The following is a 144,179-nucleotide window of genomic DNA, read 5'->3' on the forward strand; positions in this document are numbered from 1 at the left end:
CATCATTGAAAAAAAAAATGAAAATTGAATGTAATAAAATTGAAATACACAATATATTTTATATAATAAACTGTCTGTCTACAAAATGATAAGTTCACAAAAAGATTCCTATCAGAAACATTTCTATTTCTAGCATCATTTTCTACAAAATACACCAAGAGTTATAAACAATGAAATACATATTTAATTTTATTGAGGTTATTGTTTTTAGATATGTTGTTAGTATATTATTTACAAAAGACTAAGCTATGAAATAAAAATTTAAAACTGTTAAAATATTGAAATGCATTCATGATAAATATATTGAAGAACAATTACAAGACTAATTTAAAGCATCAACTTGACAATGTTATATGATAAATGATTTAATAAAAACATGAGAACAAATCAAAGTATTTTTTAAATTTTAGAAAACAAAATTAAACCCAAAAAATAAAAAGTATTTAATTTTATGTTTATATACAATTATTTTTTTTAAAAATGTATAAAATGATGATTAAAATAAACAAGACAATGGACTATCACAAGATTATATGTTATTCATTATTCTTATTCCCTAAAATTGTCTTCATCCACTTTCGTGATTCTCGATGATGATAATAAAAAAATATAAAAGAGAGAAAATGAATAATAATAACAATAATAATTACCCTAAATACTTACTTAGATTTTGGATGAATTTTGAGATACTTATCATAGATTTTGAAAAACTTCTTTAAAATGAATGATAAGATAATGAGTGTATATAGATCTTTTCTAGTACATACCAAATATCAAAATGACATTATTTGCTTATAAAAAATATACTTATATTTCTATTTTTTTATAAAAAAAAATATTATTTATTATCATAAGAATCAAACTTATGTGTTAGGGATTTTATAACAAATAACAAACATTATTGAACTAACTAATTTAAATTCTTTGATGTTAAATTTACGTATAGTCAATAATATAAAATTTTAAATAACTTTTCTATTACTTATAGATGTTAAAACAATTGAATAATATTGAATTTAATATTAAACTTAATTTTTATATTTTTTTATTAAACCATCTTGTAATAATTATATATGATTTATTTTAAAAAGTTACTAAAATAATCTTATTTTTATCTACTTGTGTTATTTTATATAATAAATTTCATAGCCCTTTTTTACATACATCCATTTCATTTTTTAATCGCATATAATTACTCTGTTAAGTATGTCTAGATAACATGACCAATATTACATACTATTTGATTATAAAAATTGATTTAAGAAATAAAAATAAAATAGATTAATTTATTTGATAAAAAATATATTGAATAACATAATATAATTTTAATTAATTTAAATATAAATTTTATTTCAAATTATTGTTTACACATTATTTAATAAATTTTTAATATATCAAGTTATAGATATGTTAAAAAAAAATATTACATTTTAATTTAAATATCTTTATAAAATAAAATTTAAATTATGTTCTCCATGACTGCTATCAACTCTACTACGTAGATATTAAATAGTAGAATTTTTATTTACAAAATTATAATAAAAACACTTTTATAATAAAAGTTTTATATAATAATTCACCAAGATTTATGTTTAATTTGAATTGTTTACATAGAGATCACATAATGAGAAAAAGAGATGAGAAATTAAATCCAATGAGTGTAATTTAACATTAATTATAAGATCAAGTCACTGCAATTATGTTCAACAATTTTAATAGTAAACCAAAGTAATTTCATTACATATCATTCTTCTCATAGCATGCACACCGCATCTATGACACATCCTGGTGAAGAGATCAAAATAGCTTTTCATGAAGTGTTAAGTCATGCCAAATAGGACCTTGTCTGGTAGGAAACAATTTGAATGGATTTTTCATGAAGTGTTGTGTCATATCAACCTAATGTATCAAGTTTTTTGAAATTTTTTTTATTAAAAATAAATTTTGCAATTTGTGGTATTGAGAGATTCAGCCTAGTACTTCAAAATAGTCCAAAAAGTAAAATGAACAATATGATAATTAATATATATATATAGATCGTTTATGATTCAAACTAAATATTAAAATGATATTGCTTTCATATAAAAGATATATTTCTATTTCTATTTTTTTAAAATATTATTTATTACGAAAAGAATCAAACTTAGACGTTAAAGAGTTTATAACAAATAACAGACATTATTTAACTAACTGACTTAAATTCCTTGATATTGAATAAGTATAATCAATCATATAAAATTTTAAATAACTTTTCTATTACTAATAAATGTTAAAATAATTAATATTGAATTTAATATTATATTTATATTTTGTATTTTTTTTTATTAAACTATCTTGTAATAATTATATATTATTTCTTTTAAAAAGTTACTAAATTAATGTTATTTTTATCTACTTTCAAAAAATAACTAAGATTTAATTACTTCTCTTATCTCTTACTAGATATGCCCATTAAGATTCTTACCTCTTCTGCATGTTTTGTTTATTTTCTTTCCTAGTAAATGACAACGAACTATCCATGCAGTTAGCAATAATGGAGAATCGTCTTCTCTAACAATGGTCAATATTAGCATTGGTCAATGGGAGAATGGTAGAACCTATATATATACACACTCTTCCTTCTTTACTAATTTATTTTCTTCCATATATATATATATATATAATCACGTTTAGGAAGTTCGTAATTCTATTCTTGAATCTTTGTATACAATTTCATATACTTGCTCACTGGATTATATATTCAAATCCAATATATATGATCTAAACAAAAAATTGAAAATTGATGGAACCCGATTTCTTTTGAATTTTATTGGGCCATTTTTTCTTGTTAAACCGATCGATTCAATTTATTTCTGGATGTTGTCTCTCTAACCAATCCAAATCAAATTGAACTATTATTAATACTAATGGTGCATCAGCAAGCACTGACACCTAAACTCTTATTACACTGATGTCGCTCTTTAGTCTTTATCAAAGAGTTGAAACAGTGAGTGATGTTCGCACAACTCTAGTGTACCATTACTGTCTTCCTTAGAACTAACCAAACCTTATATTTAATATATTGTGCACACGACTTTTCATTGTGTCTGCACTGGTAAAGAGGAATAAAAGTTCAATAAAAATTAATTAAAGATTAATAAAAAGATAATGATTTTTATGCATTATGGGAACTTGTTTTTGTTATAAGTAAAGCCCATATATAGAACCGAAATAATTTTCCATTATGTATCAATCACAAATATTCACCACATAAACTTGTTTCTGATGTGTATTAAGTCAATAAAAACAAGTTTTCTTGAATCGAAAAGAACAAAAATAATGAAGACAAAGGGAGAGAACCCAGTGGTTCTAAGATGTGAATAGGAAGAGGAAGAACTAGAAGAAGGAAAAGTGCAACAAAAACGAGGAAAATGGGAGAGGAAAGGATTGTGAAAACGGTGGAAGGGAAAGGGGCGTAAGAGAAAGGGTTTAAAAGGGAAGGAGGGATGAATAGAGAAGGGTATTTTAGAGATAAAAAAATATTGGGGGTGGAGAAATGAAAAATAGGGTCTTAAAACCATAGGTCTTCTTTAATTCTTATGTGTGGCATTTTGGGCTAAACTGTGTGTTAGAGGAGTGTTGGGCCGGCAAAATTTTGCAGAGACTTGAATTATGCACCTCCCATTATTCAATGAAAAAACTATTATATCATTAATGAAATTTTCACCTCCCATCTTCCAACCTTAATTTTCCTTCTCCCTTCTCTCAATTCTACACCCCCCGGCCCGTGACGACATCTCCCTCGTTCTTGTTCCTCCTCTTGAGAAAGTAAGTAGTTTTTCTCATCAAATTTAATTGATTGTAAAACAACTTCCAGAATGACAATTTCATAAGCAAAAAAGCTTTCGGAATAATCTTTTCATAAGCAAAAAAGCTTCTAGAATGACTGTTTCGGAAATAATTTTGCTTACAAAAAGACGATTCCAAAAGACGTTTTTTAAAATTTGGAACAACCTTTTCTGGAAGTGTATTTTAGGGTATGTTTGGTTTGCATTTTCATTTTCTATTTTTATTTTTTGAAAACTGTTTTCATTTTCAAAAGATTAGAATTTTGAAAACATGTTTGGTTTGACTTCTTGTTTTCTGCTTTCAAGAAATAAAAATACTGAAAATGCGTTTTCAAAAAGAAATATATTTTTAGATTTGCTTAAAATTACATTCCTTGTCACTGCGTTTTCATTTTATCCAAAATGAAGTTCCTGATTTCAACTCAAAATACTGAAAATGAGATTTTATTGTTTCTAGTTTTTGGTTCGTTTGGGGAAATATTTTCATTGAAAATGAAAATAGAAATCCAACCAAGCACATTTTCATCATCATTTTCTGTTTCCAGTGAAAATAAAAACAGAAAACAACCAAACCAAACACCCCCTTATATATTCTGGAAATGGGGTTTCAAAAATTAATATTGGACTTGCAAAAAGCCCATTTCAAAAGCAAAAACTGCAATCTCAAGTAGTATTTCTGAAAGTGTATTTTGCAACTTCAGAAAAAGACCATTTCGAAAAGTACTATTATGACTTATGGAAGGACCATTTTGGAAGCAAAAATAGAAATCTAGAATAATCTTTCCAAAAGTTTAATTTGTACCTTCTAAAATGGTCGTTCTAGAAAACATTATTTTTGCCTATCCTTTGGGAAGAGTCATTCCGTAATAGTATTTATATCCTTACAAAATGTGTGTTACAAAAACACGTCCACAACAAGAATGTGAATTTGTTAAAACATAGCTGCGGAGTGGAGAGTTAGAGAAGTAGAGAGACTTTTGCAACGGTGAGTTGGACTTGCTTTGTATCTTTGATAGCTGTGAGAAAATAGTTGAGTTGGAGAAGAAAAAAGAACTGGAAAGAGTGTCTAGACTTGCATTGCGGGAAGAAGAGAAGAGAAGAATAGGAACAGGTTGTGGGTATGGGACAATAAAGAGAAAGAAGGAAAAGAGAGAAAGAAATTAAATAAAAGAAATAGGTTGAGATTTATCAAAAAAATGGAAGGTACAAGATTTTGCCGGACAGCGAGCTGTGTTGGTGGCTAGAGTTTAGACTTTTAGACATAAGGTATTCTCTTTCTATCTCCAGGTGCAAATGATGCCAAAGTTACACCAAAATGATGGGATCAATGATATTGTTCCATGTCTTACTACAATTTTGTTCTAGCAATTGAGAACTCTTATACATAGAGTTATGTAACGAAGAAATTATTTTATGCCCATCCCAAACTTGATACATCTACGGCTGAAGCATATTCAAAACGACGCTATATATTCATTGATAGGACGGGTCTCTCTAGGTCAAAATATGTGACTTTTAACATTAGATAACTTAGGTATTATTTGTTGGTATTATTTAATTTTATTTATTTTTTCTAAAAATATTAAATGATGCCACTTGTATAGTTGATATTTTCTGTAAATCTCTATTTAACAGAGTATGCAATGTGTAATGGATTATCAACGAAGAAAAATGAAACTTATCTTATTCTCTTTCGATTTTTTATATATAATTTTAATGATAGATTTTAGAAGTAACAATAAAATAGAACTTTGAGCCTATCATATTTCACAATATTGTGGATCAAATATATATGGGGAACTTCAAGTGGAGATCCATTCTTGAATCTTTTTTATGCTTAGATTATATATACATGCTTAATATGTATTTTAGATGGATGTACATAATATGTATAAGATGAGTTGAATAATTAAAGAAAAAGGAAAAAGAAAAAAGTTATGGATTCAAATTTTATAATGAAATTAATATTCTAACAAATTAATATTTATCGATAAAAAAAATATTCATGCTTCATATTTCATATAAACAATAATAATGAATGCATAAAGAAAAGCATTAAATAGGATAAAATATCTAAAATGCTCAAAAAGTCTATTTTAGTCCAAGAGATATTATAATAAAAAACACATAATTGTTATATATGATTTTGAAAAACTCCAATAAAAGCTAAGAGCAAGGGTACTTCAAGTTTCACACCTATATGCATAAGCATAAATACATCGAAGAAATTCTTTAATTTGATAACTTCAGTGATTTTGTCTTGATTAGAAAATCAGCATAGCCGATTAAGTCCCACTGCAAAAATACGTATACATCATTCTTAAGGCACAACTCATTCTTTTACGTAATGCATAGATTGTAACTAGAGGGGTATACATGCCTGTAGATCAATGCCACTATATATATCTACCAAAGTCTACATGTCCTGTTGTTATCAAATTTTAATTCTATTTAATTTGGATTAATTTAATTGGATCCTGTTGTTCCGGAAATAATGTTATTCTTGTGCTTTGGATAAAATGGAACTAATACTCGAGAGCAATAGTTTGGGGAATATGGACCAGCCTTCGGTGTTAAGTCTCTATCGCATTGTGCTACAAAAGTGTGCTTAATTTGTCTCAAATGCTTGAATGACCAATTTCGACAACTCTATCACGTTGATCTTCCAGAAAATAATATGCTGTGTCAAGTTCATGGATGGCCCTTTCATCAAGTCTGCATGTTCACGTGTTGTAAATGCAACCAATACCCACGAGGTCAAAACAGTTTCACAAAAAAAGTCATGGTTCTTTCCCAAAACATTAATGGGATACCTTGCTTTATTTTTTAGCCAAAAGTATATATATATATATATATATATATAAAAGATGTACAACAACAAAAAATGAATTTTTTAACCGAAAGACTTAAATATAAAATAAATTAATTCAAACATATATTGAACCTGTTTAGATTAATTTGTTTATTTGACATTTTTGCTATCATAACTTAACTGTATTGTATTTTTCTATCCAACGAGAAGGCAACGAATTAATGCGTCAATTCCTCCGGTAAATGTGTGGTTTGCAGATATTTTCTCAAACCATGGAAACGTGGGTTGTTGCATAAAGAAAAAAAGAGGCAACCATTTAGTGCTCATTAATTAGTTGGAAAAAATGGGATCTTAAACTGTTGCAGGAAATTGTTTCAAGAACCAGCTGATTGAACTCCTCCTAGCTTGTCTCCCTTCCTGTGTGTGACCTTTCTTAGAGCTTAAGAGCCAAGTTGTATTTTTTTCTCTTAATTATTTTTTGTTTTATTTTCCACCACCTACCAAAAAAATGCATTTTTTTTATTGCCATGTTAAGCTAAGTTTAACTGCACTGCTGTTATATAAAATACGTATATGATATAAAAATCAACTTAAAATTATCCATTAGTCCTCTAAAAGCGCCTTAAAATAATATTCACTCGTATTTCTAGTAAGAATATTATTAGTTTACATTACTTTTCTTCACACTTGGTATAAAATGTCAATTCATTGCACAGAGAAAGAGACACATGTATAAGTAGGCATAATAATAAAGAGTGACATAAGATAAACAGGTTCATTTAACGATAGCATTCCTTCCCTCTTTCACCCTTTTGTGCGTCAATGGCTAGTTCCTTAATCGCCAAGCTTCCTTATTCCTTTGTATATTTTTTCAGCTTCGGTCAATTTTAAATGATTTTCTTTTCAAATCATTCTAGAGACGCCAGAGAAAATCCTCACGTTCATTACAAACAATGAGCGACAACACAAGACCCTTGATATATCAAAGAAGCATGTGGTTGTGGTATCAGCTTGGGGAGGGAGGAACTAATACGAATGGGATTGTTTCATTAAGGACAACCCATCGTTATGTATTCAACAAAGATTATCATCGTGTCGACATTCTTTCTTCGTTTCTTTCCATAATTGGGCTAATGCGTTTTTTATTGGACCCAATTCTAATCTTATATAAAGGTTTAGGAATATAATTAATAAGGGCTCGCCAAGGATATTCTTCTCCCACTATATATGGTTTGAGAACTCACTTGGGAAGGGAATAAAAAAATATATAATACTAACACGTGAAAATTTGATAAAAGGGTTCACAAATTTATCCACCCATTAAGGGTGTGTTTGTTTTACCGTCTTACTCAACGCAACGGATGTTCATCCAAAAATAAGTTATCCCTTACTGCATGTCAACTCCCCTCAACGTGTAAACAAACACCCGTTTATATTAGGGTCTAATTTAATTGAATTTGCCTAAATTATTATAAATTTATAATATTTGAGTTTGATTCTCAGATAAAAACAAACAAATTTGTCCACCTGTCTTTGTGGGCTACTTAGGATTATGGTTGCCCATAACAGCAATAGCAAAACGATCACCACAGGATTAATGATAAATATTTTTTTCTAGTATTTTGATGCTTTTATTTGTTTATAAAACCCTTAACATTTACCTACTGAATTTGGTGGCAAAAGAGAGCGCCCTTGTTTGTTCCCTTATTTTCATGGATCAGAATGTTGATTGTCAATCCATCATCAATTGCTAAGTGAATTCGTTGACATCCTATATTATAATCTTATTTTTTAGGTAATCGATGCACTTAAAAAAATGTCAATGTCGAATGGCATATAACTTTACACCATCTGTTTCATATTTTTAATTAGAGTTGCAATACTATGACCTTGCGATAAATTGAGTGCTAATCCATTTGTTAGCATTTATAGTAAATGCATATAAATGGCATTGTGTGTATTCCATCGTTGTTATAATGGCATTATAATGATGAGTATAAGCATTCAGAGAGAATTCCTTCATTTTTTTTTTAAATCCTAGAGTATGAGTACAATGATAGGTGATCCATTCATATGTGTGTCAATGCAATTGTTACCACATTGACTATAACTATATATATATATATATATATATATATATATATATATATATATATATATATATATATATATATATATTGTACTTAATACATTGTTGTGCAAGTATAAAGCTTTACGATCTCCATCAAGGATTGATCCAACGATGAATAAAATTTTAAATTTTTTTTAAAAGAGAATTATATGCTAAGTGTTTTTACTAAAAAAAATGTGTATTTTTTTAAACATATATGATCTTTTTGTTTTATAAAATCTAATTGTAATTTTTGTTATGTTGGTGAGTCTAAAACTTAAACTATAGTTCTTTACCCATCTCAACCATTCCTTCATTTCTTTAATGCTTCAATAAGTGATTGAGTGTGGAATCCATTCACACGTGCTGATTCAATTGAAGGCATGAAGCCAATATTTGTTGAGGCGAATATTGTCGCATTTTAACTTGAAACGCGAGACACGGCACGCAGAGAATTAATATTTATCAGCATGCAGTTAAGGTTTTAAATAATGGTTGTAATTTCATGACTCGATGATTTTGTAAGTGTCTTAATTAGAATGTATCAAGACAACAACTGCGACTGTGCTCTCGAGTTGAGTCGTACGTGGATCCGTCTTTGAGGGCAAAACGTGGATGGACCAGGGGAGGTTAATTTACTCCATATGTACTATGTCCAATGTTTTTTGTTGCTTTGAATTTGAGTATCACTCATAGTCCTGCTGATTAATAAAAACAAATTATATTATTCAGGCTAAATTATAGTAGTAGTTTTGGTTCTTTGTATCATTTTTTAAATTCATTTTAGTCTTTCATATTTTGTAAAATTTATTGTGGTCTTTTTCTTTTAAATTTGGATCAAATTTATCCTTCTGAAGCAGTAATGGTTTTCAATTAATTTGGGTTAAGATTTTGATTAATTTTTTTTTTACTGATTTAAGACCTATATAAAAACTATAAAACTCTCAATTGATGTTCCAACAGATTAAAAAGGGCTGTAAACTATGAGACTATTTTAGAAGGACCTATTTGTATTTGATTCAAATTTATAAGATAAAGGATTAAAATAATTGTTTTTTAAAAATAAAGAAAAAAATATTTTAAAAATAAGATAAAGGACTCAAAGTATAATTTAGTCTATTATTTATAAAATATTTACCAATAAGCTCGTGGATCAATTAATGTTAAATTGTTCTATACACTTTAATTATAAGTCTTGACTTAAGTCTCAGATAATAAGTATTTAACTATGTTAAACTAAAAGAGAGAGTTGATAATAATTATAAGAATTATGAAAAAAAAAATCATGTACGTGCAAGTAATAGCTAGTTCTGCAACTAGAATCGACTCTGGCCAAATGAACAATAATTAGTATCAAATACATTCTTATATAATAAAATAATTTAATTATAGAAAATAAAGAACTAGCTAGAGAGAAAATGTTCAAGATCGAGTGTTGTATTAAAAATGAATTATATGTCTGCTTGTGATAAAAGGCTAAGATACACTTTTAGTTCTTTTTATATTTTTTTTATAATGTTCAGTTTAATTTTATCCTTTTAAAAACTCAAACTTAGTCATTTAAATTTATAAAGTGACTCTAAAATGATCCTTATGAAATAATAAGGTAATTCTATAAAAATTCCATCCTTAGCTTGAATGAAGTGAACATCATTCTTGTTATGATGTCGATATTTGTAATGTCTTTCTTTTCTTTTTAATGTATTTACTTAACAAAGAGTTTAACTAACATTATGTTTTACAAGATATTTTAAATAATTTTTAATTTTTTATTAGTGGTAAAATTTATTTAATTATTTGATAAATAAGTTTTCTTTGATATTTCTTTTAGTAGTTATTGACGTTTTCTAAATGTTACTTAACATTTCTTTAAACGTTAACTTCTAACTTTTTATATTTTTTTATTTTTAATATATTTATCAATTTTTTTTTAATTTTTTTAAATATTTTTTTTTATTTTTTTGTTATTTTATATTTTTCAATTATTTCAATAGTTAATTTAATTTTATTAAGTAATTATAATTTAATAAACTAACTTTGTCAAATATAACCTAAAATAAAACTTAAATATTATCTACAAGAAAAGATAAAATATAAATATTTGTAGTGTCTTTCTTTTCTTTTAATGTATTTATGAAAGAGTTTAATAAAGATAAATTTAGATTAAATTTTTTATCTTATCATTAAAGTCTTAAATCAAGATCAATTTAGTGATGCATGTACTTTTACTTAATTATGCGAATATTATTAAGGGAGACTTTTAATGGTGAGAAAAGAATCCACACAGCAAAGTTAATTAATTAAAATCTTGACGCTAAATATATAAAATTTAAACTTGGTTTAAGCTTTATCCTTCCTCAAAATCTACATAAAACTATTGTTGAGTTATATGACAATTTTTATTGCACCCATGCACCCACACACCGATTTAATTTTTAGGCTTATGTATATAGATGAACAACGGTCAGAAGTTATCAACTCATCACATAGATTTTAGTATTTTAATTCTTGTCACTAAGGATACCCTAGATTCATTAATAGGCATATTCATATACAACTAATAAAGATATTATTGACTTTTATCCATTAGTTAAGAATGAATCAAACAAAGAAATTGATATATGATATTCAATTAAAAAATATGAAACATTTTTTTTATTTCAAGAAAGGAGTTGAATTTTGATATTAGAAAATTTACAACAATTGGTACATACATAATCTCAATTAATTGATCTATATTTTCTTGATAAAACCTTCAAAACATTAATTATATGACACTTTACTATTTACATATTGTTGAATTTTTTTAATCTATCACGAGACTTTAATTCATTAATTTAATTTAGCTTCTTTTATATAAACAAGTAAAGATAAAATAAGTAATTTTAATTATTACGTACACATTATTAATTTTTATGAAATAATAAAGTTATTAAATATATAATTTTAATTATTAAGTTTTATTAAATATTAAAATGATTTATTTTACTCTTTAGAACAAATTGCTCACTTTATAAACATGATATCCTCCATTCATATTCTCTCCCTTTCATTATCTACAGCAAATGAATCACTAGACCAAAAGGATTCCCCCAAAAAAATCAATTTTCAAAATACTCCAACTCACATGTGCAGGCATGCAATATTGTGGGCCTTGTAACTTGTAAGTATTACGGCCAACTTCATTGCTTTGATAAAAGTTAAATGATTTAATGTAAAATTTAATTTGATCTGTTCAGTTGTTAGAAAAATATTTAGACCAGATTGAATAGTTGACAGTGACGGATTTAGAAACTTTCTGATTTTTTTTTCTTTCTTTAAAATTGTTTAAATGTTTAACTTTTAATAAATAATAATAATTTTTTAAATTACTATTTTTCACATAAAATTAAAATTAATTTTTATATTAAATGATGATAACTTTTATTGTTATTATAATATTAACAAATACACAATTAATAAAATAACAAACATAACTAATTTTACATAATTTTATACTAATTAACATATATATATATATATATATATATATATATATATATATATAATGAAAAGTTCTAAAGAAAGAGAATTCGAAGTCTCTTATAATTCATATAGCTTTTTTTTTATGCAGATAGTTCATATATTTAAAAGATAAAGTTAATTTATTTCTCCTATTTTAAAATCTAATAATTCATCTAATTAACATTCTATAAATCGAAATTGTAAAACATTTTGATAAATGAAAATGAATTAGCAACCGTGTGGCTTGCCCGTAACTACTTTCGTTTACTTTAATATATCTTGTACCCTCCATAAAGATTCAATACGGGCCAAAGTTGAAAATTATAACGCGTGGTTTTCTTTTGCTTCAGAATGATCAATCATGGAACTAAATAGTCCTCAAAATAAAATAGGTCTGTTAAACCTGCTTTTAAGCAGCAGAAAAATTTGACTTCAACAAAATGAAACAGTATTCAAAACAAGTTTGCTTATTGGATTTGTTAACAAATGGGCTTGGCCACAGTATATGTCTGGTGCTAAATATAAGAAAAAAATATTTAAGGTTTGAATTTATTAGATGTTCAGTTAAATTAGAATAATTTTACACCTGTTAATCTACATGCTCAATCGTTAAAAATAAAATTGTCCCTATAACTTATCATTTTACTCATGTAATATATTAAAAATAGAGTATCACTACCGAGTATTTTATGCACTGTATGAGTGTTTTTTAATTTAAGTAAAATACATAAAAATATATGAATTAAATACATTGATAATCATGAGAGAAATATCCATTAATAATTCAAATAAATAAGTGTCTTAAATTTAGGAAGAAAATAAAAGAATTTTAAAAATAAAAATTATTTTAAGAATATTAGTAACTGACATTTGAGATATATGGATATTTTTAAAAATATAATAATAAATGATACGTAATGGTAAAGCAAAGAGTCATACAAAGAAAATTACTAATACTATACTGGCTGTTTTTTCTTTGGAAATTCTATACAGGCTGTTTAATAACAAATATACATATTTACAATAAGAAATTTGATTAAAATTCTTTTAATTTTTTAAGTGATCATTTTATTATTTTTATAAAAAATATATAATATAAAATATATTTATTAAATTAAAATATAAATAATATTTAGTATATTATTAGTAATTAAAATTATGAAGATAATGCCTTGAAAAGATTATGAGTGTGATAAAGCGATTTCAGTCAAAATTAAAATCCTTTTCACTTTATTTTTTTTTTATCTTTCATCCTTTTAGAAGATTGTTTTTTGGACGCATCTGAGGCGCAAAATAATGGACTAGCCTCTAATTCTTAGAAGGTAACAATCCACTGTATTGTTTTGTTAATCATATTATTAATACAAATATTTATCAATTTTATTGATATTTATTAAAAAAATCTGATTGATTAATTTTAATAAAAAAATTTCTCTAAATTTAATCAAAATAATGGACTAACCTCTTAATTTTTTTTCTATCTTAAGATTTAAATTAAAAATCTTATTTATAGGAACCATATCCATACCACTTCAACCAGCAACTATTGTTAATGAGGGAGGATTTCAATAGTTTAATGACAGAGGATTCCAGGAAAAACGGAATTGACGAATACAGAAAAAATTCATTAAACGACAAAGGGTTGGGCCCTTGTTGTCACAAAGTGGGGGTGGGGACTGCCGAACTGGGTAGCTTGGAAAACGGAAACATACTTTTTCAAAAACTTTCTCAACAAACATTGGCAAAAGAATTTTTTAGCATGGAAGTCTTAATACATGAACGATACATTACTCCCATTGCACCAACAAGTTATTTATCTCCTTATCAAATTACAGCCAGCTTATCTGGCGGCCTCAGATTATTGATAGTAAGAGTTGTTATGTTAATGTAACAACTCCTACAATAACTCATGTATCACCTTCTATCTTTCCTTTTTATTTCATTCTCAATCCATTCATATATTTATTTGAGTGAGAATTTTTTTTTTATAGGTATCCCCATCATTCCTCTAGAGGATATCATTCTAACACAGGAGATCGTGACGACTAATCACCTTAATGTCATTCAATTCCAATTTTCATTAAATATAATATTAGTTACAAAAGCATTTGATATCAAGAAAATCTTACTTGAGTCAAATAAGATTATCATAAAGAATAAAATTTTATATTTTATTTTTGAGTATTTAATATAATTATGTATTATTATTGAAGGCATGGATCAATAATATGAGATTGTTTCGGCTTAACCAATAATCTTGAATTGAGTTCTAATTATGTTACTATATTACATATTTGAAAAGAGAATTTTAGAAGAGAATTAAATAAGTTGAAACAATTCTATATAATTGATTCACAATGTTAACATTTTTTATGTATGAATAAATAGTTATTTTGGTCCTAAAATATAATTCATAGAACCTGTTTGAATCTAAGGTTAGAAATATTTTTAAGAGTTTATTTACTAAAAAATGATTTATATTTCTAGTAGAAAAAATGTCAAAAATACTAATGACTTATCCAAACAGACTCATTATCATTCATGTCTTTTAAAAATATTAAAATTTAAAAAAACTCAAAGGACAATTATTACACTCTTTATCCAAAGTGACTATTCTTCCTTTTTTTTTACGTTTAAGCTAATATATATTGAACACATAATTAATAAAAAAAAAGTCACTAACAATACTATATACTCTTTCAATTTCTAATTATAAAATTATTTTCAAAAATTTGTTTATCCATTTTTATAATTTCTAGATATATTAACTTTTTTACATATTTTTATTTAATTATTCTATTTCCAAATATTAATTATAATAAATTAAATGAATAGAAATATAAAAAAAATAATTTTAAAATAATAGATCAAATAATTAATATATGTAATGCAATTAACTAAATCAGTATTTTTTCCGTGAATGAGTTGAAGTTGTTTTATAATTAGAAACCAGGAAGTACATATATAATCAATCATAAATATGTTATAATATCAATCCTTAATTTTTTTCATTAATTCCTAACATTACATACTTTATCCTTAATTACTTTACTTAAATAGTGTTTTGAATTTCCTAATCAAGTGAATCTCTGTCTATAAAAGTAGTTACTACTGGCAGTGGGGTTGGTCAGGGTCTGCTTTGTGTGTCTACTCACACAGCACGAGGGCCAATCAATGGAAAGCCGTGTCCACCTCCCTTGCTCTAACGACGTCGTCGTCCACGTCAACGGCGACTCTGCTCCCGACGCTCGCCGGTTTCACCCAACCAACGATGCATTTCCCCCTCAACAACAACAACAACAGCATCAGGTTGGTTATATATTGTAACTTCAGTTTCAGTTTCACTGACCAGTAAATAGTTTCATGAACAACAATAACTAACATAACATGTTCGATGATGTTGGTGAGGTGCAGGAGCATGGGAAGGAAAGAAGGGGCAGTTTGGTTCTTGCGTACAAGACTCTTGGAGTGGTGTTTGGAGGACTTGTGACATCACCCCTTTACGTGTACCCTTCAATGCCACTCAAGTCTCCTACTGAAGATGACTATCTGGGCATCTACAGCATCATGTTTTGGACTCTTACTCTCATTGGGGTTGTCAAGTACGCCAACGTTGCCATTAGAGCTGATGACCACGGTGAAGGTACTAACTACTGCTATTACTACTACTACTTTCTTTCTCTTTAGATTCATGTTGGATCATTCAAAATCACGTTGAAATACTAGTTAGCGTAAGTTGAAGTTACGTGTTTACTTGCTTGGTCTCGAAGAATTGATTCTGAGTCAGAACTGACACTGAATCGAAGTAACTTTAGTAGTATTTACTTTGAATTAAAAACTTTATGCTGAATTTTGTTACTAACTTGGTTTTAGAATGAAAACATTCCAACACAAATCACTTCACTTTAAAATCAATTTGAACTAAAATTAATATGTTTGGTGACACATTTGTTATTGTTGGACGTGGATCTGCGAAGCAACTAATAGTTGCTTTTGCGTTATATTTGGCATGAATTTCTCATAAATGTCTAGCATGTTTGGAAAGTCATTGAAAATGGAGGAATCAAGTTGGGAATGTGAAAGCTATAACTATTAGCTCCCAAAAATTACATCTGAAATGTGAAACCAAACACGCTAGTGGATCCGCAAAGCGTCCTAGTGTTTGATGTGAATTTCTCTTAAACGTCAGTCTCTGATGCTAAGGCAAACACTTGAATCAATTTCATTCAAAATCAATTTTGCAATTCTTCAACCCCAAACCTAAATACACACTTCTACAAATTCGTTACTTTCTATTTCGTGGAATCTGATTCAATCCCCAAATGGCTTATTCACAATGACACTGAATCTGATTCAATCGCAGGTGGGACTTTTGCCTTGTACTCATTGCTTTGTAGGCATGTCAATATTGGGATCCTGCCCTCCAAGCATGTTGGTTTGAACACAACTAAGGACGTCCAAAAGAGTACTTTGCTTGCCAGATTCTTCCAAACAAGCGTGGTTGCTCGTAGGCTCTTGCTCTTTGTTGCTATGTTGGGTACTTGCATGCTTATTGGTGATGGTATACTTACGCCTGCAATTTCAGGTTTGGTGACAGGCTTTTTTTTCTTCCTTTTTTGCCACCTTTCAGAAAAGTTCGATGCCTTTTTTGTCTCTCTGAAATGGTTTTATTCAACTTTGCTTGATTTGTTTGTTTTCAGTGTTGTCAGCAATGGATGGACTAAGAGCACCTTTTCCTTCAGTTAGCAAAAGTAAGTTTTGGAGTTCGTATTATGGTTTTACTGTGACCCTGAGATTTTTCCGCTTCCATTTATGGAAACTGTCAACCTTATTGAACATGGTTAATTTGATGCTTTTGTTATTTTAAACAACGAAAGGTGGCAGTTTTTTTTTTAGGGAGGAATGGAATTTACTAAAGTATGGTATTTATGATGTAATGAATGATTCGTTTCCTAATTAAAAACTTTCCACTTTTAGTTACTTAAGATAATGTTAACAAAAGCCTTAATTTAATCAGATGCAAGCAGCAGAATAAACTAATACTTACATAATTCAAAGACAAAACATATGAATATTGCAGTATAAGAAGAGATATGGAAATATTGTTTATACCTTGTTTGACTTTCATTATCCTATCGGATACTATGTCCTTCACAAAATAGGAGGTGGACTTTCTTGCTCAGTTGCTCTGATTATGTTGAGCTTAAACAAGATGAACTCCTAAGTGTTTAGGGTTACTGTAAACTGCGATTACGTGCTTCTTGAAGTCTATCATGAATAATTTAATGATTTGAGTAACAATTTATATGATGAAGCTGTTTGATAAGTAAAGAAGGTACGTTAAAACTAATAAAACCATCAAAGGAAGCTTTTTTTCCCCTTATCATAAGGCATATTTAGAGTTGGTCTGAGTATACAATTCACTCTTCTGGTTTATAACATTCTAATTTCTGTTTTTTGCATATGCTGCTGCAGCGCTAGTGGAAACACTCTCTGCAATTGTTTTGATCGTTCTGTTCTTGTTGCAAAAGTTTGGCACATCCCGTGTTAGTTTCCTCTTTTCTCCAATAATGGGTGCATGGACGCTGAGTACCCCACTTGTAGGAATTTACAGCATCATACACCATTATCCTAGCATATTTAAGGCTTTATCTCCCCACTATATATTCCGTTTCTTTTGGAGAAATGGAAAATCTGGCTGGCTTTTACTTGGTGGTACTGTCCTTTGCATTACAGGTATGTATCTTATCTCTTTGTACATGATATACTTTGATGGACATAAAAGTGATGAATTTATCTCAGAAGGAACCCTTAGTTTCCCTGTCAAATCATATTATAAGTCCTCGTGCTATATTCTAGTACTTGCAGTAGGTGAAGATTATGGGCTAGATAATGTTGCTACATGAGAATTGTGCAAAAGAGAATCTTGGCACAGTTGTTAGGATTGCACTATTTGGCAAGCCAACATTTTGTATCATGTAATGAATTGCAAATGGGTACATGTATGAAACAGTGCAATTCCATATTGATACTAATTACACAATTCTCTTCATTAATTTTCTTTTCATTTTGCTTTTCCTTCAGCAATTGTCATCAGAGAAATTGATAAGTCAAATAAGCTTAAACTGCTAAATGAAAAGGAATGCTACCGAATGCACTCTACTTGATCACTTCATTTATATGATATATTTCTAGGTATTTTCCATTATGTCATGAATCTTACAAATTAATATAATATACAATTCATAATAAGATTCAATAAATGTAAAACTCATGATTCAAAAATCAGCTTGGTGATTCAAAATTTGAATCACGATTTGATAACCTTAGGGAGCTACTAGAACATGTCCAAACACTTGATGGTGGGAAGATTCTTTAGAAGAACAAGCTAGTTTATTTGTTGTTCTGACTTCTAATATAAATACATTGATCTCTTAGTTTTAAAGTTTGATTACTTTCAAACGGCATGGGAAGATTCACCTTTCTTTAAATGGATATGCTTACATATCACAGTACATGTTTTTTCTGTATGTGCTTAATTTCTTCTCTTTGACAGGTTCTGAGGCAATGTTTGCTGATCTTGGTCATTTCAATCAGAAGTCCATTCAGGTTTAATTTTTTGGTCTGTCTTTCAAGGTCGTTTTTTTTTTCCAGCTGGTTATTATCTTATCTTCTTTTCTTCTTTTGTTATTTTGGTAACAGATAGCTTTTCTATTCACAATCTACCCATCTTTAGTTCTGACTTATGCGGGACAGACAGCATACCTGATCAAGCATCCCAATGATCATGATGACGGCTTCTACAAATTTATACCAACTTCAGTTTACTGGCCTATCTTTGTCATTGCCACTTCTGCTGCAGTTGTTGCTAGCCAGTCCTTAATATCAGCTACCTTTTCTGTAATCAAGCAATCTGTAGTGCTGGATTATTTTCCTCGTGTTAAGGTTGTCCACACATCTAATAACAAAGAAGGAGAGGTTTACTCCCCTGAAGTGAACTACATCCTGATGATCCTTTGTGTTGCTGTGATACTTATTTTTGGAGATGGAAAAGATATTGGAAATGCTTTTGGTATGTCTGTTTCTAATGCCATTTGTTTGCTTACATAGCCTTAAATAGTAACCACCTGATTAAGAAAAAAGATTCCCATTTTATTCACATCATGAACTACTCCAACAGTTTTTGGGTCACCCGTTTTGAATTTGAAATTAATCAATGATACATTATAGATGATTTTGTGAGTTACAAGTAGGTCTAAGTATAATAAATGGGGGGTAAACAAGCTATTCTGTAATCAATATTCGGGCAGTTTTCTCAATCATAAATTTTTTATCAACTGTAACAGTTTCATATCTCTACAAATAGATATATAGCTTTGGCCATATCATATGGTGGCCTTAGACTTGCTTCTATTTAGTAATTGGAACTATTTAGTATCTACCAGCAGTCTTTGCAATTTTCTGATAGTGGTATAACATTTATTGCAGGTGTTGTTGTGAGCATAGTTATGCTTATCACCACTATATTACTCACATTGGTGATGATCATGATATGGAGGACTCCTGCTATACTGGTTGCCCTATACTTTGTTGTATTTTTTGTGATGGAAGGGGTTTATGTCAGTGCCGTTTTCACTAAATTTGCTGAAGGTGGATGGATTCCTTTTGCCATATCACTTATCCTTGCTTTCATCATGTTTGGTTGGTTTTATGGTAGACAAAGAAAGATTGATTATGAGTTAACCCACAAGATAACCTTTGAGAGACTTGAAGAGCTTTTAGCTGACCGCAGTGTTCAAAGGGTTCCTGGGCTATGCTTCTTTTATACCAACATTCAAGAAGGCCTAACTCCTATTCTTGGACACTACATAAAGAACATGAAATCCCTTCACAAGGTCACAATATTCACTACTCTTAGATATTTGTTAGTCCCCAAGGTTGCTCCACATGAGAGGATTGTCATCAAGAAATCGAATCTCGAAGGTGTATATTGCTGTGTGATTCAGTATGGCTATGCAGATGCTTTAAATTTAGAAGGAGATCATTTTGTTAATCAAGTCATCACTAGTTTGACACAACATATACAGAACTCTCCTGACAAGCTTTCATCTAATTCTCGAGAGATTGAAGAGACTTCATACTTAGAAGAGGCAAGGTGTGCAGGGGTAGTTCATGTTCGTGGAAAGACAAAATTTTACATTGGCCTGAACTGTGGCTGGTTTGATAAATTTGTGCTTAGATTTTATGAAGTCATGCACAATAACTGTAGATCTGCCTTGCCTGCTCTAGGGGTTCCACCACAACAACGGATTGAAGTTGGAATGCTATACGAGGCTTGAAGATTCAGTAGTTTCACTTGCTCATACATACGAACATTAGAGAGGGTAAAAAATAAACAAGAGCAATAGGTTTCCTGTATCAACAAAGATCCTGCAAATAGGCTAAATCATATTCATGTAAACTGCTCAAGTTGTGATTGTTTTGACAGAAACAAAAATAGCAGAATTACTCTTTTCTTATATACACATTTCAGTTTAAGATAATTAACCAAAGTAAAGATTAATCAAGTGGATAAAAACAATTATGTTGTTAGTGACTATTTTAGTTAATTATTTTAAATTCAAAAACATTTATTTGATAAAAATGAATCTAATAACATGTTCTATGTGTAGAAACTAGTGCTGCAGTCCTATGAAGAGATTTATTTTCTTACAAAAGCCTTAGCATGTTCTTGTGTCAATTTCGTTTTTTGTAAAAATTAAGGAGACTAGTGTTGAAAAAGTTTACCACCCATTTATCCACGAGCAGGTCCAGAGCTTACTCCCTAGTTTAGTCTAGCTTAATTTAGTAATTTTGATACGTCAAAATAGAGTTCGGCTCTTTTCCCGTTAATAGTAACAAATTATTTTAATTTATGGCAGGAATTACGTATAGGATAGGTTATTCTATTTTCAAAATAACAATACTCTAACATGTGTTGATAGTGATTTATTTGCATCATCAATGTAGACGGAAATTAATTATTTGCATCCTCTTTAGTATAAGTGGGGATGAATTACTTTGGCCTAAGTGCAATTGCAAGGCCAAGATAGCTTATGCACAAAGTTGCTTTGCAAAAAAAGAGTGTTGTTGCTTTGCAAATAAAGTTTGATGAAACATGTAACATGTGGTGCATGAATGATAACATGCTTGAGTGGTATCATATATTTGAGAGATTATGATGCTTAAGACGGCCACAACACAAACAACCGACCGTCAAGAATAACAAAATTTTATGCTTGACTCAAGATAATATTAGATAATATTCACTTTCATGTAACATTATCTTGACATGAAAGTTAACACGAATCCTAATAAAATTTTATTATTATTATTTTGACTTTTAATATATTTTTTCCTTGACTTTTTATGAAATTTGAAAACTTGTTTTTATCCTTGACTTTGTAAAATGATATTTAGTTTAAGAATTTAATGATTATGCTGATGTTATAAAATAGTTTTATATTATTATAAATTATTTTTTATGTAACTTTTAAAATAATTATTATAAAAGTAAACAATCTTAAGTTGAGATTGAATAATGGTATAATTTTTTTTACACAGTATAATTCTTTTTCTCTTATTTTAATTCATATTAAGTAGTACTGTAAGGAGAACATTTAAAATTCCAATTACTAAAGTGGTATTATTAATTGATTATGGTCCCCAACCTAGGATTTGCAACTTATTGCAAGGAGGAAAATGAAAAAAAAAATAGTCTATATATATTAAAATAAGTATTATTTTATAAACATTATGATTTTTTTTACAAAATTAATAAGCTTAATATTGTATTAAAAAAAATTAAAAGAGCACTTATTAAGTATTAATGTAAAATAATAATTAATGTTATATTAAAAATCAAATATGATATTTATTATATGATAACTTTTTTCCAAATATTACACTTATTTTGATAAGAAGTTTTAAAAAAAATCTGTCTGATAGTACAAGTAGCCATCTGAGTTCTGAACGGTTCTAGTCAACGAACGCTCAATCACCGCTGCTTTGTTTTTTGTTTTGTCGCGTAGGACGTTACCACTGTTCATCCAGGAGCTAGATTCCAACACTCAAAAAACAACAAAATGTTGCCGCATCCTTCGCTTTCTCTATTGCACGTGTCTCAGTCTCTTGTTGATCCAAACACCTGAACCTGATAATACCAACTTCCCTGTTCCATCTCTGATTACTACTGCTGCAAATGGAGGAAGAACAACAACAACAACACCTTTCTCTTTCCATTTCACTTTCTGTTGTCTCTGCTGCTTCTTCTTCATCAGAGGAGAATTCCAATCCATCAGATGCAGTGATCTTCTTTGGTCTGAGTTTGGCTCTGGGGATTGCTTGTAGGCACCTCTTGCGTGGGACCAGAGTCCCTTATACTGTTGCCTTACTCATTCTTGGCATTGCACTTGGATCCATAGGTCCTATTCCTTCCCTACCCTTCTCTTTTTCATCATATTATTGCTATTACTGTTATTGTTAATATTGATGGTTTACTTTCTAGAATGAACCACTTAGCCTTGTGGATTTCTATAGCTGGGTTTGATGTGATTACGGTTTAAGAGCAAGGAAAAAGGCGGATTTTTTAGTGTCAAAAGGCATCTGGAAGTGTTGACTTTCTATATAAGAACAGAAACTGAAAGGAGAAATTTTGATACACACCCTCTGAACTCCTCAACTTTCTCGTTTTAGTCAAACAATAAGGATCAAATTTAAACGAACTGGGATGTTGAAAAAATGTTTTTTTGTCTTTTGTTTTTGTTTTTCGATCCCAATCATATTCCTATACCAACATCATGCCGTGGTGGCATTATTTCACCATGTTTGGAGAGGCAAAAAGGATATTTGAAAGCAAAGGGAAGTGAATAGGAAACGGATTTCTCTTTTCTCCTTTTTTATATATAATCTACTGTTTGATCAAAATCCAAAATAGGAAATGAATAGTTTATAGTGGATCTTTCATAATTTCTTGATTCTATATATACATCATTTGTTTTATTCTAATCTGATCGTTTTGAGCTTCTTTTTTGAAGTTCCAACCAAGGACGCATGCATACATCAAACATATTTCAGAAGATCAAGATATATTGGAAATCAAATTTCAAAATAAATAACCATGGGAATTCAATATAGATTAGACTTGATATTTTCATAGAATCCTTTTGGAATTTACTGTCTCTTATTGTTTAAACTGGTTATATTCATAACCATCTAAGCTAATGCTCACACCCTTAAAAGTATCATAGTTATATTCATAGATTAGACTTCAAAGACTTGGAAAATGTTGTCAGCATTTTTTCTTTAGGCATAAGTTTTCTCAACACCGCCCATGTTTTTCATAGCTGGTCCCAAGCCTGGGCAAAGGAGGAAGGTTGTGTTAGGCCCTCACATCCAACATAAAACTTGCTATTATACCAAACATGGATAGGTTTTGCAGAAAGTATTATACTTGTTCCATGTTGATTATCATTTCTATTTATAGTTTTGCCTCATTCTTTGTCACATTAGACATTACTTGTGTCTGTGAAAACTTCCCTACTATTGGAAAATGTTGCACTTCCCAGTTCAAATCCTGGGAATGGAAAATATTCCAAAGAAATTGGCATTTCCTAGTTTTCTCAGAGATGGAAAACTATTACCTGCCAATCTATGTGACAGCCCTTTTTTGCGTTTCCATACTATATAGGCTTTTGTTTATTTAACATTTATAGAACATATTCCATTTATTTAATTTTTAATTATTAATTATTTACTTGACTCGTTAATGGTGAATTTCTAAACAGAATATGGTACTCATCATCGGCTGGGAAAGATTGGGGATGGAATTCGTATTTGTAAGTTTGTTCAATTTTTATTCCAGTTATTTTGAAAATTATGTACTTGCCAATAAAAGAAAAGAAGGAAAAGGCTTTTTTCATTGTACAGCTTTGGATGTGTTTCAACCTAAGAAGCTTTGATCTTCACTGGTTCTTGTTTAAAAACAATTGAAGTGATTGATATTTTTAATATGCAGGGTCAGAGATTGATCCAGATCTTCTTTTAGCTGTTTTTCTTCCTGCTCTCCTTTTTGAGAGCTCATTCTTAATGGAAGTTCACCAAATTAAGGTTTCTTTTCTTGGATTCTTCTATGAGTACAATTTGAGTTATAAAGTGATGTTGCCTTTCTGTTATGATAGTTCTATCTAATATATGCATGCAAGCATTGGCATATTCTTGCATTATTGTGTGCAGGCCCATTCAATTTGGTATGCATATTCAGTATATAAATTCTTGCCTACTTATTAGTAATTTTTGTTTGCTTTGGTGACTTTTCTAGATGTATGCTGTTGTGTTTGTCTGCTTTCTAAATTCCACAAAGCCCCAGCTGCCAACATGTTCACAATTAAGCATCACCAATAGTGTGAAACTTGAACAAAATAATCCAAATGCCGTGCAAAATCTAACCAAGAAGCCATATAAACTAAAGGAGACCAACATGAAAACTGTGCTAGAAACTAACAATTCTAAGTCAAATATCAATTATTTTGAAATCTTTAATGCACAAAAGGAGACTAAATAACTCTATTTCATACAATTATCAGTATTCCCAAATGAAAGATGAAGAAATTAAATCAACAAGATCAGACATAGCTAGCATTTAACACTGCTAAACAGGGAGCAGACATGATGTTTTTTTTATAAAAATATAAGCCATTGACTATTATTTATAAGATGCCTGATGTTGCATCACAATATGTATTTTGGACTGAATGCAGAGGTGTCTTGCACAAATGATCTTACTAGCTGGCCCTGGTGTTGCGCTTTCTACTGTTTGTCTAGGAGTTGTTTTAAAGGTACGGGAATCGATGTGTTTAGATTTCATTGTTTGTTATACGATTATAGCTCATTTGTCACAATACAGCTTACTTTTCCGTACAACTGGAGTTGGAAAACATCACTGTTGCTTGGAGGACTTCTGAGTGCTACTGATCCTGTTGCTGTTGTGGCTTTGTTGAAAGATCTTGGTGCCAGCAAAAAGCTAAGCACGATAATTGAAGGGGAATCCTTGATGAATGATGGGTATTTTTAGTATCCTTTGCTCTTCTTTAACTAACATCTACTCTTCAAATGAATTTCTGTTTTGCCAAATGAATCTAGGTTCTAAGAAGTGGCTCAAAGCCTTGAATGTGTAGAATTACTGTTTCTGCATGTGATGGTTTTTTAAATGTATTTTATTTTTTGAAAAAAATTATTCTTCATTCTTGTCCAGGACTGCTATTGTGGTTTATACTCTTTTCTATCGGATGGTTCTTGGAGAGACCTTCAATTGGGTTGCTATAATCAAATTTCTAGCACAAGTCTCACTTGGAGCGTAGGTTTCACCTTCTTCTTTGTTGCACTAGTGGTGAAAATTATCTTTGCTCATGTGACTGTTTGCTTGGTCCAGTGTAGGAATGGGTCTTGCTTTTGGGATTGCATCTGTTTTGTGGCTTGGGTTTATTTTTAATGATACAGTGATTGAGATTGCTCTAACATTTGCTGTTAGCTACATTGCTTATTTCACTGTAAGTACCCTTCAAACTTGAAATCATCTTTTAGTAAATTTAGAGATTATATTTGTATTTTGAATACTTACACAAGTAGGATGTATTGGTTTTTGGTATTATAATCCTAATTTCTTGGATGTCTTGTGGTAAGATGAGAGATTATAACCTTAAGATGAGAGATTCTATTGAAATTGTATGACCATATTTGGTTTTTGTTCTTGGGTGTTATTTTGAATTACTTCAATCTTGAGCACAGATAAATGGATGGTCAAAATCTTTTGCAGGCTCAGGAGGGTTCAGGTGTTTCTGGTGTCTTGACGGTGATGTCTTTGGGAATGTAAGTTGACCTTTAGTAAAAAAAATGTCTATTACCCATTTTGGAAATCTAGTTATTCAAATCTTTCTACAGGTTCTATTCTGCATTTGCAAGAACAGCTTTTAAGGGTGAAAGTCAACAAAGCTTACATCACTTTTGGTATGCCTTTTTTACTTGTCCTTGTGTATATAAATTAAAATCATTGTATGAGTTTTCTTTTTTTTAATTTCCAGTGTTGCACTCAATATAATGGCAATAAAAGAAAGGGATTTTTAGTTCTATGTGGAACATTAAAGATATATTTTATTGGCTCCCCTCCCTCTCCCTGGATATTCTTACAGTTCAAGGGTTCTAGTCTCTTTGTGTGTTTTGTTTCATCTAATGCTTCATCTAAGGGTCCTATACACTGTATCATAATAACTGTAATTACAATTCATGTCTGTTTGTCCTGTCTGTCTCTTTTTGTTTTTTTTGTCTTATTACTATCTCTATAAAGACACAAGAAAACAAAAAATCTGACTCTAAGCCAAAAGCCTAAAACAGTTAATCATTGTATGCCTTGTTGCTGCAACAAGGTCACACCTTAGATTTTCCATATGAAATCTCCTCATTTTCTGTATTTATATTTTGTAGTCAAAATGTAATTGTGTTTTAATCCTTTATTTATTTTTCTCCAGGGAAATGATCGCTTATATTGCTAATACCTTAATTTTCATTTTGAGGTAAGAGCTTAGTTGGAATCTTCAATCATAATCTATTGACATAACTTGTGAAACAGGCTTTTAATGCATCTGTGTTAAAAAAAAATAGAAAATATGTTTTCTGGTTGAACAAATGTAGGACAATCTTACTAGTATATCACTTTCATTAATAGTTTCTTATATCTTTTTGCAGTGGAGTTGTTATAGCTGAAGGAATACTTGGTGACGAAAATGTTTTCTATCATGGTAGTTTTACTTGAAGAATCACTTTATATATTCTCTTATTTTTTGCACTATGCCATGGATTATATTCTTAGTTTTTGTTTAATTGGGAAAATCTGTACCATGAAGTATATTGAATGCAAGTACATGAAAATAATGGGAGTTCATTGCAATCTTGTATTACTTTGCTGATGAATTTTAATTATGCTGAAGAAAGCTGTATTTCATATTTTGTATCTACGAGTTATTGGGAGGGGGGAATTGGCAAGCCCATGCAGTTCAAAATAAAAATGGTAGAATTTCTTCAAATTTTTACCTTTTAATCATATATCCTTGGACTATGTCTTCCATAATGTTACTGTGCATGAGAGCTCTTGCACACATCTTCTCATGTTATAAGGATTTTAATCTCAGGATTGAAATTGATAAATAATTTGTGTTTTACTTCTTGGTTTCCCTCTAGTAACAAACCTTATTCAATGAGAGAGGCCTATGAAAGTTGGAAAGAAATAACTATGATGATTATGTTCTTCTCAAAGAAGCAGCAATAACTTAATTTCAATGCTTTGATATGCTTACATTTTCTAGAAGCTCTTGCCAATATCGCTTGCCTTTTTATGTTGTTTAAGCACTCATGTTTGTGAAGTTTAAAAGAGTGACTGCAAAGTATTGGGTCTGTTTTAGGAACATCATGGACCCACCTCTTGCTTCTCTATGCATATGTTCAAGTGTCCCGGTGCATTGTAGTCGGAGCATTATTTCCCTTTCTAAGATATTTTGGATATGGTTTGGATTGGAAAGAAGCTATTATTCTCATCTGGTCAGGACTGCGAGGCGCAGTTGCCTTGGCACTTTCCTTATCAGTTAAGGCAAGTATTCATTGACTAATGATGCATATTTATAGTGCTCCTTATTGATATAATTCTTCCCGGACATTGTACCTTATCATTGTTTACAAGTGAGATAGGTGCTGTTAAGATTTTTTTCTGATAAAAGGAAGAGCTTTTATTTTAAGGGAACTTAAAAAGAGAAAGGGCCATAAGTTAAACTCCTTTAACCAAGCAATGAAACTAACTAATCAAAGCTAAAAAGCAATGATAACAGTCATAAATTATAACTGATAATGGAATAGGAATAATGAGATATATTCATCTTCCCAATACATTAGGATTTGTAGAAGAAAAAGGAATACTTGCTACTGGAAAATGTGACAGAAATTAGCAGTTGTCCTTATGTGTTTGAAAGTTCCCTAAATTGTGGTCACCCTAGCCCACCTTAGTTGCGGCCTGTTTAGGGGCTGCAATCAAGGGTGGTGGTTTAGCCCCACATTGACTAGAGATATGGCTTAAAGAGAGCTTATAAAGCTTGGGCAGTCTTCACCTTACAAGCTAGTTTTGTGGGGTAGACTCAGGCTTTAAGCCCAAATTCTGAGATTATCCTTATCACGAGATCAAGTTTGTTTGGTCTGCAAATCAGAAATATCTCTTGTGATATTCATGTTCACATTTCCTAGTTTAATCTTTTAAATTTTTGGTTGGTTTAGCGTTCGGGTGGCAAATCATCTGAATTGACTCCAGAGACAGGAACACTGGTATGCTTTTCAATTTTTGATTAGTTTCAAATGCATGACTCTTCTAAAATTATGTAAGGTCATTGCAACCCAGAAATCCTTGATATCTTAATTGTCTTTATGAACTGACTCTATTGTTTTTACTTGTGCAGTTTGTTTTCTTCACTGGTGGAACTGTGTTTTTAACACTTATAATAAATGGTTCAACCACACAATTCATTTTACACTACCTTGGCATGGATAAATTGTCAGCTGCTAAGGTCAGGGTTCTTCTGATCTTCTATGTTCAACTTATGTTCTTGTTTTGAGAGACAAAATGTTTTGATATCTCATATTTGTAGTTCCCTAATGTTGTATAAATGCTTGTAAATTGATTCCAAATGAAAATATCTCTACATCACCTGTTTCTCTTCTTTCTGACTTATATTTGGTCTGGCCCTTGTGTTTTGTTTACGTAATAACAGAGACGGATCCTTAACTTCACAAAGTATGAAATGTTGAACAAGGCATTGGAGGCTTTTGGTGAACTTGGAGATGATGAGGAGCTTGGGCCTGCTGACTGGCCCACAGTGAAGAGATATATCTCCTGTTTAAATGACATTGAAGGTGAATGTGTTCACCCTCATGGAGCACCTGAAAATGATAGTAACCTAGATCCTATGAATTTGAAAGACATACGAGTACGCCTTCTGAATGGTATGGGAACTTTTACATTTGTTTCAGTCCTTAGAGTTGTGTAACTTAATAGTATTTCATTATTTGTGTCAAACTGTCAATTCTTAGTTTTTACAGCAGGAGGAACCTCATCAGGTCTGTACCTTGTGTTTCTGTTTGATTAACTGCTTCAAACATTCTAAATTTTTACAGTTCATTAATTTAGGTTAAAGTAAAGGAAAGACACATCATCATAAGACACTATGGAATCTGTAAAAATATTTTTTCACCTTCAGTTTTGTAGCATGCACAGTTGCAATGAAGGGTAGGGTTCGATTATATCAATATCATGCCTAATTTGAGAACTTATTGCTCATATTAGGTGTACAAGCTGCTTACTGGGAGATGCTTGATGAAGGAAGAATTTCTCAAACAACAGCTAATATCCTAATGCTATCTGTCGAGGAAGCAGTAGATTTGGCTTCATCTCAGCCTCTATGTGACTGGAAAGGTTTAAAATCTAACGTCCATTTCCCGAATTACTATAAATTTCTACAGTCCAGTATGTTCCCACCGAAGTTAGTTACGTATTTCACCGTGGAAAGGTTGGAATCTGCATGTTATATTTGTGCTGCATTTCTTCGAGCTCACAGAATTGCCCGACAACAATTACATGACTTCATAGGTATGAGTCTATCTCATTAGTTTGCCTATTTCTCTTTATCTTAATAATAATAATCCCAGTTTTCAACTTTTATTTCTTTTTACTTCATATCTTTTCCATTTTGTTTTCTGTCCTTACTAGCTGTGTTAACTTTTTTTTTTTTTAATATCATTGTCAGTCATAGCACCATTCTTTCTTCTCAATTCTCTCTACTCTATATCCATGCTTCTCTATCTTTCTCTGGACCCTAACACCAACTCTGCCAAAATATTAAGTTGTTATGTGAAGGCTCATGATTTTCTTATATTTAACACACCCCTTTTTTAAAGGCCACTTGTGCTTGAAGCATGGACGTTATACATGCCTACCCTATCTTGTGTTAAAATTCAACTTTATTTAGAAGAATGGGGTACAGGGTTGAACATTTCACCATATTCATAGAATCTGTGATACTATGTCAATGACAATTCTCCTATGCTCTAAAGCTATTAGATAAAGGTTTATTATTGGTTTTAGTGATAAAACAAATTAATAGAGAAGAAAGGAATTCAAACAAATACAAAGGAAAAGATAACCTTCTCAACAAATAAAAAACAATGTAAAAGCTCTTATGAGCTATGCCCATATGGTAAGGATAGATGCAAACACGTGGTTCAGATAACCTTCTCAAAGAACAGTGTAAAAGCTCTATAGGAACTAGGCCCATATGGTAAGGATAGATGCAAACACTTGGTTCAGATAACCTCAACAAATTCAAAACAATGTAAAAGATCTTATGAACTAGACCTATATGGTAAGGATAGATGCAAACACATGGTTCCCACCATTGTGTAGTTTGGACAGAGTTAGATGTATGCAACCTTGCCCTCATGAGTGAAGAGGCTGTTCCCACAGTTAGAACCTTTTGACACCAGTTGCAAGGCAGCAACCTAACCTTTGGAATTTGATTTGAATTATATAAATATATAAAATGATGACAATTTTAAACTTGAAGTTTAATAAATAATTACTAGTAACCTTCTTTTGTTTCATACTTTTACATATTTACAATTTTTTTTTGTGGTTTTAATCTATTGGTTTTAGGGGTGTGCATTCGGTAGAATTGTTTTCTCCTTTCCCAATCCCCTTTGTTAGTTCTGTTAAATCCTTGCAGAGCTGTAAGATGTTTCACTTTCTCACTGTTTTACACTGGTTGCCATTCTCTAGAGTTGAAATAAACCATCGGGTTTGAGTTCCTCTTAGGTGTTCCATCAGCCTATGCTGTATAGCATGGCGACTGGATTATCCAAGCCATATCATGCCAATTTAAGCCATATTAGAGGTGTATCAGAAGCTGTGAAAATTAAAATATAAATTACATAATTTGATACTTCTTGGATAATGAATATGCATTTAAATGTACTGGATTTGATGCAATATGTACATGGATACTTTATATTTTCCACATATCAGTGATTCAGAGCTTCCCAGCTCATGGTGCATTTTTTTATGTCAGGTTTTTAAAATTTATGCTATATTTTCCACATATCAGTGGTTCAGAGCTTCCTCACATGGCACTATTTTCTAATTATTGTAGTACCTCTGGTACTATGTATCTTTTATTATCTAATTAATATATTTTTGGCCGTTCAAAAAAAACTATTTTCTAATTATTGTCTTCCTTTTAAATCTTTGTGTTTGTCAGATAACATTTTTTATATTATATTTAGGATCATTTGTATTAATTTTCTCTACATTTAATTCTGTAGGAGACAGTGATATTGCTTCTGCTGTCATCAATGAAAGTGTTGTGGAAGGAGAAGAAGCACGGAAGTTCCTAGAAGATGTTAATGTTACATACCCTCAGGTTTGCTAGTTAAATGTGACCTCTGATGTTTTCTATTTTTGTTTTAATGGATTCTACTTTAATTAAGCCTGTCAGTGTCAAATTGATTGGTCTTTTATCTCAATCAGTTTGTTGTGCGACAATTTTCTGTGGTGTTAAAATGAACTTTTTTTCTCAAATTTTCTTTATTTAATACCATGAATGTCAAATTCTCAGGTTTTGCGTGTTGTAAAAACAAGGCAAGCAACATATGCAGTGCTAAATCATTTAATTGAATATGTTGAAAACCTTGAGAAGGCTGGGATATTGGAAGAGAAAGAGATGCTACAACTCCATGATGCTGTTCAGGTATCTTGTGATATTCATTCTTTCTGTTTATCTGTTTATCTGTTATCTGATGGTTTGATATTATATGAATTATAATTGGGTGTTCATCTATTAATTGATTTATTTATTTTTCAGACTGATTTAAAGAAACTACTAAGAAATCCTCCTTTGGTTAAGCTTCCTAAAATAAGTAGTATCCATCCAATGTTGGGTGCTCTCCCATCTTCAGTTCGTGAATCACTTGCAAGTTGTACCAAGGAAATGATGAAATTGCGTGGTTTGACACTGTACAAGGAAGGTGCCAAATCAAATGGTATTTGGTTAATTTCTAATGGAGTGGTGAAGGTATTAAATTCTCAGTATAAGCTTAACATATTTCTCATTGCACACACAAAAGATGCATCTTTTGAAAATTTCTGTTTATCCAGTGGGAAAGCAAGATGATAAGAACCAAGCACTCTTTTAATCCTACATTTACGCATGGGAGCACATTGGGTCTTTATGAAGTGTTGACTGGAAGATCATATATCTGTGATGTCGTCACTGATTCCGTGGTATTCTGCATTTTTCTTGAAGCTGATAAGATAAGATCATGTCTCAAAGCAGATCCTTTGACGGAAAAATTCCTGTGGGAGGTATGGTTACATTAATAGTTCATTAGTGCAATCACTGCTTTGACATTAACGGCTTCTGACTGCTTATGTCACTGCATTCTGAAATTCCAGCATGCATTGTCTATGAATTTCATCAAGTCCCTTCAGCTCAACAGGGATTCAGTTTTTTAGTTTCAAAGATGCGTCTTTAAGATATGCTGTTTATTGAGGATAATATAGTTCATAAAGATATGTCTTGGTGTTTATTTTTGGTGCTGTTGAAGACATAGAAATGGTAGATGATCTAATTACTCTCAATTATCATTGGCCATGGTCTTACTCTTAAGTTTATCTTGATTTGCAGGAAAGTGCTATTTTCCTTTCCAAATTATTGCTTCCTCAGATATTTGAGAAACTGGGTATGCAAGATTTAAGAACTCTTATTGCGGATTCCGAGAGATCTCGAATGACCATATTCATAAGAGGGGAAACAATAGAAATTCCTCATCATTCAGTTGCCCTCTTACTAGAAGGATATGTCAAAACTCAAGGTCGTCAAGAACTGGTAACAGCACCAGCAGCCCTGCTTCCTTCACATGGGAATCTAAGCTTCCAAAATTTGGCAAGTTCAGGTATCTGATCGTATATGCTGTCTGTAATATTTTTTTCCCTGTCTAATACTGTTTACTTGAGTTTCCATTGGATGGTTTGGGAAATGCTAAGGCACAAGGAGGCAGAATTCAAGTGCAAATACCATAACTGGGCTTTGAAGCCTGATCATTTTGAATTTTGATCAAACTTGTACTTTCAATTGAACCAGGTTCTAAGGAAGCTAGTTTTATTCATCAACAAGGATCTAGTTATCTAGTTGAAACTACAGCAAGAGTAATTCTGTTTGACATTCCAGCACCTGAGGCTGATGCTGCTCTTGTTAGAAGGTCAAGTTCACTGTTATCACATGCCGGGGATCATCCTCATAGATCTTTCCGTCGAAAACATAGTGGTCTTATGAGTTGGCCTGAACATTTCTACAAACAAGACCATAAGCAGAGATCTGAAGGAGCTGGGCGACAAACCAATAGTTTATCTGCAAGGGCAATGCAGCTGAGCATTTATGGGAGCATGGTATGTCAATATAGAATAACATTAACTTCATTGAACAAAAATCTTTTACTTTTTCCAATTCTACATTCCAAATTTGATCGATTACTTAGTTCTACAAAGAATCTAGCTTTCTTGCAGGGTTTTGAAAGGAGAATCCACCTTATATTTGATTTTTCTTGCTTAAATCCATCCTAAATGCTTTAGTTGCCAATATATGCCCCAACAGTATTTGGTTGATTAGGCACTGAAACTTGTGGTTGGGGCATAATCAACCATACTAAATTTCACCTTCTCTTTGCCGGGTTGTGTATCTGGTGTAGCACAGATTACATATGTGCACAATTGAAGTTACTTGAAATAAGTTTATTGTTATCGCAATTTGAGTTGCCTAGTCTGTCAAACGGATTTTCCCAAGGTGAAATTACCTATAATGTGATTTTCTAATCAAGTGAGAGCTCTATCACCATAGTGTGTGGATTTACCTCTTTTTTTTGTGAACTCATGGTGTCTCTCAACCGAGAGTCTATGACTAATTTCTCGAGGTACTGAGGTTCATTTAAAAGGATAATCTCTTCCAACAGATGTTTTTCATAAACGTAGAAAATCAAATCCCTGACCATACACTTAAGAGACAATGTTATTTGTCAAGCATGCCACACCATATTGGTGTGTGTGGATTTACCTAGGCTCCCATAAGATAACTGACTATAAGCAAACCTCAGTACCTCACTGACAATCTTAATTTTCTATTATGTTATTTGGCTTGCAGCAGAAATGTTAATCTTTATTTTATTTTTCCATTAATTAATTCTCATTTTCAAGGTGGACATCCCTCCCCGGAGTAGAAGTTTGTTAACCAATGATGGTAGACCACCTCATAGCTTGTCCTATCCAACCATTGTGTCACATCAAGGTCGTCCTCTTGTTTCAGTCAAATCAGAAGGAGCTGCAACTGCCAAGAAGGTCCATGAGGTCACAAGACATGTTACAAATCCACCTTCACAAAGCACAGAACGAAGACAGCATCACCATGGAGATAATTCAAGTGATGATTCTGGTGCTGAAGAAGAAGATATTATTGTGAGGATTGACTCACCAAGCACGCTATCTTTTCGCTAGTCTTCAGGGTGAAGAATCTTTTGTGATTATTTGTTTGTTGTGCAATAAATGGTGCCTCTGTATCACCAACATTGTACATTAGAACAAATAGGTGTATAGAATAGACCACGAGGCTGTATTTTATTTACAATAAACGTATTTGGAAATGGGTGTTATTACTTGAAGTTTTTTAAGTTGTACCAACATTGTTATAGAAATACAATACGTTTGAGTTTGGTAGACACTCTTCAATCACAAATCCCTTGGGAAGCTTTTCTCCATTTAAGTCATCCCACTTGTATCATATGTATAACATCCTAATTTCACCGTCAGCTTGTATGACTGATCCCATATATTTAAACTTACATGTGGTATGACGTTCTTTCCCAAACTTACTTTTGAGGCAAAATCCTCTTGTCTCTTGCTAAATTTGTAATGCACATACTCTGTCTTACTCCTATTTAAGCAAAAATCCTTTGTTATAGAAGGTAAAATGAAAATGAAACCATAAGTCCTTATATAAAGTATACTACTAAAACATATTTTTGTTGTGTTTTTTTCTTTTTCACCCCATCTTCCACATCGAAAATACATTTTCATTGTAAATTTCCGTTAAAAGGGTATTTTGGGAATAATTCTTTTAAAGCATATGGGGTGTGAATAGCAATTATCTTCACATAATATTGAATTGGGGTAAAAATATACTACATAAAGAAGTCTTAAAAGAATGATAGAAGGATGGGGTATCATGCAGTTTTACCAACAAAATCAACACCTCCGATGTGGGAGAAACTCAATATAAAAAGAGTAAGACATGGGAGCAAATTTTTGTCTCTCTAATTTTCCCACCCTTCAACTACTATCGCATATAGTGACTTGAGTGTTCTAAAAAAAATAAAAATACTGACTTGAGTTAGAATCATGGTGAGACCAAAGCTATATAAACTATATGAAGATTCACATTTCTTTAGTGTTTAATTATGGATTATGAATGAATTATGCAAATATATAAATAATTTTGTATGCACAAATTATTTATAGATACAACTATTTAAAAACTTAATATCTTGTTTAAATTTTAATTAATTATATTAAGAAGTATTTTTTATAATTATATTAATTAATAAGTAATTTGTTCTCTTGAAAATCCCCTTAAATAAATAGCATCATTTTTTTAATGAATGATGGTGGCTAATGCCTAATTAATAGTAGACTATAGTACCATGTAATGGGTCACCATGCAATGCATATACTCAAATATAAAAAAAATAGAGAAAAATAATTTATAAAGTGGGAAAAGAAAAAGAAAAAGAAAAAAGACAAAACTTTGTTTTTTATTTACTTTAAAATAAACTTGGTCATTTCCTTAAAAAATTGTAGTGAATAAATTGCTTGCTTGTTGTCCTTGTCTGTTTCTTTTTCTTTATCTATCTGATCTGAATGCGAAGAACGAACGAGAGTGCAGCGCCAGCGGCAATGGGAAGGAGCACTTTGGCTTTGGTTCTCGCGATTCTGATCTCTTTGCAGGGAACCCCCCACGTTAGATCCGATGCCTCCGATCATCGTTACAAGGACGGAGACTCCGTTCCTCTTTACGCCAACAAAGTCGGTCCCTTTCACAACCCCAGGTTCGTCTCCTCGAGATCCCATTTCCCAACCACACCCCATCAGCCCCATGATTCTCTAACACTTAGTTTCACCCGTTTTAGATTCTGGGTCCTCATCAAAATCTGATCTTGTTTTCAATTTCGTGTTTTTATTTTATCCGATTGCTACGTCAGTGTTGTATGAGTTTGTTGTCTTTCTAATTTTCTCATTTGTTTGTTTGATTGGTTGGTTTCAGTGAAACGTATCGGTACTTTGACCTGCCATTCTGTGTAACAGGTGACTAACTAACTATCTGAATTTATTTTATGTTTCAGCTTTTTTGTTATTTATTACTTCCATAAATTGAAGCTTTGTTATTTGATTTAGTCAAACTTATTTATCTCTCTATCTAATTATTAATACAAGAGTGTGATGACTCGTGATCAGTTTTAGCTTGTGAGATATTTTAGTTTAATTTTGGTGTTTCAGTTTTAGGAAGGGACAGAATACTGGATTGCTTTGTGTTTTTGTTTTAATGAAATCTCTAGTTGGGGAATTGAACCATCTGGACGAAGAAAATGTCAATTTGTAGCTCTGTTTAGTTGGGTTCTTGATATGTGTAATTGTAAAATGAGTACATCTAAATTTCAGGTCATGAGAAAGATAAGACTGAAGCCCTCGGTGAGGTGTTGAATGGCGATCGCCTTGTTAGTGCTCCTTATGAACTTAGTTTCAAGAAGGAGAAAGACTCTAAGGTTGTATGCAAGAGGAAGCTCACAAAGGAGCAAGTTGCTCAGTTCCGAGAAGCAGTTAAGAAGGACTATTATTTCCAGATGTACTATGATGACTTGCCGATCTGGGGATTTATTGGGACGGTTGACAAGGAAGGGAAAACTGACCCTAGTGAGTACAAGTATTTTCTTTACAAGCACATTCAGTTCGATATTCATTACAACAAAGATCGAGTCATTGAAATCAGTGCCCGGATGGACCCTCATTCTGTGGTGGACCTGACTGAGGATAAAGATGTAGATGTTGAGTTCGTGTACACTGCAAAATGGAAGGAAACAGAGACTCCTTTTGAGAAGAGAATGGATAAATACTCCCAGTCTTCTTCTTTGCCACATCACTTGGAGATTCACTGGTTCTCAATCATAAATTCCTGTGTAACAGTTCTTCTTTTGACTGGTTTTCTGGCAACCATTCTCATGCGTGTATTGAAGAATGACTTTATGAAGTATGACTTTCTTGCTCATCTATCATCAGTTAGTCATCTTGTTGCCAATAACATTGTTTTATTAATCTTATTTTCACCACTTGTTTCTTGTTTTTATCTGTAATTTTCTCCAGGTATGCTCAAGATGAGGAAGCTGCTGATGATCAAGAGGAGACAGGATGGAAGTACATTCATGGGGATGTTTTCCGGTTTCCAAAGTACAAGTCTTTCTTTTCAGCAGCCCTTGGTTCTGGTACTCAATTATTCACACTGTAAGAATCTTCTAATTGCTCTTTCTCCCTGTGTTGATTTTTTTTTCATTTTCTATATTATAATGAATTTCTTTATGCTTGTGCAGTACAATCTTCATTTTTATGCTTGCACTGGTTGGTGTGTTTTATCCATATAACCGAGGCGCTTTATTTACTGCACTGGTGGTCATATATGCTCTCACATCTGGCATCGCTGGCTACACTGCTACTTCCTTCTATATTCAACTTGAAGGGACTAATTGGGTACATATGGACTCCTTCCATTGATTGGTGTTCATGGTTTGACTGTATTAATTTATATAATTCTTATGAAATGAAATTAGATGATTTATACATTTATTTTCTTCTTGGCAGGTTAGGAACTTATTGCTGACAGGATGCCTCTTTTGTGGCCCCCTATTCCTTATGTTCTGTTTCCTTAACACAGTTGCGATTGCTTATAGTGCAACTGCTGCCCTGCCATTTGGCACAATTGTGGTGATTGTCCTAATATGGACATTGGTAACTTCACCATTGCTTGTGTTGGGTGGTATTGCTGGTAAAAATAGCAAAACTGAGTTCCAAGCACCTGTCCGCACTACAAAATATCCCCGAGAGATTCCACCTCTGCCTTGGTACAGGAGTACCATTCCCCAGATGGCAATGGCAGGATTTCTTCCTTTTAGTGCCATCTACATAGAGCTGTACTACATTTTTGCCAGTGTATGGGGCCACAGAATTTATACGATCTACAGCATACTCTTCATTGTCTTCATTATTCTGTTGATTGTCACTGCTTTCATCACTGTGGCTTTGACATACTTCCAACTTGCTGCTGAGGATCATGAATGGTGGTGGAGGTATGCAACTTATCTTATTGCCACCTTCTATAGTTGTTTGAGAGTTGAGTTTGTGTAATGTGATTTTCACTAGAAATAATATTATCTACTCTTATATTAGTAATTCAGTTAGTTTTCATATTGTCCTTGGTTTAAAGGATATGGTCAATGGCTAGGAAAAGAGGGGGAAATTTAAAGAAGTAGTTGTAGGCATATTTATATTTTTACTACTAATTAGAAAACAAGAAATAACTTCTCTATCTTCACTACTTTTTCCACAAAATATAAAAAAATTCTTTATTATATTCACACTTATATTTTTTGAATAAAATATTTAAATTATAGTATAAATATTAAATTGTAATTACTATTATCTAAAAGTTGTACATTTTTCTTTCCACTATTCTCCAATTGAAATAGTTTATAATATTATATTTATTCTTCTTATAAGTATTAATTGAGATCAGGGCTAAAGTAATTCCAAGTTTCCAACTTTCTTTCCCTCAATGCTATAGTGGCATTGAGAAAAAAGTCATTCAGTAGCTAAAACAATGGCAAAGCTAAACAGCTACCTGTAAGTGGTGAACAGAGACAGAGGACCGGAACTGACAGGATAGTGGTGGTTAGGAAATGGGCTGCGTGTGCTCAAGAAAGTCTGGCTAGATTAGATTTTGGTGGTTGGTTGGATGAGATGAGGCCATATCTGGGTAAAAAGTGGCCGGGTGACTAATGTGACAGACAGTGGCACAATCAGAGACCCCATACACTTGGATGTGCTGTTGGACATGTATGCAGGAGAGAAGCACAACAAATGATATTGGCACATCTATTCTCATGCATTGCACTTTCTGGATTTGAGACTTTTGGTGCTTGTAGCTCAACTGATGACAAGTCTGGTTGTGGTTATAAAAAAGTTCACTGGCAGTGGCAGACAGCGGCAGCAGATGAGTGATTGTCAAAAAGATCATGGGAGTGGTAGGCAGTTTACTAAGAGAGAACCTGACTGAGTAAGGGTGATTGGAATTTATGCATGATTGATGAGAAGAAAAGAGAGACAACTGTGACTGGATACTCTGAAATTGATATAGACTTGATATGATATGTTACAAAATATAAAACTAACATAGATCACAATCCCTAATAAGATAAGGAAACTAATCATTAAATATAAGGAAATAAGGATACTGATCCAACGAGATAATAAGGAGTTGTGGAAACTAGTCCTAAATGATAATCCAAGATACACTAAATTACTCTAATATGCAATCAATGTATTATTGGAGTTTTTTTCATATATTTAATATTTAGATTTAAGTTACATAGTTTCAGTGGCCTTTGTCCCACTCAGCAGAGTGTATGTTCATGACAATGTTGGTTCCAGAAAAAAGGAATATTTAAGATGCCACAATACTTTCTCATGTTACAATTCTAATGCATGTAATTTTAGTAATGTATATCTAATTATCTATCAGAATTTTGCTGAGATTAGAAGGCCTCGAGGGTGAATTAGGAAGTTTATGTGATTGGTTCTCTCTCCATTACCTTCAATTTGGGATCCCTTCTCCCTCATTGGCCCTCTTCAAAATTAATATCGAGTTAATCAGCAATAGGTGATATGGTTATCCCAAGTTCCCAATAAGGAGTGGAAGACATGTGATGACATAAATCAGCATATGAACATATCTTTAGATTTTACTTTTAAGTTTTAAACTTTGGATTTATTTTTATTTTGTTTAATGTTAGTTATTCTGCATGTAATTTTGTAACATGGTTACTCTGCATGTTAGTTATGTCTTTGAGTTAAGTTGCCGGTTTCTTTTCTCTCTGTTTTTTTCCCTCTCCTTGTCCTTGTTCTCTTTTTTCTCCCTTTCCATTACCCATTCTGGAACACTAGTTTAATTCATCAACTGACTACAATTTAGTTTGGGATTTTAAGATTTTTACCATAGATACTTGATTTGTCAACTTTCTGTAAAATGACTATGAATCATGTATATTATCTCAGTTGACTTGAACCAGAGTTTTTGTAGAATACAACAGTGTTTCTTGTTTGATTGAATAGATAAACAGTACTTATGTATTAGACTTTATTTTGTCCAAATAGACTTCCTATTAGTCATATTATATCTTCTCAAACAAGCAGATAAGTGTCCAGGCAATCATAGTAACATTAGTTTTCTCACCTATTTAAGTACTAGTCGGTGGCATTGGTGAGACTTTTGTTGATGGTATAATGGAAGGGATGTACCTTAGAATATTTAGCTTTTATAGGACTAGTGTATCATTTAGAGAATAGTTTTTCTATAATTGCCTTGATATTAATCTCATCATATGCAGATGCAACTACAAAATATTGTTTGTTACTATTTTTCTTTTGGAATATCTGTTGCATTCCTGGTGTGGCTAGGTTTTGAACCAAAGCCTAGTGGGCTCCAAATGTTTGGGCCTAGGCTCAAACCTAAACTAATTTGGGCCTATTATAAAAGGTTTGGGACACAGCCCACCTGAGCACATGGGCAATGCCAGGCGTGGCACATGCCTAAACCTATATAAAAACATTTTTGTTTGAATTTGGCGAAGAAACAAACTTAAGTGAATGAATTTGGCACAACTTTGTAAACAAAGTGCTTTCTTGGTCCAAAAATTCTGAAAATATTAATGGTTTAGTACATTATCATGCCTTTTATTACGATAACATTTTCCCTTTTTTCTGCTGGAATGTGTTTTTTACCCAATACTATTATTATTTTCTTAACAATGATGTCCTGAATCTTTTGAAGGTTGAGTCAATTTAAGCTTTTTATATACTCATGGCACTTTGGTTTCAACTTGATGACATTGATGTTTTTGTTTTCCATAGGTCTTTCCTTTGTGGTGGATCAACTGGCTTGTTCATCTACGGCTATTGCTTGTATTACTACTATGCACGATCAGATATGTCTGGTTTTATGCAAACTTCGTTCTTCTTTGGTTACATGGCCTGTATCTGCTATGGCTTCTTCCTCATGCTCGGTAGCGTAGGATTCCGTGCCTCCCTGCTCTTTGTTCGTCACATATACCGGTCCATCAAGTGTGAGTAGCTGGGGTTTGAAGGTGTTGGTAAAGTTCATATTATTTCTGTTAGGAGAAGAGAAAAGGGTCTGTTATTATTTTTTTCTTTTGCTGTCATAAGGTAGGTTATATAGTGTGTACCTGGAAACTAGAGAAGCTTAGACTCTATTCATGAATTGGTGTCATGCTATCTCTATAACTGCACAGGCTTGCACTTGAGGAAGTTTTTGGAACCATGGGATTTAACTTTGATTACTGTAGTCACTGAAATTTATTTGAAGTAGCTTGTACTAATTAATTGTCTTCTCTGCAAATGACCATTTAATATGATTAGCTAGTTACATATATTCTTAAATGGTTTATAATGTAGAAATATATTATAGTCAGCAAATACATTTCTGGCTATACCAGCTAAAAGATGGTTTGAATAAGAAAATGCTTTTTTATTTAAGTAACCTTACTTTTTCAACACTACTAACTCATTTCAGAGTAGAAATTTTCGTTTTATCCATCAAAACGAATTTTGGTGTGTAATGCTAATGTCTTTACCAAGTTACAATTCCTAGTTCAAACTCTTGTTGATGAACGCGTTAAGTGTTAAAATTGTTTTCTATAAAGGACACATTTGAAAAATTTTAAAAAGTTATATCATTGTATTAAGGGTTTCGTTGTTTCGGTTATGCAAGTATTAGTTTTGACATTTGATAATTCATATGAAATAATGATATAAAAAATAAAATGATTTTTTTTAATTTGAATTTAATTTTTTTATTAAGTTGTAAGATCGCAAACATGAGTGTCACAAGATTCCCTAAAATTAAATATAAACTGAGTAATAACTGGAAATATAAACAAAACAACTGATGTCAGAAGATTTTTGTGTTTAGATGAAAAATGTGACTATTTCCGTAAATAAAAGTAAAAGTCTAAAATTGCACTCTTTTTTTTTTATATAAATTCTACTCATTCTTCCTTGTCTCTAGTTTCTGAAATAAAAGAAAAAGGGTAACAGTTTACGGACCGCAGCATGTACAGTTTTTTTATTCGTCGTAATGTTTTTAATTATTCGTTCAGCATGTACATTCTAACACCACACCAAAATTATTGACGAAAAAAAAAATCTTTTTAGTGTGAATGCTGCATGACCAAAATAATATTTGTTTAAAGCATGGTGAAGGAGAAAACGATTTGACAAAAAGTATGAGCTTTAAGTTAAGTAAAGCAAATTAATGATACTTCTTCGTCACTTAGTAACGAAGTGGGGTATCAAATATATGAAAAGGCCATCATATTGCCTTCCCAATGAACCAACTTTTATATTGTAGTAGTAATTTGTTCACAAAGTCAAATCTTACTTTCACTGTACTTGGAATCTTGGATTCCCCTGTGAACCAATTTACAATATTTTTTTTTCTTACGGATATAATATGTTCTTAAACTATTGTAAATTACATTTCATTTATTACTCCCTTTTGTCTTTTGGAAACTATTATAACGAAATAGTATATGCATTGAAGTATAAAGAAATTTTATATTATCAGTTAACCATAAATTATTATATAGTATAAAGAAATTTTATATTATCAGTTAACCATAAATTATTATATAGTTTATATATGATAAATTTACTGATTTTTATAATAATTATCTTAAAATTAATATCTATTATAATTTTTATACTTGTAATACCTAAAAATTAAACTCAATTACCTCACTTACAATAGTTACAGCACAAGAAAACATAAGGATAGAACTCACAAAATTCTTAAAAGTTTGAGTAAAATACATTAAATTAAAAAATTGGAAGTAAAATTTGCAAAATATTAAAAAGTTGAAATAAAAATTATAATTAAGTCAAAAGAAATAATCTATACACATAAAGTTAGATAGTTTTAATGTGATCACCAATTTTTATTTTTTTTAAGGTGTGGTGTGACCAATTTTTATTCAATAATATATACCTTTTGACTGCTATCTATGAATCCAATTTAATTAACATTTATGAAATCTACAGTTATTATACAAGATGATTTAAAATTAGAGTGTGATTAAATATTGAGAAATGATCAATCTTGTTTATATAAATAGAGTTCTTTTATCCACTTCTTACGAGTTACTTTTATTTTATTTTATTTTGGGGAGAAAGTTAGAATTACATTTGTGAGACCCTAACTAATAATTGGTGGGTTATTCACTATCTCTTCACATGTTTTAGAATCGATTTCTAGCAAAAGGATGTTTATTTCACAGTAATACGGAAAGGAAAAAAAATATTACCCTTTTTTTCTTCTTTTTTTTGTAACAAGAGAAGGTTGCCAATTCAAAAACACGAGGCGTATAGGTCTGTTATATTCCTAACAATGATGACATACAGACATTGATACCATACCGTGGTAGTTAATATATGCTGATAAGTTATAATCACACTTACACAATGCATATAAATTAAAGAATATAAATACAAAATTCATACTTATGGTCAATGTTCGTAGGATTTCCAATGCAATAAAAAATTTAAACCAATTGTCAATTCTGTAATTGTCATTTGTCAATTATACAATATTTTTCAGTCCAGTTCGGAATGAGTTTATTTTACTTTTACCTTTATTTTCAATTTTTAGCCTTTTAGCTTGATCAGTTATTATTTTGTTTATTTTAATTAAATTCATTCAGTTTCCAATGATTCTAATTACACAAGTGTGTTTGTGTACCCGTTACTCTGACGGGTAAATTATAAATGTTCTGGACCACACCATATTTTCTCTATACAAAGGCATATTTGCCAAATTAATTTTTAACTTTGTTCATATCAATCTATTTTCTGTGAGAAAAGTTTCAAACAGATGAAAACGGAAGTCAACTTGAGAATATAATCAATAATTGAAGTAGATAAAACAAAATAAAAGCAAGTATACATGAGAGGATCGATATTAATAATGTCCAAGATCAAAGATATATATATTATACCATGATTGAGTATGACAAACTTATAATGTGATATGTATGGAAGAAAGGCCATAAAGAGGGCAAACACTATCTATCCAACAAGGGACTCAAGTCTTACACGCCAAGGGAATTATCTTTTTATCATTTGAAAAGGCCATTCATGGCCACATTTTCTTTGCAAAGATGCACAAAATGACATTAGAGAGAAAATATTGGGATTTGAGAGACAAAAAAAGAAGAGAGGATACGGCTTTTGGGTCACAATCAATGATGAGGAAAAAAAAAATCCCATTAGTGGGAAGTGATATGTCAGTCGGTCCCCGGCGTGCCATGGACGACAACTTGGTCTTACTCTTACTCCTTAACATATTTTGCATCAAAAGCCCCACCCCCTTTGGGATCCTTCTCAATGAGAAAATATACTAAGTACTTTGAATACATTTGAAATTAGTAAGGTAAATATATAGTTGCATTGATTGGATTTCATTGCAATACTTGTGAACGTATATAAATGTACACTTCATAAAAGTTACGTAATCTTGTTAGTTAGCCTTGGTGGCACACTGGCACCACAACTCAATCAATCAATCTTCTCCAACTTCCATGCCAAATTTTATATGCAATCACATAAAAGAGAAAGTAAAAGTGAATTATTATGAAATTAAAGAATTGACTTTGTTTCCCATTTTTTTCTTCTCTTTCTCGTAAAGTTCTCTTACTTCTTTATTCATGAACTGTTAAAGCTTAGAAGGAAAATTTGTTCCAATTTACACAATAACATATAGGTAAAGATGTAGAAATTAGTTTCCTAAAAAAAAGTGAATAAGCTCCCAATTAAGTTTAATCTGGTAAAGAGTAGAATGCAACATTTTGTTCCAATGAAGTAACCACTGCGTCTGCATGAATACGTGACAGTCGCGACTCTTCCGTTTTATGCAATGACGCTTCCCTTATATTGACACAATTGCCTAAATTTGAAGCATACTCATTAGGCAACTTAAATTTTTTAACCCATTGATGAATGACTAGTCTTTGGGACTTGCTCAATACATATTTGACATTTGATTTTATAAGATTGTCACCTCCAATGTCTTTTTAACTCAGCACTAGTACAAAATTAAAAGGTTTTCTAACATGATTTTTCTTTTCATTCTAAATTAATTCTGTGAGTAGATATAGAATCAATCGATACAGAAAGTTGATATTTTCTATATCAATTTCAAAATCAATATATATAAAAAGTGATTTTTTACATTAATTTTAAAGATAATCAATATAGAAACATCCTACATTAATTCTAATCACAATCAATTTAGTAAATTACTTTTTATATTAGTTCTTGTCATAACTAATATAAAAATTAACTTTTTATATTGATTATACTCAATCAATATAAAAAAAAATATTTTTCTAAGACATTCCATCCCTAATATACTATATTAATTCCAATTTGAAAAATACGTATGCAGAACCAAAATCAGATACAAAAGCAACACCAAAAAACAAATCATTTTGTTATTATATATATGTTACATCTCCATATCCCGTATCAAAATACAAGTGCAATTTTCTTATTACAAACTTGTCTAGAATTTCCTTTTTATGAAGTGACCATAAACCTTCTACTTTTTTTGTTAGATGGACAAAATGTGACAAAATTCTGTTACTTTTTTTATATAAAATAGGAACAGCAAATACTTCCTTCAATTTAATTCGATTTTCTTCTCTCTTTTGCTTTATATTTATTATACTATAAATATCTCCCTTGAGAAATACTCATTCGTCCTTGTTAAAATTTTCATAACTGCTTTGAATAGAAGCTTTAACATAGATGAGTGGATATAATTTATGTGGAAAATTTATAATAAAAGAAATATGAAACAAAAGATAGAAGAAAAGTTCAGTTAGAGGAAATAGTTTGTTTTTGTATTAGATCAAATGAAAACAAAAAAAGAAGCAGCAAATAAATTTTCTTCAAGTGACTCCATGTAACTAGAAAAAAGGTTGTATAGTTCCTTTGTTTTTGTCTACGAAAACATCGATATATTAACAGAAATGATGATAGTGTTTGAAGCCTTTAAACAGATTGGTTAGAGCCTTCGAACAAAGAAAAAACCCCATCCCACATTTTCATAACTTATCAGTATCAGTATCAGATTGGTTAGAGCCTTTAAAGATGTTGTTAATAATAATTAATAAGTAGTGTTTATTTTTCTTAATTGCAATCTTCAATCTTAAAAGAATTATTAAACTCATGAACTCAATATAAGTTTATTTATTTAATGTTATACAAATAAAAAGTAAAACATATTGAATGTCCATATCATTATTACCAGTCTGTGTCTCCGTGAGCAATGAGAAATTTCGTACGTGGAACTGATGAAGGTATTTCAGGCTTTTACATTTCAAATTTATGGAAGTGCCCCGAAAATAATTCACTTCTACATACCAAAGTCATCCCTTAGTATGGTCCTTCGAAATGATTACGAAGGGGTCACCATATTGAAAACTAATAATAGTAAGTATAATTATCATGCAGTTTTCCCGTAACATCAACTTCTCTTGGTCAAAATGCAATCCTTCAATATCGATATACTATCACACAACAAGAAAGTGAGCTTCTCTCTCTCTTCCCTAGTCGTAATGACCAGATATTTATTATTATGTGAATATTTCATTGTTACTTTACAATATTCATTTTTGTTGTAGAAAACTGTTTAAAGTAAAAAAAAAATGTAAAGGAAGAGAAATACAGCTATTATTGAAGGTATACTTGTGATGTGATTATCTAGCAACATTGTTTTCTCCTTCCCGCGTGGCGGTGCTAACCTCGTTTCGTAAAGCCAGCCAAAGTGATATCATCAATTCCATTATATAATATTGATCATTTCAAACAATGTATAAACTTTTAACTAATATTATATACATATATATGTGTATATATATGCAAGTCAATATATATAGCATGCATGAATCCATTCCTAAAAAAATACTTCAATTTAATTGGATGTATTTAGGAGGGTAGAGATCTCGAGTTAGGGTTTGCGTATTAAGAAGAGTGAAAAACACACACACAGAGAACAATGCCCTCATACATGTAGATGCTGAAATTAATCATATTAATGTGCGATATTAAATCTTAATTAATTACATATACAAAGTAAACAATTACAGTATTTACAATCTTTTGCTCAATTATGATAGTAACCCACAGTTTAGTTTATTTACAAGACTTATATAAATGACTCAAAGACTAATTAAAAAATCAACGTGAATTTGATGTCTATTGGTCATAGCCGGGGCACATTAGCACATATTTAATGGACTATGCAAGACTTACTAGGAGAAGCATGGCACCCCACACAACTCACACAACCTGAACAAACCCAACAACCTTAGCCGAAAAGTATGAAGCTTTTAAAGTGCAATTAGTCTAAATTTATGTAATATATGGAGGTTCAAACTAACAAATTAGAGGATGAACATGAACTGTAGACAGCATGAGCATATATATATATATATATATTGAAAAAAATCTATATTACACGAGTGACTAGAGATAATGTCAAGATAAAATATATATATATAAAAACATTTTTCATCTTTAAACATTTCGTAGAATTAAATTAGATTTTCATATTAAGATAATATTAAAGCTTATCTTAAATTAATTAAGTGGGTTACCCATCATAAAACACGATGAGATATATTGAAAAAAATTATCATACTGATTTTGTAGGATTAAATTACTTCTAACACATTCTAAAATATCCTCCTTGCTTAGAAGGACATATCCTTGGACACTTGTAACTTCCCACCAGACCAAAACCATGAGAATTCGAAACACGCTACCTGAACAGGAGCAGGAACACCTAGGCTTTAATTTATATCCATGTCAGTTTCAAATATTCAAATCTAGGAATTATATTTTAGAGCTTTTTTGAGTATATGAATGATGAATCGCCTCGGTTCAATAAAAAGTAGAGAAGTTGGATGGAAGTATGGAACTCATGGAAGGTTGCATATTTTAGGTTATTATTATTATTATCAATTTTAGTCTTGGTAATCCTAGCTACCTCCAATTTAAAGTCTCGGTGAATTACACAAAGAGATCCTATTAGCCCTCTTTCTACTCTTAATTAATAGCTACAAAATTAGTGGTCTTATTGAAAGAGCATCACTCTTACATCAGTTTTCAAGAGATATTAGATTAAATTGGAAACATAGAAGTACCTCATTAATTTGCAATCTGTGAATGACATGCTTTTTTTTTTTTTTGCACAGCAAAAAGACTAACATTGATAAAGGGTATAAGAGGTACCCAAGAGATAACAAGAGAAAGCAGTTACAGACAGAAGCCATTAAGCATGTTCCCAAAAATAATGGTTAGATAATATTTGCTAATTTTCTTAATTGCTAGTTAAGTGTTTGGGTCTTCCCATTTGACCTAATTTGAGGAAAGCGGAAACTTAGCCCCCCCCCCCCCCCCCTTTTTTACTATCATAATTAAAAAAGCAAAAATCAAACAAGTGATTGTTGATTCTTGTAGAATTAGACTTGATTCTTTTGAATAAAGTCTCATATTCGAACTAATAAATCTCATTAAAGGTGATGTTAGATTTCTTGACGAAAATTAGTCATTAATAAATTCAGTAGATACTTCACACTACTAAAATGATTATCAAAAGAAATACATCAAACACTTTTTCTTAAAGAAAATCAAGGATAAATATATAAAATAGCGATTGGTTTACGGGGTTAGTAAATAAATCATTACACACACTTAATGGACCAAAATGTATAAGCTTATATCTAAATAATCTGTATATTCTTTTAGCTTAAAACTAAACCAATCATACTTATTACTAAGCATAAATATTAACTTACACGGAGTTATTTCAATTTAACTTAAGTTTTCATCTTATGTAATTATGTTAAATATTTAGAAATAACTTTATTGTTTATAATAGTTTTATTCAGTAAGATTGTTTTCAATGGATAATACCTATTATCTATGAAAAAAATTAATTATACATAAATGCATCATAAAACTATTTAAGACTACAAGTTCTTTTTAGAAAGTATTTGTCATGAAATTAAAAGCACATTATGAAGAGTAAATTTAGACCATAAAATTACTCACAGATGATTAAAATTTTAATGTAATGTATTAGATCTCAATTCAAGCTGCCTAAATTTATAATGAACATAGTTAATATTTGATATAGTTAATAATTATTACACAAAATAAATAATACCTAATTAAGAGATCTTTATTTTCAAACTAGTGAGATTCAGGTAAAATTCAACAAGCGGAAACATATTGAAACTAAAATGTTAGATGCTAAGTTCGTAAATACTCCTTTCTCCTCTTAGGATCCTCAATTGTCGGTTACCATAATTTGTACTGATCCAAACGATGAGGGCACAGTACTTCATAATTTGTCTTTGTTTTCGATGCTTTTGACTGTGAATTTACTTCATACGACAATGATATTTAGTTGATACGGCTACAAGATTTGCGGAAATGCGCGTGCATGATATTTTTTTTCTTTTCATTATTCGATCTTCCAATTGACTCATTTTTTCGACAGCTACCTAAGTTATATATTTTGTCATAAACTCAATTCAGGACTTAGTTAAGTAGTTAACCATTATTCTACAACAAACTATAGATTATATATGAATTGAAGGAAGAATTTTAACAAAATTTAACTCAATTGATCGAATATAATCTATAAATTATTATAGATGTTATATTATCTTTAATTTGGAAGGATTAAAAAAAAGATATGAAACTCTTTCCTTCTTGTACATTGCAAATGTATTATTCTTGAAGAATCCATTTCATCTGTGCAATAAATATCAACTTGGTTCAAATCTTTTAAAAAGATGTGGTAAAAGTACTTCATAATTAAATCTCTTTTCTCACACTCTATGAGCTCCTCTCCAAGAGACACATAAATAAAACATTAAATAAATTGAGGATTCAATATTTCCTCTTATATATGAAAAAAAAATCACCACTTGCGGACACAATCTTGATTTGGTGTGAAGAACAACTCAACAGGGATTCACTAAGCAGAATGTGCTAATTAGAGTGTGTGTAGCAAAGTAAGAGATGGTCCCAAACCCAGCTAAAAAGTTAAAACTTTTAAAAAAATTAATTAGGGTGAATTGAATCGAGTCACTGTTCAATTTGCGAATAGTGTAGTGATATATTTATAATGCAACTGCTTGCAAAGCAAGAATGAATGAGAAAGGCACAAAAAGGGGCATCATCACCTCCCATGCCATTAACACTGAGCTAATTGATGTTGCTTCATTTGGTGGGGGCCCCTCCATTTGTTTAATTTACTCTACCTACAATTTTTTTTCCCAGGAAACATTCAACCATAACACACTATCATCATTTTTTCCTTTCACATTTCAACACGTGGGGCCCTCACTAAAACATTTTTAATTCTTTTGAAGGCTATATTCTAAATTAAAGAATCACGCTGATGAAAAGCTCATCAGTAGAGTTCCATTACAAATACAGTCCAGAGAGTATAGTTTGAGTGCAACTGGAAACCAGTAAAGATTATCACACTATCAATATCAATAACAATAAAAATTACAATAGTGGGAGCCTGTTTATGTTTATTTTTTGTTTGCTTATTTATCAATCTTGTTATGTCTATCAAAGATTAGAGATAGTTTAACTGTATTTTTTGACCATTTAATTTAAATATGTATAGTTTTGGTCTCTCGAGTTTTTCTTTTAACCAATTAATTCTCTTTATTTATAAAATCAAACAAATTTAATTAGTCCTTCCATTATTATTTTTATTCAAAACTCTCAAAATCTTACTTTCCATCCAAATATGCGGGGGTTAATTTATAATGAACTTGGAATATAAAATAATTTGAAAACTAGAAATTTAAAAATTTGAAGATTTGGTAGGATGTAAGTAAGATTAGAGTTCAAAGAACGTAATTGAGGGGGGTTTTTTTCTTGTATTTTTGGTTAAATTTGATGTTTTGGTTGATGGGATTTAAATGAAAAACGGTTTAAAATAATTTAATTTGTTATAATTTTGAGTAAAAATGACAATTTAATATGTTTTTAAAAAAAAACTACACAAATAAATAAGTTTATTTTATTTTAAAATAAAATAATTTAATTTGTTAGAGAAAAAAACTTGACAACAAAATTGCACATTTTATAATTAAAAGAGCTAAAACTAGAAGTCTAATTAAACTTTAAAATATAATGCTTTATTTACCAAATCAGTAAGCAATAGGCAGAGAGCTATACGTGATTCTGTAAAATAGAAAAGCAGATATAGGTGATTTGAATGTCTGGAAGACAAACAATGCTTCAAATCAGAAAACAAGCAGATATATTGCACATGACATATGACATGGTGCAATATTATGTTTCAGTTGTACTATGTATATGTGGAAACATTCTCACGCTCTCTGACAGATAGTGACTCTTGGATCAAGCACAGCGCCTTTTCTTTTTTCTTTTTTTTTTTTATAGCGCCGATCTTTAGATACAGACCTTTGTCTCTGGCTCCCAATTCCTTTACCAAAACTCAAACCATTCCGTTAATTAGGAGTTTGTTTCGTTTAGAGAAGATAAATGAATTAAATAATTTTTAAAATAAAAATAAAAATAATATGTTGTATTATTTAATTTAAGATAAATAAGTGACAAATAATATTTTGTGCCAAAGAAAATCGATTTTTTTACCTAAAAACCAAAGGAAATTGATTTTCTTGGTCCAAACAATCGATTCCCCCCCCCCAAAAGAATCGATTTTTTTACCTTAAAAATCACAGGAAACAGAAAAATTTTAAGCTTTGAGCCCACCAACTGTAACTTTATTCTCTTATACCTAACTTCATCGCTTCATTTCCATCTTCGATCTTTTATTCTATTAGCGCTACCGAATACAGCCTAAATTCTCTCACTTATCTATTATGCTTTATTATACCAAAATACTGTCATATGTTTCTCCCAATGACACTGACTTTGTATCTTTTAAATAATTTTTTAAATTTAAATTTCATGGATAAAAAATGTAATTAAAAGATGAGACTTTACTAAAATGATCAATTAGATTTTTCAATAATAATTAATCATCAATAAAATTAAAAACTTTACACTACAACATAATAAACAAAAATGAAACTTTGTTTTTATCTTTTAAATTAAAGTTTTATGAATAAAAAAATATAATTAAGAGATGTAATTTTATTAAGATGGTCAAATAATTTTTTTAAAAAAATAATCACCAATATAACTAAAAAATATGCGGTAATATAACAGTTGTACAACATACTTACCGGTACGTACCCACCGCACACAACACAACCTTATTCCCTCTCACATTCCCTCCTTTAAATTTTATAAAACACAAAAAACAGCACCTTTTCTCAAAGGTCTAGCCACAACAAATTCTCATCATACTCACCACACTCTCACTGTGTCTTTCCTCTCTCCTCTCAACACACATTAATCTATATCCCTCTGCAACATCTTTGCTGGTCTCTCTCTTCCCAGACCTGTGTTCTTCTGTTCTGGCTTTGTTTTCTCAATGGAGAACAACCATGTTCAGCTTTTGGTTCATCTCACCGTGACACTTCTTCTTGTGATCACTGTTTTGTTTCCTTTGACTGAAGGTGCAGCAGCAGTTTCCTCCATCAAGACTGATGCACAGGCTCTTCTCATGTTCAAAAGGATGATTCAGAAGGATCCAAGTGGAGTTTTGTCAGGGTGGAAGCTGAATAAGAATCCATGCAGCTGGTATGGAGTCACTTGCACCCTTGGAAGAGTTACTCAGCTTGATATTAGTGGAAGTAATGACCTTGCTGGGACTATATCTCTTGACCCTTTGTCTTCTTTAGATATGTTGTCTGTTCTGAAATTGTCTTTGAATTCATTTTCTGTAAATTCTACCTCTTTGGTTAATCTCCCATATAGTTTGACACAGCTTGATCTATCCTTTGGTGGAGTTACAGGTCCTGTGCCTGAGAACCTGTTCTCCAAGTGTCCAAATCTTGTTGTTGTGAATCTTTCTTACAACAACTTGACAGGCCCTATTCCTGAAAATTTCTTTCAAAATTCTGATAAACTGCAGGTCCTTGACCTCTCTTCCAACAATCTGTCAGGGCCTATTTTTGGCCTGAAAATGGAGTGCATTTCCTTGTTGCAACTTGATCTATCAGGAAACCGTTTGTCAGACTCAATTCCACTATCCTTGTCAAACTGCACCAGCCTTAAAAATTTGAATTTAGCCAACAATATGATTTCTGGGGATATCCCCAAAGCTTTTGGTCAGCTAAACAAACTACAGACTTTGGATCTTTCCCACAATCAACTTATTGGTTGGATCCCTTCTGAATTCGGAAATGCATGTGCTTCCCTTTTGGAACTCAAACTTTCTTTCAACAACATCTCAGGCTCAATCCCATCTGGTTTCTCCTCTTGCACTTGGCTGCAGCTTCTTGATATATCTAACAACAATATGTCAGGGCAGTTACCAGATTCAATCTTTCAGAACCTTGGATCATTACAGGAACTGAGGCTGGGAAATAATGCTATCACTGGTCAATTTCCATCTTCACTATCTTCCTGCAAAAATTTGAAGATTGTGGATTTCAGCTCAAATAAATTTTATGGATCTCTCCCCAGAGATTTATGTCCAGGAGCAGCCTCACTTGAGGAGCTGAGAATGCCAGATAATCTCATTACAGGAAAAATCCCAGCTGAACTGTCAAAGTGCTCACAGCTGAAGACACTTGATTTTAGTCTGAACTATCTCAATGGTACAATCCCTGATGAGCTTGGAGAACTTGAAAATCTTGAGCAGCTAATAGCATGGTTCAATGGCTTGGAAGGAAGAATTCCACCAAAGTTGGGCCAGTGCAAGAATCTCAAGGATCTCATACTGAATAATAATCACCTCACAGGCGGAATTCCCATTGAGTTGTTCAATTGCAGCAATCTTGAATGGATATCACTGACAAGCAATGAACTCAGTGGCGAAATACCGCGCGAGTTTGGCCTCTTGACAAGGTTAGCAGTTTTGCAGCTTGGAAACAACAGCCTGTCTGGGGAGATACCATCAGAGCTAGCAAATTGCAGCAGTTTGGTGTGGTTGGACTTGAACAGCAACAAGCTCACTGGAGAGATCCCTCCAAGACTTGGAAGGCAGCAAGGAGCAAAATCCTTGTTTGGTATCCTTTCAGGGAACACTTTGGTGTTTGTAAGAAATGTTGGAAACTCATGTAAAGGGGTTGGAGGTTTGCTAGAATTCTCCGGTATTCGACCTGAAAGACTCTTGCAGGTTCCAACATTGAGGACTTGTGATTTCACAAGACTCTATTCTGGTCCTGTCCTCAGCCTGTTCACCAAGTACCAGACTCTGGAGTATCTTGATCTTTCCTATAACGAGCTCCGTGGAAAAATCCCAGATGAATTTGGAGATATGGTGGCTTTACAGGTTCTTGAATTATCTCACAATCAGTTGTCTGGAGAAATCCCTTCGTCACTTGGCCAGCTAAAAAATTTGGGTGTGTTTGATGCATCACACAATAGACTGCAGGGTCATATCCCAGACTCATTCTCAAACCTCTCATTCTTAGTCCAAATTGATCTATCTAACAATGAGTTAACAGGGCAGATTCCATCTAGGGGACAACTAAGTACACTTCCAGCTTCTCAGTATGCAAATAACCCAGGCCTTTGTGGGGTACCATTGCCTGATTGCAAGAATGATAACAGCCAACCCACAACAAATCCAAGTGATGATATTAGCAAAGGAGGCCATAAATCAGCAACTGCAACATGGGCAAACAGCATTGTCATGGGAATTCTCATCTCTGTTGCTTCTGTATGTATCTTAATTGTGTGGGCAATTGCAATGCGCGCAAGGAGGAAGGAGGCTGAGGAAGTCAAGATTCTCAATAGCTTACAAGCATGCCATGCTGCTACAACATGGAAAATTGACAAAGAGAAAGAGCCATTAAGCATTAATGTGGCTACATTTCAGAGGCAGCTGAGGAAGCTCAAGTTCTCACAACTGATTGAAGCAACAAATGGCTTCTCAGCAGCAAGTCTCATTGGGTGTGGTGGTTTTGGTGAAGTGTTCAGGGCCACACTCAAAGATGGCTCGAGTGTCGCCATAAAGAAGCTCATTCGACTGAGCTGCCAGGGCGATCGAGAATTCATGGCAGAGATGGAAACCTTAGGGAAGATCAAGCACAGAAATCTTGTCCCTTTGTTGGGGTACTGCAAAGTAGGGGAGGAGAGGCTCCTTGTTTATGAGTACATGGAGTATGGAAGCCTAGAAGAGATGCTTCATGGGAGGATCAAGACACGTGATCGACGCATTTTGACATGGGAAGAAAGGAAGAAGATTGCAAGAGGTGCTGCTAAAGGACTTTGTTTCCTGCACCACAATTGCATCCCTCATATAATACACAGAGACATGAAATCAAGCAATGTGCTACTTGACCATGAAATGGAGTCCAGGGTCTCAGATTTTGGCATGGCAAGACTAATAAGTGCCCTTGACACACATCTTAGTGTGAGCACACTAGCAGGAACACCTGGATATGTTCCCCCAGAGTACTACCAAAGTTTCAGGTGCACTGCCAAGGGAGATGTCTACTCATTTGGAGTTGTGATGTTGGAACTGCTTAGTGGTAAACGCCCTACTGACAAGGAGGACTTTGGTGACACCAACTTGGTGGGGTGGGCGAAGATTAAGATCTGCGAAGGGAAGCAAATGGAAGTGATTGACAATGATTTGCTTTTGGCCACTCAAGGAACTGATGAAGCAGAAGCAGAAGCCAAAGAAGTGAAGGAGATGATAAGATATTTAGAGATCACTATGCAGTGTGTTGATGACTTGCCTTCAAGAAGGCCAAACATGTTGCAGGTAGTCGCAATGCTGAGAGAGCTTATGCCTGGATCAACTGATGGAAGCAGCAACAGTGCTTGAACCATGTTATTGTCCATAGTTATGACACAAGAATGAATGAAGATATGAAATGAGGCTTGTAAGATTTTCTCTAGTCTCTACAGCTGTTATTACTGAGTTTATTGTGCCTTGTTTCTCAATTTCTTTCTTCATTTGTTGTGTTTATTTAGTACTATTTATTGTCAGTGATACTATGTAACTCCAACCAATATTAACATTGCAGTAATTGCATATGAAATCAGAACCAAGAGACGAGTTAAATTAATTAAGCTGTGATCTAATCCAATCGATTGAGGCAATTCATCAAACACAAAGGTGATATGCAAAAGAATTATGACCTGTTGATTCACCATGCTATGGTGAAATTGTTTTTAACAAATCATTGACTGGGTGAGGTGAACAATAAATCTTTATATCCAAAATTTCCTCGTTAGAACCAACCCAGTCATAGTAGTGGAGGTTAAATGCAACTACAATGAGGACCGATTGTGTAAAAAAGTTGTACTGTGAAGACTGAAGAGTGACCATCTCATTAAAGAAAAATGGTTAACAAAGCCCTCTTAGTTTTTTCTTTTTTATGGAAACCCAAGTTAATCTTCTTGATTATTGATATTTTTATCAAATGCTTGAAGAATATTTTTTTTTTAAATGTAACAAAATTAATAAAACAATCATATTTGTTTTTTTAATTATTTTTAAGGAGATTAATAATTAGTATGAGGATTTTCACATTTACCAATAATTTTCTCAAGTGATTTTATTATTTTATTTTAAAAATCAAATTACTCCAAAAATAAATTTAAATGGTCAAAGATTGATTATACATTAAAAATATTATATTCATTAAATGAAAGAAGAGGAATCAAACTTATATTTTTTTTTTAATAATTTGATCTCTCCTCTTTCTTTTTTACCAAATAATGTCCATCACGAAACAAGACATAAAAAATGAAAAAGATAAAAGAGTTTTTTTTAAAAAAAAATAAAATAAAAGAGTTGGTCAGGTAAAGTAAGACAAAGTTTCATACTTTAAATAATTAAAAAAATATATTTAACATGTTAGAAGTTAAAATCATCAATAATCTTTTGGAGATTGTGTAAATATAAAACTTTCTTTAAGCGTTCTTTGTTAAACTATAAGACTTCCAATAAGTTGGCACACCATTTTTCAATAGACTTATTTCTCTTGTAAAAAAATAATAAAAGAAAAAAGTCTATCACTTTGGTAGCTCATAAAAAATACAAAAAGAAACCCAAATAGGATTTTGAATCCGCGCATTTTCTTTATATATTTCATACATTCACAACTAAACTGTTTTTGTGAGACCATTGGTCCTACTTTATTACAATTTGAATCTTTGAATATCTTATTTAAGTTTTTTTTAACAATTTTCTTTTTATCACAAACGATAAACTTAGATTTTACAAGATTTTTTTTGGGATGTTTGTTCATGTTTATTCAAGAATGATGTGAAGATAACAAATAAAATTGAACACATTTAGTTTCCGGGGAGTTCCTGGATACCTTATACCTATGCTAAAAACGGAAAGTGCTGCTAGGTGCACCAACATTATTGTTGGTACATCCAGTACTAACCACGAAAAGATAAAAATATTTCTTACGGATCAAATTGATCTGTAAGTTAATTTTTAAGACTTACGAATCAACTTGATCTGCAAGTCTTTTATAGATCAAGTTGATCCGTAAGTTGATTTTTAAGACTTACGGATCAAGTTGATCCGTAAGTCTTTTACGGATCAAGTTGATCCATAAGTTGATTTTTAAGACTTACGGATCAACTTGATCCGTAAGGGGAGAAATTAGCAGGGACAATTTTGTCATTTTCAAAGAATGCTGGTTGCACCAACAACAAAGCTGGTGCATCTAGCAACACTCAAAACGGAAAAAGGCCAAATGGGCCGAAGACATATGATCCAGTTCTCACAGTCCAGTCGACAAACAAACAAATGCACACGTTGATGCTACACAGACGCACCATCCTAAAACCCCCTTTACAGGGTTGAATTAACTTATTTTGTTCTCAAAATAACTTACTATTATTATCTCTACCGTGTAAATCAATTAGCACAAAATTATTCTAACTTAATCAATGTTATTGAATTCAAATCCAAAATATGCAATGACATTAAATGATTAAGAAGTGCAAATACAACCAGCTCACCAAAAAAAAAGTACAAATACAACCGTGCATGTATTCCGGTAAGAAGAAGGCCATTATCAATCTATTAAAATTTTCATAAGAAATTAATTTTTCTAATAGACAACAGGAAGATGTAACAAAAAAAAAAAAAAGGAAGTGTAATGTCAAAGATTTCATAAAGCCATAAACTAATATCTGTCATGCATTTCTACCAGGCACACAATATACAACGTGTTTTAAACAGGTTTTGTGATATATGGTTAAAATACTTTTATTATTTTTTCTTCGTATAGTTTTTGGTAATTTTTTTCTCCATACTTTTATTAGAGTTAGTTTTAAGGTTCTTTTTTTTTAGGCAAGAATTAGTTTTAAGTTAACAATAAAAAAATGTAACATTAGTAGAAAATGACAAAGAAACAGAAACCAAGATAAGACAAGTTGGAAAAGAAAGGAAGAAAGAGAAAATATGTTAAGAAAATTCTTGGTGCACTCCATTCCTCATCATCAATACTCAAACAAATGCACTATAAATTTGTAAGAATATCTTAGTATATAACTATAGAGTCTAAAACTAAAGAAAATCAAACAAATGCTCAAAAGAACTCAATTATGCCACTTCAACAAGCTAAAAATATATTTGCAAAATATCACAGCAACAATGTGTCAAATAGAATTTCCTCTAAGAAAACAAAATCTGTCAATGGCTAAATTGAAAGGATCATACGCCTTTTTTCTTCTACTTTTAACATCTTAGGCCCGTATCATTACCCCATTTACAAAAGAATCTTGTCCTCAACGTAGGAGTCAGAAAAATCTTTACCGAATGGCATCCGAGGAAATTGAGAGTGCTAATGCATCAAAATTTAAGGACAAAACCCATGAGTATAGGGACTAAAAGGACTAGCTGGGAATCATAGACAATGGAAATATATGGCCACTAACGTGAAAAAATCACTTCTGCACTTCTTTAACAGAGAAACATGAAAAATACTAATAATTCAAGCAAATTCAGGAAATTTCAGAGCTAAGTATACGGATGAATCAGGTTCACTTATGCACTTCTTTTTGTATTTTACTTGTTAATAATTGATCGACTAACTTTAATAATATAACAAATATACTAATAATGTGCAAAACAAATAACAAACAAAAATCCCAAGGAAATACCAAATACATGCTTGGTACAAAAAGTCTTGTGAACTAGATATCTTAACTCTTAAGAACAAATTTCAAATATACACATAATAGTTAGCAAAAAAACATAACAAATACAAATGTGATTCATATTAAAAAAAGAAAAAAGAACTCCACAGATCAATGTTAACATGCTAAATTCATAGGTTATACATATTGAGTTGAAAAAACCTCACAATTAACCGGCCACATATTTTCGAGAGAATCAAAAGTTAAAAATATCCTCCATAAATCACCACTCGTATGCCCAACTCTATATGAAATTGTACCAATGTGAGTTACAATCTTTTTAAAGGACTAAAATACTACTTGGACAACTAGTTCAATTGTCACGGTGAGACAAAGAATTGCTAGCATGGTTACAACATAAAAAATACTCAATTCATAACACTAAATAGAACATCCTTTTTTAATGAACATTAGCCTAGTTTTTTTTCATAATTTTTTTTTATATTGAACCCTTTGAAAAATTGATTGAAGCTAAGCATTAATCTTTAATCTCTGTTAGAAACTTAATTGGACACTTTTAGTAGAATATTTTCGTCTAATCATATTTTTTCATCCTCATCACAATACTCGAATCTAATATCTTAAGAAAATTAAACTCAATTGCACTCTAACAAATGATTTATTCATGGTTATGGAGTACTCCCTCCTTTCTTTCTTATATGAAAAAAAAATAATACACACATATTAAGAAAATTATTTTACTTCATTAAATTATGTTATTTTTAATTAAAAAATAAATCTTTTTTTAAACTATTGTTTGTTGGAACTTAAAATTAAGCACAAAATTTTTATTAAATGAAGAGTACTTTGAATATAATTTCATTAAATAAGGTAAAAATAATTAAATATTACTTATATTTGAGGAAAAAAATTGAGTTTTTTTTTTTGTTTTTAAAAGAGAACGGAAGGAGTAATTTAAAATGGAAAGAATGATTTAGTGTGTTTTTTTATTTTTATTTTACTGTTATAACTTGGAGGGTTTAATTTATAAGTCTCCCCGCTCTTACTCACTCTCTGGATCGACTGTTTATTATGCATAGTTGGGCCTCTACCATAAGTAATAAATTGTTATGATCCAAGGGATAAACTTGAATTAAAAGCAATTGAAAGCTGAATTAATACATATTAATTCTTAACTATAATAGCATGTGTATACAATCATTGAGTAGCTAGAGAAAAAGTTATGAAGTATTGAAGACACATTTATAGTTTTCTTTATATAGAGAGAGGTTGGGACATGGAGAACAAACACTACAATTGTTGCTAGTGTTTTCATGGCAATCGCGTGTTTGTGAATCAGAATTTATCTTTATTAAAATAGTGATAACAAAAAGTTTCTCTATAATTATAAAATAAATTACAAAATGAAAGTTTAATTAATTAGGAGAAATTGAAAGTACGTAATTATAAATAAAAAGTCATAATTGTTTATAATTATTTTTATATTTTTAATTATTGACGTTGTTAATATTTCCATAAGAAAAAGTTTAATAAGACACCATATGATTTTTTATGATATATAGTACATGAATGTATATTGATGACCGACAACATCCGAATAATATTGGCAAAATTCCTATATGTACTAATGCAGTAATGCTATAAAATTATGTTTACTAGATTAATATTATCTTACTGAAGATAGATCATAAGTTTAAGCTCTCATTCGTTTTTTTAAAGATGAGGTAAATATAAATTTTATAAATATTTTTTGGAGTTCAAATATTTTTTTTCTACTTAAAAATGCCATCTCTTTCCCCACCTTTACCTATATATATATATATTATCAAGTATATGTCTAATTGAAAAAAATAGAAATTACAATATGATGACTGCAAGAGTCAGATTTGTATTGAGATTGACCCCACTTATATTGCAACAACTCATGCTATAATGCATCCAAATGGACATAAATCATATTCTTCGCTGAAAGTGCTCGTACATCTACTGATCTACCATTCAATTCATCAAAATGGATAGATATGCGAAAAATGCTCATTCTGAACACAGATAAAAAATAAAAGTATAATTCTCATTCATAAACCGTCCGGATATTACAGCTACATACCGTTGGTGCGATACAAATAGGTTGAGGCATATTTGACCTTTATTTTTTCGATTTAACTCTTTTAAAATAATGATATTACACTTTACGATGTAAAATTTAAAAAAAATAGTTATTAATTATAAATCAATTATTAATATTATAATTAACTTTAATTTTTATTCCTTTATATATATATATATATATATATTTGATTTTATACCAATTTTTAATTATTGATTTTTTATTAAAGATTATAAGTATTTTAGAAGAGTCAAATCTTTTTTTTTGTCAGTTACACACTGACCTCTTGATGAGATTTTACTTGGGTTCCAGGCCAAGCATTCATTTATGCACATATATCGAGTCAAGTGTTTGCCTTTATGTCTCAGACCATGGTTTCTCTTCTTGTTTATGGATAAATTTTGCAAACAATAAAAAATATATTTTATGAATAATTTGGGAATTAGAATCAAATTCTTCTTAAAGGCTCAAGTCTAATAAGTGCATGTTTACCTTCTGCATAATGTTTTACTGTACTATTATTGTTGACTGATCAAAGTGTTGGAGTATTAATTACACCTCTTCTTGATGCAAATACTTGATTAAATCTTAATCACCTCAAGTCCATGATTAAATCTTGCAGCCTCAAGTTAAAGATGGATTTATGATAGCTTATTGCTTATTTAGTTTTCCAAGAATTGACTCAGATACTGGAAAGTTTTTCGCAGCTCCAAAAGCAGAAACAACATATCTTGGATTCTTGATATGTATGTAATACTAAGGTATAAGATTGATATAATAATATATATGTTTAGGTATAGAAGAACTTACTTGGATTCATAATAAACTGATATGTTTTAGAACCTTGGTTTCCATTTTAAACCATAATTGATTACTGGTCTTCTTTTGTTTTTTTAGTTTGTTTGGTTGAATTGTTAAGTTGCTTTCTTACATAAACATATGTTCCTGATATCAGAAACCAACATATAGCTATCCGACATATTACTAGTGTATGGATTCGTGGTCGTTGCAGCTAGCTAGTAGATGACTAGACATTGCTGTAATCACTCTTTCACGCGGGCCATTTATGTTTGTATGATGATAGCACGAAGCACCTAGACATTTTTTTCCTTTCATTTATTCATGCAATGTTGTAATCATCCAGTAATCCACACAAGTGTAATTAAAAGCTAACTACTAATCCATCGAGATCCATTTAAGGGATTCACTTCTTTCATTAAATGTTTTTTCATATGCATGGATTAAGGATCGAATTCATAATCATATATTTAAGGAATAAGATTATTTACTAATCATGTTTCATCTTGTTGATTGATGTGTAATTTAATTATATATGAACACATAAATTTAAATTTTAGGTTAAGTTTGATAAGTCATTTTAGTAATTTATAAATTAGTTGAATTGTTTATGATGAGTTGATTTGGTTAAAACAAGTATGCTTGGCTTTAAAAGTTTATTTAGTATCTTTTAAATTATTTTATGTGTAAAATACTAATAATTACCAGAAACACATTGTGTTAGATTATCAAAAAGAATTGTAGGAATACTTGTGGATCTATAATGTTTGATCAAATAAACACAACAGAATCTGAATTCGTAGATAATTTCTAATTTATGCACTCTTTTTATGATTTGTTACTAAATGTTATAGAAACAATGAATAACTAGCTAGTAACATAATAGGTGATTTCATGGTTCTTCTTCAATTGGAACCTTTTTATACATTAATAGGACTTTTGTAACTCTTCAAATGGGAGAGAAAAGATAAATTATGTGTGACAACTCGGTATATTGGGAGACCATAGTCTTTTTATAGTGTCATAATTTAATAGGGTTTCCATTATTTCCTAATGGATCTACACTAACATCTACTCATTTAATTCATATCATCTGATTTAGTTGTCTAACGAGTTCACTTAATTTGATCACATAAAATAAAATCCATTAATAATAAATAGTTCACTTATTGTTTTAGTTTTGTTCTTCAAGATACTGATATATTCAATTAGTATGACAACACTATTACTCAGACATTTACATATACGTATACATATTGTTATACTAATTAATCAACATAAACGTTATACTAATTAATCAACATAAATAAAAAGTATGATGTCTAATTAAACATATATATGTTGTTTTTTAATTTTAAACTTACTTGAAAATATTTTACATATAGTAGAATATGCAATATAAAAACATAATAAATAAAAAAAATCTAATTAAAATAATTGATATTTAAATAAATAAATAAATAAAATATAAGAGTTTAAAATTAATCAAAAGGCTGAATTATACTTTCCAAAAAGATATTTCATCCATAAATTGAAATAAAAATTTATACAGATATATTATTACACAAGCATGTCTATTTTTAATATTTTACATTTATTAACTATTTCAACAAATAATTTTATTTAATACGTATAATTTAATAAGATAATTTAATCACTCTCAACTTTCACCTAATAATTTTCAACTAGTTAATTAATCACTAACTTTTCAATTCATTAAACTTTCATCTATTTCTCTTTTCGAATACGGTCTAATGATGTCCGCATATGCACCACGTGGTATGTTATGTTATTCCATTTTCTCTCTCGTTCTCTCACTCTCTCTTCACATAAACTTGTATTTCTCTTTTCATATTTTATATTTTATTGAAATTTTTTTCTTTTATAAATATTTTCCTAAATTAAATTCCAAATGAATTTTGAGTTTTAGTACATGTCCAGGTTATAGTTATTATTTCTTTATAAAGATTTTTTTAAATAATATTTATTGCTAAAATATAATAGGCTTAATAGCAGGTCAAATTCACAAATCTGGAGAATAATTCATAAATATCTCCGTCACAAAATAGAAGAGGGTGAGAAACAAAAGGAAAAAAAATGACAAGCTTGAGAAGATTTATAAGCAAAGAAAATGCTCTTTGCAATTTTCTTAGGCTCGATGCTGGTCTTGTTGCAGCCATGGTGTTACTGTTGTCGGTAGGCATGGCATGTTTGTTATTAAAGGTGGTCTCACACGAAGAAGAAAAAAAGACAACAAGTAGGGGTTAAAACGGATCAGACTAGATATGTCTGAATTGAATTTATTTATAGAGTGTTTAGACTACAGGTTAAAGCTTGTCAAACGGAGAAATACACTTTTTAATGCACAAAATTTAGAAGCAAGCATTTTGTCTCATTGTTTGAGAGAAACTAAACACGAGTTACATACCTAACTTTTATCCAAACACACCAGATAGTTAAAACTTTTAAAACAGATAAACAAGCTGGTTACTTATATCCGGTAATTTACGTAGAGACACACACTTAGGGTGTGTTTGAATTGCAATTATCACACATTAACCCATCCAAATGGAAAAGCTTCTATCTTGATGAGATGAACGGACGGTTTTTAGACGTTAGAATGAAAATCCAAACACACTTACTACATGTTTGATTTTTAGTTAAAATTGTTTTGACATGTGTTATAATATAAATGTAATGGATAAAAATAAAAACAACAATCATGACTTTTTGGCATCGAGTTTTTAAACATTGCACTTAATTTGGTACTTGATCACCTTAGGTAGAGCCAAAAAATAAAGTATAAATCAGCAGGGTACGAAAAACTTGTGTTGCTATCACAGTTTCCTGAGTTATTGAAGGTGCCATGGATTAGAATGATAGCCCCTGAAATACGCATTGCTGTTAAAAACTAGTTGAAAGATAAAGGATTCTTGTACCGTAGCTATCTAGAGAATATATACAGAGCCAAAGTCTTGGAGCGTAGCAATCTACCATTGAGAGCCAAAAAGGGAAGGGTTGCATTAAAAGGTGGGGTAAGAGGTGCACGTGGTCCAAGCAGACACTAGATATCATTATCAGGGTAACCCTGTTGGATTGGAGCACCCTCTTCGCTTTTGCTTTGGTTTGAATTGTCAAAGAACAATCACCAAACCACACACCCACTTTTCCTTCCTCCTTTTCTGATACACTATAAAGCTTTAATTAATCTAAGATATACATACATGAATGTACCAAAGATAAACTCAAATTGTAGTTTCTTAAAGTTTTATATAAAAACTTGTAAACTAATTGTGGTTCTTAAATAAGTTGATTTTATTTTAATATCTTTTTATGCACTCATTTTTAAATTCTTCTGACTGTTTATTATTATACCTAGACTTGTATACCTATACTCTACAATGCATTAGTAAATGTATTTTTCTATTCATATATGATGTTAATTACGTAGAGTTTATTAAATATATTATTACTTAATATTTTGGTAAAGAAATAGTTAAAGGATTATACTTTACACTAACAGTTAATATAATAACGGATAGCTTATATTATTTTATAATTATATATACTCTTATTTTATTATTATTTCAGAATGTAGTAATATAATAATTTATATAATAAAAATATGAATAAAGATAATTCTATTTTGATACACTGTTAGACTATAACTTTTTGCACTGATTACAAATCATCTTAAATAAGACCGGCTAGAGTAATTATTACAAAACTTTTATGTGTAAAAATTAATTAAAATTTAAAAATATAAAGCATTTATAATTTAATTTAATTGATACACTTTATAGTATCATATTTTTAACAAATGATACTATAACAATATTATAATAAATAAATTAACAGCAGAAAAAACTAAAACGAAGGCAAAGTATGTATGAAATATAATGTCAAAAAACTTATTTGATGTTTTCCGGTTACAAATTAGGTAAATTTTACTTTATACTGAAACTGCCATACTGGTTCATTTCTGATTTAAATGCATGTTCATTTATAGTTATTTTTTCCCTCTATTATCTAAAAAACATTTATAGATATTTTTTACAACTATAATACAATACCATTTTATAGTTAAATATGCATTGGTCATAAAGTTAAGCAACCTTCGTGTCTATCATGGTACAAAAAGTAGTATGAGTTTGAAATTAAAAATTTAAAACTTAATAATAAAGTCAAAAAATAAAGGTCAATATTATAATTGACTCTAAGGGAAAGCTTAACCTAATTTTTCTTTCTTTAAAGTTCGACCGCACCAAAGTTTCTCCCGAATCTCCAAAGAGAAACGTCCAATTTTGAAATGAGTTATAATTTTATAATTTATACTTTTTAATTTCTAATAGTTGGAGAGGGATTATTTTAGTTCCTATAATTTATTTTAATTTTTTTAATCTCTATAGTTTAAAAGTGATCTTTTTAATTTTTATAATTTGTATTTTTAATTTTTTTGTAGTTTTTATAATTTGAAAGTGATCTTTTTAATTCATATAATTTATATTTTAATTACCTTTTAGTCTTTATTACAAAAAAAATATAAAAATAATTAGCTACAAATTTATTATAAATTATCAACTATTTTTTTTACTACAAATTACTTGTTAATATTCTTGTAATCAATTGTACTTGATAATATTACTCATAATTTGATGATAAAGATTAAAAAGAAATTAAAATATAAAGTATATGGACTAAAAAGATCACTTTCAAATTATATAAACTAAAAAAAAATTAAAAGAAAAATGACAAGGACTAAAAAGATCATTTTAAAAATAAGAACTAAAAGAGAATTAAAATATAAATTATAAAAATTAAAAAAATCATTTTCAAACTATAAAAACTAAAAATTAAAAATGATAAAACTATAAAAATCAAATAAATAATTATTAAAAAATTTAAATTTAATTTTTGAATATAAAAAATATAAAAAATTAATTTTATTATTAAATTTGTGAGATTATTTTATTATTAAGTTATAATAATTAAAGAATAACCTAAAATTATGAAAAATGATCCACAAACTTTTAACTTATAAGCACATTTTGTGGAATTTTTTTACGGAGTTTCAAGTGTCCTTGTTTAAGGAAAAATTATCCACAAACGCCCAATTGTTACACTTTGAAGACAATCCTTAAAAAAAATAGAAATGTTTAAAATTTGAAAGAGTGGCATGGATTCCATGCTATTTTGCACCTTAATTAATGAAAAAGCTACTGTACCAGCCCTATGCGCTGACACTGCAACCCTCCCTCGTCTCCTGTTAAAAGCATGTGCATCTTTAGAGCCTTGTGTGCGTTTGTTTATGTTGAGAGTGACGAATGCCTGTCCACTACCATTTCAACTGTGGCACTGAAAAACATGCCGTGTTTTTTTTCCTTATTTTTATATATATGCATTTAAAAGGATCGCTTATGCAATGAAAACGACCCCTCCCTCTTCCACCCTTTTCTCCCTCTATTCCTTTTTGTTTAGCCCCCCCCTTTGGTTTTGGTTCCTTTGCAGAAAAATAAAATGGTCCCAACCCATTGCTATCATTCACCCGGATGAATGTCACATATCATTCATTTAATATTTACCAAAAGGATCCATCTGTACAAGGCAACCATTTTTTTTATCTTCATAAATAAATAAATAATTTATATATCTTATTTAACCAATTAAGTTAAATCCTGTTAACTTGTATAAGGCAACCTGACATGTATCCATAACATAGTACTACTTCACTCCTATAACATTAATAACATTTAATGTCTTCATTTTTTTCTGAAAAAATAATACTAATAAACAACTCTTTTTTTTTTCCTCACCACATGCATGCATTGCCTCTAATGTGTAATCCGAAAAATCCATATATACCGGGTATTTCCAATTATAATCATTAACCAACCCTGGAAGAGATATATCCTTTCTCTCGTTTCAATTTTTTCTTACTCTAATCCGGAATTAGAATCTACATTAATTGCTGTTTAAATGACTTGTTTTCTCGTTACAATTTAAGCCACCAAATAATTAAGTGGAATCCAGCCAGTATTTTGAATTAATATGTAGTTATTATTATTGAAGAGAAATAATATACAGTACCCCTCTAATTACAATAATTGTAAAAGTTGCCTTTCATTTATTAGGTTAGACACAAGGGTAAAGCTAACTTTGCATGGTCTTGAGTTTTAATTTTCATATAACTAACAAATGAAAGGATGAATGTGTCAAATGATCATGAAAAACAAGTTACAACTCACCTTTAAACAAAGCTTCAACATTCAGACTCTCAAACTCATAAACACTGCATCTCGATAAAAATATTATAATAAAGAATATGAACTTTCTTTAAAATAAAACAAATTTCACCTAGTCTAAGAGAGAAGAAAACATTAAAGAAAAAAATGAATAAGAAAAAAGAACAATATAACTTCATGTAAACTCCTGCAATATCATCATCACATCATATCATATCTTTCCCTTAGGCAGAATAAAGCTTGTCTTTTCTTTCTTTTCCTAGCACAATATTGTGTTCTGATCACAGTATATGTCATTCATTCTGCTTCTCCTTCTGTGGTGGCTGAGGACATGTAACTCATCACAATGGAGGTTTCTTCTGATGATGGCACCCCAACAGTTGAAGACTGAAACTGTTGCTTGCAAGTATGACATGTTATTTCCATAACAGTGGAACCTATCTTCTTGATGGCTTGCTTTCTCAGCTCTTCAGCCCTTGAAAGTTCAGCTTGTGCTTGTTTCCTTATCCTTTTGGCATTCTCAAACTCAAGTTCAGCTATCTCAATTTGACGTTTGGCCTCTCTTCTAGCCTCTTCTGCATAAGCCTTTTCTGCAATGGCCAACTTGAGTTCCTCTCCTGCAAACTCCTGCAACCTTGCCACTTCCAACGTGGAATAGTCACTCACATTGTTATTATTATTATTATTATTCCTTTCAGGTGGGCTCCTATGTGCTTCTGAACATGCTCTCTCTGGTGGTTCACTACTATTCCCTTTGTCGTTACTACATGAGCCTATTGAAAGTTTCAAGCCATAGTTTTCCTTTGTATTTCGTTTTGCTTGAGAGTTTGTTGAGGAGGGTAAGAGCTGAAGTTCTAAGTTATGCGAGGTAGTGGACTTGTTACCGTGTATCTCTGAAGTTAATAAGACTGTTGTTGTTGCTGGTTGTTGTTGTTGTTCAGCTGGTTTTGGCAGTACTGGAAGTCCTTGCAATGGTGGGGCTATGCTAAAATTTGCCTCACTAGAGGGACTTGCGCTTGAAGCTGTTCTTGAAGAGCATGCTGGTTGAAGTGCTTGTAACTCTGGCCGGTGCTGCCGGACAGTGCATGCATCTTGGTGTTCTATGAAACTCTCCACCCTGAAAAGGACAAACGTTTAGGTAATTAAAATAGATTACATTATGATATATGTGCTGTGGCTTCATCTTGTTGTCTCTGAATATATAATTGGCTAGGGAAAAAAACTTGGTCAAACAAGGATATATATGTATGAAAACCTTGTTAATATGTAAGTGTTTTAAAAACAAGCATGAAACTACATAAAAAATAATTAATCAAAGATCTGGTTCTGGTCCATAAGGATTCTGTGGTCATGTTTAAATTGAATAGTGCAATAAAATAAAATAACTCAGAGTGATCTAATTAATGGAGTCTTCATAAGTTCAAAAAAAAAAAAGAATGAAAAAAATTAAACTTTTCCCTCCTAGATATGGGTTTATTTGGGTCTTTGGTTTATCAATAGAAGTGTGGATATAGAACTCAAAAGCTGTCATAGAACTCTTAGTGCAAAGCCAGAATGAGATGGATTGAGTGTATGTATGCAATATATTCATAACATGATGCTTAATTAAGACTTTGAAAATTTTCAACTTACATGTTTTTGAAGTTGCAAACTAGAATATTAATATATTAATAACCTCTAGAAGATGGGAAATCTTTCACATGAAAGGTATCTGAGATTCGAAAATTTTGTTTCTCTGCACCATCATCCTTGTACCTAGAATTTTAGGGTTTGACCATAATCATGTAGTATAATTATATATATAATTTAAGTAGTAAAATAATAATAATAATCATTGTTATAGTAGTAAATTGGTTTCTGTTATTGAGAGCAAAAACAATTGCTGAGCAGGGGGCTGAATCTGAGGAGCAAAAAAAAAAACACAAAAACCAAGAAAGAGAGAGAAAGGTGTGAACTTGGAATAATGGACAAGAAACACCACACGCAGGTGTATGTGTGAGAACTGAGAAGCGGGGATTATTAAGAGGGAAAAGAAAACAAAATACAAAGAAAGTAATTAACCTGGAAAAGACACGGCCACAGTCACAGGAATGGCCCCTGGTGCCACAGGTTTTGATGTGAGCCTTGTAATCAGATTGAACAGCATACCCTTTGGAACACTTGTCACAGACCCACTGCTTGTGATTGCTGTGCTTCCTTCTGAAGTGCTTCTTGATTCCCACAAGGTCCCCAAGGGCATGGCAAGGGTCATGGTGCAAACAAGTTGGCTCAGGGCACACAAACACCCTCTTCTTCTGATGCCCCCCTTGTGCTGTTTCCCTCTTTAGCAGCTTCCATGGCACCTTGTGCCTCCTCCTGTGCATTTGAAGATTCTGGTCCCTCTGGAACCCTTGGTTGCAGATCTCACACACGTATCTGTCAGATTCCAGCAAGGTGGTTGGTGAGAGAGACACAACCTCAGCATCTGGATCTGCTAAGAAGAAAAAAGAAATTAACTTTGGAGAGAAACCCAAAAAAAAAAAAATAGCTTGAAAGTTGAAAAACTTGTAACACAACATCCTCTATGTAAAAGGAAAAAACTTTACCGGGTGTGCCTGCGGGTCTTCTTTTCCTTTTGTTGTTAGCCACCCCATTTTCAGATAATGCAAAGGCGGCATCAGAAGAAGATGGTGCACCAGAATTAGAAGCACTGCAATTGTTGTTGTCTAACATGGGTGGAAAAATATTTGTGCTTTAATTTGAGGACTATATGTTAGCACACGATCAAATTCTCAAAACTAGTACAAGTGGTGAGAGGTTGGAATAGCGGGGTTTTCAGCTTTACTCGTATGGAAAGATGATGATGAGGAGGAATGATAGTGGCACAACTGAAGGAAGAAAGAAAGAAAGAAAGATAGAAAAAGAGAGAGAGAGAAAAGGTATTGCTTTATGTAATCAGCTTTCTTTAAGGCTTTTTTTTGGGGCTAGCTTTTTCTTTGCCACGAGCTTTCTTGCTTTGTTGTTTCATTGACCCCTCACCTCGAGCAGGTAAGGTTGAAGGCAAGTCTTGTTTATAAAGCTCCCTCTATAGTGAGAGAGAGAGATTAAGGGGTGCATGTGTCATGTGTGTGTGTCTTTTGCTTGGGGCTGACCCAATCTAATCAACGTTTGGTTGAAAGTTAGAGCCCCCACACGCGGAATTTTGGACAGGAACAAAAAAAACATCCTCATCTCGGATCCATCCAACCACATAATAAGAAGAAAACAACAGCATAGTCATTATTTGGTTCATGGCACTGTAATTTGCTTGCATGAATATATATCATGTCGGCCAAGGACCCCGTTAACGTTATGCGTGTTGCGTCACCTCATAGATCATATCATACACTCTCACGTGACATGTGCGTGCCGTGACCAACTCTATATAGTGTGGTATAATGAAAATTCAGTTACCAGCTGCATTGGCCAACCAATCGGGCGCCAGACTCAACACTTCCACCGATTTTGGAGTGAAAATATATTATAGAGATGTTGTGCTGCATCCTAGTGTAAGGAGAATGCCAAATCAGCCACACCACTTCCAACTAGTAAAAATGCAAGTTAATTAATCAAATCATTACATCAATATATATATATATATATATATATATATATATATATTCTTCTTTTTTTATCGTTGATGTTTTTATTTTATTTTCTTATTGTTTGAGTTTGTTATAAATACTAAATTAGTATATATGTTATTGAATTTTTCGTATTTGAGCTTTCCTATATTTTTTGCTATCTTTTGTATTTATTTTTTTTCTATTTTTCTTTTATGTTTTTACTTTTCTAAAATTACGTGAGTCAACTCACATAACCTATCAACCTATGGTGGCTTGAGCAGTTGAGCTAAATTATATACTTTTTTGTCACAGAAAAGTGAGCCAAATTAAATTAACTCACTTTTTAAACAATTCATAATAAACCAACTCAAATCGCCCGAATCAACTTCTTATGGCACCCCTAATTTTGAAACTATTTCTAATTTTCTATACTCAGTTCTTTTCGACAAGCTGTATGTTATTCTATCGTGGCGTCATTTGGGCCGGAATATTGCAAGACACAAATTATGCCACGCGTTCAAATCGAAATAGAAGCACTTCAACTTGAGAAAAAATTTCTTATATAAAAAAAAAACTTGAGGAACTTTACCCAACATGTGCATGGTAATATTTTCCTGCCCTAGTCAGCTAAAATGTCTTCTTTATTTGTAATCCAAGCCACTACTCTTCATTTTGTATAACTCGGGAAATAAAAAAGAAAAAGATAGATGTGATTAAAATTTACTAAAAATCAATGGTAGTTTTGATAGATAAGTCAAAATGAAGGGAGGACACTCATTTACTCGAGTTAAAAAGTAATGTCTATCATTCGGACAAATTTTGTTTTTTGTTTTAACTAAAATGGTGTAATGTACTTTCTAAATTACGTAAGTTTTATATTTCTCTAAAATTTTAGATTTTACTCTTTTTAAAAAAAAATCATTTTAAGCTTTTTGTTTATAGCCATTAATATTAGTTTTTGTGGGTTAAATTTGTTTTCCTTTTGATACCAATTTTAATCTCTCACTCAGCAAAAAAAAAAAAAACATTTTTAATCTCCAAGAAACTAATATTGACGACTAAAAATAAATAACAGACTAAAGATGAGCAAATATTGGAAGAGACTAAATTAGGAAACTGAAATTTTATAGAGATGAAAGTTTTATTTAACATTTCGAACTGGATCAAATTGGTCCATATATTTGTCTAAATTTATTTAATTTAGAGGAAAAAAAATACTGGACCAAATAGGTTGAATAGTTTTTGGGTCAATTTTTAATAAGTTTATTCCACCTGATGTGGCGGCGCCAAATTGATTTGGCTCTATTCTGACCTCTAACTTTAGATCCCGGTTCGGACCAACTTGTTGGGTGACCAGACCAATTTTATCAGCTCTATTAGCGGCAAACCGAATGTTTAGTAACAACAATTTCTTGTTTCTTGCTTCTCACACAACATGATACTTGAATATTTAAAGCTCTCTCTACTTGTCAGGGTATTTTACATTTAGATCAATTATCTACATCTACGTTAGTCACAATTTTTTCCATACAATGACATTACAGAATATTTTGCAAAACATGGTTATTTTTAAATTGAAGAATATATTTTTTCTTGCATATTTTCGTGGATTATCGCCAGTTGGGACGTTTCAGTTGAGTCTTTTATGTAGTTATAATTATAATAAATGATAAAGTACTGTATCACGAAAACCAAATCAATCATTTCTATCATTTTTATCCTTATCCAAATCTCTCTTCAACACCACTCTGGTTTCGTCTCTTTCAAGTTTCAAGCTTCTCAGATCAGGGCCTATGCCTAAACAAGCACGAAAATAAAAATCACCAGTGCATCCAAATTTTGAATTACTTTGGGGTCAGAGAATAATACCCTTTTGTCAGATTCAACTACTGTGGTGCCTATTTGCATCAGGCACCCTATTAAAAGGACCGATTTAATGATGTGAAGCTAACTTAATTTTACCTTCTTGTCGTTAACACCATGTGAAAAGAAGGATGAATGTGACGTTCAACCTTGCATGCGCTATTTTTTGTGTCTTTAACACTATCCTGAGAAATGATTGGCCATATATACATTTCAACTTATTTATGGGATTGTGTAAGGATGCTAGCTTCCTTCCTAAAATGTTCAAGAATATAAATATATAACCTCTTTTGATTCTCATGCATGTAATGAATTATTGAATTCAATTCATTTGTCCTGCAACTATATATATATACTCCTCTATATTTGAGTCAATCGTGTATTTTAGACTAAGGGATTTAGGCATCCTATTTTTTCTTTGAAGTCCTTTCAACATCACTTTTAAGCTCTCCAATACTACAAATCCTTCAATTTTTCTTGTGTTTTCTGTTGACACATTCTGCTACTGTGTAAAGTGTAAACTAGTTTGGCTGCTCTTCCACTTAGCTTTGGTTTTTGTCTCGTTCATGGAATTATTCTTGATTTCTTGCCTTGACGCCCTTGAAGCTTGACATGTTTTACGTGGGACTTCACATCACGCTTGTATTCCAATAATTTCCCCATGTTTTCCTTTCTATGTATGCCTCTTGTAGCTCTTGCGTCTTGTTGCTGTTATAACTCCTTGCATTTGTCCCTCCCTCGTTCCGTATGTATGTGAAAACAAAGAAGCCAAAGCCACACATATTGGCCTTCCTCATTGTCATTGAACTATATGATGAAGCTTCAAGAATCTTGTATCACATTTCCTAATTGGTATAATATTTCGATACAACACTTATTGGATACTTCTCATCTCACTCTATTTTTCTTTTCTTATCACGGATCATATTTACATTTTTCTTCCTTTCTCTTTCTTGGTGTCTATTATTAGAATGTAGGTGTCTTCCAAACATTATTCATTTCAATAACACAGTCACACACGTGCGTTCCAATAATTCCTTGAGCCATCATTGCTACTATCCCAGTGTGTTGTTTACCCATCCATATAGGTCAACTTAGGCTTATGCACAGCACAATGTTCCCGCTCGGACGCACTTTAACAGTTAAATATTCTGTTTTACTCTGCAAATGGATAGCAAATCTTAGAAGATAACGTATATAGAATATAGAATATAGAATAATTAAATTTGAATAGATCAATGCTCGGATTAGTTTAGTTACTCGTGCAATGGAATGATTATAGACTGCAAAAAAATTGTACAAAATAGAAAAGGAAGGAAAACCAAGACCTGGGACCCAACCTTTGAGCAAAGGAATCTCACCAAGGCTATTTCTTTTTGCCTTGTAAAACTAGAGAATCTCAATAAGATTACCCTTTTACTCGGCATTAGGATAGTAGGACCCAACTACAACGCATTGTCACGATGGCACACTGCAGTACCTTCAAAATCAATATTTCCATCGGTTTTAAAATTGCCCATTTGCAATCATCCTCTTATGATCTCTCCATTTTCCCCTTTTTTCAATGCATTTAATCTCCTTATTTCTTCTTTGTTATAGCTTTGAATCCTACCGAAATAAAACGATTTAAGGGTGTCACAATTAAAACACCTAAATTGTAACTAAAAAGATTAGCAAGTGTGGTTTGTTTGGTGTTTTATTGCACCTTATCCTCTGTTTTTTTGATAGACAAATGGTGGCATCTTCATTCTTCAACATAGGATCCATCTCAGGCTCTGAACTTTCCGTCATTCATATTGGCAACTAGCCTTTCGGAAACACTTTTTTGTGTTAATTGTTTGAAATTGGTTCCTCCGTATTATCATGAATCAAAATAAGTAACTCATTGGCCAACTTTGGGATATTCAGGTGGAATGGTAAGCTAGATTATGAAAAAGATATTCTATAAAATAGAAAGCCTTGCTCCCCGATCAATTTGACCTTATTTTGACCTTAACATGTACGAGTACATCGGGTCGCATACCAATTAAATAAATACATGCATGAAAAAATGAATGATAATACAAGATAGGCAAGGAAGAGGGGAGAACACGTACTTGTTAATTGGTAGATAAAAAGAACAAAAAGAGAGCATTCATTTAACAAGAAAACTGCACTTCTTTTTTTGAAAGAAAGAAAACTACACTAAGCAATCCCTCATACACATACCCAATCAAAAACCTTGGTGGAAGTAATAAAATCGACTAAAAAGTTCTGATCTTAGCATTGCCGCAATATGATAGTGATGTTGCTACATTGTAACTTGGTGGTCCTAACTTTTAATTGTGGAAAAGCTTTTACGGTCATGTGATAAGCTTGCGCTCACGATGGTAAGAGCCTCTTGAATATGTGAAGTTTGAGTTGAAAACCATTTTGCACTTCATTTCACTCATAAGTCCACTTAGACTTTTGTTAGACTTAGAAGACCACCTCGATAAAGTTCCAAGCATATTAAAACTTCCAAGTTGAAAATAAGTTTTGATTCAAAAGAAACCACATATTACCAGAAACTCGGATAATAATAAGAAGAAGAAATGGTTTTGATTGGGGGATGGACCTCTTCAACCTCAAGAGTCAAGTCACGTCAGTGGCCCATGAATTGGGACTGTTCGGCCTCAGTGCTGAGATTCAATGGCCCAACACCTCCTTGTGCCGAATTTCTAATTTTAGGAAAATATTTTTTTCCATAAATTTGGGCCAAATTTATTTTAGTCTCTCAATTTTAAAATTACTTAAATATTATCTTTTCCCTGCAATTTAATATTTTTTTCTTTTTTATCCTTGTAAAAAAATTTCGCTTTATTCCTTTCAAAATAAATATATTTTTTTATTTTTTATTCTTAAAGTGTTTTATATAGCGTTTGTTTTACTGTTTTAATTTTTTTTTTACTTTTCAGAGTATTATCTAAAAAGCTTTATGAAAAACAAAATAAATACATTTTACAAAAACTTAAACAAAAAAAAATAACAAGAACAAAAATGAAAAAAACACTAAATTACATAGACAAATAAAGTATTTAAACCTTTTAAAATAACTTCCTCCTATGTGACCCCTCCCTCTCCATGGGAGGCTTCCTTTCCACTCTAGGTAGTAAACTAAGATTCAATTTTTTTTTGCTATATGAGGTATTTATATTTAGTATCTAACAATTTCTCGAACATAATTTTCTAAAAAAAATTCTTGTGAAGAACCTTGTATTAAGTTTATAAAACTTAAACTTAATTATTTATAAAATTTTGTAAAAAATAAACAAGTTTATAAAGTTAAGCTTAATCTTATTTACATGATAAAGAGTTTGATTAAATATGAGTTTAGTTAGATAATATAATTTTACTCTATGTCTAATAAGATTTATATAAAAATTATTCAATAATAAAAAATATTTAAAAATATATATTAAAGATTATCTTATCAACGTTCTCTTGCAATTAAATGTTCAGAAAAATCTACTAGGATTGACCCAGTTGTAGGATTTGCCTGGTCTAATGCGACTTCTTCATTCGCAACTAACATGTGAATTATACAGTTACTGTGCTTCTTACCAATTTGAATGAAAAATTGGGGATATAATATGGATACTTATTATAGGAAAAGTACATGTGACTTCTTGAAAGATTGATTGCACGCTTTAGAGTTAGTTTGTCTAAGAGTTGTGAAATATTATTGAACAGAATCCAAGAAAGGGTTGTTTCCCACTTCTAGCTTGGTAGTATAGGGTGAGATTGGAGGAATTAGTGCTGCCATCTGCATGAGCTTCATCAATTACCATTGAGCTTAGTGAAGTTATCTTCCTATGGACCTAGGACACAATAATTATTCATGATTCACAAGGACTGCTGTTTTAGGAATTAGGACAACGGATAAGATTATGATTGAAGGGAGCGATTTAGACGTAGCGGGTTTATATGGCAATTGGCAAGAAGGGATGGAACTAAATTTGTACATCTTTGATTGAATAACTATAATGGGTATGCTTGACTTGTCATTTTTAATTTGGGAGATGACGTTCCATATTGCTAGTTGAGTTGAAACATTGATAGATATACATATAACTTCCTTGCTTCATTTTAGTTGGTGTGTTGAAAGGCAAGGTTTTAGGAATAATGGATGATTGAACAAGATACGAACTAATGAGGCTGGTAAATACAGTTCTATTTGTCTTAATGCATAAATACCTGCTACAAGCTGTGAAAATTCTGATCTGACTTTGACTATGGGGGATTTTTTTACCCATCTCCTTAAAAATGGTAGTTGTTTATTACATCTTTCCTTATAGGTATCATAGTAGAGGGAAATTTATTATAATTTGTGGCAATAAGTCCAAGCATTGGAAAAAAGAAATTAACACAGTTACTGAAATGATGCTCTTCTTTGGTCTTCCGCTAAAATGTCTCCCTCATCGGACTTGTTTTCTGTTACAGGTGTACTAGCCAAAACACTACAAATATAGGAGGAAGGGTGACCCTGAGTTTGTGCTAGATTTTGAAGAGATTTATGTTATCGATTCCAAAACCAAGTCAATTACCAGAGCCAAAGTTTTGGTAAAAAATTGTTTGTTAATTCTCAGTCTAGTTGCTTTTGGAATATTTTCTGCTGTCTGTTGCAACTATTTGTCTTCCAAAGTCATTTTTCTCAGCCTTGAATTTAGATTACCTTTATTGTTTAACTGTTTAACAATTTCTTTGTTAATGCTAGACATGGATTGTATTCATGGAAGTGCACCTTTGCTCAAACTTAATGTTCTTGCATATAGCTCTAGAATCTTAGTTAAAATCCTGTAAAATGCCATCACATGATGTTTACAAAAAATTAAAACTCTGGTTTAATTTATTGGATTCATGCCAAGTCCTTCAACTTCATTCCTTTTACTAGTTTCTTCTTCTATTAAGTTGGAGTTAAATTATTACCAGAAAAATCTCTATCACTGACTTAACTTTAATTGTTGATTTTTTTATAGGCTTAAATATAATTTTTTGGTTCCTATAATTTACTGTTTTTCTCACTTTGATATTTGTAATTTTTTTTTTAGTTTTAGTCTTGAAAAATGTGTTTATGTTTTTTTCCCCTTAAATTGCTTTAAATAATTTTTTGCACAGTGCAAAACATTTTTTTACTGTTCTAAATGTTATTTAAAATATTTTAAGGACACAAAATAAAACAAACATATTTTATAAAGATTAAAAAAATTACAATAATAAAAATAAAAAAATAAATTACAAGGACGAAAGATATATTTAAGTCTTTTTTTATAATTCATTTTTTCAAATATTAAAACAAAATAAAAATTATAAATTAAATAAAAACTTTTCTCTTGTTTTGGTGTTTGGAAAAGTAATTTATAAAAATATAAAAATCAATAAACAGTTGAGTTTTTTTTTTACTAAGAATTGATACCTTACACCTTCTATTAAGTAATTTTATTTTAGTTAACGCACTGTTTATTTACCTAAAATCTTAGTAATTTATTGATTTTTTATATTTTTATAAATTCATGTTTCGTAGCTTAAAGTGGATTAAATGAAGTATCCTTTGTAAGAAATAATTTTATTTCAGTAATCGAGTCAAATGTTTCTCTTCATTTTTTAAGTGTGATTCATAATAACACAAGAAAACAATATTGCACACCAATTCCACCATATTTTTATTCTAATACCTTGTTATCTCATATGATCTCACTAATTAGTCCTTAATATTACACCCACTAATTAATTTAATTCTTAAAATTATAAAAAAATTATTGTATAACCTAAAGCTACGAAGTTTGTATTATTTTATCCTTGAAACTACAACAATAAAGATAAAAATGATTTACATTTAGTAATTTCAAAGAATAAAATAACATTTTTGTAATTTCATAAACTAAATTAATTGATATTCGAATTTTTAGAGACTAATTTAGTGAACATATTACTAAAGGAGTGTTTTTTTATTAAGAAAAGAGGAATTCATTACATAAAAAACCTCTACATTTTTTTAAATTTTAATCTATTTAAAGTGGCTCAACTACTTCTATTTAAAGTGGCTCAATTATATAAAGTAACTTATGTTTTAATATTTTTAAAAATTATTTGAACGTATAACATTATTTATAAATAATTGCAATAAAAAAGAAAAATATTACGTTTGAGGAAGACATAACTAAACAAAATTTTACGAATATTATCCTTAAAATGATATTTAGTTAATATAAGTTGAAAGCCAAATACTAGAGTAGTATTTTCTGATCCACCTCTTGCGACTGGTATGATTGAAATATAGACATAGATTAGATTATAGATTTATCTCCAAATAAAATGATAAACCTTAAAAAGGCATTGAGATTGACATGAGGGAGTTACACATTCAATGGATTGAGACAATCTGGCATCAACAAGGCAAGTTCTATACAAAGCCCAACATATTTTTTTCTCCCAATTTTATGTTGTCCACATCGTCCTCTCTCCTAATTTTTTTAAATCCCTCTTTCTATATTCGTGCTGAGCAAAACTCAAAAGCTATATATATATATATATATATATGAATCTGTATTTTTGGACTTTTTCTAATTTCTGTAGTTATTATTAAAACGAGCGTGGCAAAGTATATTATATATGCCCATACATACCCTATTTTTTAGCACCGTTTCTCTCTCCCATTTCCTCTTCTCTCTCCTCTCTCTTCGTCTTTCTCTTTCTCTCTCTTTCAGATTTCTGTCTCTCTCATCTTTCTCTCTCCGGAAGGGCAAACCCTAAAGACCGTTTGCACCCACCAAGTAAGTTTTCTCTCTCCTATCTCTTATCTCTCTCTCTCTTTGCGCTTTCTCTTTCTCTCTCCCCTTCTCTCCCTCTCTTTCCTTAAAAATTTGAAATTGATGGGGTCCTTCTTCTACCGCTGAGCCTCAATATAAATCATTTGTGCTGTGAATTTGTTTTTCTTCGCCATTGCGAGCGAGATCTAGTCCCAAATTTCGGAACCCTAAAATGGGAATTGGGGATATGCACGTCTTTTGTGTGTGCTGTAATTGGTTTGTGTGGAAATGTAGGGATCGTAGTGGCGTTCAGATCGTGGGGTTTTCGTTTTGCGGCGATTAGATCGAGTAAGTTCCGATCTTTTTTACTCGGGAACGGTGAATCTGGACTTGTTTGAGCCTGATTTGAGAATTTGGGTTTGGTAATCTCAGACATTTTCAATTTTTTTGTTGAATTTGTGATTTTGGGTTGTTGTTATTTTCTCAATTTACAATTAAGCTGCATGCTGTATTGTCAATCTGGAATCTAATTTCCTTTTTGAAGTGATTGTTTGTGTTTTATTAGTTCATTGTATATGCTGCCTTGTTTGTTTAAGATTATTTTAATGATGGACATTGAGAGAAGAGGAAGAAGATGCAAAGGGCATGTTTTGAAACTTTATGATCCTTTGTTTTTGTGTTGTGTGTAGTTGTCATGGATGATGATGTGTTGAACATGCCCAATTGGGGTTATTACGAACCCTTCAGAGGGGGACATCTTGGCCTTCAGCTCATGCCTGGTATGACTGAACGGGACACAAAGCCATTTTTGCCTGGTCGGGATCCTGCTATGTTAATGGGTGCTAATGGAACTTTTCACCCTCGAGATTGCGTTGTTTCCGAGGCACCAATGCCATTGAACTATGTCAGAGATAGTTGGATAAACCAGAGAGATAGGTTTTTTCATATGCAGCAGCCCACAAATCCTAATTATGCTGTTCTTCCGGAGACATCAGGAGCTCCTAACTTGAAAATTATACAGCCACCCGATACGTCAAGAGATGAGAAAGTGGATAGAGTTGAAGAGGTCGTTGTCAAAAAGGAACTGGGCAAGTCGAAGAAAAGGCACACTAAGGGTGCTCTGTCGACTCCAAAAGCTAAGAAACCTAGGAAGCCGAAGGATAATAGCAATGTTCCAGTTCAACGTGCGAAGCCACCGAAGAAGACTATGGAGCTTGTAATTAACGGAATTGATATGGACATTTCTGACCTACCAATTCCAGTTTGTTCGTGTACTGGGGCTCCTCAGCAGTGTTATCGATGGGGTTGCGGAGGTTGGCAATCGGCTTGTTGCACCACAAATGTGTCAATATATCCTTTGCCAATGAGCATGAAAAGGCGTGGTGCAAGGATAGCTGGGCGGAAAATGAGCCAAGGTGCTTTTAAAAAGGTTTTAGAGAAACTTGCAGCTGAAGGTTATAACTTTGCTAACCCTATTGATCTGAAGACTCATTGGGCCAGACATGGCACCAACAAGTTTGTCACTATCAGGTAGATAGGTGCTCTGCTGAGACACATGACATTTGGTCTGTTTCACCTGTATATACACCTGTGTGATCTTTCACACAGATGTTGAGTTATTTGTTATCCAAGATTTTTCTGTCGTGGTACTTCTACCTAAAATTTGGATATTCCGGTTCTTTTGTTCTTTTTCCCTCTTCGGCTTTTATGTGATAAGGGACAACCATGTTATATGGCATCAACATTTTATGTAGATGAGTTATAACTAGACAGACTAGCTTTGGATAATTCTCCTTCACATTTTAATTTAAACTTGTCAAGATTTTTCGATGCTATGATTTTTTATGGATCAATTTTTCATCATTCCTTTGGCTTATTGGTTTTTTAATTACACATTTGTTTCTTTGACTTTGCCCATCAGTTTTTTTAGTTGTGTATGGTTCATTAACAATCCTATAAGTGGATGCGACTTGAAGTGTGCTTCATTAGGCGTGCATAATCTTTCAGTTGCAGTTCTTGTAGACCTTGGTTTTACCTAAGCCTGACAAGTCCTTCCCATGTTTTAGAGGTTGCATGATGGTGGTAAGAGCCTATTCCTCTATTATAGTCACAACCTCTATGATATCAATGAGATTAAAACCTGGGACTTGTAGGATAGGGATTATTGCCAAACCATTGTATACATGTGGGTTAATTCAGTGGTGTTCTCCATTGAATTAGTCATGTATTCTGTTTCTTCATGATTCTATACCATTTTACGGCCTTCATATTTATCTATTTCTCAGTCCTGTTTTGATCAGTCTAGAGGCATAATGGGAAATAATTGAATTAAGAGCTTGTTCCCTAAAATCTGCTTGAGCTATATCATTTGTACCGGAAGCTGAAATTTTTTTCAAATTTATTTTCTCCCCATAACACAATTGGAAGGCAAGAATCATGTCTGAGATGCCTTGTGATTCTGCAGTCCAGCAAATTTTCTATACCTTAAATTTTAAAGTATAACAATGAGTTGAATAAATGGAGACAAGTGGCATGATTAGATACCCGCGATCTTTTTACTCTGTATAGAATGCCAATTGCCCCTTATTTTAGTTAGCTCATGTGAGGCAGTAGTGGCATTAAGTCAGCTAATACCAATTCAAAATTCGGAAGTTGGTCTTCTTAGGTTGCCATTTTAAATAGCTATCTTTCATAGAGAAATACTAATAACGTGTTGGTAAATAGTTGGCAATGTTGGCCAAAAGTATAGACTCATTCTGTAAATAGGAAAGCTTTCGGCTACATTTATGCCCTGTTTGTAGGGAGGAGAGGAATAGGGTAGATGGAAATAAAGGATTAGTGAAAATGGATGAGAAATAATGTAGAAATTAAAGGTATTTGGTTAAAAAAGAATAGAGAATAAATGAGTGAAAATAGGTGACAAATAGTAATTTTATCGATTTGTGCCAAACAAGTTAATAGAAATGATGGAAAAGGTTTTTGACCCGAAAAATTAAAAATGTAATTGAAATAGAGGAGTTGAAAGAAGATTATGATGCCTAACAAAACAAATGGTAGGATAAGCCCAGTTTTTTTTAGAGGGAGAGGCTTTTTTAGTAGTTTAAATTAAGAGTCAGTTATCTAGTGGCTAATAAAGAGCAGTAATTTTTTTGAGTGGGAAATAAAAAAAGAGAGCAGTAATTTAAGAGTTAATAATCTTATATTTCTTTCGCTCTTCCCATCATAATTGAATGTCTTAAAACATTTTTAAACGATTTATCATTTCAAGCAACTGTATTCAGATTTTGTTCTTTGACATTTCATTGTTAGACTCACCTTTTATCCTTTTAAGAGCGTTTACACGTGATTGTTCGTTCGGTGTTAGCTCGAGATTGCCCGTTTTCACGAAAAGAAATTTGTGATTCGACCCACGAATTGAATATCAGCAATCTTATGTGGTTGTGTTTTATTGATCAATTTTCTATGATTTTGTATGTGGTGCCTTTAACCATTTTATTGTCTTCTATATATGTGCCACATCAATCATAAAAAGGTTTCATAAAAAAAATGTAATATAGGGTTTACTTTTTTATTTTTTGGCTGATTATAGGGTTACTTTTATTCAACGTCCGTTTGCACGAAAAGTCACATGAAAAATAGGAAAAATAACAAGTGGAAATTATAATGCTAGAGAGGGGCTTTCTTCAGAAATTAAAGTTGCATTGGCATTTATCTCATGAGAAAAAGGCGATTCTTCCTATCAAAACTGTATAATCATGATTATAAAACGTTTTATGGGAAAACTACATCACGAGCTTTAAAAATTTCGCATTTTTAAGCATTGTTATTATTTCATTTAGTTCTTCCACCCAAACAGTTTATATGCTTTGAATTAATTTTGGGTTCCATTTCAAAATATATATATATATATATATATATAAAGTACTATAAGGAAATGTTCTTATTTAAAGGGTACTTTTCAGAGTTCGATTTTGAAGAAAATGAGAGGAGAATAAATTTTTTTATTTCTAATAAATATTTTCTAATTTAATAATTTTTATGGTTATTAGTATCTTTGTGAATTAGTAATTGGTCCACCATTCTTGAGAAAAATACTTAGTTATTCACAATTTTTTTTGTTGTAAATAAGATAATAAAATAATGACACTATTAACAAAAAAACTATAATAAATACTATTTTTTATTTTAAATATTTTTTTTGTTGATTCTAATGTGTATATATATATATATATATATATATATATATATTCAATGCTATTATTAATCAATAAATTTTATTTTTGCACGCATTATTGATGTTGATGTGTTATACTAAAAAAAAACATCATTTTGTTACCAATATGGTGATAATATACACAAAAAAAACATGAATGATAAAATTTTAAAAAAATTAGATGATAAAATTTACAAAATAATAATAGTTAAATGATAAAAATATACAATTAAATAAAAAATATAATATAAATGAAATATAAGACATATTTTTAGAGTTAAATTGTCATGTTTATTAGTGAAAATAAAGGTTTCTCATTGGTAGTTATTTCCTATTTTGGTGATGACATGATAACTTTACTCTTAGCTAAGATATTCATTTGCATTTATTACGTGTGCAAGTTAATTTTTGTAACACTAGCGTTGACCTTGGTCAACAGTTGTGAAGTCAAGATGCCTTAGTGTTTAGGCCCGGGAGAGTTATTATACGGATTAGGCTTAAGCCCAATCCTTAATAGCAGCCCCTAGCTTGGTATGATTGCAAGGCAAGCATGTCAAGTCATCAGCTTGAAATTGTTCAAAATTAGACTTCACCTTTTGTGTGTGTAATTTTTCCTATCATTTTTTGTGTGTATTTATTACCATCGTTTAACTATTTCGGTTAATCGATGGTTTAATGCGTCTACATTTATTGTTCCTTATTCTCTGTGTAACATTCTTTACTTGGTGGAGGCTATAAAATAAAGGGGCTCATTTGCTCAATCCCCATCCTTGAGCTAATCTCCACATATAGTTAATCATTTTGATTAGTGTAGTGCTTAAACTGTATCCAAAGTAATCCAATGGTTAACTTTGATGTCTTATTGATTTTACTTTGGCTCAATTTTCCATTTCCCCTTAGAATAAAATTGTTTTTTTTCCTAGTGATGATTTTCTATACCAACCGAACAAATTAGCTAGAATGTTGGTTCAAGAGGATCACTCAAATTGGTGTTGTCATAATACCTTGGCTGAGAAACCTTGCCTTGATCAGGTATTCCTTTTTTCTAGAATAATTGAAATGTGTAAAATACTTTATCTCTCTAGGTTTTCCTTTCTCAGGTAATACTTAATCTAGGTTTTTTTTTAATTACCAAATATTAATCTATTAGTTTTGTTAGAAATATCAGTGAGGAGAAATTTGAACCAACAGATCTCTCTTCCTTAATCTAGGTTGGTTTCATTTATTGAGGGATCTTTGATTAGATCTAGGTGCACCGCAGTCTTCAACTTTGGCTAGTCAAGTTTGTGGTTTTATTGATAGAGCAAGAGAGGAAAGTGCGAAAGTATCCTAATTCTAGACATTAGGTAGTGCTTTCAGAGGGCATATTGTCAAACTTGCATTGGAAAAATAAATTTTAAATCTGCAACTGGGAAGGCATGTTAACCTGCTTGCTACACTATGGAGGAAGGCAAATAATAGATGTCAACAAGTAGAAATCGAGAAAGGATGTCGTTGCACTCTGTACCATGCTATTTTCTACTTTCCTAAATGTAATCAAACTATCCAAAGTGTGTTTATTACTTATTAACTAAAAATAGTCTTTGGTGTAGATCAACCGAGATGGTAGTATTTACAAGTACTGCGAAAGGGTTGTAATTTTGTAATAAATAAATATTATCTATGTGATTCTTCATAGTAGTATACGAGTTCAAAACTTTGATTTAATTTATTCTTCGTGAGGATCAAACTCATCTTTGTCTTTCCTAATTGTAACATTATCTTAACCTTTATCTATGCATATTCTTGCATGTCTTTAATAATACAAACCGGAAATTTTAATTAGGCTCCTAATTTTTTTATCTTTCGTGGGAGTTATTTGTAACTACCTTAAGGTTTTGTGCGACAATTATAATAATTCAAATGTGGGTATTTTTTTTTATACATGAGAAAGCAACAAACTATCTAAACTCAACTATATTCAAATGTGAGTATGAAATTCCTTTAATACACTTATGTTTGAAGTTTATAATGACGATTTTTCCTCATATACTTTACTATAATATTGTTGACCCCATTTTTATTGTTATTACTTTTTCACAAAGCAACTTCTTTCTCATTTCAATTTTTTCTTTTAATGTTCTTCGTTTTTCTAATGTTTGCATATTTGTAGGATTTACCTTCCCTTTCTCCTTTTTTTTTTCTTCCTATGGTTTTTTGAAAACAGCCAAAAATATTATTGCTGAGTACAAGAAGTACCAAAAGGGATAACAATGGTAGTTCTGTGGAGATTATTGTAGAACCACCACCACTGTGGCCTGAATTTGGTCACGATGCATCTTATCTTATTATAAGAAAAACTTAAGATCGAATAATAGGGCTAGTTAAATACTAGGGTTCCACCAAATGAAAAATTTCAGAACTAACAAGTTTGATGTAAAATGCTAACAACACTTTTTTTTAGCACACTCTTTAATGAACTGGGTCCACTTATGATTTAGTGATTGGATTGAATTTTACAAATTATTTTTACAAACCCAACTCAACCCCTACATGATCACTACTATAAAATTTGAATAACTTTGGACATCAACTCTAGCTATAGCATTGTGATTTAATTGATGAATAATCACCCAAAACTGAAAATAGACTGGTTAGAAGACTCAACTGCTTCTAATAAAATATATTGCAGAATCTGTAAGGATACCATCTCTCTTCATTGTAACATTCCAAACAGTGATGAGTGGTACATTGTTGCACATTAATTGAGATGCTCACGAGAATCGCGCTTCATGTTTCTTATTCTTCAGAGTTAGAAGGTTATATATAACCATTGGTTGCTTAAACGCTCATGTGTCTTAACTTAAAGGCATTACTAAGCTTTAATATTGTTCAGTTATGTTCTTTTGTTTCTAAAGACTATCGTCACTATCCCATCATGATCGAAAAATCTCCATTGAATCTTATATAATAGTGACCCCTATCCCCATATTATACTGCTACGCCAAGAGCATGATCTATCACATTTTTCAGAAAAAAGCCAAAAAATTAAATTGGTGTTATCTAGGTCCATGATCTAGAGTATCCAAACTTTAAAATGCTAAATTTCATAACAAGCTAATTAATTAATTAACATCCAAGGGAAGAAAAATAAAAATAGATTATAACGCAAGTTCTGCAATTTCAATATCTAATTATCATATATATCTCAACAACAATAAGAACATAAAATTTATGTCATAAAACTTCCTAATGCTGGAGAAAGGGGGATTCACAAGTTCTTCTGCTAATGTGGAACAGAGAAATTAATGCATCAAAAGAACTTTTACCCCTTTGGTTTCCACTTTCCCATATTTCCTTTCCCTCAGTAGTATATTAATATAGCACAATGAATATCTAGTGAAAGGAAATGGAAACAAACGACACATAAACCTCGGTTCTATGATTCTACCAACTAATTAGATCAGGAAGAGCTAGATGGTGATGAACAGGAACATAAGGTACGATGCTATATGATTCCTCAAAAGGGTTGGTTGTGGTGCCAATTATATCCTTTGCACCATTATTAGATACATTATCCATTCCTTTAGCACCAACGATTACATGATCATCATCAAACACCTCCCATTGTTGCGTGATCACGGTCATTAAACCATTCTCTGACTCCTCCTGTTGCGAAACCATTGCAGTGGAAGAACAATCTCTCACCACAATGGCCTTATTATTATCCTCATCATTTCCCACAAAACCACAACCCTTCTTGGAAGAAGCACCATTGATTATCCTCTCAAGATCTTGAATATCTTCCGGTGAAATTCTATCAATCTTAGGGCACTGAGATGCATTGAGGACCCCAATATCCTTGCACAAGTCAAAGAACAAAGATATCTCCTCCACTTGAATCGATGCTTTCTGAAGAACCTGGAGGCCAATATTCGCTTCCATCTTCCCACCAACCTCATATATCCTCACCAAAACTTTTGCAATCTTGTTGCAAAACTTACTATACACACCAAAAACCTCGACTATGATACAATCCATAGCCTCAAGAATCAAACCAATGTTCAAATTCTCATCCTTTGGCCTGATCTGGAGAAGCATGTCAATCATCCCTTGCAACTTTTGCAGCTTCTCAAGCTCTTCCATCAACGTCTCCTCCACCTCCTCCGTCTTCTTGTTATTACTAACATTCTTCTTCTGCTTAACCTCGGAGGACACAAACGATGACCTCTGATCCAAATAGGCGAAATAAGCGCGAACGAAACCGTTGAAGCTCCAAGCCTTTGCAGGGCTCAAGTGTCCATCGGAGAAGTTTGAGAGGTCAAAGGGTAACCTCCCCATGCGGTTCACAACGGGAATGTCACAGCAGTAAATGCCATGGATGAGCATCAAGCCTTTGAGCGCCACGACCCAGCTTCGAGTCTTTTGCATGCGCATGGAGAGGGCCCACACGAGAGGCTTCAGGTACAAGGGTGAAGTTCGTAACCACTGGAACACTCTTTGCACGTTCTTTGAATCTATGTGGTGATCGTCGTGGCTCGTTGCCTTGATTACCACGGTTTCTAAATCAGGGTTGTGGAGTGGACCCTTTCGTGAGAATTTTGCTGCCCAAATGCTGTTCTTGTCCTTGATGGCTCCACTCGCTCTTTCAAATACCCTCATTTTTTCCCCTCTCTTAATTTGTCGATCAAGGTTTTAAATATCAATCACGATCACGTTTGTTGATATCAAGGACAAATGCAACTGATGTGATTCCAATTGTGATCGCAGACCTTTAAAAATCTTGATGTTGCAATCTAAATCACGGTCCTAGATCGTTTTTTAAAATCCTGTTGATTATTTTGATATCTGCAAAATAATACTGATGGTGATGGTGAGGTTGGTCGAAAATTAACAAAGGTTAAGGTGATGGTGGTGTTTTCTTCACCACCTTCAACCTTTGCTTCTTTCTCTAGTTGAAAACTTTTTGTCTTTATTTTTATTGTCTTCAGATTTGTATATGTTTGTTTGAATTTGTGAATTGTCTGTGTGATTGGGACGTGTGGATGATAGGGGGGCAACAACGCAAACACAAAGGTTTCATGTGTTGGTTTTGTACGTACAACACATCCACGTGGCATCATGGCATATTTTTGGTAAGGCTGTTACCTTAGTTATGTGTGTCGAAAACAAGCTTTGTTATGGGATGAGTTGTCTATTATATATGTTTGGAAAATGCTATTTGGAAGAAACTAATTAATTGGCCAAAATTAAACGAATAAAGAGTCTATTTGTGGTTCACAACTAAAGCTTCTAGGTTATTCTCAAATGTTAACTGTGCCAGAAGGAATTTGTTTGTCATTAATTCTTATGCTTGTCCCATGATGCTGAGACTCTACGTACATGTCTTAATTAGGTTGCTTTCGTGAATGTGTCTGATGTTATGGCTATGTATATAAACATTGTTAATGTCGCTGCATGGCTTTTCTTTAGCTAGTTGTAAGATTTGACTCTTTACTATAAATGTATAAAAAGGAAAGAAACATATATAAAAGATAATTAACTTTTTATGTTTAAATCAAGAGAGTTATATGATGTTTATAAAAATAAATAAAAGATTAAGATATTGAGTTCGTGTCAATCTATAACTTTATTTTTATTTTAAAAACTATAAAATTAAAAATATTTATTAAAATAAAATGTTCAGAAAATTGAATGGTTGTCCTTACATGTTACATCAGTCTATGGTCGCTACAACGGGTTTATAAAGAACCTAGTCCTGTGATTCTTGGAGACATGGCATCTATAAAGTATGATATGGAGAAGTTCACTGTATTTTGTCATCTTAAAAGTTAATATTTAGAGGATTTTTATTTCTCTCATGGTAAGGATATTCAGTCCCCCTCTCACAATAATAGGCTTCAGATGAGACAACAAAAAATAAAAAAGAGAGAACAACTAATCGTACGTGCAAGCTAAATGTCTTTGATTTTTTTTAGAAAGGAAAAATGTACTACAGGATTGAAAAAAATCTCCTATTCTCTCTCACTGTTAAAATAGGTGATATAAATTTATAGTTCATTTGAATTTGGGCCAGGAATCATGTGAAGGGTAGTGTGGTCCTAGGACTACTCTCAAACCCCAAACTCCCCAAAATAGACTTTTCATTTCTTGGGTGACTCCTTTTGGGGCGAATTTCAATAGAATTGGTCTTTCAAAAGGCAGTGCAGGTATTTTTTGGGTTACGAAGGGTTATTATTTCTAGTACCGTACCATAGATATGTTTTAAACAATATATATAGGTTTATTTAAGTTGGATGAGATTATTATAAAAGAATAGAAAATAAAAATCTATTGAATTTTAACATAATTAAATATTATTAATTAAAGTAGAATAATATATTATTTTTTAATGAAAAAAAGGGCATAGTGGCATGAAGTATGAACATAATTAATGTGGGTATATGTACATGGTCCTCCTTTGGTGTTTCTAGGTCTAGCTTTAAAGGATCGTAGTGGCGGAGTATATGGGCTTTGGAAGAGTCGTTGTAGAATCTGACTGTTTGATATATATTGGTCCCTCTTTTGATGACTGTGGCGACTCTCTTGTTTCCCCCTTGTTCTTTGCTCCTTTTATGGTGCCTTTTGGGTCTAATGTCCAATTCAAATAAAATATTATATTAGGTCTTTTTTCTCTAAATATAAGTTACAGTATAATATATAATATATAATGTTACTTATTTCTTATAAAAAAAAACCAAAATCATATTAAGGAGATTATAATTACTCATGCATCTTGTTCAATCTTCTAAATTAAACTTCTTTCATAACAAAATATTATATAATATTGAATAGTGTATCGGAATAATTCCAACATTTACATGATCATGTGATTTCTGTCTCATAGAATGTCCATTATTCTTGTATTTTGTAATTTTACTCTTGAAGCTTCCATCAAAACACCTTCAAGAGTTTATTATGTTATAGGGTTCTGAGTGTGTTTTTTTTGGTTTAAATTGTATATATCCTCTGTACAAGCCAACTTGCTTTAATGGGAAACACTTATCATCATGAAATTAATTCTTGTAACCTAAGGTTATTTTTCTTTTCTATATACACAACTCAAAAAGTTCGGACTTAAGAGAATCAATCATTGACTAACCACATATTTTTAAGTTAATAAATACTTACATTATTAGTATTTATTAAATAACTAATTAGTTTTAATATATTGTTACTATAAAAAACTTATTACACCCTCAATCAATAAAAAATTATCGTGGGTATAATAACTTTTAAAGTATTTAAAGTATATACATGAAATTTTCTAATTGAACATAGAGTAAAAAAAAACTTTATACTATTTACTTTATTAAATAAATATTATTTTTCTTATGTACTAATTTATGAATTCAATAGTGACTTGATACACTTACATGTATTATACAAGTAGAAGTTTTGCTTCAACGAGTTACGGATCATTTGGCCTGAAGTTAAAAGAATTTCGATATGATTTTTGCTTGGTAAGGATGATGTTATCATCTTGCTTTTGCTCAAAAGCCCCAACCCGCGGCTTAACAAAGCTACGACAGACAACTTTTCTCGGTTTTGATGTTTCTCATTCCTAAATTGCTTATTTAACGTCAATCCAAAACTTAACATCAAGTTTTGAAAAACGTCAATTTCAAGAATCTTTAATCAAGAACACCCTCCTTAATCATTGAATAATATAAGAGATGAGAAATATGTGACGCCCTCTCACAAGTATGTTGGCCAAATTAAGTTAACAATATATATATACACGGCTGAAAATTATTTCAGCAATAGTAATCAACATTTTGTTAAACCACATATAATTAAAATAATAAAAAAAAGGAGGCCAAACTTGTGCCATGCAATTCGTATTAACTAAGATTAGAGCAAAGTTAATTATACTGCTCAATATGAAGTAACCAAATTTTAAATACTAGCGTGGAAAAAATATGCGAACAATCCTAAAATACATAAATCATTAAAGAAATATTTGCAAAAACACATTCTTTTAAACACTCTTCTTATTATTAACTAAAATTTATTTGAAATTTCAAAAATTTGTAAAACTTCTTATTTAACGAGTCTCGCTCATAATATTTTAGTTTCTAATGAATTTTAATTATTAATAACATATCAGAAAAATATATATTAGAGGTATGTTACTAGCTAATACTCTTCAAATTATGTGTTGATAAACATATACTTCAAATAGAGAAATATTTTATGGTTTGGGACCATCATGATCCTAGTTAATTTTTATGTTATATGTAGCTAAATTTTATTAACTCTTTCTTATTATAAATTAAAAATTGGCTTAACCATGGACATATTATATATGGTTTTCAAAATGGAGTGAATAGATGATAAAAAGAGGATAGAAATACAAAAGAGAGAAAATAAATGATGTACGTAAAAAGAAAAGAAAAAAAAGAAGAAAATGAAGTGGAAGGAAATGATAGAGAAAATGAAATATATGGAAAATAAAGTTAGTACGTTAGAAGCTGCTGCAGATCTTCCCTACCAGATGCACCTTTGTCCTTGTAATTTATGCAGTGGCATCATACAACTTGAAATACATGACAAAATCCTAAAGTTATACCATCTTCATATGCGTACATATACTATGGAAAAGTATTATTAGTGCATGCATACATGTAAAATGTAGCTTTGATGTTGAAACTGTTACATGCTACGTACTACTTTACGAATGTTACATCGAAATAAACGAACGGCTACTTCAAAAGTGTGAAGACTAATTAAAGTCACAGCAATGACGCGATATTTTTGCTTTCGGCTCTCGCTTTCTCTTTCTCCACACCTCATTTTCGAAGCTTAATTTGATTTTGCTCTTTACGATGGATATATGGGGTGTGTGTAACTTAGCAGCAGCAGCAAGCACAAAATCTGTTGGTTATTTCCTTCCTGCAAAATCCAAGTAAAGAAGAAAGTGTGTGGAGAGAGAAAGAGAAAGAGACATCAACATTTTTTTTCTAGATCACATATTTTGTATTGAGCAATGTTAAACAGTACGAATACATTAAGTACGAAAGGATTTGTTTACATTTCATTGGATAAGTTTAAATTAAAAAAAAATATTGAAACAAAAATGGATTTGATAGAAGAAGTCCCGCGATATGTTATCAAAAACTGTTTTCGTCAAATTCGTGCAGTATTTGTTTGTACCATTAAGTGTTTCTCTTCTTTATTATAAATCATGTTCCGAGTCAGATTATATATGCATGATCGATAAAACTCATTCTTTAAATATTTAACACAGTTAAAGATTTAAATCTAAGACTACTGACGAAGATCAAATAAGCCTACATCAGTTGATTTATATAAGTGTAGTGGTACCAACATTTTCAACCAAACTACACTGCTACCCTTCTTAAAAAGCAGCAAAGCAGAAAGAAAAGCCATGCCTCTGATTCGTCAAGAGACAAGGACCCATATAAAAATTAAAAACGAAAATAAAACAAAGAAAGCGAAAGGTTAAGATTTTAAAAGCAGTAGCAAAATCCCAATGGGAATCTTTCTTCGTATTCAACTGTTTAAGGTGATCCCACATTGCCACCTCTCTCTCTCTCTCTCTCTCTCTCTATTCCTCCTTTTTATGCTGTCTTTCTCTTTTGCCATCTTTTCCTTTTTCTCTCGCTCTCACAGACACAAACACACACAACAGACAGACAAATTAACCAACATTTTCTCAGCTTCTGGCATGAGCTCATATGTTCATGGGATTTTCATGCGGGGAGGATCATTTTGTAAGTGCCCTCAAACCCCTTGTTTCTCTCTCCAACTCCTTCATTAATAAAATGGTTGATTGGAGAATGTGTTAATAGACAAGAATCTTTGCTGTTTTTTCTTTTCTCTTCTTCTATATAGCACTGGTGCTTATGCAAAAACAATTCTTGTAAATTTTTTAGGACGAAAAAGAGAGCGAGTTTCCCTTGATAGATGAGACCAGTGCAACACAAGAACAAAACAGTATCATCATGGAAGTGCATCATCATCTTCAAGGGGTTGCTGATAAAAGCACTGATTTCTGCCCAGTTGAACACCCTATGGAGCCACCAGATGAAGATCGTCCCGTGAAATGCCCAATGCCCGAGTCTTCAGTTATCAATGTAAGCATTTATATATGTAATTTATGGTTTAATTAGTTATTCACTTATCTTATCATATGATGTTTGCATGGTAAGAAAAAACAATGCAACTTCGTTTATGTTTGTTTTATTCCCATCATGTCCATGACATATGTATGATATGTTGATTCCTTTGTATTTCTGCATTTGTCCTCTAGTTGTATTCTCATAATCGTCTCTTGCTAGCAAAGGGACCGACATGTAAAGTTTCAGGAGGTGTACTTTTATAGACCGTATAAATTAAAACACTAGAATTTGATATACTAAACATAAAAAAAAATAAAAATTGGCCTGCATTATTTTTAACACACATATACTGGACCAGCTAGGGGTATACCCTCCAGAGCTTCTCTTTTTAGCTTTGAATTGCAGCATAGATGTGGAGAATGACTTTTTAGGGTATATAGTACAGCGTAGAAAATCATTCAGAACAGGAAGGAAAGCTTTTGAAAGAAAAGAATTCTATATCAGTACTTTGCTGATATTTCTCATAATGTGTTTCTAATCTATCTAGGTGTTTGCTTTGAAACAAAAAAGAATCTGGTATACAGCAGTCATAATGTGTTTCTCAATAACTAGCTAGGTGTTCGTCAAGGTATTGATTTTTATTAAATGATTCTCCATACTTCTAAAACATCTATTTTTATTAATTCTCTTTTTTTTTTGCTGAGTTTTTTTTATTAATTCTCTTAAGATATTCAAGCACAATTACTTTTTCATTACTATTTTTTTGTAAAATATTAAAAATTAGTAAAAAGATATTCTGTATAGAACTATAGATACAACATCACTCGATTTCATTTTCTAGATATCCATGTCAATTGTCAAACATTTTAGAGGTTGATTCTAGCTAATATACTTAATATCTTAAAAATATAAAGAGGAAACATTTAATATTTTCTGCATTTAGTAAATAGATCTTACAGGAAGGTATAGAAAGATTTAGAATTATTCTTTAAACAATATGTACAAAAAGAAAAAACAAATGTACCAAAAAAACAATAAATAATTGAAGCTAATTAAATTAAATATAATCAGATCCAACGAATGATGAATTACTGGTTGGTCTGGATTTTTTTTTAAGGAAGATAAGAACCAGAGTTTTCCCCTCTTGATATTTGATATCACTGATTGTTCCATAGGTCCTCAGAAAACGCAGTGTAAAAGGAGTACTTAAATGCATTTTGAACTTCACTCTGAAGTTTAGGGAAGAAACTGACATCTACATTACTTTTGCAGGATGAAAGGATGCATGAAAAGAGGTTTGCAGAAAGCTCAAAGAAAAGAATAGAGACAACCAGGGTCGTGGTGAATGGAGAAAGAACGACCACCATGGACGCAGAGCCTCCAGCTCGAGGAGTAAGAAAGCGGCATCACACCCTCACACACGAAGGAGGAGACCTTGTGATGACTCCATTAATGAGAATGCCACCTCTTCCTCCCCTACCATCCCAAAATATCACCATCTTTCAGGTGCTTCAGCAGTTGGACAAGTTTGAGTCTTAACAGAGAAATAAATTCCATCACAACATTCCATGTACGTAACGAGGGATGCATTCTGGTTATAAGCTGAGTAAGCTTCAATAGAGCAACAAAAAAAAAACATTGGAGCAGCAAGACCCCAAGTACTACTCATCATGTGTGGGTCGTTAAAAAATGTACCTCATGTTTTCTACTTATTCCAGATATTTTTATACTTCGGTGTTTGCAAATGTGCATATTATACAATTCATCGTGCAGAGGCATGTTGGATAAATACTTATGGTGTTAAGGTAAAATTTTTGGAGAAATGCTAGCAAATTTTAATGAATGAAACCCTCATAATTTTATACTACTAATGTCTGACAAATTTTAAACAATACTAAATAGTGTAGTACAAAGTGTTATATTGCTAGCATCTCTAAAAAATTTATGTCCCCAACTAGGCACGTCAATAATTGCGAGTTTCATATAAGATCAACCGCCCATCCAAATGTAGGCGTGCAGGCTCAATTTCCATTGAAAGAGAAAAAAAATAGAAAAGACAACAAAAACCAAAAACATAAAGACAACGGAAGAAAAAAGGTACAAAATCCATCAGACACAATCAGTGTCTTCATTTAACGTGCATCAGAAGAGGAAAGCATTTTGACTGCTATACAGCTCATAAGAAAGAAAAATGTTACAAAATACATAGTTTGACAAAGACAAACGGCTTGTGATAGGTTAGTATTAACGACGAAAAGAAAAAACATGTACTGTACAAAGTTCACTCTGTTAGGGAGTAAGGAATCATTTGGTGTTAAAGCCTGACCATTCTGTTTGATCCATCATTTTCTCTCAGTTCCTCCTCCCTACAAGCTTTTCTGGGTTCACCGTTTAGCATAAAGCAAAAATATAAAGAGAACATTTGTAAACTGGTTGGCATATTTTTTGTGAAATAATTGGCAAATCAGGAATCAAGACATGCAAGTCCTATAGAGACCAATTTCCATTCATTCTACAAGGGAAATACCAAGGGCAACAGCCATGCCAATGGTCAGGGAGATTATTTGGACAACAGTACTTCTTAATGTTGTATTCCCACCGTTATTCATTTCTGCAAGTACTCCCGCAATTGCAATGTATATAAATCCACCTGCTGTAAATCCCTGTCAAAAAGGAGACAAATTATTGCTAAAATCAATCTTGCAATCAACCAGTAAATTCGTTACGAAACATTCCTTACCTCAATCAAAGATGACTGTCCAGGATCTTTCCCCCACAGCAGAGCCTACACCAAGAAACAGTGGTTTTCTATTTCATTCCACGTTCACTCTTGGGCATAATAATAATAATAACAATGAAGGGAAGCAAATCAAGAAAAGGGAATCTGGGACATTGAAATGTATGTAAGACGTGACACTTGTAATTATCCAAGTCCTAACACAATCTGTAAATTCCTCAGAGTAACACAATATTAAAAAATTTATAATAGTTCCATAAAAGTTTAGAAGTGTTCACTTTGTTACCGTATAGTAATCTATGGTATATTGAATCTCTCTTTTCATTTTTAGCTCATTTTAATTTAGTAAGAAGAAATCAATTGAATTTTTTTTATTACAGAAATATTAAGTTGATTACCCTTTTATTTCTCTTGCGCTCATTTACAACAATATTTGTTAACACATTATTGTCAATATTTACATTTTTTTTGTTTCAATGTTAATTGTGTGCAAAAGCCGTTTGTTGATCCACTAAACAACTCACTTATTTGAAATATTGAATTGAAGACAACACTCACCAATGCAGTCCCCGCAAGTGCCACTAGTGCTGACAGAAAGTTGAAGAACAACGCTTTTGGTATGCTGAAACCAGATCTTATCAGAATGCCAAAATCACCAATCTGTATGTGGAAGAAACAAATAGCATAAAACTTTAGGTGGAACAAAAGTAAGATCTGAAACCAATAATACCAATGGAATGTACATGTTAACAATAAACAAAATCGAGACAGAAAAATCAGATAAAAAAGAAAGAACAAAATACTAAGCTGAAAATAACAAAGCATGAAACCCAAAATCGCAGAAATACGATCATTTGCTGCAATTTTGCTTCCTCAATTAGGAGATGATAGAACTGAATGTTCAACTTATATTTCCCTGAATGTGTCGTTAAGGCCTTAAAGATCTGGCAGCTCTCATGCCAGATTGATCAGAGGCAGAAAGAGTCTCAAGGCTTCAGAGGACCTAGAATGTTTAACATTGCTTGAAAATGTATAAGATTCAAATAAACATCAGCTTAAAAGAATCATAACATGGACTCAGATCCATGGTATGGAATGTGCATAACAATGGACGACAAGTCAAATATGACAGACATATTTCATAAAGTAACCAGATGAGTAGTGACAATTTTTTTAGGAAAGATGATATAATAGCTAATTGAAATCTGTATAACAATGTTAATGAAGACATATATGAAGACATATATGTGCATAAATGTCACCAGATGAAGTCTGCATAACAATGGTAATGAAGTTTCACAGTACCTTATGCTTGTAAAAAAATACACGATGACGAAGATTATAATGATAAATTTAATTCAGTGTCATCATGTGAATCATGTGTTTGGCTATTCTGACACCATAATTTTGCAAGTTATAACATATAGGCATTAATTTTCTCTTATCAAAATCAAGTAATCAAAAGATCTAAGCACTATATGAACTTTAGCTAAATAAATTATAATGATAAATTTAATTCAGTGTCATCATGTGAATCATGTGTTTGGCTATTCTGACACCATAATTTTGCAAGTTATAACATATTGGTATTAATTTTCTCTTATCAAAAGATCTAAGCACTATATGAACTTTAGCTAAATAAATTAGGCAATAAGAAAAATAAACGTCATGTTAACAAAGATACATATTTGCTTCACTTTGTCAAATTAAACAAACTTTTCAGGCCTTCAGGAAGTTGCCTGTTACAATTTAAGTTATTCCCAAAAATGGGATGAAAATGTTCTGCAGATTAGCATAATACTATGTAACTGAACATGTGATAGAATAAAGATGAATTTGAACCTCTTGAGGAAGCTCATGTGCCAGCAAAAACATAGTTCTAGACCAGCCACCAACAGATCCATAAAGCAAGAATGCACTTCCTAAAGCCATTCCATCGGTGAAGTTATGCTGCAATATTAATATATTTTGCATGAATACATCAAAAACTTTCCTTCATTACAATTGACAGCCAATCAAAGGAAAAAATATAACTTACCACTCCATCAGAGAAAAGATTGAGATAACCAAACACAAGACTTGTTGGTGATCTAACTGGTTCCTTAACATTTGAAGATTTTACATTATATGTGGCACTATCTACAGTATTATCGTCGAGATTATCACCTTTGGTCACATTGCTTCCAATTCTCTGTGACACATGTATATCATTTGTCAGATAATTTTTTCTCATCCCCTCCAATATTCCATTCAAACTAAATGTCTAATAGAGCATTATACAACATGTGTAACCATCCTATTCCAGCTGTTCAGGTTTTGCATATATTATTATCCTATAAGTAATTGCATTCCCAGCACAACTGGTCAAACATCTGAAGGCTAAACGGCAATGTCTACTAATAAAAGTCATAACATATGTGTGACATCAACAATGGTTCGAACCAAACCAAATGGTGCATTCCAACCTCAGTCAGCTGAAGTGACATACCAGAACTCATCTTACCTTTCTGAGTGAGGTTTCAGATTGAGATGGATTATCTCCCTTCAAGGAGTCAAGTGACACTTGATCGTCTTCTTTTCTCTCATCTATCAATCTCTCTTCTTTTGCATTATTAGATTCTGACTGAAAGTTGGCAGTAGAACTGTTATCATCTTTCAATTTTTCCTTGCTATTGTGGTGATGGTGGTGGTGTCCATGTGTCCATGAATTAGCTCTTCCTGAGTTTTCTTCAACATACCTCACTAACTTCTCCACAAGAAGAAAGAGTACAATTCCAGCTGCAAGCACCATATAAATTGTAAAAAATAGTGATTCTAAGAGAACCCACCTGCATAGTCCTACTTTCTGAAGACTAAAAATGACTAGAGAAATATAGAGATGAAAGAAAATTGAGAGAAAAATATAAAGACGAATATAATGAAAGAGATCAATCACAGCTACAAGCATGGCTTTAAGCAGAAAATTCAACCTCAAATTCCCTGTCCCAACCTTTTTGTCTGACTGCTATGAAAGTGGTTTGTCTTGATGCTGTCATACAGAAAACGACAAAAATAACCGTATCTTACTAGGTAAGGTTGGCTACATAGATCACAAGACACCATTGGAATCAGTTAAAAACCAAAATCTCAGGGATATTATTCACCATGAGATCCTTTTTAATAATTTCCATCAGCGTTCTTGGTCTTCCTCTACACCTTTGCGATAGGCTAAAAACTGTATGATATACTTTCCTCACTAGAGGGCGAGCCCTGGTGCAGCGGTAAAGTTGTGCCTTGGTGACTTGTTGGTCATGGGTTCGAATCCGGAAACAGCCTCTTTGCATATGCAAGGGTAAGGCTGCGTACAACATCCCTCCCCCATACCTTCGCATAGCGAAGAGCCTCCGGGCAATGGGGTACGAAGTTTTTTTATACTTTCCTCACTAGAGTCTCCAGTGGTCTTTGCACATATTCAAACCACCACTTCAACTGATTTTCTATCACATTCTCCACAAAAAGTGTCACACCAATAAAACAAAATATAAACTTATTGAATTATTCCATGTAATTAATAAGTGAAAGTAAGGGAAGCCAAAATTTTATAATATTCTTGCCAGTGAATAATCAAAATGATCAGTAAGAACATCAAGCATATCACTACTAACCAAGGATGGATATTCCTATGGAAAGATCGGCTAAAGAATGTGCATGATCATGTCCAGAACTATCATGATGGTCATGATCTCCATGGTCACCATGAGAATGGGAGTGTTCTCCACCTACAGTAAAAGAGAATCATATTATGTCACAAAATACAATTTTTTTAGAAAACAAAATATTATTAGAAAGATAAAAGGGACAGAAGAATTAGGAAAAGGATAGCATATCCTTCCTTCTTAACAAAATAGGGGGGGAAAACAAGAAGGAAATTGAAACGAATCAACTCAATCAAGAACACAGCAAGTTGGGCAGTTTATATGCAAAACATAAAATAGAAACTTGCCTTTAAAAAGTGTACAATAAATTATGGACTAAACAGCATCCAGTACCTTTTATCCTTGATCCTTTTTCTACCAAAACATTTAAAATGGAACATGAGAAATTTCTCTAAATTGAAACAAAAACCTAATATTCATCAAACAATTTTTACTCCCAATAAATAAAATAACTAAATAATAAAACACCAAAAAAAATCTTCTCCAAAGGAAAAAAAAACTGCTTTATATTGCAAAAGTAAAACGCTCACTCTTTCTGAACTTCATCTGGCCAAAACACAAATATCATCATAAAGAGCAGTACAGGACCTGCGAATCTGTGTGTCATCACATCCTACAAGGTATAGCTCTCTAGACCCAAGAGTTGACCTTAGTGTAAGACCCCAAAACCAAAAATAAATAAAAATGCATATGAGGAAGAGGAATAGGTGTGATGTACAGGATCAGACCCAGGGGAGAGAGAATATGAGCAAGACCCCACTTAGTAACTAACTGCTGAGCTGGGAAGGTGTAGGCAGGAATTAGTTTAAGCTTTGGGAGAGACTATGCACTCTTGAATTGCCTAGGATACTTTTGTTCATTTTCACTTGTACTCAGTTTCTCATACTGCAGAGCCAGGTATCTCTTTGATACATTACAGGGTTGATACTTGATAATAATACATAACAGTTTCTTCTCTATTTCTCTTAGCTCTTTCTGGTACCTAACAGTAGATTTCCAAATTTGTAGGTCAAGAAGAAACTTTTCTCAATTAAGAAAGCGGGTATCAAAGAGACAATAGGAATTACAGGAAAACACACCAGAAGAATCAATATACCAAATTCCCCAACCTTTTATTTGATAAAAGAAAAAGAAAAGAATCAAGTGACATAAGGAGGGACTCTAGTTCAAAACTCTGCAACTCATTCAGCTTCCTTCAAAACTTTAAATACCAAAAAAGATTACAGAATTATAGAACAGTAATACATACATACATACATACATACATACATACATATATATATATATATATATATATATATATACCAGTACCACACTTTTAGTCTTTCTGTCTCACTAGTCATACTATCACTTCAAACATGTTTCCTTCGAGAGCTGATTAACAAATTTCAGATTTCTTTACATTTTCAAAGCATTAATTTACCAAACTAACACAACCATTAATACTCTAAGGTTGACAAAGACACCAGTAAAAGAAAGAGGAAAAGAGACACATAATTTCCTCCAATGATATCAAATAATGGAAAACTAGCAATTATAAGAATTTAATTGAACTTTATACAAAATCAATCAACAAAGGCATCAACTGTACTGAAGACAGGTTCTGATGCATTTCATACCAAAAGCATGTGGTAATTGGTGAAGAAATGCATCCCCCAACATAGCTCCTGCCTGCAAAAGGCATGGTCAATGAGAATGAAATGAAGCAAAAAATGTAAAGCAGAAATAAAAGAAGATATTTAACCAAGTTATTGACAGCAGGTAGTTTGGTAACTTTTCATAGTTAGCATTGTGCTGGCACTCACGATTTCCAAACCATAAAGTATAAAATCTCATGACAAGGAAATAAGAATAATACCCAAAATGACCAGAAAGAAAAGCAATAAAGAGAGAATTCAAGATAGTGAAACCAAAGAAAGTAGGTAGATGAAACCTGACCCCAAATAAAGCCAATGAATCAACTACAGCCTTTGATGGTTTCCCTTGAACTGAAATAGGTGAATAAACCAGAGTATTCAGTTTCGTATGCTGTAGATAAGTCTTTCCTATTGAGAAATAAATAATTTGTATTGTACAAAATGACAAAAAAATTACTTACCAAAAATTACAGGCAGGATAATCAGACAAACAAGAGAAGCCATGCTCACCAGAAATGAACAGCCCAATGCATTCAACCAAAGGCCTAAAATAAAAAAACAAATGAACTATATAAATATCAAATCTGAAACAATCTGTAGATTTGAGCTTCCAGAAAGCTAGAATAGCATTAACAGCACACATCTTATGCTATTGTTGTCCGTTTTCTTATCCAAAAATATAAATGTTATATGGGAATTGCATTCTATTAGAAATGTCTGAAGAAGATAACATGAAAAATATAATCTTAATCTCCAAATACAAAAGTAATAGTTTCCAAATGTCATTACGAATGGGACTTTTCATTTCCTGTTACTAAGATGAAAAGTCTACTTAAAGGAGGCTGCTTTTAATGGACAGAAATCTGCACAAGCTTAATGGGGGAGAAGAGCATTCAAGTTGAATAAGTATTGAAGAAGTGGTATGTCTCAAGTTGAATTACTCCAATTGCAGCTCTGTTGGACAAGGAAAACTGTAAGCACGATCTTCTAAACAGGACTCGGTTAAACAAACAGAGTTTTCCACATCCTGGAAATCCAGCTAATTGGAGCTAAGCTAGCAGTCCCTCATCCTACCAAGTGGTATCTCACTTCTAAATACAAGAATTGCCTCCATAATTTTCTATCTGATTAGTAACTCATCCCATACTATACAGCATAAATTAATTAATAGAAAAATTCAATATCCATAGGGAAATAGCTACGGTCGGGTGAGTTTGATACATCTTACGTTATCTACTCAGTACATTTGTGGAAAGCCAAATCACCCCAATTTAAGTGAAAATTACATTATAAATTGCACTAACGCAGGCTTTATAACTTCGAAGTCTACGATGATTGCGAAGCAATCTGCATCAGTCTATAAACCCTATACCCTACATCAGCTAGGACCACAATCACATCACCCCTCAAAGCTTTCTATAAATAGATTCTAATTCCCCAGAAAATTTGGTAATCAAATCATCACTGACCTATGTCCCACTAGCTGCATTTGAAATTAGGAAAGTTAAAATTGACACAACATAGAGGCGCGTGAGTGAGAGAAAATGGATGAAAATACCTAAACCGGATAGTTCTGCAGCCTCGATATCGTGATCGTGGTGATGGTGATGGGGAAAACCGAAGCCATAGAGTTTCATATCCTCCTCCTCCGCTAACTCTTCGGGAAGAAGCTTCGACCTAGCATCAATCTTGTCCTTATTATGGTCATGCGCATGGCCATGGTCATGATGATGGTCATCACCGCAGTGATTATGGGCATCGGAAGCACAGAAACCAGAATGGGAAGGGGAGTGACCCTGATGCTGATGCGCTATTCCCAGATCCAAACAGAGGAGAAGCAATGCTAATTGGACAGTCTTGTTTCTACCCAATGCCATGAAATTGAAAAAATAGAGAGAGATTGAAGAGTGTTAGTGTTAAGAGCGTGACTTGCAAGTGCCTTCGATGGTGATGTAGCAAACAATGACTAAGAAGAGAACGATAATGCTAACTATGATTCCGAACGTTACTACATCCATATTTAGCACTCCAATATTTTTATTTTATTTTATTTTCCAAAATTGCACGCACTAATTTCCCGTTTTCTTTCTCTTTTATCGATGTTGCAGTGGTGGCAGGACTAGCATAAGCATCAGTGCAGTGCAGAGCAGGTTCCAGGTTCTTTCACTATGTCTTTTTTGTCTCTTTCCCTTCTTCTTTTTTTCTTACTTTTATGGAGGGTTATATAGCATATATTATATAGTCCATGATAATTTTTTCTTACCTTTTTTTTTTTTTTTTTGTTAATCTAATCCGATCTAAATACGCATAGTTCTTCAGACAAATTCATTACGGCAAGATTTGTGAATTAATGCAAAAAATATCTTTAATCCCCGTGAAGGCTTATGTATACATGATACGTTATATCTTTTTTTGGGTTGGTGGTCAACGAGGTAGTGATAGCTTGGTATCTTGGCATATGCACCTTTTACATACAAATTGTAACACTTCTTGTGCGTTTTATCACGTATATAAATATATTTGTTTTGCCGACTAAAAGAAAGATTTAATGTCTTGTTAATTGTTAAAATTACTATTTTAAACTTGATCTTTTCAGATATATTTGGTGGGAAGTAAATGTTATTTGCTTATAAAAAATATTTTTTTAAAAGTCCTTATTATGTGTTTTGAAAGAATGAATTTCATTGAAAATGATAATGATAATATGATATGATTTGACTTTTGAAGGTAGGGACTATGGAGAGAACACATCAAGGAGAGAGAGAAAAAAAATATACTTTATTTTGGTTCCAAAAATAACTGCACACTAATTTCTAAAGTACTTTATTTTTGGAGGTGATTGATTGAAAAAAAATAGTTTCCCAAAAATTTAAAAGTCACAATGTTAGGCCATATTTGATTTTTTTTTCTATAAATTTTTTGTTTTAAAAGTATTCTCTAAAGCAATATTTACACATTACTCAAAAATAAATTTATCATGTAAAATACATTAAGTTTTAAAAATCACTTCTAAAACATGTATATAAAAACTAAAAAATAAAAACAGTTGAGAAATGCTTTCTTGTTATCTTCCTTTTTTTAATCCCATTGTTACCATTTGCAAAACCATGTATGTTGCAAAGGCAATTGAGTCATTGAGTGGTGTTTGGGGTTTGAGCAGTATGAAGGCAACAAAATCATCACAAGTATAGATGCTTCTTATAAAGGCCTTATTCTCATCTTACATCTACTATTTTACAATGATTTAATGGATAGATACTCAACTTACACAAAAAGTTGTGAATAGTTTTGTTCAAATACCTCTAAAATGTCTCCAATGTTTAATGATAAAGCAATTGGAAGAGATTGAACCGGAATCCACATTCCATCTTAATAATTTTTATAATAATTATCTTTATTAATGATTTATTAACTTTGTTTAAAAGCCTCTCATTTTTGGACATGGCCTCAATTTACTCATACAATAGCTGTTGGAATGACATGCTTCACTGCAAAAGTAAATGCATTGCCAAATACAGAAGCCTGTGTCGTACATTAAAATTTAATGTTTTCCATCCATTTTTGAAGTTCTAAGAGCTATTCTCATTTTCAGCATGAATTCTTATGGTGTCAAGGAAAGATTTCCCGCGAAGTTCTTGTGCAAGGTATCCTTTGAAGTAATCTCCCGCGCTGATTGGTTTGAACATTGCTGGTGTTTTTGGAGTTACAAGGCTTGGTGCTGGACATATAATTGCATCTATAGCAGTGCTATAAAATGTGGCTATGGAAAGTCTCTCTTTCTCTGAGTTAACTGTTGCCCTGTGCTCTATGCTTTGGTAGATTCCATTACTCATCACCTGCCAAATTAATTAGTTGATAAGGTAAGAACAAATTAATCACTGTTTGTAAGAATTGAAAACGTTAGAAAAAAAAATTATTTTCTCTATTTTAAACTGTTTTATGAATTAATGAGTAGTTGAACTAAGATATTAGGATCAAGACTTATAGATAGAAAAACATAGATAAGAGGGGAGACATTAAATGTTTTCAAGCAAAAACTATTCATCCACAAAGTGGATAGATATTTTGCACTAATAACATGGTTAAAAAAACTTATTTTATCAAGCTAATAGATTGTAAAAATAAAAAAAAAAAAGGATTAATTACCTCCAACATGTCACCAAGGTTTATGATGAAAGCATTGGGAAGGGGTTTAACTGGAATCCACAGTCCATCTTTTCTTATTTGAAGACCTTCCACTTCATTGGCTTGGAGAAGGATGGTGAGGCCTCCACCATCAGAATGAGGATTGAGTCCCATCACAAGCTCTGGTTGGGGACATGGTGGATAATAATTCATCCTCATTGATTGTTCTGCTTCACCAAATAACTCTCTTATTTCCATTGGGTCTATTGCAAGAGAATTGGCCATCTGGTCAAGGATCTGGATTGCAAGTTTTCTTAATTCTTCACAATAGGCGTCTAAATCACCCCTGCAATCAATTGAAGGTATCAAGTTATCCACACAAATAACCAATGTTTAATTACATGGCAAAACTTTAACAAATAGGCAAATTCTAGTATTCTACATGCTGATACAAGAGACAAATTGGAAATTTAGAATGAAGAACCTGAATGGCAGGGGAAGGTTGGGGAATAAGTGGGGTTTCCTCTTGTTTGGTGGCAAAGTGAACATGAAAAACAAATCTGCCCACTCTAACTTCTGTTCCTCTGAAACCACGAAGAGTTGACCATATCCCTCAGCTTCTCCTTCTCTCTGCCCAAACTTTTTCTTCTCTTCCATTGGAAGATCGAATAATCCTTGAGCACCTCTCTTCACTTTTTCCACCAATGAAGAGTCCACTCCGTGATTAATTAGCTGTAATCATGGTTAATTTGCGCATGATATTAGCTAAAACATTACAACATGAGTAATAAGTAAATCATCCTGGCAAAAAATATGTCTTCAGCCTGTACTTTTAGTTAAACATGTTTAAGATCATTGTATTTTTATATTTATAAATTTGATCATGAACTTTAAAAGTAAGAAACATATAAATTTAGTCTTTTATTAAAGAAACATGAAAATTTCTTAAAAATAATAGACTAAATCATACATAAAATTTAAAAACCAAATTCATGATCAAAGTCCTTGGTTTGACCTACATAAACTAAAAAGTAACACATATTATGTCTATATCCAATATAGTAGTACAAAATTTGATCTAGCCATGTTCTATTTATTTATGACAAACCTGAAAGAAACCCCATTCTTTGCATGCATAGTGAAGCCTGTCGAGTTCATGCTCCTTGTGGTCTTGAGACAACAATTTGCTCAAGTCAATGACAGGAATTTCAGGTAAAGGTGTAGAGTTAGATAATATAGGACGTTCATGAACTGGTCGAACATAACGCTCAGGCACTATGGTCAATGCCTCCTTTGCAATTTCTTGGACATAAGGCACTGGAGCAGCTGTTACTTCCATTGCTTCAATTGAGAGCACAATTTCATATTAGATGATAAAATGTTTTCTTCTACGTTTACTTTATCGGAATGAATATATAAGTTTATTGAGTTGGTGTTGATTAGGTGTTTTCGCTCGTGGAGATAATATATAGAAAAATTACATCATATTATAGTAGGCAAGTAGCCCCCAGTGGGTGAATATTCAATGTTGTTAGGTATTTTATTTCAAAAGTAATCGTCATGATCACCACCTAATTGTTGTTAGATATTTTATTTCAAAAGTAACTGTTTTCAAGTAGAGCGAAGAAATTAAAAAACTCCTTTCGAGAAGTTTTGAAGATTGAGAACACATGATGATCTTGTTTTCTCAATTGGCAGACTGCAGACATATAAGGATGGCTATGCATAATTAAATTATTTCATAAAAAAATAAATAAATACTCTATAGTTAAATCCTAATATTAGTTTGATATAAAATAATTATTAAAATCAAATTAAATATCTATGGGTTGACTAAAATATAAAAATAAGATGAATATGACTAAATACTAATAAGTAAATAAAATTAAAATAACAGGTTTGAGTAAAATAAATATTCTGGTAATTCCAAAAAAAAAATCTGGTCAAATATTCTTAATTGTAATAGGAATAACTGTAAAATGTTTGTTTTTATCTAACCATGGCCCAATTCAATGATGCAACATGTCAGTTGACACTTGGCCCTAGACTTTAGAGAGCAATTTTTATTTTTTTCTCATTGAGGAAATGAAAAAAGGAAAAAAAAAGAAGAACTAACCTACATAGATTGTTAATTATGTGTATACACTTTTTTTAAGAAGAACTAACCTACAAGGAAAAAAATGATAAACGTACATCCGAGAATGTACACTTAACATACACTTTTTTTAAGAGAAATATCTAACATTCACCTTAATAGATTGTTAATTATGTGTATAAATATAATTAACTTCTGTTAGATAGTTTAATAATAATTTTTAGAATAAAATTAATCATAATTATATAGGTAATTATATGTGGATTTTATATATATCGTTCTTATGAAATTTTCCATGCAACAATAAATAATTACGGAACATGACTCCTTTTCCTAGATGAGTTAGACTCCTTTACGGAACAATAAGGGATTTTATCAAGTATGCCTTGGTTTTTGAAGAGTTAGGCCTGACCAGAGATTGCTGAATATCTTCCTGATTAGAACTAGGCCATGTTTTATAAAATAATTTTAAGCATATTATCATAACTGATCACTATCGTAGTTAATTACTTATAATATGTATAACTACGAAGGGGACTTCTTGACCATCAGTATGTACTAGTTCGTTGACACTAACAGAGTGTAGTGGAATAAGAGTAGTTTCTCTCCCTCCCTAAGCGCTAAATTTCTGATCATGATTGATTCAGACAAACAACAATGGTTGCATCATTTCCTAATAATTTATTAACCTAATTCCCAGATAAAAAGGTTTATGATCAATGTTCTATTGGAAATCAAATTGCATTAGAAATGTTAAACATTTGAGACATGCAGGAAAGGGATAAAAAATGTGTTATCTGAATTGGTCAAGTAATTGACCCAGGTAGCTTATTTGACCAGTCGATTACATACTTGACAAAATTAACAAAAATCACTACAATATTTATATATATATAGTGTGTGTGTGTGATTCTACCGATTCATTCAGTAGCTCATTGGATGAACCGGTGACTCAATATTTCAATACTTCTTAGAGTAGATGACTGGTTCAAGCTTAATAACACAAGACAAGGGTCTGTCCCTTTTACAATTGTTTTTTTGAGAAATTCATGGCACCCAACACTTATAAAATCTACTGTCGTTAAGGTATGCATCATTCAATTCTGTTGCTTCTGTGTTAAATCACTGACTGAGTTGAGCATGAGCATGAGCATGAGCATTATTAAGAGTAGCATTTGCCAACTACAAATTATATCTGTAAAATCCGTTTGACGTTGCATCGAATTTCCTTGTTTATTTCATTACTCACTGTCACAAGGATATGGTCAACTGCAAGAGTTTACAACTTGGTCATGCCTAGTCAGAATCTTGGGTTATGTTCTGGCCGCTAAATATGAAATATCCTTAGAGATACTTGTAGCAAAAACCAGCCCAAGCCATTACGTGAGGAACACCTTCAACCTTATAACTAGTAATTCAACTATGAATGGATCTCCTACTGGTTTAGCAATCAATCTACACCATAAATTCCAATATCTATAGTTTTCACCTTCAAGTGAAGCAACTAAAGGAAACTAAGCATATTTAAACAACAGCAAAAACAAAAAGATGCAACAAATGCTTTTTTATTACGACCGGAAGTATTTCAACCGTCTAACTTCAAAAAAAAATTGCAAAGGATTGTACCAAAAAGCATAAGCAAGGAAGGGGGTGGTTCCATTCCAGCAGCAGAAAAACTAAATTTCACAACAAAGAGTGTGTATTAAAAACTAATTAACAAGGAGTTAAGGTCAAAGTTCGAATCCATAAAAATTTAAAGCTTCTCCCTTTTGTCTAGTTTTCATACATTAAAAACTCAAGAAAATTAGTATTGTCATGTTCTTTTTCCATTTAAACCATTCAAAATATGGATTTCAAGAAAAATATATGCATATGATGAGTTATTTTTTCACAATATTTCATCAAGTTAATTTGTTAAAACATGTCAAAATGACTTTATAAATCTACATATTCCGTACAGATTTATAAAGAGTCATCTCCATCAAACTACATAAAATTTATTTGCAGACTTTTTAATATATCCAAAGATATTTTGACATTTTAAACAACGAAAGCTATTGTAATAAAGATAGCTTAGATATAATTTTTTTTGCCGGTCAACGAAATACATAGCATGGCTCGTATTCGAGTTACGCAATTAATATCTCATCATCGTAATTAAAAACTGTTTTTCTTTCACGGGATCATCGGGAAAACTGTTTAGACATAATTTATAGCTTTGCATATCTTCTGATATTCTTTTGAAATAATTCCGAATCTCCTTATACTTAATTCTATTAATCCTTCTATTTGTTAAATAATAAAGAATGTATTAAATGCTTTTGAAATTTCTAAAACATTATGATATAATTAATTTTATTTAATATTTTCTTCATAAAATATTGAGAGGATTTGTAAAAAATATATATATATATCAATTACTTATTTTTTAACATCTATTAACTCCTTGAAGTTAATTTTAAAAAAAGGAGTATATGCTTACAACAATTTTTTTAGATTAAGCTCGTTACAACTTAATCTCCAAAATTAATTAATATAGCCAGCCTGCTTAATTATTTTCTTTTTTAAAACCGCTTACCCCCTTATACCACCAAAATATTCATAAAATATGATTTTGAGTGTGTTTGACCCAGCTTAGACTATATAAGTCATCCCGCCATATCACATTTTGTAGACTATATACAAGACAAGCTAAAATAACATAAAAAAGTTGTATTAATAGAAAATAATAATATTGTAATATAAACCCACCATTTTAACGAGTAAATAGGTTGGCCCATCATAATTATTCATTTTGTAATTTTTAATTGGTTAATTTTTCTTACATAAAAAATGTCATGAATTATATATAACTATATATATATAGCCCGTTTTCCAACCTTGGACCTATACTTTTTTTTTGTACATTCAAATTCGAACACGTAACAATTTGTTATAACGTGCAAAACACATAGAGTACTTTTTTATTTTTTTATTATTATTATTGCATCTAACTTTGTTGACATGTTTTCCAAATTTAAAAATAAACAAGTATACTGAACATAAGTAATTGAAAACAGATAACCATGCTGAATTTTGACCTTTTCATAATTTGACACCGAGTATTATTAAATTTTTCATATTTAGTTTCTCGTTTCTCGTTGAATTATGATTATTTTATTAATCAGCTTTTTTATTTATGGTTAAACTCACTAGCTAACATAAATATACTTCTCCAACAGAAATTAACGAACAGAACAAAATGCATTAGCGAACCCTTTTAACTTCTTTGTTGTAAACTCACTATACAGTTCTAAATGATTTATTTTGGTATATATATTATAACATATGCACCTTTTCATTAAAATATTTATTTTAAATAAATAAGTAAATGAAGATTCATGATTGAGAATAGCAATCTGATCATATGAGTTTGTGGGGTGCAATTGTCGTGAGAATTTTGGAGAAAAACAAGTTGAGAGGTGTTAGATCATATATATGGAGAAAGCCTACAATTTAATTAATTTGGGGACAATCACGTTTTCTAGATATACCTGTGTAACCACTAAGGCTACAACTCAATTAATTGCAACTAGAACAGCAATGAGCTTTCCTTTGGAAAGAAATTAAGTGACATTTATCTTTAGAGAAATGATAAATGTTACGAAAAGGTTTTTTGTCAAAAGAAACGAGTGGTGATTTTCATCAAATCTCATCATATATTTTGAATTTTTATTATTAAATTTTATCTGAAAAATATCAGCGTTACATATTATATTTCGCGAACTCATATACTTTTTAATTATTTGAAGGAGTAATATAGTTATTTATGACTCCATTAGTTATCTTATAATAATACATGTGATATAAAAAAGTTAAAAATTATATAACTATTGAAATAAATACATATTATCAAACAAAACTTTAAGTACTAAAAATGTTAGGGATCTTAACCAAGTCAAATAAAAATTTAATGAAAAAAAGATTAAAAAATCAAAATTTAAAAACTAATACTTATTAGAAATTTTATAATTCCTAATTAATTAATTAATGTGAATTACATATTATATTTATCATTTATATTAGTTATTTATATTTATGGAACTAATAAAAGTGATCTAATTTGGTGGTGAGCCTATTAGAATATCATCACAAATTAATGAGTTTGATAAACTAAAATCAATTTGGCCCATAACGAAATAATGAGACGACTAAAATAAGGTTGCAGTCCCATTATACCAGATGAAAAATTGTATTCTTTTTTACGACAACCCAAGAGAAAAATTTGGTTGAGGAAGAATAGAAAATCAACCGTTTTCTTCTATAATGTAGTATGTTTTTTATAATTATTGGTATTTTATTAAGATCCCTAAAATTACAAACAATACTAAATACTTATTAATTTCATTCACCAACCACAAACTTAATTTATTTTTTCAAAAAAATATTGGATCGGAAGCTTAAAATACAACTAGCAAAGCAATGAGCCAACGATGATATACCTCAAGATCGCAATAACGCGGTTAACGTCACAGCTGCGTCAATGCATACATATACTAATGAATTGTCATTTACAAATGCACATGATCCAAATAATACCATCATGACAATTAATTTTATAAAATGTCAAATTATCTGACGCACAAAGGGTAATCCTAAATTTTTTTCCTCTCAGAATTTTTTTTTCACACCTTAAATTTTGTCTTTTTATCTCATTACATTAATCATCATATTTCTCTTTATGGTTAGCCACCATAAAATAATTTTATTTTTAACAGCTAAAATTTGTATTTTATAAGTTTTAATTAATTATGCAAGAAACTAAAAAGAATAATTTGTCAAAATTTAGAGATTAAAAAAATATTTTTAAATTTCAAGGACTAAAAAAGTACACACTCTAAATTTAAAGAATAAAACAATAATTAAGTCTTTTTAATGGATTTAGGTGTATTTACCGCTAACTTCAACAGAGGTCATTGTAATTATCCTATTGGAAATTTTATAGTAGTAATCTGCAGTAATATCTAAGGAAGAATATATTCAGCAAAAAAAATTCATGGAAGAATATCAATCACTTATATTGCATCTTTCAATAACTTTACCCTTTGAAGCCAATACAATTAATTTTTTATGCCAAGTATGAAGCGATTTTTGAATTTTGTATAAGCTGTCCAATTTTCAAATGAATGAATAATACTTTCCCCAAGGGCAGCAAATGGTGTTGAAATCTTCACTTCTTCAGCTGTTAACAGTGTTATGAGGGCGTGTTTTCACAATGCCAGTCTCAACTTTCCTCCTCTAAGCACTTCCTCACTGATTCCAAAAACATGCGATCTCCACTTCATTCTCCCCAATCTCTTTGTATTTGAAGCATGAATACATTAAGTCTTTCAAGTGATTAAAACTGTGGAAACAGGGAAAAAAGTAAGACGAAGTTCTAATAAAATTGAAATACAGGGTTGCTTTTGATTGTTCTCCATTTTCAGTTTATATATATATATATATATATATATATATATATATATATATATATATATATATATATATATATATATATATATATATATATATATATATATTCATCATTATTTACCTAAAAGCAAGTTGCTTGACGTTAATATGGCATTGGATTATGTGTGAATTTTAATGGCTTAAATGGCATTCAACCTTAGAGTGTGTTTGGTTTCTTATAGAATAAAGCTTAATAAGAACAATTGGAAATCTTGTTTATTCAAATTAAAAACTGCCAAAGGTGTAAATAGCATTTTGGATGAAGAAAATATCATATTTTATCCCCGCATAGACAGGGCTAAAAAAACCCATATCTGCAGCTGTTGGTACACTACAGGGCACTGGCCCCAACTGACTCCAAATTTGACAGGAAATACTTAAGTTGTCTTGGCCAGGTAAGTTTTTCTACATGGCGGAGCGGGGTGGGCTTAGGATACAGTCTACAGATATACTTCCCAAACGCAAACGCAACTCAATCCATAATAAAATTATAGAATAGAGGAGTGTTGGCAATACACTCTTTATATTATTGAATAAAATTATGAATAAAACTCATTAAATAAGAACTGTGGCCTACAAAATTTTGTAATTTATAACAAATTTCAGCTAATAATAAAAATTGTTACTAGCATTTCTTATAAAATAATAATGTGCTTATAAGTGAGTCCTATTAACTTGACCTCTAACTGGATTTACTTCCCCACTTTGAACCCAGGAGTCTTTTGGGCGGAGTTAACCATGGAGGACATTTTATTTGCTAAATCCTACCAAACCATATTCCTTGACTAGCTTCCTAAATAATGGCTCATTATTTACGTTTTTGTAATGACTCAAGTGTTGGATGTAGAACTCGCTTGTACAGCACTTGCATATGTAGTTTTGTATAATTGTTCTGTAGGTAGGACTCTGAACTCTGTATAGCTCTATTTAATATATTGTTCAATCAAGAAATGGAACAAGCTCGGGATTTAAATAACATGTCTCATATAAACAATCTTTCAGAAACAAGAGACACAAAGTGTACTCACGTAGTCACCTCGAGTTACAGAATGCTATCCACTCATCATATGCCAAGTAGATTAATTGGAGTACCGCCCCACCCAGCCTCCTTAACTGCATCTCGTGCAATAACCATAAAGAAAACAATAAACTAGCTGTGGGAATAACACGATTTCCATACATCCTGTTGTAAGAGAAATCTGTATACTAAAATTTTCAAAGTCACAATTCACCAGTCAGACTTCACTTGAAAGATTGTGATGATCTTAAACTTGATCAGTTGATCTAACTAAAAAGAAGTCAAAATGCAAACAAAAACATTGAAAGCAAAATACACAAAGTATAGTCAGAACGAGACTTACTGTTATGGGGGGAAATCAGTTTTCTTTCTCTTAATAATTTGTCACTGGAATCAAGCCTCAAACATGTTTATAGTATATGCTACCATATGTCACTACAAGTGCAGTTACCATTCACAAATCTGTGGTATCTGTTGACATCCCTCACAATAATTTCCCTTTCTAAAACTCTTGTCATGTACTTAAAAGCCTCATGGCAATCCTTACAAATCCTCAAATTCTTCACAATCCTTAACGGCTTCCCTGGTGGTGCAGGTCCACACAACACTCCAAATGCAACTGCTAATTTCTCACTATGATACCAAAGGGCCTCCTTTCTCTTTTCCTCCCCAACATTATGCAACACCTCATCCCAAACAGGAACATACCCTAATTTTTCAATATCCCCCATAAGCTCTGCCAACTTCTGATAAATTTCCTTGGACCTCTCGTGCTTCCAATCCCCCGCCACAAAAACATGAACTTCTCCCTGCACTTCAATCCAACTTCTCCCACCCTTTTTCTTCACCCTCCTATCCTTCATCATCTTCCTCAACTCTGCAACATCATCCCACCTCCCTGCACTCGATAACACATTAGCTACACTAACATAAGCATAATCATCATTCGGCTCCAGCTCCAACACCCTCTTTGCCATACTCCAAGCCTTGTCAGCCTCACCACGATACGCACAAACCGATAGCAAAGCTCGCCAAACTGCAGCATCCGGCTCAATCGGCATCGTCAACACAACCCTCTCTGCACGCTCCAATTCTCCAGCACGCGCCATTGCACCTACCAAACACGTATAATGCTCCAAACTCGGTTCCAAACCATAATCCACTCTCATCCTCGTAAACCACGGAGCAATCTCGAGAAACATTCCAGCATTACACAAGGCAGTCAATATCGCCAAAAAAGTATACTCATCCGGCACGAGTTCACAGCCTTCCAAAGACTCAAACAGTTCAAAAGCAGATTGATAATCCCCCTGCTGTGCATAACCAGCCATCATTGCATTCCACCCCACAACATTCATATCATCCAAATTATCCTCAAAAACCCTCCTTGCATCGTTAACAACACCCGCTTTACCATACCCATCAACAAGCGCACTACCCACCACCACATTAGAATCAAGCCCCACAACAACTGCATGTGCATGCATCATTCTACACTGCTCCAATGCAGCAAGCTGTGAAGCAGCACGTAAAACCCCGGACACGCTATGAACCGTGGACGCAAAACCGCGACCCCTCATTTCGGAAAAGACCGATGAAGCGTCGACAGAGCGGGAATTCTGGGCGAGTGCAACGATCAAGGCGGAGAAACAAACGTTGTCTGGTTGGGGAATTTCGTCGAACACCTTACGTGCATTGAGGGGCATGCGGAGTTTGGCGTATAGGGAGAGTAGGGAGGAGGCGGGGAAGGGGTGTTGGGAGAGAGAGAGTTTGAGGGCGAGTGAGTGGAGGGAGAGGGCGAAAGAGACGGCAGTGAGGGCGGCGCAGGTGGTGAAGAGGGAAGCAACGGTGCGGTGGTTGGGGAGAGTGTTGTGGCGGAGCATGGCGAGGAAGTGGCGGAGGGAGAGGAGGGTGTTGGAGTGAGCGGAGATTAATGCGGTCCATGAGACAACGTTGGGAGGAAAAGGGAGTCGCTGGAAGAGAGAAACGGCGTAGGAAGAAAGGTCGGATTTGGAGTAGTGGGTTATGAGGTTGTTCCACACTGCGCGGTCTTTGATGTGTGATGTTATGGCTTGTGCGTGCCTCGCGCGAGGGTCCATGGACATTGACATTGCTGCTTCGTTAACGTTTTCATCGCACTCAACCATTACTCCTTCAACTTGCCTCTTCTGCTGCCTCCACAGGAAGGAAATGGAAAGTACTAGAGCAAGTGAAAACAGAGTTGAACCATGAAAACGTGGTATGGGTGTTCATGGCTCACTAGTTATATTCCTACTCTCACTTCTATTCTTTTTTTTTTTTTAATTTTTTACTAAATAACTTTAAACAAAAATTTGAAAATCTAAATAAATAGATAAAAGAATAGTCCGTCAAAAAGTTAAAAATAGATATCTTACAGAAGCAATTTGAACTTTTCACCGGCCCATTTCATTATTTCAAATTTGTTTATGTCAGATTTCAAATAACATTTTTTTACCACATTTAAAATAAGACGTCTATTAGTTGATTCATATAGTCATCATTTCAGCTTGATTTAATGTTTGTTTTGATTTACGTGGACATAAAATCCTATAGACATTTGAGTGAAATTGTCAAGTAATTCTTCCCACTTTTATTGAGTAACACAAATTTTCATTTCCAAACACACAACTAAAGCAACTCACTAATTAATTGGCTTTGACTGAAATTGTCAAAAGGTAGCACATGACATCACATCTCAAATGCAATCAAAGTCCAACAACATTAAAATTTAGAAGTTAGAATGATACTAGAGTGTGGATAGGGAGATATAAAATATCTTACAAAAGATTAAAATCGCAAACTTTTAGATTGTTCCAACGTTGTTGTCCGGAATAGTCTTATTTGCCTTAAACAAGATTGTGTCCACTAAAAGACACTTATAGTCTAGGAAAAAACAAATTACTACTCTCAGAATCAGGTGAGAGTAATAATTTGTTTTTTCCTAGATGGCCATCATTGAAGTGGTCATCATTAAATAAATATCAAGGTGGCCATCACATGACAATAATAATTCAATTCATACTTATCTTAGGTTTTGGAATATGAACATTCATTGGGGAAAAAATTCAGTCAAGTTGAATAGGTAGAACAAGTAGTGGAAGAGTCTCTTCTGTGCATAAGATGGACCTGGAATAATGATTATTGAGTTTAATAATCATGCATCTAAATCTAAATAGATCTATATAAAAGAATAGTTTGTAGAAAAATCTAAAATGGACATCCTATATGTTGACATGTCACTTGAACAAGGGCAATTTGGGCTTTTCACCATCCTATTCCATTATCAAATTGAATGACATATGACTTTCTTTTCTCTCTTTACTCGTTCCTCTGTGTTTCTCTTTCTCTTCGTCCCTATTTTCCTCTTTTTTTTCTTTTTCTCTTATCTTTCTCTTTCTTCCTAAATCCTAAACTCCCTCGCCATGGCACGCATATGCGTCCTCTACCCCATGCCTCCTTTACTCCCCCTGTGTTTTGTGTTGTGTGTTTTTTTTTTCCTTCTGAAAAAAATATTCTTTGTGCTCTCAACAATCTTCTTCTTTCTCTTTTTTCTTTTTTCTCTTATCTTTCTCTTTCTTCACATGAGCACCCTCTACTTTATGTTCTACGATTGGGTTGTTGTGGCACGAGGCATTGTCGGAGGTAGAAGTGGAACGACAGAGATTATTGGATTTTCGGCCACATTGTCAAAGCGATGGTGAGCATTTGGTTTCGCGGTATGAACACACATTCAATGAGACAAGGCGTTCTTGGCTTTTTAACTGCCACACTGGGAAACCAGAATGATTATTGTTTCTCACTTTCTTTCTTTTCTCATTCCGCAACTTTTGAGGGACTCCACGCTTAGTAAGGTTTTTTTAGCTTAACTCCTTTTTTTTAATTATTCTAATTTTTTTGTAACTTTTGGTTGATTTTTTTTAACTTCTAACGGATTTGACGTTTGGTAGAGCATCTTTAGCTTAAGTATTATTTTTTTTGGTATTTTTTTGTTGATGTTTTTCTCAGAACGTATCATTGGGTTTTTGTGAATGTATGATTGAATTTTTGGTATCTTTGTCTTTGAAAGAGTTTCTAGTGGTGTTTTTTTGGAAGAAAGTGTAGCTTTCTTGGTGGTTTTGAATGGTTATGTTTTTCTCTGAGAGAAAGCTTAGTTTTTTCTCTAGATTTGTTACGACATGTTATTTTCTTGAGGTTTGTCGTCTATGCAGCTAAACGACAAAAGATTTTTCATTTGCTTCTTTCTTTTTTGGTTTTAACTTAAACACTACTCAAGTTAAGAAGATGTATGAACCATGAAGAGTTATTTTTACATGAAAAAGGATACAATATATATTGAAGATTATTTTTTTTTGCTGAGAAGTAAAGTATGAATTGAATATTCAACCAAATTGGGAGAAGATGAAATGGAAGGGTACTACTGTTGCCTTCCTCGACCTGCTACACTTCTCACGACAACTACTACTAGATTCTATTAGTTTTTTTTGGTGATTTTCTTTATTCATTTCACTTTTTAGTTGGACATTTTATAGAACAATTTTCGTTCAAGCTTTAATAAGTGTAAAATATGTTCTTTCTTGTTTCAAGTACTAAATGCAATAAAATAATTTTTGGAGGAGTTATAAAACTTTGTTTTTTATGCAATTGGAGAACTAAACTAATATCAACCGATATTTGAAGGATCAAAATTATATTTAATCCTTTTTTATAAATGGAGATAATTAACCACAAAATAACAATTTTAATCCGTACAAGAAAAGTAAAATATAAGACCTAATTAACACAAGTCTTACACTATTAGCAACTTTTTATTTCAAATTTTAATTTTTTTTGTCTTTGTCTTTATTTTTATCTTCTTTTCTTAACTAGCTTATGTATTATTTAATTAACATTTTTTTATTAATATTGATTTAATCTCAACTCAATCATTAAATCTTAAATCAGTACCTTCATCCTATTAATGATATGTTTGATTTTAAAATATTGGTTTTTATCTCTTAAATGCAGCGTACATGCACCCTCAAGGATATCAAACAAATTAGACCTCTTTTCACTTTCTGGCTCTTATTTTCACTTAATTATAATTTTCTTCATTTTCTCGCTAAACTAATGGTTTTCTCATTTTCTTCAATAGAGCTATATCTCATCCATTCAACTATATTCAATTTCATGCTACTCTATTATGAATTGCTAATTAATCTAGATCTATACATATCACCTTCTTAAAATTCTTAAAACTGGCCCTAGCCTCCCAAGGTGCATATAGGTTGCTACCTCACAAAAGAATATTTCCAATTTGTGTGGGTTCAAATACAACTAGTCAAAAAAATCAGAGAAAACTAAAATTGGTTAATTATGAAGAAGTATGTGAAGGAAAGTCCATGAATCTCGAGCAATAATTGGTCATAGAACCCCGAAAGGAAAGTTGGAGACAAGAAAATTAGTATGGTAATATATACAAATTCCTGTCAATGGCTTGAAACTTCAAAGATTATCCGATCATATAGCATCAAGACCGAGTCTCAAGCCAGAGGCACCCTTTGTTGTTGTTGTTTTTTTTTTTACTTCTTAAATAAATATCTCACTCATTTCAATATTAGTTCAGTACATGACATTAATTCAATTCCTCTCGTGATCTCGATCGTGAAGAAAATTAAATCATTATGTCTGAAAGAGAAGAGTGTGAGCGCGTTTTCAAGCGCTTTGATGTGAATGGCGATGGCAACATCTCCTTGTCCGAGTTTGCAGATGCTCTCAAAGTGCTAGGCTTAACTTCACAGGAGGAAGTTGAGCGTCGAATGAAAGAGATAGATAAAGATGGTGATGGATACATTACACTCGAAGAGTTGATTGAATTTCATACTGCCAACCCTAGTTTGATGAGGGATGTCTTGAAGAAACTCTAATTCGTTGCATTGTTTTTTTTTTTTTCCAATTCTTATGAATTATGATCATGAAATCATATTTCTATATATCGTTACATATATCTTTTGATATTTAAGAATTTTTTTAGTTTATTATGTGGGCCATCATGAGGGCTTCCTTTGGTTGCTATGAGAAGGTAGTGTGCCTCAAGCTCCATCATCATCATCATGCACCATTCCAAATTCTTCTCTCTTTCAAAAAGTTGCACCAAGTCCCTGTTAGTCACCTTTGGACAAACCTTTAAAGACACTTGTGGATGTGCTTTTCAAGGTTTCTTTTTCTTTTAGCAGGATATTACTAGTATATATATTTGTTGTTCTATATTATTTGGATGAAAATAATAAAATGTAATTAAAGGTATATTTTCATTTTTATTTAAATTATATATTTTTTACTTTGCAAGATAGTTATGATATTGAAAGAGAAAAGGAAAAAATAATAGGTCATAAATTCGAATTCTCATTATATAAATCAATGATATATATATCTTATATAGCGATCCCCATTATATATATTTTGTTAATTATTAAATGAAATTTTAGGAGGAAGGAAATTAGTTTAAATAGTTGAGAAAGTATATAGGTTAAATATATAAAAAAATTAAAAACAATTATACATAAATTAAAGAGTAATTAATCCAATTAAAAATAAGCGAACACAAAAGTTACTAGCAGTTGTGGAATATACCTAGTAACATATACTAGTACATATATCTCACTTTGCTTATGTCAGGCACCGTCACTGCTTTTTCATCATTTTTTTATGATTATGAGAATTAAAAAAATTATTACAATTAGACTCTAGTTTTTTTCTTATTTTCAGAATAACAAGTGTGAGGTAGCTAACCAGTCACTCATTAGATAAGAATAAGAGAATTAATATATATATATATATATATATATATATATATATATATATATATATATATATATCACCTAATATCTTCCGATTTTAAATTGAATATAATTTGAAGTTAATTACTTGTATACTTTACTCGTAGTTGTTTTATAGAGATCTCTCAATGTTTTAATCTCCTCATTTTCCTTAACAATGGTATTGCTCATATATATAAGGGGAGTTATTACTTCAATATATGTACGTAATTCAAGATGGAAAAAAGATGAAACTAAGTCCCCTTGTTGGTGCTCAATATTTGGTTAGCTTCATTGATAATCATTCTAGCTAGGAGATGTGGGTGTATGTACCATTGAAGATGAAGGATCAAGTTTTTCAATCTTTCGAGAAGTTTCATGTCTTTGTAAATTGCTCATATTTTTTTTGGTCAACAAAAATAATATATATAGAGAGTGCTCATATGATTGAAATTGAAATGCTTTTAAACGAATTAATAACAATGGAAAAATATAAAGTACCATTTGATGATTATTGTAGAACTCGTGGCATAATACATCAGATGAAATAGAATAGCTTAAGGGATGAACAAGACGATTACAGAAAAAAGAAAAACAAAGTTTGTTTTCTCATGTAAAACTACCTGATTCCTTATAGGGGCAAAGTAATGAGAACTACAGTTTATTTAATCAAGACCTTTAATTTAAACCGAGAATATTAAACGAAATGTAGTTTGGATAAAAAAAAAAGTCTCTTAAGATTAGTTGAAACTTGAAAGTAATACAATTAAGGTGTAGGACATTTATCCATGTTTAATTTTGGTGGTTTTCGAACATCAGACAATTCATGATATTAAGTAATATATGATAAGTCAAGTTCAACCTAATTTAAGACCCAAGTCTCTATGTCTTATAAGATAAATATTTTAGGATAAAAGAGACTTCAAGCTCTGTAAAGAGACATTGATAAAATTATGTATACCCACAAATAATACAAATGATGATGTAAAGTCAAAATGCATCCACCTCTACCAGTGGAAGCATAAGACTTTTTACAAACTTTTGGCATATTTTTTAGTTGTAACTATTAAATAAAGTTTTCCAGAGTGTATTGCAAGCCTAGAGCTCTATCTGGCGACTTGAAGGCAGTGTGTTTAAGCAATCGTATGATTTTTACCCTTTCTCCTTTCTTGTTTATTTTTTCTCTCTGTGTAAATGAAATCATCTAAGCCATGGTTGATAATTCCTTAAGAGTGTATTTGTATAGGATAATTTAATTAGGTAATGTATTTTTTATAGGGAATTAATTTTTTTTATTAAAAGTAACTGTTTAGATATTTTAGTAAAAATAATTCAAAATTTTAGAATTTTAAAAGAGATTTTAATTAGTTGAAAGAATAGAATTTCAAATTCTATTTTCAAGAGAGTGAATTTGAAAATTCTGTAATTGACTCTTAACTTTTCTCTCTCAAACTCAATGTACCTTGGAAGGAGCACAACCATGGTGTCGAACGAGAAACTCCACCAAATCGCTCCCCGCGAAGCAGTTCCTCGCAATCTTCATCTTCATCAACCAATCCTGAATTGGCAACCTTTGCCTCAAAACCCTAACCACCCTCCCAATCTCCTTCGCCACCACTGCCTCCTCCACCTCCACCGCCTCGTCGAATCCGTACGTTGGCGCCGAGAGGTTGAACTCCATCACGCAGTTGTAGTCTTTTTGGTTTTTTTTGAAGTCGTTTTGGTCGTTGATGGAGTGCTTCAGCGTAGAGATCCCCTTGTTGATCGTGGACGACAGGTCGTTGCTGTGCTGGCGAAGGAATTTTCCAAATGTGGAGGAGGAAGAGTGAATGTGGTTGCACGATTGATAGTGGTCAAAAGCTGAAGAGAGGAGAAGTATTAGGGGAGAGAGAAGAATTTGGGTTTGACTTATTGGTTTTGGTTTGAAATATGTGGTTGTCATTTGGTGGTAATTCTATGATTGTTAAAGAAAGAGGTTGTATCCAAACACAGAATTTTAAAAATAAAGGAATTTAAATTAAAGCATTTGAAATTCTCAGAATTTAAATTCTTTAGAATTTTAAATGGTCTTGGTTGATGTCGGTTTAAAAACATCACTGATTGTTATCAAGCAAAACAAACCTAGTTAAAATTATCAATATTTTGTATTTATAAATTATTAAAAATTGAAAATAATTTTTAATTAATATTTTAAAATTAGATTGTGTTTATTTTCTATAAAGTTTAATATTAAAATTTCATCTATTTAAAATATAAAATTGAAATTTTACATATGGAGGAAATTAAATTGCCCTATCCAAACAAAGAATTTAAAATGGAAGAAATTTGAATTGATTTATCCAAACAAAATATTTAAAAAATGAAGAAAATTAAAATCAAAGCAATTCAAATTTTAGACATTTCAAAATTCTTGAAATTTTGAAATTTCTGATCCAAATACAAGATAAATTAATTCTACATAGTTTAGGTTGTTTTCTAATATATTTTGATTCTTGTAACAATGATAATATAATTTTATCAATGAACAACGACAATAAGTCAATAATAATACATTTAGAAGAAGAATAAAATTTGATTTTAATTTTTATGTATTATTAGTGTAAAAATATTATATTATTAATCATTTTAAAATTATTTCAAATATAACTAAAGAAAAATTACTAGACAAAAAATTTATTATAAAAATATGTAATAAAATCACAGTGTAAGTATCTAATTATACTTATCACACATTTTAATTAAATTCTAAAAATTATATATATTTGATAAATTAATCGGATGCTTTTCAATCGGTTTGTGTCGTGCCTGTCTTTCTTTTAAGAGTTGAAGACAAAATAATGTTTGCCACCTGCCCACGACTTTTTCTTCAAAAAGCTATTTTGCATGTGTTCCAGTTAATTTCCACGTACAATTTTTTTTTTATTGCCTGTTAACTTAAAGTGGTACTTGTCCCTTTTATAACTTTTTTTCTTACTTTAATAAAGATAAAGACCAACCCCCCTCTTTCAACAAAAAATAAAATTAAGGATTAACATCCGGCCTCTAAAAAAACTGCATAATATCTTAACCCTTGATTTAATTTTAATATTTGACCACTTTATATGATATATATTCTTTAAAATTATGTTCTATAGTAAATGTAAATTTAAAAATTAAATTAAAATGGTTGCTAATTTTGAAAGAAAAAAAAACAAATATAGACATACGACAAAATAAGAAAGGATAAAGAGTTGTTGGCACTTTTTTCGCGTTACATATATTTTACTTTTGTTGGTAAACTTTGTTTACGAAATATATTTTTTATTAGTAAAAATCGAAGATAAGTGTTAAAAATTTATAATTAAATATTTAATTGAAGAAAAATATAAGAATAGACAAATATTTTGAAGAAATTTTTTGGCCCTAGCATTATACTTTTGTTGACAAAAAAAATTAGAATCCTCATATATGATGTATTATTTGCTTAAATATTAGGTTGATGATCATGATTTTATTTTTATAAAAGATACCTCGATTTTGATCTCAAGGTCGATCTTTCTTATCTTCAAATGAGACGTAAGACTAAACATTATTCTTCTCAATAATTATTTTTAGAAAAGGATTGATTTTTCCTGTACATGTTTATATAATTGGTGAAATGAGATAGGAATGGAAAATGAAACAAGTGATAGGAAAATATTTGGTGGATACACCTCAGGTGTCTAGACCTCCAAACTCTTCACAATAATTATTTTCAGAAAATGATTGATTAATTTCCCTTTACATATGTATATAATTGATGAAATGAGATAGAAATAAAAAAAAATGAAAAATGAGTCAAGTAATAGGAAATTTTTGTTGGATACGCCTTAGGTTGTCAACTCGATCCCCAAAAGAGAAAGAAATTGAATAAAGAAAACTGATAAGAAAAAAGAAAAGAAAAATAAGGAGCCTTGATTAGGAGGTATATATATAGTCCATGTACTACAAGGTATTCATGATCCTAGTTAGTTTTCATGTAACATGCAGTTGAGTTTTTTTTTTTTTTTTTGAGAAATTCAGTCGAATTTTTTAATTTATGAAAGAGTTAATAAACTTAATTTATTTGTGTTATTTGAAAATTATTTGGAGCCATATATAGTATATATAGTTGAAGACTATTAATACATATTTTTTTCCTTAACTAGGTATTTCAGAAATGCCAATGATAGACTCTTATAAACAGGGATGGATCCAAGGGACGGAAAGCAGGATCCTTCTCCCCCTTCTCCCCCGGGACATTTTATGCATTGATGAGAGAAAAAGAAAAAAGAAAATAAAAAATACTTATAAAGGAAATGTATAAGAAAAATAAGTTTTTGAGTTATTATTTGTTTAATTTTTAATAGTGAATCATATGTCTAATTTTACAAATAAAATAAATAAGAAATATTTTTTTAAAACTTATTATTTACTGTGCTAGAAGTTAAATATATAAATAGTTGTGAAAAAATTGCCCCCCTCTACTACGCTTTTGGCTTCATCCTTGCTTATAAATATACTATTTTGTACATACTACATACTATTTTCATCCCAAAAATATCCAAGAGAACAAAGAAAACAAGAAGAAAATTAACATTTATTAAGGGATAATTTTACAAAAATATCATTGTTCTCTCTTAATTCAATAAGTGTTTTATTAAGTGTTCCAAAACAATATTATTTATTATATGACAAAATTAAAATAAATGTTTGAATGTTTCATTGAAAAATAAAAATATCAATCAATTTAGATTTTTTTTTCAAATAAAACTACAGTCATTCATTTATGGGACAGAGGAAATATCAATTATTAGATGAAATTTATTTAAAATATTTGTAAACTCTACTTTTTATTTATTGTGTCTCATTTGTTACTTTCAATAAAATTCAACTAATCATGAAGAAAGTTTAACTTAGTTGTTGGAATTCATGAGTTATTTAAATTTTCTTGTAGGTGTATTTGATTTTTGTGGATAATATATATATATATATATATATATATATATATATATATATATATATTAAAAAAGGAATTTTCTAACTATTTTAAACTAAAAATAGAATTAAATAATTTTATGTTATGTGACCCAATAAAATTACACCCATTTGTTTAAATTTTTCTATGCACAAAAGTTTATATAATTTTATTGAATTAGCTAGGATGAATTTATTTAACCCATTTTTATCAGCAGAGGCAGTTAGACCACCCCTAAAAGAATAAGCTAACGAGAAGTAAATAAGATAGTACTACATATGGTAGTCATTGATTTGCTATTAACCTCAAAGTAACAAAGCCTCCTTTGCTGCAACATCTCAAATGCACATAGCACCTATGGTCCAAAGCTTCTACCCTTCTTCATACCCTTCTTCATACTCTTCTCCCTCAAAACTAATCATCACACCCTTTTAAAAAAATTCAACAGCTTTACTTCATGCAGACAACGTTAACAACACCAAACCCGCAGGAACATTCACAAAAGAATACTACATCAACATCATCTTAAGCAGCAGCAACAACAACCTCGGAAGCAATTCCAATCCCTCACAACCTCCAACATCAACCAAAACACCAAACAACAAAAGCATGAAAATTCTAATAATAGCCTCCGCTGTGGCCGCATCGTTGTTTCTATTATTATCATTCATCATCGGATACTTAATCTTCCGATACGTAAGAAGAGGTTCCGCTGCGGAAGATAGCAGCAACCCTGAACCTTCGAGCACGCGCTGCCGCAACTTTTCTTTGACGGAGATAAGAGCCGCCACCAACAACTTCGACGAGGGTTTAATCGTGGGCAAAGGAGGCTTCGGGGACGTGTACAAAGGCCACGTCCGCACGTGTCACAAACCCGTGGCCATCAAGCGCCTCAAACCGGGTTCGGACCAGGGCGCGAACGAGTTCCAGACGGAGATCAAGATGCTCTCGCGCTTCCGCCACGCGCACTTGGTCTCACTCATCGGGTACTACTCATATGGTTTTTTTCAGAAATAATAACAATCCTCTTTCTCACACCCTCAACTCTCTGCATGATTACATAAATTCGTTAGAATTTATTTTAAATCATCATTTTTATATATTTTATTTCTTATTAAATCATTCTTTCTCTTAGTTTATAAGCAAAAGTTAAAATCTATCAAATTAATAATTTTTAATAAATTTTAACCCAGTATCAGAAATCCCTAACATTTCCCATGATTTTTTAATTGTAAACAATGTCACATTTGAAACAAATAATATATTTTTAAGAGATAAATTAAATTATTTTTTAAAAAAAAAACTAAAGACATCATACATATCTATCAACAGGTACTGCAACGATGGCGGAGAAATGATCCTCGTCTACGATTTCATGGCGCGTGGGACCCTACGCGACCACTTGTACGGTTCGGAGCTGTCGTGGGAGAGGAGGCTGAACATATGTCTTGAGGCGGCGCGTGGGCTTCACTTCCTCCACGCGGGCGTGGACAAGCAGAGCGTGATACACCGCGACGTGAAGAGCACGAACATCCTGCTGGACAAGGATTGGGTGGCAAAAGTGTCGGATTTTGGGTTGTCGAAGGTGGGGCCCAACGCGTCCCACGTGACGACGGACGTGAAGGGTAGTTTCGGGTATTTGGACCCGGAGTACTACATGAGTCTTTGGTTGACTCAGAAATCCGACGTGTATTCGTTCGGCGTCGTTTTGCTGGAGGTATTGTGTGGGAGGTCCCCCATCGAGACTAAGGTGGACAAGCACAAGCAGTTCTTGGTGACATGGTTCAGGAATTGCTATCATGATGGGAATGTTGATCAGACGGTGGATCCGGCTCTGAAGGGTACCATAGACCCAAAGTGTTTGAAGAAGTTTCTGGAGATTGCGTTGAGTTGTTTGAATGATCAGGGGAAGCAACGGCCCATGATGAGCGATGTTGTGGAAGGGTTGGAGTATGCATTAAATTTACAACAACGTTATAAAAAAAATAAAGGGGAAATAGGGTTGACCAAAATTGAGGATCACCATGGTGACTTTAACGACAAATTTGGGAAAGTGTTATCGATGAACGCGTCTAGCAGCACCAGCATGGCTACGACAACATGCAGTGAAGAGGAACAAGCATTGGTGCATGGGATGTTCCCTGAGCTTCGAAATCAAAGACCACGTTAATTACTTCTGTTCTCATTATGTCACAATAATTGAAATGTCTACTGCTGCTATAGATGCTTGTGTCTAGGTCACGGAGAAATAAAAAAGACTTCTGGGTTAAATGTTTTTTTTTTTTTTTTACTTATTACTACTATTATGTTGTAACTTATAAGTGTGAAATTTTTACTAACTTCACTCATGATTAATAAGGTTATTGTATGTATTTGAGACAAAGAGTCTAAGACTGTTGTTTAATTTATGGTAAAGTATCTTAAAGTTGATAGTGGGACCCTTCATTTTTGTGTATTAAAAAATAAAAATGCCACGACTAGCTTGCAATATATATTAAAAAAAAGTTTGTGCTAGAAAGAAGTGTAATCAATAGTGTCACCTAAAAAAAGTATAAAAGAAATTAAGTGCCTCGTCTTTCCTTGGTTATGGCTTTGGGAGTAAAAAAATGGGAGATTCCAAGATTTTTGCGTGCGTTTAATTCAATGGTAAAGTATCCGAAAAGTTGAAAATGGGGCCATTGTACGTTGATTTTTAGATAAAGATTAGAGCTTCTCGTATCCTAAGGATCTTTTGCTGTCCTTTAGCGTGGAGTTTAACATCTTTTTATCTTCAATCTCATAAAGGGGTATAATTATTAAAGAAAAAAAGAGCTACCTACCTGGTGTGGGGTTATGTGAGAGGGGGAAATATCAAAGTAATTATATAGAGAATATTTTATCCAGATATAGAAAGGAATTAAATGATGGAAATACTATACATGAATTTGTGTATGGGAATGATGAAATTATTAAGTGGTAGACGTTCAGGTGTCTTTTAGTTTTAATACATCTTAACATGACATGTATTTAAGTATTTCAATTTACAAAAATAAACTAATAATACTTTATTGCATATCATGCAAAGATTTAATAAGATTCGTGTAATCTAGGACGACCATCTATTTTTAGGGCAATGACTTTTGTATTGTGCATAATAATTTGGCATGAGCATACATAACAGATAATATTTAGATGAAAAATGATAGCAATACATGAAATTTCTAACACAGCTTTTATTTCTAATTAATTTTTTCCAATAATAAAAAATTATAAGATTTAATTCTCATTTAATGAATTCTCTTTAAAGTGGTTTATAGAGGAGAAAAAAAGGTTTAAATAATACTATAGGACAAAATTGATGTATTTTAAAATTAGAGGAACAAAGAATGAATAAAATTATTTAGAGGGATTAAAATCGAACTTCAAAAATTTTAGAAGAACAAAAAATATTTTATTCCCTAAAATAAAATGAGTGGTATTAACAAGAAATTAATTAATAGTTAATATTTTTCCTATATTTTTCTCATCAAAGTACAACATTTACTACCATAAAATGTAATTAAACATATAATAATATAATAAAACTTACCTTTGAATTTGATGAATATTCTCTGGTCATAGATAGGAGTGACAAAGTCGGTTTATCCCACCTAACTTGTCAAAAATGGCAGGGGAAGTAAGATGATTCAATTTATCAACCCATCCCTTCTAACTCGTTAATCTGATGAAATGACCCGCTTATCCCACAACATTTAATGCACATGTAACCACTTCTCTTGATTCCTTAACCAAAACTATATTATTGGTGAAAACATACATTAAGTAACTTTTGCATGTTGTTAGTAAAGCTATCCGTGATCAAATTAAACAAGTAATTAAGGAGTTAAGGCTAAGCTTTTGTGTAATCATATTCCTGTAGAAAATTTTTTAATTTCCCCTCTTAGTGTTTTCACACAAGTAGTTATTGCTTATTCATGTCTTGTATACCCCAAATATAGACCACGTGAATAATTTTCTTTTCTAAAGTTCACCATAATACTTCTCTTGACACTCAATCATAAAAAAATTTAAAGTGAATAAAAATCAAATGTAAGTTTATTTCTTTATTTCAATACTTTTTCATCAATTTCCGTAAAAATCAAATGTAAGTCATGATTACATTACTGTGTTCAAGTAATTTTTATTAAAGTCAATAAAAATAATATGTAAGTCGTTGGAATCTTCGCCTAAAAAATATTTTCCTCCTGTTGAACAACTTGAACATCCCAAAATAAGAAATCCACTTGTATATAGTAATCTAGTCACGACTTATAATTTATCCAATCGGTTTTTCCTAAAATAAAGATCAATCCCTTAAATAATTTATGTTGGTGCAAAGTCAGTGTGTACAGAGTTTAAGAAAAAAAAAATAGAGAACCAAGTAACAATATTCTAAAAGAAATTACTTTAAACATCTAACATTTTTACTGGAATACTCAATATAATATATGAAATTCTAGTTTTATCCTTTCATAAAATTGATATGGATCGATAATTCTTAAGCCTTATACAGATTATCAATCCGTATTAAGAATTGAGCTTGTGACTTTTATATTATTAACACGATACTTTAATCAATTGAATTAATAGATCAATTATATTATAAAATAATTAATATTGTTATATATAACATTAAAATTTTTAATATATATTTAATGCACATGTAAATTTATGTAATAAATTTTATGATAATTAATTTTTATTTAATAATTAATTTATTTACATATATAAATTCTAAATAAAAATCATAGGTTTAATAAAAATTTACAGATGTAAAAAAATACATTATCAACATAAATCTATTAATGTATTTTTTTATCTTATTATAGTTAATTTTTATCTAATAGTATTTATATATATATATATATATGTATATATAAAAACATCTAAATACATCATTCAATTAAATACCAAATTTGTTTAATTTTCAATCACTGTAATAAACATTTAAATACATCCTTCAATTAAATATAAAATTTATTTAATTATCAATTGTTGTAATAAACATCTAACTACATCATTTAATCAAATACTATATTTGTTTAATTTTCAATCACGATAATAAACATCCAAATACATCATTCAATTAAATATCAAATTTTTTAACTATTAATTACTATAATAAATATCTAAATACAATATTCATTTAAATATCAAATTTTGTAAATAAATTAAATGTATAAAAAAATTCTACATAAATTATAATTTTTAAAAAATTTCAAAATATACATATTGAAAATTCATGTTTTGAAAAAAAATATACACATCTTATTCTCTGACGATGAAAAATCATCGAATTTTATCGTATATTCATAAACAACGCACGTACACTATCGACAACAACAAACGCTCACAAAAAGATGTTAACAGAAACAAATTATACTAAGGGACTGCGATATTTTTTAAAAATGTTGCAAAAATAAAAAGATGTTGCAAAAATGAAAAAAATTAATATGTTATTTATAACCAAAAAATACCCATAAGAATATTTTCGGTATTTTAAAAAACTGTTGGGTGTACCAATAAAAATACTGGGTACCCCAAACACTTGCCTATTCTAAATTGTGCGTGTAATGACGTGACTTATAACATGTTTGAATGAGTTTACTTTAAGAGAAATAATCGTTTCTCATTTTTTTAAACTAATAAAAAAGTGATTGTTTTTAATAAAAAAAATCTATAATTTGATACAGTAATATCAGACTTTCTCCCAAATGTTTGAAATTTTCATATTTGATGAAGCACATTGCATAAACAAGAAACCGCTCTAGTTGTTCTTTAATCGTAACAATTTCTAAGAAACTTTAGGTAAAGGCCCAGGCCTAGCCCAATTCTTAAACACACTCCAACATCCATGGACTCCATTTCAACATTTCTTAAACGCTTCATCAATTACTAATGATTTCTTCTTCTTCTCTCTCTCTCTCTTTTTTTTTTTTTTTTTTGCTAATGCAAGCTAGAATTTTACGATTTTAAATAAAGTCCTTATATTTCAACACCCGTAAATATTAAATACTATATTAATAATCTTATTTTTTATATTTTTCTTTCTATTATCATATTTCATCATCTATTATATCAATATTTTCCTCTCTTCTCTTTCTATCTCTTTCAAAGTGTCAATTGATTATTATTTTTTAAAAACTTTTTTCCTTTTAAATAAATTATGAAAGGATGGAGTCCCGGCAAAAAAATAAAATAAATTAAAAAGAGGAATAAGGGTTGTTTATAAAATTTTAATAGGGTAATTAATTTATATTTTCCATACGTCATTAATCTATATATAAACTTTTTAGGCTAGTAAAAATATAATTATTATCTTTCTTAATCATTGATATTAAATCTATGAGATTGAATTAACCTATTTGTAAATATAAAATATCAATTTTAACAACACTGTGGATAGTTAAATTATTAAATTAAAAAATAAAACTAAAACTAAAGTATATATTATAAAATATACTTCAAATATATATATATATATATATATATATATATATATATATATATATATTGGCCAGAGGCTCTTCGCTATGCGAAGGTATGGGGGAGGGATGTTGTACGCAGCTTTACCCTTGCATATGCAAATTCCGGATTCAAATCCATGACCAACAAGTCACCAAGGCACAACTTTAGCGCTGCACCAGGGCTCGCCCTCATATATATATATATATATATATATATATATATATATAAATTTAAAATCAAATGATATCAGTATCAGTATAATATTATTTATCAAATGAAAAAGTTTTTTTTTGGAAGAATTAAATGAATAAATGGGTGTATTGGATTAGGATTACAAACGATTTTAAAAGATTTTTTTTAAAAAAAAATCTTATGATATTCAATTAAGATTTTTAAATAATATAAATAAGTCTTGTGATATTTAATTAAGATTTTTTTATAATTTATAAAAAGTCTTTTAATATTCAAAAATATATAAATTTTGATAGATTTTTTAAAAGAAGGATCTTGATGGATTTCATCATATTTTTTAGTATAAAATATCTATTAAATAATCTCACTAAAACCCTTGAAATTTTGTTAAACTTTTTATTTCTTTTTTTATTGGTACGAGACTTTCTTTTCTCTCATCACATATACCCTTTTCTCTTTTTAATATTCTTCAAGATGTGTGTGCCATATATTTCTCCTATTCTTTTGGGAAAAAATGTCAAATATACTCCTTCCATTTGCACTTTTTCCCTCGTTTTTAAAATTAAATTAATGTTTGTCTTATGTGCTAAACTAATCATGTTTTTCTCGTACTAGGATGTGTCAAAGCCAGCCAAAATCCGATGAGTCAACCCAGGTCACCACGAGTCCAATCGGATTGGGCAAAAAAAAAAATATAAGTTTTGCTTAGAGAAAATGAACCCAACTCACTTAACCCACAAGGTAGGTGGGTTTGAAACAGGTTAGTCCGTTAAACCCACCCAAGTAATAACCAATAAATTAATAATAGATTGTGTATGTTGTGTTGACAATTTGGTATTATAATGTTGTTGAACTATGATTAAGACTAATATTTGGATATAAGGCTCTAGGGTTTTAAGACTTTTGAATGGTATTTTATGTATTTGAGAATTGAGACATTTGATTTGAATGATTATTTTCATGATTATATTATATGCTTAAATGATTATTTAAGACATTTGTTTATTATTTGTATTGGAATGTCTTTGGTTGAAAAAAATGTCACCTAAAAAAACAGAAAAAATATTTTTTTAATTTTTTAAAATTTTATTTATGAATTTTTTTATTATAAAAAATTTGGCGAGCCAACCCACCTAACCTACTAGCTTGCAGTAGGCCAGACCATATTGATATTTTCGTGGATCATTTAAAAGTGAATTGGATTGACTCAGCTCGTTTAAGTCTTAACCCGTGTGGCCCAGGTTGACCCATTTTGACACCCCTAGTTTATATTAATTACGTCAATCACCGGCTTAATGTAATGTTTGTAACTGTCATCCTTAATTTCGTCATTCACATAACTTGGTAATCCTCCTATCAATTTTTTACCATTACTACACTCTTTTAGTATATGCTTACTATTGTACTACATTTAAACATGTCATTAGATTTATCATGAAATAATTGTAACAATTAAAAAAAATAATAAAACCATTGTATGATTTTAAATGTATTGTTCAAATCAAAAAGTGAAAATAAGAAGATGCTATTGCAAGAAATATTAATATAGGAGGACATAAAAGTAGAATCAATATAACTATTAAAAGATTAAAAAAATTATATTGGTTTTACTTTTTTTATCCAAATCTTATCATTTTTTATTATTTTTTCACCAATTCTTGTAATTTTGAATGTGTTTTTAAAAATTCATTGAATCCTTTCAAATCTTATAAAGCTATAAAGTTCTTTAAAATAATTTAAATTCTTATGATATAAATTCATTAAAATTCAAGATATCATAAAAATCTTGTAAAAAAATTTGATAAATCATAATATTCCTACATAATCTTTAAAATCTTCAAGATTTTTTTATGTTACAATAATTTTTAAAAATCTTAATCCAATACATCCTTTAAACTTTATTATCAATACATAATTTTTAAAGAAATAAATTTTAAAATAATATAAGACATCAACCAAAATTTGTTAGCACAAGTAATTGAACACTCGAGTCCTTTAATTAAAATCTGGAATTTGATCTCAGCTTGGATATAAAATTATAAGTAGAGGTATTACATTACTTTAAAATGGACCAACCTGATGGGAGGGATTAAGTGGGTGCTAAATAAGAAATACCTCCTTTTAAATAAATAATAAAACTGAAATTCTTCTGAAAAAGACCACCAAATTTGATTTTGTAACCTCAATCCGTGAAAAAATACAGCGGAAGTGAAACATTTGAAGTGCTTCGTGAAGATGGCTCTGTATACTCTCTTGACGAGCATCTTAAGGACTAGTGAGGATACGATTCAAGATCCCTTTTAGATGGAGTTGGAATGTTGGATTACACAACTCAAATTCACAACTCTTTCTTTTTTGCCCTCAGCGAGTGCACGCATTAATATACCATTGACCAGAAAAGCACCACTTAGCTCATTTCTTCTCCATAGTTGTATATATAAAATGATATCTTCTACCCATATCAATACAAAAACTATCTAACTATGCTCTTTCATGCACAGAGGATAAGAGGTGATGTTCCCACTTCCTACCAAAGATAACAATATTGAGGGCCTTAACTAGCTCAATAATTGCCATATATAATTTATTTGGCCATTTTGGATGCCTAGTTGTTCTATAATTTAATTGGTTCTTAGGTAGCAATCTACAAAAAAGTTTTATTTATTAATTTGGATTATAGTTTTTTTCCCCCAATAGGATTTGACATATTTCCATGTTCTGTCACATAACATAAATACTAGTTAATAATTCAACAACAACCAACTTCACTGTATACTAATCAGCAACAAAAACATATAATATGTCATCTCCTGGAAGTTTCTCAGTTTCCTTCCTCTGAATTTCTAGTTTTTTTTTTCGAATGTAAAATTAAACATTTATGTACATATATCACAGTTTTTTTTTTTTAGAAAAAAACCATGTGCAACCACAACAGTGATGACAATGTCACGGTTGTTGAAGTCCCTGATTGTAATAACGGTCACATCAATCACATTTTTATGCAAATTTTTCTCCACAAAAGATTGTGATAAAATTGCAACATTAATCACAATCACAATTTAAAGCCTAGCTTGAATCACACAAAAAATTCACAACCGGAAGCTTGATCGTTTTCTATTTACAAAATCTTCAGTGGTGGAAACTTCAAAGGGAGTTTTAATTTGCTCGTATCTTTCTGATAGGAACAAGCTTTGCAAGTTTTTCATCAGCTCTGGTAAAACCCTGACTTCTGCTATAAACATTGCCTTAACAGGCCTATGATCTGATAGTTTTGATTCAATTCTAGTGTACTGAAGTTGCTTTAGACCCTCACCGCACCATACTATTCGATCACACCTAAATTAAGAACCAACACGAATTTAATAATAATTATGTAATAGTAAAATGTAAATGTGTTGAACGTGACCATAGTTAATTATGGAATTTATATTATCTCTTACCATGCTGGTGCTCTTCTCTTTTCTGCCTTTTTGCCATGATAGCAGCATCCATAGTAAATGTCTGAATTTGGACAATATTTGTAGGTAGGTGCAAATTTAATTGCTCCTTCGTGCCATCCTCTTAACATGTTTCCACTCATTAGCTCCATTATTAGCTTCGTGTTCATTGAATATAATTAAGTTAGATTCTTAGAGATAAATATGATAAAAACAAATTCAAAGATTTTTTTTAAAGGATTAATTCAACAAGACTTTTGAATCTCCAATTATATATACCTGATCATTTTCTAATAAAGAATCCCAGTCTCTTTTTTCAACAAGCAAGCGTGTGGTTTCTTCTGGTAGAGAAATTCTGTAATTTAGATCTCCAAGCAATATTACATGACTGTACACAATACCAGGAGTGATTAGGTGCCTAAAATAATACGAGATGTATATCATTCGAAGTACAACCAATTATATGCAAGTTGGGAGATAGTATATTTCATTAATTTGATGGTTCAATGATCAATATAGATTAATTGTTATTGTCATTTGAATATACTACTTTGTTTTTAATATCTTTCAACTCAAGAGAATAATATAGATTAAAGAATGTAATAATATCTTTTTCAATGGAGTATTAAAATTAGTTTTAACTTATCCAATCTCTGTTTTTTTTGTCTCATTTATCTCAAGTGTGTATGTAAAGTATTTAAAAATTAAATATAGATAAAGATGTAATATGAAAATCCAGTAATTAATATTAAGTTAATTAAATTTTTAAATGAATAGATAAATAGAAATAAAAAAATTTATTATCTAAATGAACAGATGAAAAGAAAAGGAGGGAGTATTTCTTTAACTGAAAACGGTTATTAGTGTAAATATATCTCTTTACCGTGTATTTTCTGTTTGGCTTTTTTGACAAGTTTTTGTTTATTCACGAAACCTCTATATATATAGCAGGACAATTTCTTCACAAATTCTCAAAGTTAATTAACTTTCTAAGTCTAGTTCAGTTTAAAACGTTAAACCAGCAAAGAATAATATATTAAGGTTTTGGGTGGCGTGATTTCTATTGGACAAATTCAAAGCCGGAGATGATCATTAATGATGCATCTTCATTTCATTAAGCAAATTATTTATTTCAAGAACCAACAAACCAAACGAAACATAATGTATTTAATATTTGCACCTTGTTTGCATGATTTTTTTGGGAAAGGATCATAACTATTAAACAAAAAGCAAGGGGGCAAAAATTATAAAGAATAAGTTTGGACGGTTCAAACTTCACTTACTCATGATCAAGAATGGTTCTAGGCAAATCAAGCAAAGGGCCTCTAGGAAAACTTGTCCGAGAAAAAATTTCAGCAACATTAGAGTTCCTGTGCTTCTCATCCCCTTCTCTGCCCCCTGAAGCTAGATGGCTGCACACAAAGCAGAAGCTGGTTTCATGTAACTGAAATCTCACTGATATAGAACCCTGCAAATTAATTGGAGTTGTGACCAAAATTAACCCAATTAGGATTTTTAGATAACCAATGCTTATGTGATTATATTTAGACTATTGAGTATTGACTATTAAACACTAATTAGGACACTCAGAGAAGAGTTTATAAATAATTTATTTGGACTCATAATAGTTTTTTTATGACTTTTCCATAAGGATTTTTCAGCTTATTTCAATAACAAAATAATTTTAAAGTTTATTGTAGTAAGTTTCAGAATGAAGCTTATGAACATATCAAAAAAGAATGAAGCTTATGAATAAACTCTTGTGTGATAAACTTTTATTTAACATGGCTGATGTTGACAGTAATGATTTGTATGAGAGTATAGAACAAAACAAATACGTATATTCGATCAGGTGCAAAAGTAACATGATCAATTGAGTGGGGTTTGTTAGGTCACCTTGTTTCCTAAGCAGCCCATTATCCCACAACCTACACATGACACGCTTGGATGCCGAATGAATGGACAAAGATCTCTTCTGATCCACACAGATATGAATAATCCAACCATTTGCTTGCTAATGATACATTGGAAATCATGTGGGGCATCACAGCACTTAGCTGGATTTTCTTTCTTATTGGGAAAATTATTCTTTAGCTCCTGTTTTTTAGCATCTTTGTCCCTTTGATGTGTTATTTTCTTGTTCAAGGCTTCCCTGATTATGGAATTCCATTTCATAGAAATCTCATTGTTTTCGGACCCCAATACATTTGATGCTTTTAGAGGCACTATTTCTTGAAACCTGGATAGGGAAACAGTAAAAATAAACATATAAAAAGAATAATTATTGTCAGATCATAGCTTATTCAGTTTCTAATTTATTCACATTTCAAAACTTGTTTTCCTATGCTAGAAAACCTGAAGTAGTTCTGACAATACCCTAGTATATAGATGTCACAAGAGTTGTTGCATGTCTCCAACAAATCATCTATATTCAAATCTTCATCCGGTGCAATCCCACCTACGTTCCATGTACTAACAAATACCCTTAACAAGAAGTGAAAAACATAATATCAGAAAAATTCAAAGAAAAAAAAATATAGAGAAGAACAAAACCATAGAAGCAGAACCAACCCAGAATAGAATTGAACTTGATCAATGATCAGGCACATACTTCAGCCATCTACAACTTTTTATATATATAATGATACATAAAGAAGAGGATATTTGTGTTCTTACTTGTATTTGTGTGAGTCCTTGTGATCATTAAGAATGGTTTTTGAGTTCTGATCAATGTCTACAATACCCAGCAAGGGTTCTTTATAACTAGGATAATCCGCTATAAAATTGCTGCTTCCAAGTCTCTTCTTGAATATCTTATTAGCCACTAATGTAGGCCACATGTCCTAAAGAAATTTGCATACACTAATCGAGGTCTATAAAAGTTGACAAATGAATGAAAAATGATTGAGAGAAGGTGAGAGTACTATAGGTGCTCACTGCTGGCTTCTTTTCCTGGCACAGTAATGTGGTATTATTGGAAACATATATAGAAAAGCATTATATAGAAAGTCCAAAAGGAGTAATAATTAATAACAAGAAATGGAAAAAAATCATTCTGGGAAAGAGAAAGGCTTGTGCAGCTAGAAGAGGTAGGAAGGGCTTTCATGTGACGTAGAAGATGATGCACCTTTGGCTGCATTGATCATCATCATATATATATATATACATACACATACAGGAACGTTGCCCCAGTAGGAGAGATAGATAGAGAAAGCTAGTACAAAACAGGGGTCTACCCTTCTTTCAGGTTTGAATTCTTCTGTTTGTTGAGTAGATTTTAAAGGATATCTTAATGTTTATTTGCAAATTTAAATTGTTGAAGATGGGTGCAAGTGGGAATGTGGTCCATAACAAAATAGGCAAGTAGCTAGGAAATGTGATGAATAGCTAGTTATTATTGCCCCATCCACAGGTAGTCAAGTTTTTGGCTGAGATAAGAATAAAATATGTGACTTGTTTTTTCCATCTTTTTCTTTTCTTTGGGGAGGGGGGTGGGGTGTGGAAGAAGGACTTCTATATAAACGGACTCTGAGTGTGTTTGAAAACCCGTCCAAATCACATTAACGGAGAAATTTGACTTCAACTCTTTATCATGGAACTAAATATCTGTCAGTTTTCATCATGTTATATATGATTCACTGAAGAGTTATTGGCAACTTAATCATGTTATTGTTTTAATATTTTGGACAGGTATTTTTCTGAAGCAAAAAGTGACAAATCACGTTATAATAAAGTTTTGTATTACTATTTGTTTAGTAAAATTATGTATAAACGTTCTTGTGGCATGTATTGTTTGCATTAAAAAATACATCGCTTTTGAGGGATTTGCCCAACTAAACGAGATATTCTGCAGATTCCAGTGGTTATTACCACTCAATTAAGAATTATATTTGAGATTTGAGTACATCTTCATGTTAATTGAAGGAGATGCCAATAATTAACACTGGGTTTGTTTTTTCGTTTGGGTCTCTAAACGACCATTGAAGTTACATCGAAGGGAGTACTGATATTTCTCCATCAATCAATGTTCATTGGATTAGTTAGACAGGTAAGATTTCATTTTGACAAAAACACTTTTACAATAAAGTATTCAAACACACAGCAAGTTATATTCAACTTACTTTTATCTAAATTTAAGTTAAAAAGTTAGATTATGTTTGAACTTAACTTTGCAAACTGTAATCCAATAGTACATTATCCAATCGTACATTAAAATATTTCACGCTATGGTGTCTTTCTTAAGGAAAGGATGAATTTACTTTCAAGTCTCAACAATACTAATGTTATTTATATAATAAATTTATAGAATGGTATTTATGTATTTTTTTTTTATCCATCTTTGTTGCATCACTTATTATATCTGATATATTTCTTTCTTTCTTATGTAGAAATTATTAATAGACGTTCTTCTTATTTTATCGAACATTTTTGTAGAAATTATTTCTCTTATGTAAAAGTATTTGAAATTACATATAGTAAACGTCCGAAAATGTGATAATTATGGAAAAGTAACTAGTTGTAGTAGATTTTTAGCTTGGTTACATCAAATGATAGAGATGATGGTGCCAGCAAAATCAAGTTACAAGGGAATATGTCTTGGTAAGGGTCGTGTAACTATTTTATAGGATATTTCCCAATTTCGTCATGAGCTTTCCATCTCTTGGGTTCTTGTCTCTAACGTCTTCTCTCCTACAACTAAATTCCTTCGAGAATATTCGTCCGGAGAGGTGTGTAAAAACAGTTCAAAGAAAAAATCAAATTGAATTGATTTTAAATTAATTTAAATTGTCCAGTTTTTAAAATCAAATTTGATAATCAATTTTTAATATCAAATTGAACCTAAACTGATTTTAAAAATTGGTTTGGGAGTCCAATTAATTTTAAATCGATTTTAAGAATCGAAAAGATTTCAAATTAGTTTACAAACTTTTTTTCTTCTTTAAAAACATGATTCTGATTTTTGAAAAAAAATAATAATTTGATTATTAAGTGAACGGAACTGGTTCGAACTAGTTTGAAAAAGCAATTTGATTTTATTTAACTAAACTAGTTCTATTAAAAAGTTATTTTGATTCAAACTAGTTTATATACAGGCTCCTATTTGATAGCTAGGAATTACAAGTCGGTTGTATCTAAGTATTGTTCTCTAGAAAAAAAAATTAAGGGAAAAAATAATATCATAGACACTTACAATAAAAATAAAGAAGAAAAATAAAATAAAATATTTCATAAATTAAAATTGGTTCTTCATTAAGTAATCATTAACTAATTCATAAAAACTCTCTTGTGCAGCTTCTCAATTTGATCTTTTAAATTTAAATTCATAATATTTTAGATCCTTCATCCAAGACAGTAAAGATGAGTAATATACGAATTTAATTTAAATTGGTTTTTTTTTTTAGAAGATATTATGGATTTGAGTTTTACCAATTTTGAAAAAAATATTACAAAGTTTTTTATGGATGAAATTTAAACATTAATAATGAACTCATGCGATATTAATTAATAAGTTTAAGATATATATTATCAATGTAAAAATAAGGTTGTCAATACGGGCTGGTCCGGCCCACTTTTGACCCGCTATAAAATGGGTCAGTCCGGCCTGTCCTGCTAAACAAAATAGGTTATCTTTCCTAGTTCAGCCCGTTTAAAGCTGGCCTGCGGGTCATTCACCAGCCGTCAATTTATTTATTTTTTCAGATTTTGTATTG

At 31.3% G+C, this 144,179-nt stretch overlaps 13 protein-coding genes across 19 annotated transcripts; 7 read left to right on the forward strand and 6 right to left on the reverse strand.

The window, feature by feature from the left end:
- The first annotated feature begins 15,365 nt into the window (after positions 1 to 15,365).
- LOC114421530 (probable potassium transporter 17) lies at positions 15,366 to 20,796 on the forward strand. Its single transcript, XM_028387493.1, has 8 exons — positions 15,366 to 15,562; positions 15,668 to 15,896; positions 16,617 to 16,838; positions 16,954 to 17,004; positions 17,729 to 17,989; positions 18,810 to 18,862; positions 18,956 to 19,325; positions 19,742 to 20,796. Exons 1-8 carry the CDS (start codon positions 15,428 to 15,430, stop codon positions 20,590 to 20,592), a joined length of 2,172 nt encoding a protein of 723 aa, XP_028243294.1. The 5' UTR covers positions 15,366 to 15,427; the 3' UTR covers positions 20,593 to 20,796.
- A 1,475-nt stretch (positions 20,797 to 22,271) lies between these two features.
- LOC114421531 (sodium/hydrogen exchanger 8) lies at positions 22,272 to 35,181 on the forward strand. Its single transcript, XM_028387494.1, has 23 exons — positions 22,272 to 22,716; positions 24,079 to 24,129; positions 24,309 to 24,400; positions 25,051 to 25,128; positions 25,197 to 25,354; positions 25,545 to 25,646; positions 25,722 to 25,839; positions 26,106 to 26,158; positions 26,231 to 26,296; positions 26,815 to 26,859; positions 27,032 to 27,084; positions 27,745 to 27,929; positions 28,604 to 28,651; positions 28,783 to 28,890; positions 29,095 to 29,326; positions 29,667 to 29,969; positions 31,697 to 31,794; positions 31,990 to 32,121; positions 32,236 to 32,445; positions 32,529 to 32,735; positions 33,058 to 33,325; positions 33,514 to 33,818; positions 34,620 to 35,181. Exons 1-23 carry the CDS (start codon positions 22,494 to 22,496, stop codon positions 34,914 to 34,916), a joined length of 3,432 nt encoding a protein of 1,143 aa, XP_028243295.1. The 5' UTR covers positions 22,272 to 22,493; the 3' UTR covers positions 34,917 to 35,181.
- Positions 35,182 to 36,276: 1,095 nt separating this feature from the next.
- On the forward strand, positions 36,277 to 42,180 carry LOC114421532 (transmembrane 9 superfamily member 3-like). Its single transcript, XM_028387495.1, has 7 exons — positions 36,277 to 36,523; positions 36,739 to 36,779; positions 37,134 to 37,719; positions 37,833 to 37,970; positions 38,057 to 38,213; positions 38,325 to 38,809; positions 41,649 to 42,180. The coding sequence occupies exons 1-7, from the start codon at positions 36,336 to 36,338 to the stop codon at positions 41,866 to 41,868; spliced, it is 1,815 nt and encodes a 604-aa protein (XP_028243296.1). The 5' UTR covers positions 36,277 to 36,335; the 3' UTR covers positions 41,869 to 42,180.
- An 11,016-nt stretch (positions 42,181 to 53,196) lies between these two features.
- On the forward strand, positions 53,197 to 57,028 carry LOC114421533 (serine/threonine-protein kinase BRI1-like 2). Its single transcript, XM_028387496.1, has one exon. The coding sequence runs from the start codon at positions 53,374 to 53,376 to the stop codon at positions 56,782 to 56,784; it is 3,411 nt and encodes a 1,136-aa protein (XP_028243297.1). The 5' UTR covers positions 53,197 to 53,373; the 3' UTR covers positions 56,785 to 57,028.
- A 12,183-nt stretch (positions 57,029 to 69,211) lies between these two features.
- LOC114421537 (zinc finger protein SHOOT GRAVITROPISM 5-like) lies at positions 69,212 to 72,337 on the reverse strand. The gene is made up of 3 exons (XM_028387503.1): positions 71,822 to 72,337; positions 71,298 to 71,706; positions 69,212 to 70,353 (listed from the first exon to the last, which is right to left on the reverse strand). The coding sequence occupies exons 1-3, from the start codon at positions 71,946 to 71,948 to the stop codon at positions 69,534 to 69,536; spliced, it is 1,356 nt and encodes a 451-aa protein (XP_028243304.1). The 5' UTR covers positions 71,949 to 72,337; the 3' UTR covers positions 69,212 to 69,533.
- An 8,993-nt stretch (positions 72,338 to 81,330) lies between these two features.
- Positions 81,331 to 83,299, forward strand: LOC114421541 (protein BASIC PENTACYSTEINE2-like). 3 transcript variants are annotated; one of them, XM_028387509.1, is made up of 3 exons: positions 81,331 to 81,474; positions 81,745 to 81,872; positions 82,140 to 83,299. In XM_028387509.1, the coding sequence occupies exon 3, from the start codon at positions 82,145 to 82,147 to the stop codon at positions 82,982 to 82,984; it is 840 nt and encodes a 279-aa protein (XP_028243310.1). In that variant the 5' UTR covers positions 81,331 to 81,474; positions 81,745 to 81,872; positions 82,140 to 82,144; the 3' UTR covers positions 82,985 to 83,299. The 3 variants fall into 3 exon arrangements, with proteins under 3 accessions (XP_028243310.1, XP_028243308.1, XP_028243311.1); XM_028387507.1 differs by having other exon boundaries at positions 81,745 to 81,798; XM_028387510.1 differs by lacking the exon at positions 81,745 to 81,872 and having other exon boundaries at positions 81,333 to 81,474.
- A 5,526-nt stretch (positions 83,300 to 88,825) lies between these two features.
- LOC114421539 (putative clathrin assembly protein At1g25240) lies at positions 88,826 to 90,627 on the reverse strand. The gene has a single exon (XM_028387505.1). It carries the CDS (start codon positions 90,302 to 90,304, stop codon positions 89,090 to 89,092), a length of 1,215 nt encoding a protein of 404 aa, XP_028243306.1. The 5' UTR covers positions 90,305 to 90,627; the 3' UTR covers positions 88,826 to 89,089.
- A 4,628-nt stretch (positions 90,628 to 95,255) lies between these two features.
- Positions 95,256 to 97,614, forward strand: LOC114421542. The gene is made up of 3 exons (XM_028387511.1): positions 95,256 to 95,418; positions 95,581 to 95,781; positions 97,039 to 97,614. Exons 1-3 carry the CDS (start codon positions 95,383 to 95,385, stop codon positions 97,303 to 97,305), a joined length of 504 nt encoding a protein of 167 aa, XP_028243312.1. The 5' UTR covers positions 95,256 to 95,382; the 3' UTR covers positions 97,306 to 97,614.
- A 238-nt stretch (positions 97,615 to 97,852) lies between these two features.
- LOC114421536 (IAA-alanine resistance protein 1-like) lies at positions 97,853 to 106,026 on the reverse strand. Its single transcript, XM_028387502.1, has 11 exons — positions 105,394 to 106,026; positions 104,297 to 104,380; positions 104,137 to 104,186; positions 103,818 to 103,869; positions 102,148 to 102,261; positions 101,007 to 101,281; positions 100,542 to 100,694; positions 100,346 to 100,453; positions 99,062 to 99,163; positions 98,507 to 98,551; positions 97,853 to 98,429 (listed from the first exon to the last, which is right to left on the reverse strand). Exons 1-11 carry the CDS (start codon positions 105,710 to 105,712, stop codon positions 98,274 to 98,276), a joined length of 1,458 nt encoding a protein of 485 aa, XP_028243303.1. The 5' UTR covers positions 105,713 to 106,026; the 3' UTR covers positions 97,853 to 98,273.
- Positions 106,027 to 107,180: 1,154 nt separating this feature from the next.
- LOC114421540 (protein SRG1-like) lies at positions 107,181 to 109,405 on the reverse strand. The gene is made up of 4 exons (XM_028387506.1): positions 109,069 to 109,405; positions 108,445 to 108,692; positions 107,982 to 108,306; positions 107,181 to 107,671 (listed from the first exon to the last, which is right to left on the reverse strand). Exons 1-4 carry the CDS (start codon positions 109,297 to 109,299, stop codon positions 107,405 to 107,407), a joined length of 1,071 nt encoding a protein of 356 aa, XP_028243307.1. The 5' UTR covers positions 109,300 to 109,405; the 3' UTR covers positions 107,181 to 107,404.
- Positions 109,406 to 115,091: 5,686 nt separating this feature from the next.
- Positions 115,092 to 118,809, reverse strand: LOC114421534 (pentatricopeptide repeat-containing protein At4g33170-like). 4 transcript variants are annotated; one of them, XM_028387499.1, is made up of 3 exons: positions 116,907 to 118,809; positions 116,582 to 116,658; positions 115,092 to 115,438 (listed from the first exon to the last, which is right to left on the reverse strand). In XM_028387499.1, the coding sequence occupies exon 1, from the start codon at positions 118,708 to 118,710 to the stop codon at positions 116,986 to 116,988; it is 1,725 nt and encodes a 574-aa protein (XP_028243300.1). In that variant the 5' UTR covers positions 118,711 to 118,809; the 3' UTR covers positions 115,092 to 115,438; positions 116,582 to 116,658; positions 116,907 to 116,985. The 4 variants fall into 4 exon arrangements, with proteins under 4 accessions (XP_028243300.1, XP_028243298.1, XP_028243302.1 ...); XM_028387497.1 differs by having other exon boundaries at positions 116,574 to 116,658; XM_028387501.1 differs by having other exon boundaries at positions 116,582 to 116,751.
- Positions 118,810 to 128,611: 9,802 nt separating this feature from the next.
- On the forward strand, positions 128,612 to 130,783 carry LOC114421538 (receptor-like protein kinase FERONIA). The gene is made up of 2 exons (XM_028387504.1): positions 128,612 to 129,339; positions 129,686 to 130,783. The coding sequence occupies exons 1-2, from the start codon at positions 128,963 to 128,965 to the stop codon at positions 130,521 to 130,523; spliced, it is 1,215 nt and encodes a 404-aa protein (XP_028243305.1). The 5' UTR covers positions 128,612 to 128,962; the 3' UTR covers positions 130,524 to 130,783.
- A 6,996-nt stretch (positions 130,784 to 137,779) lies between these two features.
- Positions 137,780 to 141,725, reverse strand: LOC114423074 (type IV inositol polyphosphate 5-phosphatase 9-like). 2 transcript variants are annotated; one of them, XM_028389684.1, is made up of 7 exons: positions 141,145 to 141,725; positions 140,824 to 140,952; positions 140,365 to 140,707; positions 139,752 to 139,936; positions 138,748 to 138,856; positions 138,472 to 138,626; positions 137,780 to 138,367 (listed from the first exon to the last, which is right to left on the reverse strand). In XM_028389684.1, the coding sequence occupies exons 1-7, from the start codon at positions 141,306 to 141,308 to the stop codon at positions 138,121 to 138,123; spliced, it is 1,332 nt and encodes a 443-aa protein (XP_028245485.1). In that variant the 5' UTR covers positions 141,309 to 141,725; the 3' UTR covers positions 137,780 to 138,120. The 2 variants fall into 2 exon arrangements, with proteins under 2 accessions (XP_028245485.1, XP_028245486.1); XM_028389685.1 differs by having other exon boundaries at positions 140,845 to 140,952; positions 141,145 to 141,723.
- Between the last annotated feature and the right edge of the window lie 2,454 nt (positions 141,726 to 144,179).

Source organism: Glycine soja, chromosome 8 (genome assembly GCF_004193775.1).
Source record: "Glycine soja cultivar W05 chromosome 8, ASM419377v2, whole genome shotgun sequence".
In the NCBI taxonomy this organism is placed as follows: Eukaryota; Viridiplantae; Streptophyta; class Magnoliopsida; order Fabales; family Fabaceae; genus Glycine; species Glycine soja.

What these genes read in the sequence shown, in the direction of transcription:
- LOC114421530 (XM_028387493.1), top strand. Translation starts at nt 15,428, where the DNA reads ATGGAAAGCCGTGTCCACCTCCCTTGCTCTAACGACGTCGTCGTCCAC. An exon ending in ACTTACGCCTGCAATTTCAG is followed by an intron (nt 16,839 to 16,953) that starts GTTTGGTGACAG and finishes GTTTGTTTTCAG; the next exon opens with TGTTGTCAGCAATGGATGGA. An exon ending in TACTGTCCTTTGCATTACAG is followed by an intron (nt 17,990 to 18,809) that starts GTATGTATCTTA and finishes TCTCTTTGACAG; the next exon opens with GTTCTGAGGCAATGTTTGCT.
- LOC114421531 (XM_028387494.1), top strand. Translation starts at nt 22,494, where the DNA reads ATGGAGGAAGAACAACAACAACAACACCTTTCTCTTTCCATTTCACTT. An exon ending in GAATCCTTGATGAATGATGG is followed by an intron (nt 25,355 to 25,544) that starts GTATTTTTAGTA and finishes ATTCTTGTCCAG; the next exon opens with GACTGCTATTGTGGTTTATA. An exon ending in ACGAGTACGCCTTCTGAATG is followed by an intron (nt 29,327 to 29,666) that starts GTATGGGAACTT and finishes TGCTCATATTAG; the next exon opens with GTGTACAAGCTGCTTACTGG.
- LOC114421532 (XM_028387495.1), top strand. Translation starts at nt 36,336, where the DNA reads ATGCGAAGAACGAACGAGAGTGCAGCGCCAGCGGCAATGGGAAGGAGC. An exon ending in CCTGCCATTCTGTGTAACAG is followed by an intron (nt 36,780 to 37,133) that starts GTGACTAACTAA and finishes TCTAAATTTCAG; the next exon opens with GTCATGAGAAAGATAAGACT. An exon ending in AACTTGAAGGGACTAATTGG is followed by an intron (nt 38,214 to 38,324) that starts GTACATATGGAC and finishes TCTTCTTGGCAG; the next exon opens with GTTAGGAACTTATTGCTGAC.
- LOC114421533 (XM_028387496.1), top strand. Translation starts at nt 53,374, where the DNA reads ATGGAGAACAACCATGTTCAGCTTTTGGTTCATCTCACCGTGACACTT.
- LOC114421537 (XM_028387503.1), bottom strand. Translation starts at nt 71,948, where the DNA reads ATGTTAGACAACAACAATTGCAGTGCTTCTAATTCTGGTGCACCATCT. An exon ending in AAGACCCGCAGGCACACCCG is followed by an intron (nt 71,707 to 71,821) that starts GTAAAGTTTTTT and finishes TCTTCTTAGCAG; the next exon opens with ATCCAGATGCTGAGGTTGTG. An exon ending in TGTGGCCGTGTCTTTTCCAG is followed by an intron (nt 70,354 to 71,297) that starts GTTAATTACTTT and finishes TGTCCTTTTCAG; the next exon opens with GGTGGAGAGTTTCATAGAAC.
- LOC114421541 (XM_028387509.1), top strand. Translation starts at nt 82,145, where the DNA reads ATGGATGATGATGTGTTGAACATGCCCAATTGGGGTTATTACGAACCC.
- LOC114421539 (XM_028387505.1), bottom strand. Translation starts at nt 90,304, where the DNA reads ATGAGGGTATTTGAAAGAGCGAGTGGAGCCATCAAGGACAAGAACAGC.
- LOC114421542 (XM_028387511.1), top strand. Translation starts at nt 95,383, where the DNA reads ATGTTCATGGGATTTTCATGCGGGGAGGATCATTTT. An exon ending in CATGCGGGGAGGATCATTTT is followed by an intron (nt 95,419 to 95,580) that starts GTAAGTGCCCTC and finishes TAAATTTTTTAG; the next exon opens with GACGAAAAAGAGAGCGAGTT. An exon ending in CCGAGTCTTCAGTTATCAAT is followed by an intron (nt 95,782 to 97,038) that starts GTAAGCATTTAT and finishes TTACTTTTGCAG; the next exon opens with GATGAAAGGATGCATGAAAA.
- LOC114421536 (XM_028387502.1), bottom strand. Translation starts at nt 105,712, where the DNA reads ATGGCATTGGGTAGAAACAAGACTGTCCAATTAGCATTGCTTCTCCTC. An exon ending in TGCAGAACTATCCGGTTTAG is followed by an intron (nt 104,381 to 105,393) that starts GTATTTTCATCC and finishes TTTTTATTTTAG; the next exon opens with GCCTTTGGTTGAATGCATTG. An exon ending in CACTTGCGGGGACTGCATTG is followed by an intron (nt 98,552 to 99,061) that starts GTGAGTGTTGTC and finishes TTCTTGGTGTAG; the next exon opens with GCTCTGCTGTGGGGGAAAGA.
- LOC114421540 (XM_028387506.1), bottom strand. Translation starts at nt 109,299, where the DNA reads ATGGAAGTAACAGCTGCTCCAGTGCCTTATGTCCAAGAAATTGCAAAG. An exon ending in AAGAATGGGGTTTCTTTCAG is followed by an intron (nt 108,693 to 109,068) that starts GTTTGTCATAAA and finishes CCATGATTACAG; the next exon opens with CTAATTAATCACGGAGTGGA. An exon ending in ACCTTGGTGACATGTTGGAG is followed by an intron (nt 107,672 to 107,981) that starts GTAATTAATCCT and finishes TTAATTTGGCAG; the next exon opens with GTGATGAGTAATGGAATCTA.
- LOC114421534 (XM_028387499.1), bottom strand. Translation starts at nt 118,710, where the DNA reads ATGGTTGAGTGCGATGAAAACGTTAACGAAGCAGCAATGTCAATGTCC.
- LOC114421538 (XM_028387504.1), top strand. Translation starts at nt 128,963, where the DNA reads ATGAAAATTCTAATAATAGCCTCCGCTGTGGCCGCATCGTTGTTTCTA. An exon ending in CACTTGGTCTCACTCATCGG is followed by an intron (nt 129,340 to 129,685) that starts GTACTACTCATA and finishes ATCTATCAACAG; the next exon opens with GTACTGCAACGATGGCGGAG.
- LOC114423074 (XM_028389684.1), bottom strand. Translation starts at nt 141,308, where the DNA reads ATGTGGCCTACATTAGTGGCTAATAAGATATTCAAGAAGAGACTTGGA. An exon ending in AGAACCATTCTTGATCATGA is followed by an intron (nt 138,857 to 139,751) that starts GTAAGTGAAGTT and finishes TATTGTGTACAG; the next exon opens with TCATGTAATATTGCTTGGAG. An exon ending in CTTTATTAGAAAATGATCAG is followed by an intron (nt 138,627 to 138,747) that starts GTATATATAATT and finishes ATGAACACGAAG; the next exon opens with CTAATAATGGAGCTAATGAG.